At 42.2% G+C, this 144,179-nt stretch overlaps 1 pseudogene; it reads right to left on the reverse strand.

The window, feature by feature from the left end:
• Positions 1–10,649: 10,649 nt before the first annotated feature.
• On the reverse strand, positions 10,650–59,435 carry LOC121152469 (annotated as a pseudogene).
• Between the last annotated feature and the right edge of the window lie 84,744 nt (positions 59,436–144,179).

Raw genomic sequence — 144,179 nt, forward strand, 5'->3', positions numbered from 1 at the left:
TTAATGTTAGTTATGGGCTCTTTAAGCAGTTATTTCTGTTTGAAAGACAGCAGCAGAGAGATAGAAAGGGTGAGAGATCTTCATTCAGTGGTTCACTCCCCAAATGGTCTGCGACATCCAGGGTTTGGGCAAACCAAAGCTTAGAGCAATGATTTCATCCCTGTCTGCCCCATGGCTGCCAGAGACCCATGTACTTGTTCTGTGTGTTAGCAGAAAGCTGGATTGGAAGTGGAGACATGACTTGAACCTAGGCGTTCTGATATATTATGCTGGCATCTCAAGTGACCTTTTAGCTTGCTATGTCACAGTGCCTATCCTAGTTATGTTTCTTGAAGCACAAATCTGATCATGCCATTTGCTTGTCAGACGTTGTCTGGGTTTCTTCCTTCACATAGGATAGAGTCCCATTAGACTTCGTTAGTGTCTGGTGCTTGTGGCTCGCCACCTCCTTGAGAACACGCTCTCCCCATCTGCTTTTCCTCTTCCAGACACTTGCAGGTTCTCACATAGTTCCTTCAGGGCCCACTCTGCACCTGTGCCTGCCATCACCTCTCCCTGAGTTGCCTATTCCTCTGCTGTCTCCACATTTCTCAGTCCCACATTAGAGCAGAATCAGCTCCATGTTGTGCTGTCATAATGTCTTTCCTAACACTCCCAAGAAATAAATCCCACTCCTCTTCCTCAAATTCTCCCAGCTTTTGGCTGCCTTTGCCCTGAGCTCCTGTGAGTTGACTTGCAGGTCAGACCTTCTGATCACCTTGTGTCCTATGAATCTTCACCTCTCATAGCTTTTGTATTTTTTTTTCCTTATGATAACTTGCTTATATTTCTCTTTTGAGTCTTTTGAAATCTTTTTCTTCTTGGAGTGGAAGCTTTTAGTACATTTCCCATGTTAATGGTCTGACTTTGAAAACAAATGAAGTTGCTTGGATGAGCTCTTTACCTCTTTTGCTGTCGTTTCTGGATCATCTGGTTTAGGGGTCCTCACTTAGCCTAAAGTGTGGGAAGGTCCTTGTAGGCATCTGTTCCATAATGCAATTACAAGTGCACCTGCTACGTTAAAGAGTGGGACCCAAAGGAATTTAGTGAGCTACCATCTTTTTTTTTTTTTTTAAGATTTATCTATTTATTGGAAAGGCGGATATCCAGAGAGGAGGAGAGACAGAGAGGAAGATCTTCTGTCCAATGTTTCACTCCCCAAGTGACCGCAACGGCCAATGCTATGCTGATCCGAAGCCAGGATCCAGGAACCTCTTCCAGGTCTCCCACCCGGGTACAGGGTCCCAAAGCTTTGGGCCATCCTCGACTGCTTCCCCAGGCCACAAGCAGGGAGCTGGATGGGAAGTGGAGCTGCTGGGATTAGAACCAGCCCTTATGGGATCCTGGCGTGTTCAAGGCAAGGACTTTAGCTGCTAGGCCATGTAGCCAGGCCCATAAGCCACCATCTTTTCAAGCAAGCTAGGGTGGGGGTGGGGCAAAGCTCATGCTTCCTGCCTTGGGATAACATTTTGGCAACTTGGAAGTATTTCTGACCTTTTGAGATGATTTCTGCAATCTTATTTAAGAAATTGTCAAGCCTGGAAATATTGAATGTTACCTGAGCCTGCAGCTACTGGGAAACAGTAGTGGTTTATAAACCCCCCTTTCTTCAGTGTCCTGGGAAACCGCTTCTTCCAAGTGAGTACTTTTTTTTCCAATGGCTCAGGTGTGTGTGTGGTGGCTGCCCCATTGTTTATGTATAGAAAATCAGTCATGGATCTTGAGAATCTTCTTTGTCTCATAAGTGGTTGATTGTACTCCATGTCCTCATTATTCAACAGAACAAAACACATGTTTATCAAACTTCATTTCAGCTTCTCTCCTATCTTCTGGAGAAGAACCACCTGCAGGTACTCCTGAGAGCAGACTGCCTTGAAGGTGAAACCACCCCTGACCTTCAGTCTGGTTTGCCACTCTTTTGTCCCATTTGCTAACACCTGGCTGTTCCCCACCTGGTTACTCCTCCCTGTAGCAGCCACACTCTGCCCAACCCTTGGGATACTTGCTGACCTATGGTCATTTTCATTCTACCCCACTGTAGTAAGCCCTTTCCTACTTTACAGGAATTGTTTAAATAAATGCTTTCTTAACAAAATCCAGATCTGTTTTTCATTCAACAGTCCAGGCCAGTGTAATGATCAAACCCTCAAACTGCAGTTCTGTGATTGGAGCTTTCGTCTGCAGTAGGTGGTAGGCTCTCTTCTGCTTGCTTTGTCGTCTGATTACCACTCTGCAGCTAAGATGCTGGCCCATTCCCAGCTCACCAGGGGACAGCAGATGTGTGGTTTTGGTGCTGCTTGGGTTTTTTTCTTTTTGATATATTTTTGTGGGTTTCTAGGGAAGTCCCATTTTTGAGATTATTGATGCCGCCCTCCTTCCCCCAGCTGCCCACTTGGGCCCCAGGCCACAAGTCCAACATTCTGGTGGATTGTTTTGCTTACTGACTATTGTCCCCCAGGATCATACATCTGGGTTGAGTCTCTTTCACATGAACCCCAGGCCAGTCTCCTGATGTCCAATGGCTCAAGACAGCTGTTTGGAAGTACTACCTATGCCCAGCTCACTTCCGTCTTGTTCTGCTCAGCTACCCAACATTTTTATATGTCACAGCCATGAGGTTGAGCCTAGCTTGCTGTATCCCCAAAGTGCTCTAAGTGGATCCTCAGTAGGCTTTCCACAGGGCTCTACCATCCCAGTATAAAGCAGTGAGGAAGGGCCTTCAGCTCTACACACTTCCCTTGTCTTTGCCAGTCTCCTTGTCCCTCAAGCTCCTCATAGAGTCTGAAGCAATGACAGAAAGGATGGATTACCAAGCCAGTGTTTGTGAGTGCTCTCAGTGGTGTGGCACCTGAATTGGAGGAGCGCCTCACTTTGGGCTGTTGGACTTCTACCAGAAGTATGCAGAAAAGGAGACGTGTGTGTGTGTGTGTGTGTGTGTGTGTGTGTGTGTGTGTGTGTGTGTGTTTTCTTGGAGCAATGTGGTCAAAGTGGTTACCAATAGATGATTTTCAGATCAGTCTCCAGTCTGAATAGCAGTGAGCTGAAGGGTTGCATCTGATATTTGGCCGTTTCCTTTTGTATCTGTTATGACGGTCACTCAGTCTATGTAACCACTATCCTCAGTTTAACTGTAGACAGAGTGTGATCTCTTGACTTTGGCCTGGGCCAGCAGGAGCTGTTGCATTCATTGCAGGGAGTCAGTCTGTGGTGAGAGCTCTTTATCGCTCTTCCTGTCAAACGAATAAATAAGTACATGTGGTTTTTTTTTTAAAGAGTAATAACCAAATTATCTATCCCAGGGATGTTTATGAAAGAGGGAAAAGGGGAAGAAACTGTTTGATACAAAGTGAAATAAAAGCTATAAAGATAATGTCAAAGAGACTACAGAAGCAGAAAAGGTTCACTTGGCTTATGGCTTTAGAGAAAAATCTTTGCAGAGATGGTGTTCATGGTGCTGAAATGTGCAAACTGTATACACCGTGAATAACGGAAATAGAGACCTATAGGCAGAGAGAAACAGGAAGGCAGGGAGGCAGGTGGGAGGCACCACTGAAGTTGAGTGATCTCTGAATATTAGTGTGTGTGCTTTTCTCAGCACTGAACTGTTTCCCCCATCAAAGTAGTTGCTGCTTCCCAAGTCCTCACATCCAGTCCCAGACAACCCAGGGTACCTCCCCTGAGGCTCACTCTGAGTGGTCGGTGGAGGATGTGGACATGGAGCTGTCACTTGAGCATATGGACAGGGAATGTGGAGAGCATGCAGGTGTTTCCTTTCCTTGGTGTCTACTTTCTCTTAGTGGAAAACACATCCTCTAGATAAACTCTTCTTTAAAATGAAGAAGCACCTATGGCATTGGCATTCCAAGTGGGTGTCAGTTCGAGCCCTGGCTGCTCCACTCCTTGTTCAGCTCCCTGATAATGGTCTGGGGAAAGATGGCATCCCTGGGAGAGACACAGATGCTGCTCTTGGCTCCTGGCTTCATGTTGGCCACTGGGGACATTTAGGACCACCTGCCAGATCCCACTGGCAGTCTCCCCTTACTTTCGCTATAACTCTGCTGTTCAAATAAATGAGTAAATAAATGTTCTTTTAGGAAAAACATGAAAGCAAGCAATTTGTTACAGTTTTCCTTTAAAACTAAAATCTTACCATGTTTTTAAATTGCCATTGGTTCTACATATACAAACACTAAACCCGGCATCTGGGTCAGTATGCTTCTGGGATCTCATTTAAACTCAACGATCAGGGTGCACCCCGCCTGGGAAGGGTCATGTCTTTGTCAGTCACATACTTGACTCATAGTTAAAATAGTTTTCCTCTTGGCTTAGCCCTTTCCTTCCCCCAACCCCAAATCAAATTTATCTACATTCCCCTGTGCTGATTTCTTTGTGTTTTTGTCATCTGTGCCTCTCCCTGGACTCTTTTTCTCTGGCATATTTCCATTTTGAAGTCTGTCTCCATAATTCAAGACAATGGACACTTGCCTGGTTTGTTTTGCTGTCTCTAAATCCGCATGAATTCCTGCCCAACTGATAGGGCATTGCTCGGCCCGGTAGCTAACATCGACAGAAGGCCCCAGAAGGTGGAGGCTGTGTTACACTGCTCATTTCATTAATATCCATCATAACCCTGAAAGAGATCACACTCAGGCACAGTTGAGGACACGGAGGCACAGGAAAATTAGGCAAATCCCCTGGCAAGGCTGAGACAGAAAACTGAAACACACCCAGAAGACATTTCTGCTGGGCTATATGATGTGCAGTTACAGTTGGCTCTGTTAAAATAATTTGCCATGAATAGGAAAGAATTGATAAATACTACAGAGAAATATAGACACAGATAGGCATATTTAGCTGTAAATAGCCTTTTTGTTTGGGCCACAGCCACAAATTTCGTTCTATCTCTTCTCCTTATGTCTCATCTGCTACATAGTGGAAGCAGAGAAACACAGCTGGACATTGCCGCCCCCCCCCCCCCACAGGCTGAGCTTAGAGAATGCCTCAGCCCCCCACCCCACACCCCTGCAGATGAAGAGACTGAGGCTGGAGGAAGCTGGCGCCTTGGCTTGAGTTCATGCAGATGATGGCAGAGCAAGACTGGAAGAGCAACTCTTGACCTCTGCCCTGGACTTTTTGCCACCAGAGACACAGAGATTCTGAGCTCAAACTCAGCTCAATACACAATTAATCACAAAATGCACATATATTTCAACTATGTTTCTCCTCTTTTTTTTAAGTTTCATTTATTTTTGTTGCAAGGCAGAGTTACAGAGAGAGGGGTGGAAGGGAGAGAAAGATGGAGGCAGGCAGAGAGAGAGCTTCCCTTTGTTGGTTCATTTCTCAAACAACCACAACAGGTGAGGGTCTGGCCGCCTGGGCCAGAAGCTTCTTCCAGGTCACCCAGGGCTACAGCAGACAAAGCCCCTGGGCCATCCTCTGTGGCTTTTCCAGGCCTTCAGCAGGGAGCTGTATTGAGAAATGAAGCAGTCCCAGCTCAGGTGTTCCTAGGAGATAGCCATAACCTAGGAAGCAGCCTGAAACCATTATGCCACTAAGGCCTGCCAGTCTCTTATGTTCATCTTGTGTCTAAATACCTTGTTTGCTCTGGTCAGGTCATCTCTTTTATTTATTTGTCAGTACAAAATTATCATTCCATCCCCACGTTTTCTCCTTGATATCCATAATTGTTTCTACGAAAGCAATCTCAATATATTTTTAATTAATTTATTTTGGTTAAATCCAACAAAATGTGTTTAAGTTGCTCTCTACTAATCCTTTGGTGTGGTTTGCCTTGGTGATACCAAATTAGTGTCTGTGCTCATTTTGAAATTATCCTAAAATTGGATCTTTTGGCCGTCCGTTTAGATCCGCCTTTGCTGCTTCCTCAGTGTTTCGTCTGACAGGTCATTTGGTTATTGTTGTAATCGTTCGCTTCTATTCAGTAAACTCCGTTGATGCATTTTCTCCTCCCTAAATTTCAGCAGCATAAATGTTTCGGATGCAAATACGGGCAATGGGTTTGAGCCCTGCCTGCATCCGTGCTTAGTGAGGTAATTGGACAACCAGGAAAGTTATGGAATCCAATTCATCTTCAATGTCCTCAACTGTAAAGTGTATGTAAAAGTGGCTCCATTTGCTGTATTTGTCAGAATTCAATGAGAGGACGCATCTTTAGAGTGGTAATAAGAGTCTTGTGTTCAGAACTCTTCAGAATCTGACCACCACTTTATCAAACCAGCTTTTTTTTTTTCCATTTTTGCATAATAGTTGTTACAGAATCCCTATCTTTTAGAATTCTTGTTAATGGAACAAATATACTAGATGATTTCTCTGATTCTAGATTTCAAAGGAATGATTTTTGTGCTGCTAATCCTGGAGTTGATGATTTACAACGTAGCACAATGTTTCCTATTTTGGACACCTATGTAGTATAGCATGGAATGCATGGATTTTAGAATTAAGAGACATGGGGCACGGTAGCCTAGTAGCTAAAGTCCTTGCCTTGCATGCACCGGGATCCTATATGGATGCCGGTTCTAATTTTGGCAATCCTGTTCTGTTTCCCATCCAGCTCCCTGCTGTGGCCTGGGAAAGCAGTGGAGGACGACCCAAAGCCTTGGGACCCTGCACCTGCATGGGAGACCCAGAAGAGGCACTGTGTTCCTGGCATTGGATCAGTTTAGCTCTGGCCGCTGTGGCCGCTTGAGGAGTGAACCAGTGGATGGAAGATCTTTATCTCTGTCTCTCCTCGCACTGTCTCTGACTTTCCCATAAAAATACAGTAAATCTTAAAAAGAATTATGAGATGATTTAAATAGTGATTGTGTAATTTAAACATATTTATTTGTTTGTTTATTTATTTAGAACTTCAGGGAGAGAGGGAAAGAGAAAGCTTGCTCTTCCATATATCTACTGATTCACTTCCTAGCTAGCTGCACCAGCCAGAGCTGGGCAAGATGAAAGCCAGGACCTTCTTCCCAGGATCCCGTGGGAGTGGCAGAGGCCCAGGAACTTGCGCCACCTTCCGTTGCTTTTCCCAGTCACTAGCAGGGAGCTGGGTGGGAAACAGCAGGTAAGACACGAGCCAGCACCTACATAGGGTGCCAGCATGGCAGGTGGATGTTTTGCCAGCCCCGCAAATAGTTCAATAATATGTCTGGTGCTATTTTAAGAGAAGGGCACATTCTGCTGAGAAGTAAGATGAACAATTCTAAACTGAGCCCACCTTGGAAACTTTCTTTCAGAAGTTGTTTTTTTGTATTCAAAATCAATCTGAGAAATTTGACTCAATCTGTAGTTTTGAAATGAAAGGTAATTATTTTATCTTTAAACTGTCCTGGAAAAAGTAAGCACAAACTGATTTCCTGTCCATGTGATGTTATAAATCTATCCGGTAGATTTGTCCTACCAAATGCTCCAAAGGTGACATTCCAATAGGTTGGGTTGAGATTTTCTTTTAAACCCAAAATGATTGCATCAGAATTTTTACAATAAATTCCCTTTGGGGATAAATGAGGATTATTCAGATCTGTTTTGTTACTTGCCAATGAAGTATTGGGAGACCATTCATTTTCTGTGTCATTTCTCAGAGGCTTTCTCAGTTTCAAAATTATCTAATACAGCAAGGAGAAAGCGATCAAGAGTAAAGTAACTTCCCAGAATTGCAAATGAAATCATGACAAAATCAGAAGTAGTGGATTTTGGGTCCATGCCTAATGTTATTCAACCCGATCTTTTCTTTATTGTGAATGTTTCAAAATATAGCATTACTCAGAATTCTCCAGGATGTTCTTTTTTCCTCTATCATTATCTGGTCTAAAACAAATGAACCTAAACTAGCAGTCAATTAAATGTATCACATGGTACTTTTTACCACTGAAATGACACTAGAGTGAAATGTTTTTATTGACATAAAAAGAACATCTGGTATACCAGGATACCCTTAATGGGCTGCAAGTGAGCCCTTTTGGGCTGTGAAGGCGGGCTCACCTCTAGGGGCACCTAGCCCTGGACATCAAACTGCTGGTGGTATTGACCCAGAAATCGGAAGTGCTCTGTGTGGTTCCAGTGCTGGTGGTCTGCACAGGCTTCAGCAGCTACATCCTGGGGCTGGAGACCCTGTTTCAGAAAATGCACCCTGGTCTTCCCAGGGCCCAGCAGTGTAGCAAAGCTGTGATCACCTTGAGTCTCCACTGGCTGTAAGAGCCTCTCATCCAGGTCTTTACAAAGAACCTGGGAAGTGTTTGCATGTCAGAAAGATAGAAGCACAGCTGTTCTCCTCCTTGACATGGCCACAAAGGACAAGGGCGTGAAGGGACTGAAGGCCAGGAAGGAAGTGATCTGGCCAGGCCAGGTGTGGTGACCTCAGGGTGCCTGGCGGAACCAGGACTCCTCCTGGTGTCAGCCAGAATGCAGAACCTTCTCTAATTTGTACACTTGAACCCAGAAAAACTGTCCGACTTAGAAAGATCCCTGCCCATTTTAGCTGCTCACACCAAGTGTGGATAGACGCGGCACCTGTCTCGGGGTGTGTGTGATGGCCCTTCGTCTGCAGACCCCAGCAGTTGCGTGTGTCTGAGAGCAGGAGGCTGAGTGGCAGTGGAAATATGAGTTAGATGACTCATGTCTCTCAAGATGCTATTTCAGTTGCAAAATATTTTTTAAATTAAAAGTAAATATGCCCTCTCCCACCACCTCCCTGCAAAGAATGGTCATCAAAGACCATCACAGAATGCAAGTATTGGAGACCAACTACAGAGACCATTCTTTGAAAATCTCAAAGTCCAACTTTGTTGGGGATAATATGATGATTTTATGTCTTACTAGATTATGATCATGCTAAAATGTTGTAAAGCTTGCAAACCAGCACCCTTCATCACAGCCATTGTAAGGAGAAGCGGTTACCGGGTCTGAAGTGCCTCCTCGAGACGGCTCCAAGCAGAACTTGTGGTTGCTTTCAGCTTTCTTTCCAAAGATTTTCTTGCAAACTTTCAGCAGACAGTGCTGACTTACTGACGGAAATCTAAGAGTCATGTTTTAAAGATAAATACAGGCATGCACTTTCAAACTCGGATTTCAGACACAAAAAGATCAGGACTTTGTTGTTGCTGGTGGCAGATCTGCTGTTTCCAGTTACAGGTCCCAGACAAAGGCGGCACAAGTAGCCTGATGTGAGAAGGAACTGCGGGCCCTCCTCCCTCGCCCGGTTTACCCGAGTTCCCCCTACTTCTGGTACTTGAAATTCCCTTAATAAAGCACCTAGATTTAAATTCCACACTTGAAGATATGAGAGATGGGGATTAAAACTCACATACTGCCTTTGAAAGAGAGCCTGTGGATTTGAAGTCGCAATAAAATACCTGGTTAGATCAGATCGTCGCCTCAAAGCAGGTTTTGTTGTCTAGGCAAGGAACGAAAGCAAGAACTTCATAGAAGGAAAGGGTGAGAGCAGGGTTTTAAAGTGTAAACTGTTTTCTTTTTTTTTCACTTTTAAGAGAAATCATTTCAGTTACATTTAAGATGAAGTCCCTTTCTTTCACTTGGTGACTGTAACACCTTTCTGTCCCTCATTATCTCAGCTTTGTTCTGAAGTATTGGATGCTGTCAGCCTGACAGTGTTGGAAAACGGTGAGGAATATGGCACGGAGAATGTGTGAGGCATTGTGAGCCTCTGCTTGGGCATCTATGGAGTGTTATAAGGAGATTTATAGATGCCAGATGACAAACATTTTTCTGAAACCATAAATGCTGCAAACCTACCTTGGTCCTGGGAAAGATTAAAGAACAAACTGTTGAAATATTGGTTGGATGAGCTAAACAAATGAAAATCATTGGGTTTATGAAAAAAAAGCAGAACTAATTTTGGTTTCATTTTATTTTGGGGTTGTGGATTGGGCATGATACAGATATAGTGGTCCCAATTTTTAGTAAAGGATGTCAACTTATAAGGACTCCATGGAGAAATTTGAATTGATAAATAGTTCAGTTATGTAGATACACAACTTACCGGAGATCACGGATTGGAATTAACTTACATTATCTTTGGCCCTGTTCCATTCAGTATTTTCAGTTCATCATAACATAATCATAAATGATATGCAAGAGTGGAATTATTTATCAGATGATAACGTTCAAAATTCAATGTTCAAAATTCATGGGCTGGTACTGTGTACTGACAAACTTAGGCTTAACAGGAGTCCTTCTGGAGCTAAACATTTCTCTGCACAAATTTAATGTGAGTTAGGCAGAGTTTAAGAGGAACATGCTTAAGAAAGCCTTACGAGCAAAAGAATCAAAGTGGTGCAGATCTGTTCCCCTCTAAAAGTCAAACCACACACTCAAGACAAAGTGCCATTTTTTTACATTTCCTTGTGATCTCATTATTTAAGGCATATGTGGCAGGTGTTTGACAAGGATTCAGATTTTCTAAGGCCCTTTATAAAAGTTGAGTTTTACTTCAGAAAAATATAATTGGTGTGAATGTGAGAGAACCTACTTTTGGCAAAGTCTCTCATTTATCATAAATGCATTTCTGCCTTGTCACAGGTTGAGCAAACTCAACTGCTGCTTCAAGGGCAGGGCACAGCCGATGGAGGCAGCTGCTCTGAAGCTCATCTGCTGTCCTGTGGCCAGGTCCACTCAGAGCAGGGTACAGTGGCCAAGTTCTCCTTAAGCTGTGTTTCGAATGATGACTGCACACCTTGGCTGCCTTCAATGTAGGTCGAGCCCAGAGAGTATTTTCCACCTCGCTGCCTTAATTTATGAACCACATATGCAGGAATTCTTGCACCAGATCCTCTCCATGGGTGACTCAAAGCAATGGCTCCTCCATTGGATTTGCTTGGATCCAGGTCTAAATTGTTCTGAGCAGCCAGATACCTGGGGGGGGGGGAGCGGGGGGGACAAAGGCTTCATTCACTTCTCCCAAGCTTGTGTCCTTAAGACCCAGTCCTGCTTTCCTCAGGGCTCCATGGATAGCAAGGACAGGACCAATACCACTGATAGAAGGATCACATCCAGACACAAAGTACCTACCACTCTGGCCAGCGGTGTGCAGTTATGTTTTTGGACAGCATCTTCACTAGCCAGGATAACACCTGCAGCCCCATCACACACCCCTGAAGCCCTTCCCACAGCGATAGTGCCATCCTTCTAGAACACTGAAGGAAGTTTCTGTAATGGTTCAATGGTTGTCTCAGGTCCAGCATGCTCATCTTCTTGCATGGTCTGTTTTCCCTTCCTTGTCTTCACCTCGACTGGTGTCGTCTCCTCATGAAAGTGCAGCATCGTGAGCAGCTTTCCACCTCCGCTGTGCCTGCAGGGGGGTGTCACATTCTCCTCTGTTGATGCTGTGCTCCACAGCAAGGTGCTCTGTCACAATTGGCATGGGGATCTGACACGCATATCTGCTCATGCTTCCTACTTATGTATCTTCCAGCTTAATGTCTGCTCCCGACCTAGTTCCAAAATACGTGTTCCTGTTGCATAGAGGCACTGGCTCATGCTTTCAGTGCCTCCACACCAGACAACCTCAGCATCTTTCACACGTGTCCTAACATCCATTCACAACGGACTGGAATCTGGGGCTGCAGAGCCGATTAATAGTGAGAGCTGGGGGTCTCTCACAGTCTGGGGGTTCCCACTCACAAACCCACATGGCTGGCTAGGTATATGGTATCAGGAGAACCCTGTATGTCATGGCCTACAAACTGTCAGTGATTTTGGGTGAGACTTTGCCAGCAAACAGGCGGCTCTGACAACAAATTCAGACAAGCAGGTGGTGCTGAAGTCCTCTGGAAGACCTCCATAGGATCCAAGAAGAGGTCCACTTGGCAGCCACAAAAAATACACCATGGAGAAGGGCCACTGCTGTGGCTCAAGTTGTGGGGAGTGCAGGATTCCGGTCAGGGATTTCAACGGTGTGTCCACCCTCTTGATGACTTATCTTTGAAAGATTTATTTACTTATTATTGCAAAGTCAGATATACAGAGAGGAAGATCTTCCGTCTGATGATTCACTCCCCAAGTAACCGCCACAGCAGGAGCTGCACCGATCTGAAGCCAGGTGCTCTTCCAGGTCTCCCATGCAGGTGCAGGGTCTCAAGGCTTTGGGCCATCCTCAACTGTTTTTCCAGGCCACAAACAGGGAGCTGGATGGGAAGCAGGACTGCCAGGATTAGAAGCAGCATCCATATGGGATCCCGGCACATGCAAGGCGAAAACTTTAGCCACTAGGCTACTGCACTGGGCCCATGATGACATATTTTAATTGGAACACAGACCACTCTAAGGTGTCAAAGAACAATGTAAATGGCGAAAACATCCGTCTTATTTACTTTTATTCCTTAAATATAGGGTCAGAAGTTTTATATCAGTACACAGTACAAATCATCTAGTCAAGTGTAGTGGTACGAAGCAGACACCCAGTTAGTTTGAGCGTGGTGCACACTGAGCTATCCAGTCAGTAAGAGCTGCATCCTGTGTGATATCAAACAACCGAACCAGCAAACGGGTCCTTGTAGGTGCACATGCAGAAACCAACTGGGGCAGTCGGCTTACGGGTCCTTGCAGGTGCACGTGCGGAAACCAGCTGGGGCAGTCGGCTTACGGCAGGAACTGTGAAAGAAAAGCCAGATCTAACCTTGGAATGGGGTAATTTCTTGTGATAAGTACCCTTCACTCACATTCCTGGGACTTTCCAAGAAGCCAAGGTCATGGACACGTCCCAGGGAAGGTTTCAGGAGACCTAGCCTTACTGTTACTATTTTTTATTGTCTGGGGGAATCACATTAAGATACAGCAAAACAAATTGCCTTCATTTTTTTATTCCTATCAGGTAATAATGCTCTACATATTTTCAATGGAAAAATTGTACATTTATATATATAAAATTATGTGTATTTTATGCAGATGCCATAGGGGGAAAAATCTGAATTTTGAAGCGGCCCATTTCTAGAGTTACAAACCCAAATCCTGCCTTATAGTAAGGATGTTCACAATATTTTGACTTGCACTTTTTTAGTTTCTTTCTCATTTGAAAGAGCTTCATTTAAAATGTAATTTGGAAGTAAATGCTAGCCACTTAATAACACAAAAAGGAAGAGAGGGGTTAAAAAATAAAACCAAAACACAGCAATGATAGATTTTGTCATTCCAAAGTCTATAAGGTAAAGAATTAGCAACCAGAAAGGGTATAGAGTTACATGTCCTTTTCTTGCTGGCACCACTGAAAGAAGAAAGAGAAGCTGGAAAATGAAAAGAATAAGGTCGTTGCAGTTTTGTGGCTTGGGTTACTAAGCACTTACAATAAATAAAGCTTAAAACACAGGCACATCATCTGAGATAGCTAAGTATTAAAACCAGAAGGAACCTTTAGGACTAAATTGCTATTTTTCCAGAGACAGATTTAAATTATTTTGTAGGAATGAAGTTATTTTTGTAGGAACAAGGTACTACAGTGATTTGATCATCTGAAGCAGGCATATTTCTATGTTTTAGCTACACCACTTGCAGAATTCGATTGGTTGGCTGATAACACAAAACCACTGAGTCATTGGGAACCCAAAGAAAGGGTTCAGTTCATGCTTTCTGTTAACTCTGCTTTTTTTATCCATAGGGGCCATCTTGGTCAGAGATGATATAAATTGGAAATTCTTCTAATAATTACTGAATCTCCCTTACAGGAAATGATTAGCAGCTTGGCACATAGCATGCAACTTCAGGTTATATAACACAGGGAAAAAGACTAACATGTGTTGTGACAAGAATGGCAGTGGAGTTGGTGATTCAAGTGACATTTTCGCTAGTGTAACTACTTATTGAGGTGACCTTCTGAAAGCATGGTGAAGGGAAGTGCAGAAAGAGCTCGGAAACCTGACTTCCATGAAATTAAATATTTTGACAACGAGCAATTTCAAGGACCAGTTACTCAATGGAAAACACCAATGAAGAATCTGTCAGGACTCCTTGTCAGAGAGAGAACAAAGGTGAGAGGCATCCTGGAGTCAAGATAACCTTGTCACCTCTGCTTCTGACTCCGGGGAAACCATGGCGATAGCATGTGGCCGTCAGCTGTGCTGGCTTATCTCAAGAAACTTTGTTCTCACCAAGTGGAAATATTGTAGGGAATGGATGAAAAAAATTCCCCACAGAGAAACCACCAGACTTATTCTTGGATTTTCAAGAAAGAAAGGATTACAGACAGCACTCTGAAAAATGATGAGAATGTTACCGTTAATTAAAATTTCTTTATTTCCAGATGTTTCGAGGCATTCAGTTTCTTAGAAACTGATAAGTTTAATAAAGCATCTGTAGAAGTCATTAAATTCAGTGGAAGACAGATGAAACTTTTGCTTCAACTAAAAAAAATTAGTGCTTGGCAACTCATAATTCTCAATTCTGCAGTCCTAGGAAGATAAGGAGGCAGCAATATCAATCAGTATATGTTTTGGATCTTGAGGGCCAATTGTCTCACGCATAAAGCAGATAATTTTAATTAAATCTCCGGTTTTAATGTTTGGAAAATCCTGAGATACATATACAGGAAATTGTATAAACTATAAATATACAATAAAAGAAGTATTTGTGAAGTCAATTCTTGGAATTTCTCCCAGATCACAAAATGGAATGTGATTAATACCCGAAAAGTTCTCTGTGTACCCAGCCATGTCACAGATTTTTTCCAACTTTAGTTACAAGCATCATGTCATTTTCCTTGAAAGGTTTGCCCTCTCTGTAGACATGTCTAAATAATATGATTTAGCTTTATATCTATTGTTTCACTGCAGATGGCAGAGACACACCTAGCAGGGACACACAGACAAGCAGAAGTTGGCCAACTTCTGAAGCCAGGAGCTGAGAACTCATTCGGCATCTCCCATGTGGGTGGCAGAGACCCGGCCAGGAGAACTGCCCCCGCTGCTGCCAGGGTGCTGGGCAGGAGGAAGCTGAGCTGGTACTTGGACACAGGTGCTCCCACGCTGTCTGCTGGTGTCCTAAGTGGTGTCTTAACTGCTCTGCCCCTATGCCGGCTCATTTTGACTGTGTGAATTACCGGTATCCTGACTTCATTAGTCACTGAGTCTCTCAAGAGTTGACTCTGTAACTGTGCCCGTTTAAGAAGATTCCTTTGTGATATTCCAGATCCCATTACATCATAGGCAAAATCCCTCTAAAATAAGGCCCTTGGTATTGTCAGAAATTAAACTCTGAAATTAAGCAAAATAATTCCATACATGAGAAAACTTCCTTTTAGAATACAGTTAGGTGGCATGTTATTTTGTATGCTATTATTTGATCAATTTGTTTTTTTTTTACTTTATTTATGTAAGAATAGTACATATGAAATTCATCCCCTTGTCAGAGTTTCAGTTGTACAATGCAGTATATCTGTTGGCATAATATTTTACATCTGAGCTCTAAAACTCATTCTTGCATAATTGAAATCTTATAGACATTGCCCCATTTTCCCCTCCCCAAACTTCTGGCGGCCAATGCTTTGCTTTTTGCTTCTACGTATGACCATTTTAGATACTTCACATATTTGAAGTAATCACTACAAATGGCAGATGTTGAAGTCGTTCAACTTTGAGCCACAGTTTTCTGTCACATGGCTTGGTGACACAAAACGTAGGCTAAATTTTCACACCATTAATTAATCTGCATTTGTCTGTTCATCCTATTCATCCCATTCATTTCAACAATGACCTCACGGGGAGATGTGTTCTCTTGCCAAAAGCCAAAATACACATGCTTTTGGTTATTTCTGGCAGGAATTTCAGTAGGACAAAAGTGTCATTTATGTCAGGAGAGTTTCTCCCTTAGTGTTCGTGCAATATTGGGAGACCTGAAGCTGTTGCTGGTAGCCCCAGACATCCCAAGATTTATTTCAATTCAGATTTCAGGAATCAAAACTTTGCCAAATTGGACCCTCTGGATTGCTTATAGTCTCAGTGCCACCAGCCAATAATGACCCAACTTTGTATTCCTGCGAAGTTGTTATCTCCAAAGCATTGTATGCAAGTGACCATCACAATCCTTATAAAACTCTGAGAAGCAGATGCATCAAGCTTATTGAAGAAAATGAGGGGAAAGGAAATATTAAATAATTTGCTCAAGGGAACAAACACTGCTCATCTCCTTGGTGTCTTCATTGTAACCTACCGTAGTGCTTGATCCCTGCAGAAGTCAAAGGCTGAGGATTATGTGCCTGCGTAGTGAAGGCTGCTTCTTTAAGGAGTATGGAATTATAAACCTCTCCTCTGTGCCACAGATTAACAATAGTCACAGTTCGTTGTTCCTCTTATTTGGAGATGGGGTATATTCTTCTGGGTGGTCCTGAATGACTTAACCAATAGCATGGAGAAGCTCTGTGCCAAAGTAAGTTCATAGGAATGCTGCAGCTTCTGTCTGGATGCCAGAGGAAATGCTCTCAGAGCCTCAGGTCATTTTACGAGGGGTCTGACCACTTTGGAGAGACTGTGTGGAAAGAGCCTAAGACTGAGTGGAGATGGAGGGGTGACTAGCTGAACCCTGCTTTCAGGCAGCCATTTGCACCCACATGTCACCATAGACTCTCTAGCTTGGTCCTCCTGCCAGCTAATCGCCCAAGGAGCAAAACAGTCAGCAGCGGGGACCTGCTTGGAATGTGATGCACAAAACCATGAAATCAAAGTAGTGTTTGTTATAGCCATGTGTCAGTAGATAACCAAGGAACTCGAAAGAAGCAACACTAAAGAAAGCGTTACCAGACTCAGTATGAATCTGTCAATGGAATCCTAAAGAGCAGGGCTCTCCTAATACTCTTCCCATTCCCAATTATTTCCACTTTATAAATGTAGGTGTTGCAACGAATTCTGGGTCAGAGTGCAGATGTGAACTGCGTATCCCTTAATCTCTAGTTAGCCATTGTTCCACAAACATCACTTAAACCTCACACTGCCTACATCAATTCTCTGGCTTCTCTCTTCAGTGATGCTGAAGTCTGCTTTAAAGCAGATCTCCCAAGGCCTCCGCTGTTGTCAGCAGTGATGTCAGTATATGGATTCTGGACCCTTCAGTCACTTTGGCCTCATGGTTATTCAGTATCCTTTGATACACTTACTGTATCTCCATTTCTCTTTAGCCAGGCACTGACTTTTGTCTTTGACCTAATTATTTCTGAGATATTGTCATTTATTTGTTTATTTGGAATACATATTTTTAAAGTTTATTTGAAAGGCATGGTGACAAAGAGGGAGAAATCTTCTATCCACTGATTCATGTTCAGGTAAAAATCCTCTCTTCATTGGTTCAGTTGCTGCAGTGGCCAGGACTGGTCCAAATTCTTTGATTCCCTCCACTCCTTTACTTATCTAGGCACATCAGCAGAATAGGAAGTACAGAAATCAGGACCTGAACCATTACTTCCATAGAGGAGTGAACGTCACATGGGTTGGCTTAATCTGATGCACCACAGTGTGGGCTCCTCTGAAGAATCGTTTATCTCATCTTCATTTTGATGCTCTGATCACAGCATGCTCTCTCGTGCCCTTGAACAACCTGAGTTCTCCAAGATTCATCTTGGCTTTTTAAAAATATTCTAACTATTCTATTTCTTTTCAAGCATCCCTTCACTTACTTGAAATTGATGACTCATCCACATTATGAACCAAAAGATGAAAGATCTTTCTCTGTCTCTCCCTTCTCTTCTCTATACAAATCTTTTAAAATAAATAACTCTTTTGAAGAACATATTTTGGATTCCGAGTTAAAAATTACATGCAGAAAAATAGCCCAATCTCAGTATGTCCAACATAATGTGAATATGACTATACCTTTTCTAACATCTGCTCCTATAGGTCAGTCCGGATTCTCCTGTGTCTTTAGTGTCTTTCATCTTATTTCTCTTTTTCCAGTCTTATCACCGCCCCTGAACAATAACCACAGATATCCCCCCACCCACATCCAACTCTCCTCCTTCCCCAGGATATTCTTCCTTCTTTCTCTCCTGCTGCCTAACTAAGATCACTTCTCGGTCTGTAATACTGGCTTTTCCCTTCTTCCTGTTTGCTGACACAGCCACTCCTCCCCTACAGTTTTATTCAGTTCTGACCACATGTTTACTGCACAAGCTCCTCTGCATGGACAGGAGTGGAATGTTAATCAATGAAAAGGCTGTGATCATCATTTCATTTTTTTTTAAATCTGTGATAGGTCTGAATATTAGCCCTTGAAGAATTTGTTGTAGTCTGGGTGTGTTCACGGGATAGAACTGATTCCAAGTGTTTTCAGAGAGATATATAATACACTTGTTAACCAGACACTGGAATACGGGAAAGGAAAAAAAATGAGATACGAAGGTATCATGCAGGAAAGAACTGTTGGAAGAAGCCAGGGGAGATAAGAGAAGGCTAATCTATGAATACTGAAGCCAGCTCCACAGGCCTGAGCTCCTAACACCTGCAGATTGGTTTTTGGCAGCTGATGGACGGTTGCAGAAAGAGGCTGATTCTATGTGACCCAGCCACAAACTGGAGTTGTTTTACTGCTACTCCAATCGCAAACTTCTGCCAATGAGATAAGCAGCACTGCTAGTGGGATACTCCTGGGAAAAGAGTGAACAGGAAAAGTTCCTCTTCTCCGGCAGTCATCCTCTAGCACTTCCTGCGGCAGAGCCTGATAGAGACCAAACGTATGTCTTTGATACTATTTCTTTGGATTTCCCCGCTTACAGAAAAATTGGTTCTATTCCCTGAGTTTCAGCCCATAGCCTACTTTGTCCATTATACCTTCCTACCTAACGTGACTGTCTCAGATTCCCACATTTCCTTATTTTTGTTCTTGGTCTTCCATTAAAATGAATTATAACAGTAATTCACCTAATGAGTCCCATGTTCAATGCTTGGCAGCTCTGTATCCTTGGGTTAGTTACTTGAACTGTCCGAATCTCAAATTCATCCTGTGTTGATTTAGAGGCACAAGATGTTTTTCACAACCTCTGCTTAACAAAATCCCTTAAGTGAATAGTTAAAAGAGGGCTGATATATTAAAAATATACTCAGAAAATGCTACAAAATATTTAAGGGTTAGCTGGCTTAGTCAGTTTTTGATGAGTTCGAAGTAAAGCTGTGCCATTGAAAGGACTCGCTGTGAAGTTGTTCAAACACAATTGAAATGATAAATGTATTCTTATCTTAGTTAATAATATTGCATTCCTTTCAATTCTTTAAGAAAATGACAGGCTGAAGCTAGCAGCTTTTTTTTTTTTCCCAAGTATGACAAACTATTAAATCTCTGGCCATTGAGTTTTACTCAACAGTGTCAGATGTATGTTTGACAATAAAAGTCAGAGCCCTATCATCTATGGCTTTATATATTATAAGTAAGTCAGGAAAGGATTTAGCAAAGGTTAAAAGATGATGTAATTTATTGTTATGTTTTGCTTATAATACACATACCTAGGAGCCTGTCAGGAGAAAATAGAAAATCCTGATATTGCTGAATTTGGGAGATCCAAAAAAATCCCAGGGATTTGTTAGTTAATCTTTGGTCCTTTCAGAAATTTGCTATTAATCATTAGAAATAGAATTTTTCTTCCTGTCTGCAGCTGTTTCAGATTGGAACTGGTGGTGCCTGGCCAAAACCTGGCTCTGTAAGAGCCTGCTGCATTCAATGACAATGAAAAAGAGGGCAGGAAAATATTGCCCACTTGGCAGTAATTTGCCTGCCTTTTTAATTTTTGTTATGGGCAGAAATGGCTTCAGTGAAGTCATGAAAATTTTGTGTAGTCTAAAGGGAAATAAGTTTTCCTAGAAGCCTAAGCCATTTCTCCAATATGGTGGCATGGGGTGAGAGGCTGGGGTGAAGAAGAATTTGGGGGATAGGCTAGAAAGGGAAGGATGTCAGCTTTGAAACTTAAATGCTAAGTATGTAGTTTAGCAAAGTTTAAGTTTCCTTGCTGTGCTCCTGAGTTTTTCAAGAATGAATTGTGTCTTTCCAAAAGCAGGCTTACTCTCTAGTAATTAGGATATAATCTAATCTTCTACAAGGACTACATCAGGAAAATAAAGGTACTATTATTCTACATGGCTTAAAAGTGAGTGGAAATTCTCCCAGTTCCATCAAGATTGGCTTAACCGCCAGTGTAAATTGCTCTTATTTGGTTATTGATGTCATATGCTAATGCTTTTGGAAGCCAAACAAGACAACAGTTGAGCTCTGAGGGAGGGAAGGCATAGGTCTCTGGTTGTGGCAAGCTGTGGTTCACGAAGTTTACTTTACACTTTCAGCCTCAATTTCCTCAATACTGCATAGACTTCAGAGTGTGAGAGTTCTGTGAAGTACCTAGGGTCAAGAGGCACCTAGTGAGTGATAACTAGCTCTGTTGTTGTGCATGTATGTAATTTCATACTATTTTTTTACTGAAACACCATTTTTTTTTTTGCGAAAATAATGTATGTTTTTGAAAGAGAGCAAGCGAGTGAGAGAGGTCACATTTATCCATTCACTCCCCAGATATCCAGTGGCCAAGATTGGGCTGGTGTGCTGCCTGAAACTGAGTCCAGGTGCCCCTGTGGGCCAGCCCTGCTGTCTCCCCGGCTTCGCATTAGCAACAAGGAGGACTCAGGAAGTGGGCTAGAGGTTGACCCCAGGATGCTCATGTGGCACGTGGGTATCTCCATCAGTGCATTGTTGGTAAACACCTGCCCCTAAATGAGCATTTGGGCTATTATTATTATCAAAAGAACAGATTTCACACAGCCCATAGGTGCAGTTACACACACTTTAAAAAATACTTCATGTTTCCTAAGCATCCGTGTCTGAGTTATAGGTTCTAAACAGATTTTTGATAAAAAGGTAAAAGCATGCTTCCACAAGACTAAATTGGCAGAAGCTTAATGCAGACCTGTGTCCATGGAATAAAGAACAACGTAAAGCACCAAGTACCCACTTCCGGAAAGTCGGCACCCACTTCCACTCCCAACTCACCCAGTGCTCTCAGCCCCACCCAGGTTACTTCTGCCTGCTTGCCACCATCAAGTCAGCAGCAAGCACAGAACATCTGACTTTATCTTGGGTCTCGGATATTTGTAATGTATTTATAGAGAAAATAACCAAAATGACCAAGTGGTGGGATTAGGAAGAAGCAAAAGTATTAAGACAAAGAGGCTTTCTCAATGCGATCTTTATTTTGAAGCGGGGCTGGAAATTACAGAGTTGCCGCTTGTATTTCGTGAACCCCCTGAAGTTAATTGAAGCTAAATTACATAGTGCAAACATAGGAGATTCCTAGGAAATGTTTCCCGCTTGCTCACTATAATGTTTTATTCTGCATGCCAACCTGAAAAATGGCAGAACTGAATGCAGTTCAGCCAGGTCAGAGATAAGGTTATGTGATATAATCCTTTACAATTTAAACACTCCCTCTTCCTTTCCATGTCCTGCAGTTTCAGGCCTGATGAGGAGTAGCTAGGAATAGATGGGGTGTGGAATAAGCAGGGGATGAGAATCTTATTTTTTTGTCAATAGCACCATTCTCTGTATTCTGTTTTGCTTTACGTTTGTGTCATGGAAATAAAGACCAAGGGGCTGCTTCACCGTATGACAGAAGAGTCAAATCTTAATTCTCATTCTGTGGCTTTCCAAAATTGGCTCCTTGTTGATTTTTAAAAAATTATCCAAAGACATTCATTCTCACTGGAAAGAAGTTTTAATCACATTGAAGTTATTTTTCTCGCCACCCTCAGCACCCTCTCCTTACCCCTCTCGTTTTTTTTTTTTTTAAACAATCTCCTTCTTTCTAATCCCATGGTTGACTGGAAAAAATGAATAGATAGATTCCTACAGGACCCAACTAGGGGCTTTTGATGATACAGAGGGAATCCAGATGTTCCCCCTGCCCCCGCCTTCTGTAGAAGGTTGCATGGAATGTGTTGCTCATCATAATGTGCCTCCTAAAGGAGAGCTTCCTCCTACAACTTTACAGGTGACGTGGTGTAAACTTTCCACCTTTAGTTTTCAAACAGCAGCTGAAAAGCACATGTCTCTGTAAGAACATGCTACCCTTACTGAGAAGACTCTGCACATCCTACTAGGCATACTGGCTCCATCTCATGATGAGACCATGTAACAAAGACAGGGCTGGTGCCACCTGCCATACCAACACCCCATCCAGGCACCCATTCCAGGCCTAATTTCTCCAGTTCTGCCTTGACTCTCTGCTCATGGACCTGAGAAGGCAACATGGGGGTGGTCTTTGTGCTTGAGTCTCTGCCCATAAGCACAGGAGGCCTGGGCAGAGTTCTGGGCTCTTGGCTCCTGACTTTATGCTGATCTAACTCAGCCACTCTGGCCATTTGAGGAGTGAATCAGCAAATGGAAGAGCTCCTCCCCTCTAACTCCCTGGGCTTTTTCTGAGTCTCTTCCCTCTTTGTAAGTCTTTCAAACCAATTAACATCGTTTTTGTTATTCTTGCTTAAAAATGACTCATTTCCAAGACGATTCTGTTCTTTTTTTTTTTTTAGATTTATTTATTTTTATTTGAAAGGCAGATTTTACAGAGAGAACAGAGACATCCTTCATCAGAGAGGCATCATTCATCTGCTGATTCACTCCCCAAATGGCCACAATGGCTGGAACCAAGCTCATCTGAAGCCAAGCCAGTAGCCTTTCCTGAGTCCCCCACATGGGTACAGAGGCCTGTTCTTCAGCCAGCCTCAGCTGTCTTCCCAGGGCATAAGCAGGGAGCTGGATTGAAGTGGAGCAGCTGCAGCGAGAATCTGCACCCAGGCCCCGTGTGATAGCCTCATGCCTAAATCCTCACCTTGCACCCCTAGCAAGGAGTCTCTATCTCTCCTTCTCTGTAAAATCGGCCTTTTCAATACAAAAATAAACAAATCTTAACCAAAAAAAAAAAGCATCAGTGCCCATATGGGAAGGCAGTGCTGCAGGTAGGGGATTAACCTGATGAGTACACCAGCCCTGACCGTTTAGTTCCTTTCCTGTCTATGCATCCTTGCCTCTGGCTGGTCACATGGACATACTGAACTTGCTGTTCACTTTTGGTGTCCTCTTAGGGGAAGGCATATAGGTGACAGATAAGGTTACTTTTTGACAAATTCATTTCACCCTGAAACTTTTTTTTTCTTGTCTCCCAAATGATGTTTCAGAGTTGAAATAGGCTGCTTTCTCCTAGCATTTTTTTAATGTTAAAAAATTGACTTTTATAATTAGTTACTGAAATGTGTTTGTGACAATGAGTACACACATTCACAAAACTCGTGTACACTGAATTCATAACTCCCGTTCACACTGAACAATCTGCTGACGCTGACAACTACTGTCTCGTAGCTCCTCCACCCACTGGGAAATGACAAAGTGAGCAAGTGGACCTTACCATGTATCTGCAAAGTAAAAAAAAAAAAAAATGCACAGGCTAAGAGAAAGCAACTGAACTCTAAGCTGTAGAAGTATGAGCCTGGTGAGTTTTTTTAAAAATGAATAAACCTTAAGGAGTTCCAGAAAATAAAAAGAAGGAACAGAGAGAAAATCCCTAAAGTAGAATCCTCCTGTGTGAGAAGAGAAGTTTGAACAGAAACATTCAAAAAGTAATGGAGTTTAGTAATGGAGTTCAGGAGACATGCCTTGCTGAGTCCTCGCTTAATGGATGAATGAAATTCTGACATTCGAGACCTGTCTTTGTGAATTTCAGGGCAGTAACTATCTAACAACAACATAGCTGGTAGCCTATTTTTCAAAAATGTTCTTTGTAAAAGTAGGTTAATAGTACTAGTGATTCTGCAGATAAAAATTTGAGAAATGGAAAATTGGTTTAAATTTTGTATGCTTGCCTCACTTACTATGAAAATTTAATTATACTATCCTTTTTACTGGAAAAAAGAGAAAAATTAAAAGAATGTATAAACTATCTGAGATAAAACCAGATCTCTTTCCAAATTGTTCGGAAAATATAGGTTACGTTTGAAGAATAAAAGGTTTCAATGATTATATTCTGGCTCTGCCAAGAGTGCAAACACAGCGGACAGTTGAATTTATGGGACTGTCAGTGTCATTTTACCTAAAACACAACTTTCCTCCCATATCTGTTCTCACCCTCTGAGATAAAGGATTAAGATACTATTCTCACTTTCTGGGATAAGGGATTAATAGTTCTCCACTGTTATTTCTCATTCTTTATAGCTCTATTACAATACTCCACTGAGACTATAATATTACATGTAAAACTACGAGAGAAATCTCATCAAAGAATTAATGAACAAAATAATGTAAGAAAAGTAAACTTCATGAACCACAGAATATATTTTAAGAGTCTTCATGACATTTACTTAAAAACTTTATATGACTAGAAAAAGAATACAAGAAGACTCCATAGAAAGTGGTTTTTGTAGCAGACGTGTCAATCACACAGAGTAGCTTGCTCCAAACCTTCCTGAGATCCAACCATGACCAGCTGTGTCCGGGACCCAGGGACTCTGCCCAGTCATCACAGCTGAGGGGGTCAGAGTGGACAGCTGCCAATCTACAGATGGGTAGAAGCTCATGGCTTTACTGAGAATAATAATAAGAAGAAAAGCTCTATCCTTGTAATAAGGAAAGTCATTATCTAGACCTGGCTAATGTCCTTTCTCCCAGGAGTTTGACCTTAACTGGGACAAGAATGAAGTGGAAAGCACAAGATTGGAAGTAGCTGGAGATGGAGGGAAGCCAGTGCAGTCAGAGCGGCTGCTGAGTGGTTACTTGACTGGGCTTCAGAGGCAGCTCAGGTACCAGTGAGACCACGCTGAGATTCCTGCCAAAAATCTCTCGCTTATTGCCCCATTCTCCTACAATAAATCCTCAATTGAAAGAGTTAGTCTAGGGAAGTCATGGCTCCTTGCAGTCAGAATACACTAAATCAAGCAGAGATTGAGAGGACCATCAACAATTCAATCTTCCTGAACAGCGTGGTTATGCAGGGCACTATGGTAGGCCCAGGGAATGCCAAGAAGAGCCAAGGATGTGTGTGTGTTCTAACGGGCTATAGAGCAGCACAGCACCAGGCATACTCAGTGTCCTCGCCACCCACACACACCCTGAAAACCACAAACCCAATGGAGAGGGAGTAGGAGGCCAGGGCAATAGTTAAGGATGCAGGCTGTGGATACCCATGTCCTGAACAAACACCAGCCAACTCTGCCACCTGTTGGAGAACAGGTATTTTTTTTTGTAAGCTCTGTTCTCGAAGAGTGGTTCCCTGGCCAGGTGCTTCAGCCGGATTTAGAACTCATGAAATTCTCTGGTTCTGCTGTAGACCTACTGAGTCCTAAATTTGGATAGCAACAATGCATTTTATATTTATATACCCCACAGGGTATTGCTGCCACTGAAGCTTTAGAATCAAAGCCTCAGGATTCTTGTGACATGTCACTTTAGAGACTCTGTATTCATGCTGTGTAATAATGGGGCCCAGAGGTGACAGTTAATTCATTATTGTTGCTGTTGGAGAAAGGAGATGGCTGCTTCTGTGGTGGGTTTGGGGGGGCGTGGATGGGACACATGAAAAAAGAAGGGGTCATTCTAGAAAGTGAAAATACGTACAGTAATTTCAAGGATGAGTAACTAGAGTTTCATCCGACATTGAAGCCTCATTGAGTCTGGACAATGGAAGTAGAGAGATCTGGGTTCAGGTTCCAACGTCAGTGCCTGTAATATTTGATGAGTTACTTCACTGGAATGAATTTGCTTGACATCAGGATAGGAGTTCTGATAGAGAATTGTCAGAAGAATTCAAGGTGATATTATACATCATATTTGTCAACAGAATGTTTGGTATTAGCTAAATATTACTGTTTTCTGTCATTATGAGGACATGTCAGAAAGTTCATGGAAAATGAAATTTTTTTTGAAAGCCATGCATTTTTTTTCAAAATACATTTTTAGGAACCTTATAAAATATCTTTTATACGTATATTTTGAAAATTATTTTAGTCAAAATCAATGATTCTGTTTTACCTGAGATTTTTTAGATAGTCTTTGTTTATCTAATCATCATTTCTTTTTCTGTTTATGTTGATGAATTTGTCTTCAATGGCCAGATCTTCCTCATGCCTAAGATCATTACTTTAGTGTCTTCTCATTGAGGCTTAACTAAATTAATGAGCACCTCCATCCGTATTCTTTGTTCCCCTCTTCCCTGTGAGAGATAGCGAGAGCTCCCGTGTGAGTCACTCCCCAGTGTCCACGGCAAGTGGGAGGGGCCGTAGCCTGATTTCTCACGTGAACCATCACCTCCTGCCTCCCGGAGTCTTTGGCAAGAAGTAGGAATTGGATCAAACCGATGCCTTCCGATGAAGGACTCAGGCCTGTTATTAAGCAGCATCTTCACCACCAGGCAAACACCCACTAGGTCATGTCTTGGAATCACAGTTATCCCTTTCTTTCTTTCTTTTTTTTTTCTTTTCTTTTTTATTGCTTTCTTGCTTTTTTCTCTCCATTTCTATCTCTCTCCAGTATGTTTCTCCAAATGAGAATCTTTGAGTATAGATTTCAGTTACAGCAGTTCCTGTCCAGGTTGTTGTGAAATGATAATTTTTTGTTTAATAGCAATACATTTGCGTGACTAATTGTTGTAAGTACCAGAGGAGTTATAGATACAAATGAGACTGAAAAGTAAGTACTCTGTTTAAATCAAACCACAGCCCTTCTCCAGAAAATCAACACCATAGCAGTCGCATCTGTGGTCAAAGGCCAGCGATGAAGGGGCTGTCCGGAAGGGGAGGAGCACACTCTTCCTTTACTCTGTGATGACTTGGCAACCTGTGTGCTCCATTTTAACACATCTCTGCCTGCAGCTTCTTTCCTGCGTGGTGAATCCCTCAGGTGCATATGCACGAGACTTCATGGGAAGGTGATCTTTTCTTTTAGTAGACTGAGATGTTTTAAGGCCTTTTAAACTCTACTGAAATTCCTAAAAGTGTAGAATTCTCAAATATCCAGCAAGGGCCTTTTTGAAAAGCATATCCTAAAGGGAGATACATCCTACTGTGACTGGGAATATTTCTTCTAGTCTTCTATTTAGAAAATTTGGAAACATTATTCTAATAAATGCAGGCTAGTGCATTAATATTCATGAATCATGCTTTTATGATTAGCATAAAACTGCATGGTTAATTTCCTCAAAGTTTAAAACATGGAATATATAGTTTTTTTTAGCATTTTTCTAAAGAATGGGATTAAGATACCATTGTTTTAGAAGTTTGAATAGTATTATGAGAGAAATATGAGGAAGGCTTTTGGTTGTGAAGTGAATTGTTTGCAGACACCGTCTTGTCCTCCACAGCACGCATTTAAGTGGGCATGTGCAGCTGACATAATCTAGGGCTCACATCAGAGGTGTTACCGTTAGAAGCATGAGGCCACAAAAGCATTGTTATTTTGCCTGGGAAGGGACTTTGGGGAACAGGAGGTTGGCAGAGGGTGTTGCTGAGACATTTTCTGTCCTATTGAAGAAGCCAGTGGCCAGCTTTGCTGTTAGGCAGGTGACCAGCTGGTCTAGTTGTCAAAAGTGGTGTGCAGAACTATCAGACTTGAGACTAGGGGATGCTGGTTCCCTACTGGAGTGTCAGGCCCTTCAGGGACGGTCAACAGAAGCCAGGGCCGTGTGCTCCTAGGCTGCACAGCTCATGTAGTTGCATAAGGTAGAAAGCAAGCCAAGTCCAAGTAAATAAGGAGTTGTAAGGCTGGTAGAAAAGACTCCTTCCAGGGGATACCGTTGCTGTTCAGTTGCAATTTACTAGAGGTATTCAGGGAGGGCAGCCTAGGAGTGCCACATCCTCCAGGTATTTTTCCAGAAATGTTGAAAATTTTTCATGCAAAAAAAATTATTAAAGAAATTTTTGTGTAAGAAAGAAATAAAACCCCCTGATGTTTAGTTGCAAAGGTTATCCAGAGTGCTTTAGCCGTCATGCAGAGTGTTCCTGTTCTATAGCTGCAGTAATGAATGGGCTCCAAACCTGGTAAGAGAGAACACCAGGATTTTTTTCTCTTGCAGTTTTGAAGGCCAAAGTCCCAAAGTAAGGTATCGATGTGGTTCCTTCCTTGTCTTTGGGACTGACCCTTGAAGTTCCCAGAGAGAAACCTCTGAACCCTTGAATACCCTCTGGCATGACTGTCTTGTTTGATGTAGGTGGTGAAGCTTTGTGCTACCCTGTACCTGACTGACCAGAGGTTTATGTGAGCCTTGTGCAATGCGATGTATGTCTGGGGCATTGGCCCATCCTGAACCAGTGTCATTTTGTGCAGTGTTAAAGTCAGTTGTAAAGGCATTGCATGCCGAAGTGACAATCCCCAGCATGGACCCTAGACAGCAAGGCTTGAGTGAGCCTCCCTGGTTGACTGCACTTGGCACATGCTGTTAAACTTTGTTCCTGGGAGAACCAAGCTGTCTTGGGACTCTCTAGGGAGAGTTCACCAGAAGAGTATGGTTGGTTTCTCCTGGACTTTGTCTCAGTTGCTCATTCAGGAGTGCTGATTTTAGCCTATACCCTTCCAATTCGGAGTCGTGATGCAATTGTAATTCTTTTTCTGAGTCTTGTGAGTCTCTCTGGGGAACTACAGAGCCCGCTTACGGACACCTTCTCTAAGCTCCTCCTCCCCTTGTTTTTCTGATCTGGATGCTCATCCACATCCCCATGTTACACATCACTCTTGTGAGGCTTTCTGAGTTTTGTCATGCCTTTGGGAGAGCCCAGCTCTTTGTTTTGAACAATGTTCTGTCATGTGGTTTTTCTGATGTGTTCTCATGATTAGATTGAGGTTGTACTCTTGGGGAAGACCACCACAAAGATGATGAGCTCTCTCTGGTGAATTAAATCAGGAGATATTTATGCTGATGACTCTTTAGTGGAGATTTTAGTCTTAATTACCCAGTTAGGGTGGCATGTTCTAAATCTCTCCAATGCAACGTTATTTTTTCCTTTGTAATTAATAAATATAGTTTCTGTGCAGATCCTTTGGGAGTGTGCAAAATCATCTGATTTCAAATATTAAGAATATTTTTGAGAAGCAGCATGTGAGTTCCTCAAGCTCACCAATTTGGGCAAAGCAAGAATGGAGGGAAGCTTGACTACAGGCAGGGAAAGACAGTGGAAGTTCAGAAAGCAAACTGCTGCTTAGCGTTAGCTCTGGGCCTTCCAAGCACTGCCCAGGAGAGAAGCTGAGATACTAACTGCCAGATTTCTTGGAGCCAAGGTAGGGATGCCATCCGCTGATTTGTGGTTGTATTGACAGTTGGTAAAGATTTGCACTGTGAGCGGCTGAGACACAAGGATATGTTGACGGCTCTCCTGAGAGGAGCTACCAGCATGGCTTCATTTCCAAGCCAGCTGTGCTCTCATGGAGCTTCAAACCACCCATTGGGCTGTCATCCCTTTGCCATGTAATGCCACGTAATGAACCTTTGACCCCCTGAGTCCTAGAGCAAGCTGCTGTCTGCACCAGCAGAGCAGTCCTAGGTGCATCATGACTTCTGGGCCCCTCTAGTGAGAGGGCAGAGGAAGAGAAGAGGGTAATTTCAAACCTCAGCATGATTGTAGAGGGAGGCTGAAGAGTGGAGTGACCACATCAGGGTTTGATTTTCTGTTTCTTTTCTTTGCGATGCAGGTTCTTCCCTATTATTAAGAATAATGATGTATAATCCTCAAATAAATACCTTTTCTGTTAATATAATAAAACAGGTATTTTGTGACTTTGATTTTGTGACTTTGAGCCTTGAAGAAAGCATACATTTTGATAAATCATTCAAGAGACAATTGGTGTACTCCACAATAAATATTTTGGATTTGTTTCTTTGTAATTATCCTTTAAATTTTGGGGAATTTATACATAGAACTGCAGTCCCGAATCAAGCTCTCAATTTTTATTTTGAAGCTTGAATCATGATTTTAAAAACTTAACAGATTTTTAGCTAGCTGAGCTTTACCAACAAAGACATATACTTAAAGGGACAAAGAGGAAAATTAGAATACTCATGGCCCAGGTTTTCCTTCCAAATAGCTTGATAAAAATGGGTTCCAGTGACTAAAAGCTGGAAAGTTACTGTGGGAATAACAACTCCGGTTCACACTAGAGATCACAGATGTGGCTATGAGAGCTTTGGTTATTTCTTTTATTAAGAAAATGATTACAAAATGTAAGTTCTTGATGTCACTTTAATTTCTTGAGTGATAGCTTGGCAAACAAAGCTAATAGTATCATTCTGGATGCAATTCAGCTATCTGATGAATCCAGAATCACGATTTGTTTGCTCTAATTCCTTCTTTTGGCTGAGCTGATGAGTTAATTCCAAGTGATTGCCATAACGGCAAGCATCACGAGCCTTGTCCTGCTGCTGGGAGGCATGTTCTTGGCAAGGAGAGAAGCCCACATCTGTGCCGTCTGTAAGCACGTCCTCTTTTTCTTATGCTTTCTCTCTGAGACTTTTTTTTTCTATTTCATTAAAGCTAACTACATATCCAGTTGGAATTCAATCCCTGTGGACTCAAATACTTGCATTTGGATTGATGGATGATTGAGAATTTGAGTTTATTTTTGGCACATTCTTTTAGGCAGCTTAAAGTTCCTAATGCAATACCTGTTCAAGTTTATGTTTCGGTATTGTAAAAAAAAAAAAAAATCTTTCTTTTTTAAATTTTATTGTTGTTGACATTGTATTATGTGGTGCAGTTTTATAGGCGTGGGGATTCCCCCCACCCCTTCCATACCCCTCCCCCCATGGTGGATTCCTCCACCTTGTTGCATAACCATAGTTCAAGTTCAGTTGAGATTCATTCCTTGCAAACACATGCCTAGCATAAAGTTCAGCATCTTATTGTCCAGATAAGTTCAGTGGCCTCTTGGGGAGACCTTCTCTGGTCTGAAGGTAGGGCTAACAGAGTAAAGATCCGGTCAGATAAAATCCCCAACAAAATTGTCATTGATACTGTCTCAACCCAGATGTTTCGAAGAATGGAACTTGCATTATTTTTAACATATTGTTTACCCAATACTATGTCAATCAATTAATTCCATAATGTTGTATATTGATACTGAGGTCTTGTTGGGGCTTTTAACTGACCGGATCTTTACTCTGTTAGCCCTACCTTCGGCCAGAGAAGGTCTCCCCCCAAAAAAATCTTTGACCAAGATAAAAAAAAATTTTGTTATTTTCTGTAGAGTCATTGAATAAAATTTCTTTCTCTTCTCTCTCCCTCCACTTCTAGCCACTCCTTGGTAGACGAGTTGTTTGCATTATACCTACACTTTTAATTTTTTTTTTTTTGCAGTGAAATTTAACTGCAACCTCTGGAATGTCACTAAATAAGACTGTTTTCATTTGTACAATAGAGAAGAAACAATAGAAATAATTTTGAAAGTCTTCAAGTCCTGATATCTTAATTCAAAAACTTGAAAATAGTTGATTGAAGTATTTAGCCTGTGCTGTCTTTATTTTAGCTTCCATGATCTTTTAGTGTTATATATTCAATGATGCCCAATGTAAATAATTTCTTTTTTTAAGTAATGATGTCATTGTAACTAGGATTACAGAAACGTGGCCCTAAGCAACTTACGTTTTATTTACCTTTGCAGATTTGCTGGTATTTTTTTTTAATGTTATTGGAAACCATGTCATCAGAAAGTATACATTATTTTATACTTACAATGGTTTTAGAATTCAGGGACTTGTTAGTAATAATTTTAAAAGTATGAGTCCCAAATGGATCATAACATGTCTGCCCTCCATTCTAGTGTATGCTCATATAGAATTATAGACTACAAATATATAGTAGAAGTCACAAAGATTTATTTTTAATTTTCTTGAATATTATGCAGACTTTGCTGTTTGTAAGCCACCAAACTAATCTGAAAAGCTTAAGAGTCACTGCAAAGTAAGGCATAAAGGGGAATGAAAGCAGTTTAGGTCATTTTTTTTTTTTTTGCAAGAAACTGTATGTGAAAAAAATCACGTATTTAAATGTTTTTTTAAAATGCTGACAATAGGTAATTTTGGAAAAAGAAATCTAGAAGTAGAGAAATCTGGAATATTTGAGGGGTTTTGGATAAAACTCTATGAACCGGATTCAAATATGGTGGAAAGGCCCGGGAGCCAACCCAGAGATTTCTCTCTTTAGGAAGAGATGCAGTTGCAGCATCTGGCTTGGAGCAGGTGCCAGGTGAATCCTACCTGCAGTGTCACAGCTCTCTCGTCACACAGTCTGTTAGGGACCATGCAGGCGGCAGTGAGGCGGCAGTGACAGCCAGGGATTCTGCAGCATTTCCTCCTTTCTGGCATTCTTTGCAGCCTTGCCTGTCTTCCATTCTGTGTTTTGTCAGGGCGAAATCATCTCACACAGCTCCAATGAAGAGGAGAGTTTGCTTAGCCGATTTTTGTGACCCTGTTATTTTGCCTCAAGACCAGTGTTTTTGCTTTTCGTTTGTTAGTCACCTATTAGTATTTCTTAAAGGCTGTCTGATTGAACATTTGTTAGTCACCTGTCAGTATTTCGTAAAGGCTGTCTCATTGAACACGAGTAGCTCTAAAACTAGGAGGATTCGTCATCTGCTAATAGTCCTAAATATCTCCTTGAATACTTAGATGTAAATATATGTTTAGTGGACAGACCTTTAGATTAGTCGTACCACTGTAATATATTCAATACACCAACCACTCTTTGGCCTAATTACTTTTCTAATGGCCAGCAATACTGTTAGCTAATAAAGTCAGAACACTGCAGAATTTTCTCTTATATCACCCCCACCCCATGTGAGGCAAAATGCCCCCAGAACATATGATGCTTGTATGCAAATCACATCCAGCAAAGAGTACCACTTGTTGTCACTTCTATGTGGAACACAAATAAGAATGTTGGTGGATTGCGAAAGAACATCTTTAAAGTGTAACCAAATTGAAGGAAAGGGGAAGGAATTTATAGTATTTCCCTTCAAATCAGATGCCCATCTCTTAAAGCCAAACGCCTGAGTTACATATGAGCATTATAAAAAGACAATGACTAGAAATTTCTACAGGGACTAGTGCCATGGTACAGTGGGCAAAGCCATATCCTGTGGTGCCAGCATCCCATGTGGACATGCATGTTATACTTAGCTGTTACACTTACAATCTAGTACCCTGCTAATGTGTTTGGGAAAGCAGTGGAAAATGGCCCTGCAGCCACATGGAGGGCCCAGAGCAAGCTCCTGTCTCCAGATTGCACAAGCTCTGGCCATGTGGCTGTTTGGAGAGTGTACCAGTGGATGGAAAATCTCTTTTTGTCTCTCCTGCATTTTTCTCTCTATAACTCTGATTTTGAAATAAATAAATTTATCTTAAAAAAAAGAAATGTCCCCATAAAACCAAGTTCTATGAAGGACAATATCTTCTTCCCTCACAACAAAATAACAAATTTTAAAAGGTCACAAATAACTTGAAGCTCTGAAAGTGGAATGTGAAGATAAATAATTTAGCTGTGCATAGAGCAGAGTAAGTAAAACACCCCCTGTGAGCATTTGTAATCCCAGCTCTGCCCTTGGTGGGTTGGGAATTGGAATTCATATTGCCTGTGTGACTTGAAAAAAAAATACACAGAAACTAAGAAGTTGAAAGCATTATTTCAAGTGCTCCTAGATTGACAGTGCCCCCAGATTCCTGCCAGAAGCAAATGCGGAGCCTCTTGGGAGATAATAAATTTTAAACCCAGGTTTCAAAGAGTTCTTTCAGATTATGGTTCAAAAGGACATGATCTCACCATTAAAAAATCACTAAGTCACAAGGAAACAAATTATTAAGAGTGAGAATCAGGGAACTAATAAAACACAGACTCAGATTTTCTAGGATTGAGATATTAGAGATTAAAACTATAGAATACAAAGAATGCATCGTATGTCCAAAAGAATAAAGGAGAAAAAAGTAAAATAAATATAAAATCTGCGTGGTCACATTTAAAAGTGTAGTGTATTTTTAAAAAGCTAAAATATTAAGTTAGACACTCATTAGAATGACTGAAGAGTTCATTTAACACAGCCAAAACCAGATGGTCGCTTGGGCCACCTGTCTGAAGAAAGCATACATAGTACAGAAAGAGAAAACTTGAAGGAATTATTAAGAAATGTGAAAAACAGACCAAAAAGGAAAATTCAAGGCATACTTTTTTTTTCTTCAGATCTAATTATGTATTTCATAGGCGGAAAATGAGGGTGATGTTGTTTGACATCATGAGGACGTGTGCAAGAGAGAGGCAGCACGTGGCCAGGCAGGGAGCTGGAAGAACTCTCCCACAGGGCTTCACTGGAAACCCAAGAGAATGCCTTTAAATACTGCCTGAGACAGCACCCCCAGTGACCTGTGGTTCCCAATTAAGCCTCTCTTTTTTAATTGTATAAATTTCATTATTCGTAAGTTTTACATATCTGATTAGGGTGCGAAGGATCAAGGGCTACAGGAAAGTGAGTGAGACCATTTTTTTGACATGATCTTTTTTCCTTCCTGTATCTGGGGGGAGGGGAGAGATAAGGGGAGAAGTTGTGGAATGCATGTGTCCGGGCTGGGCCTCCTCAGTGGCTTAGATGGAGCAGAAGACAGCACATCCAGGTGCACATGGAAGATATGGAAGTACACTGGAGCCTGCAGAGGACACCTGGTACTATGACAAAGAACGGAGGAAACAGCAAACTGATCAATTACCCCAGCCAAGTGTTGGCAGTGAATATCTGGGCAAACACAGACTCTGAGGTGGACTATGTCAACCAGCAATAAAGAGCTGTTGAACTATCAAAACCACTTGAGCAGGACCCCCGGAGCGTGTCCCACATCAGGGACCCTGGGGTGTTTGGGAGGCTGGGTGAAGCCTCATCTCTTGATGGTCTCGTATCCTATGACCATCACCACTCTAGAGATGAATAAAGGAAGAAGAAGAAAGAAAAAACACCAAAATGTAGGTTAAAAGCATTATTTAAAATTGTCCTAGATTGACAACTTCTAACACTCAAGTACTCAAACCATAGTTATGCAGAGTAGGACTGTTTCAAGAATCACATAAGACAGTATTCATTAAGTGCTAAGAACAGACACTTGGCAAATGCTAGATAAGTTATTAGGTAATAAATGAATATTAGAATACAGTGGACTCTCTCAGTATACTATAACAAAATGGTAGCCATCTTCCATTTGATATCATGACCATACTCAAACCCCCTGTAAAGCTTAAGATCTTCAGAAAAAGGATGAAGAGTTTTATGTAGCACTAGAAAGCCATGATGACTGAGCATAAAAAGCAAAAACACGGGACCTGGTATAGTATTCTAGCAACAAAAGTCCTAGCCTTGCGTGCACCAGGATCCCATGTGACCGCTGGTTCTAATCCTGGTGACTTCGTGTCCCATTCAGCTCCCTACCTATGGCCTGGGAAAGCAGCTGAGGATGGCCCCAAGCCTTGGGGAACTGTGTGGGAGACCTGGAAGAGACTCCAGGCTCCTGGGTTCGGATCAGCACAGCTTCAGCTGTTGCAGCCACTTGGGGAGTGAATCATCAAATGGAAGATCTTTCTGCCTCTCCTCCTCTCAGTCTGACTTTGCAATAAAAACAAACAAAAACACGAAAGCACAGAGGTATTTAATACAGGGTTCAGAGAAGATTCAAGAACAAGATGTTGGTGCCCAGCATTGGTTCTGGAAAATACCAGAGAGCGAAGTGGCTTTAGGAGGCTTCTAGTCCTTGATGCCAAGAGAGAAGAAGGTCTGCCAATGTGCAACAATGCTTACTACGTTGATGTCGCTCACATGTGGTCCTTCAGGGACTGCAGCGTTAGAAAGGGAAGGCCAGCTGGCCGTCAGAGTCCTCAGATCCAGCGTCAGGCTGTGCAGTGAAGGAAGTGAACAGGCAGCTCACGGCACTTTCATCTGTACTCAGATACAGCCATAAAACCTGCCGTGCAACAAAAGAAGATTCAAAGAACAGCAGACAGAAGAACTTCAAGAGTAGCAACGAAATGTAACAGAGTAATATATTCAAGTTCTAAATGAAAATAATCATCAACCTAGAACTGTGCACCAAGAGAAACATTTTCAGAAACAAGAATCATATATTTTAAACAAAACAAAGAATGAGCAAATAAACAAACCCTAGCAGTTCAGTAGGCCCTCTCTAAAAGCCCTGAACCTGAACTTGAGGAAGAATAAAAGTAATTCCAGCAGAAATGTCTGAGATTCAGCAAGTAACACTGAACAAACAAAATGGGACTTGCATTTAGATATCACTAAACAAATTGACGGTTTTCAAGGGTAGAATAAGTGATTTGCAATAAAATCTTGGCAACAATTTCATACAATTGGGAATGGAGTGATAGAAATTAATGTAGTCCAAGGTTTCTTTTTTTTTCTCCTTGGGGAAGAAGGTCAAATATTGTCTAACTTTAAATTGCATAAGAAAAATATTCAAGTTATTGTACAGGATGCATATAAAATGCTCTAGAGGATCCTGGAAGGCGTGAAGACCAGAAACAGTGTGGAATAGGAAGACACAAGCGAGTGCCTGATTGCTTGGAGTCAACGTGGCCCCCTGAAAGGCCTGATGTGAGACCACCCTTCAGTAGGCTGTCCTCACAGGGGGCAGGACACTGCCCGTGCCTTCAAACAGGACCACAAATGCAGGAGTCTGGCCCCCAGCAGCAGGAGTCACCGGCATTGATGCTTAGCAGAGTTTCTGTATCGGCTGTGGCCCGGTCTGCCTTGGGATTACATGCTATTCAGCCTTTCATCTTTGTTCATGTCAGTCATCACAAGAATTAGAAATGCAAAGGTCATCCCTTATCCACCAGGTTCTGTTTCCCATGTGTCTTTGTGGACTGCCTTTTCTGACTGCTTCCCATTTTATTGAGCACTTGTGTTTCATCTATGAACATTCTTTTCATGCTTGCTTCAATTAAAACCCGACTATTGCTGTTGACTTTGCTTTTCCTTCAGCTCTACCTAAAGCTGATTATTTTCTCTCCATGCTCCTCCTATCACTGTACTTGGAAGTCAGGTACCTGTTTCCCTAAGTCATCGTTTGTATTCGGAAACTGTTCTTTCTTTCTTACCCACAGTCTCCTGTCTTTGAAACCCAGTCCAAAACATTTACTGAACTCACTGTAGATGCTTCCTATCTCTTGCCCAGAGACATAGCTTTTATTTCTTAAAGATTTTAGCTCTTGACTCCCTGTCTACAAGTTCCTGTTTTTGTCAAGCCTGAATCTCCATGGCTTAATATAATAATTGTTGGGGCTAGCTTGATGGCATTGAAGGCTAATCCTCCGCCTGTCGTCCCAGCATCCCATCCAAGTGCCACCAGCTCCCTGCTTACGGTCTGGGAAAGCAGTGGAGAAAGGCCCAAGTACTTGGGATCCACTGCCCGTGTGAGAGACTTTGAAAGAAGCTCCTGGCTCCTGGCTCCTGGCTTTGCATCTACTCAGCTATGGCTGTTGTGGCCATTTGGGAACTGAACCAATGGATGGGATACCAATGTCTTGGTCTCTCCTTCTCTTTCTGTAAAATCTGCCTTTCAAATAAAAATAAATCTTTAATACAGACACACAGGTATGTAAAATCACCATTTATTTTTTATCCAGGGTTTATTTGGACTTGGTGAGGGATGGAGGAAAGCTGTGCTGCATGTCATCATGCAGGAATTCAGGCTAATGGCTTCTCTCCATCTTTACCATATGACTTGAAAAGTTATACTGGGATCCATGCTTTACTGTTTTACAGGAAGATGAGAAAAGAGTGCAGAAGCATGAGAAAGCTTTCTTTGAGATGGACAAGGGGATAGAGGTTTAAAAAGGTAGTGTGGATCCTTAAGAGTACCCGAGAGGAAGGAAATGAGTGACCCAGTGACCTATTGCATTTGCAGTGCTAGCTGTTCACATATTTGTTCCTCCTGGAAAGACCCATTCATTCAGGGCATCCATTCCAACAGGTGTGGTCACCGGGTGCTGCACCACACAGGTCTGTGGTCCATTCTTAATAGCCAAGTACCAATCCCAACACCCTATCCTCCCTTACCTCACACACACACACTTCCAAATCCCACACTTGGCAGTCGTGGGATGAGGGACAAAATCCTTGCAATTCAGATTTCTGCTTTGAGAATGTCAATTGATGTCAGCAGATTGCCTTGAGTCATCATCAAAGCTTTTGTGCTGGCTGCGTGGAGTTCCTGGGTTAGATCTGGTTTTGCTCTGCTCTTCTTACAGTCTCCATGACCTTGAGTTCCTCTTTTAGGGAGGTCAGTCCTCGGTTTCTTCTGTGACGATGAGTGAAGTCAACCTGAACGAGTATGACTTTTTGGATTGGGTGTAGCTTTTGTAGCCTTCTCCACTCTGGCCCACGTTTAAGACATCAACAACTATTTTGTGGGCCAAACATCTGAAGCCTTTTTAGGTTGAGATTTGTCATCTCTCTGGCAATACATTTGCCTTGAAAATTTAGCGGGCTGTGGATTGATTTGTTCTCCTTAGTTTTCTGTATCAATAAACACCACAGCCTCATCCTTTCCTGGACCGAATAATCAACGTTGTTGTCTCTGCATCCTTGCTCCCAGGCCTTTCTCACAAAGGAATAGTGCCGGCATGAGGTCATTCGCTTTAGGAAGAGGGCCTCTAAAGCTAATCTGATCATTGCCAGAGTAGACTCTTGTATTTTTTAAAAAATGTATTTACTTACTTGAAAGGGAGAGTGACAGGAGGGGAAGACAAGGAAGAAGTCTCCCATCTGTTCTTTCACTCCTCAACGCGACACCACTGTCGGGGCTGGACCAGACTGAGGCCAGGGGCCTGGAACTTCAGCCTCTTCCGCCCAGATGTCAGGGACCCAAATGCTTTCCAGGCAGTCACTACAAATAATAAAGGAGCAGGATGGCCTTGTTTCTGGTGCTTCCTGTTGGACTTTCCATTCACTTTTCCCCAGACATCTAAGTTCATGCCACTTGCTCCTGCTGCTCTGCTCCCCTAAGGGTAGTTCTCCACTGACACAGGTTGCCTAATGCTTTTCAAGACTCCAGGCCCCCTCCTGTTGTGGAAGACTTTCTGTTTATGTTTCTCTTTAGAATTAGAATGCTCTTTTCCCAGATGATCACATGGTAGGTATTTTTTGGAGATTTATACTCAAAAGTTGACATTTTGGGTTGGGGGCAGAGTTTGAGATCTTCCACTATCCACTGTTCCATCATCCATTCATCCATGCCTCAGTTCTGACCACTGTGACACCTTTAAGGTGGCCCTCAGGCAGTCTTTTTAGGATCTCATTGATTTTGGAAAGTTCCTTTGTTTCTGATGTAAACGTGAGTCACGGATCTGCTTAGTGTTTCATTATCCTAATTCTGGAATTACTCTTTCTGGAGAGACTGACTCTCTACCAGGTACCACTAGAGTTCAACATTTTGATGATCTTGGTTGTCATAGCTTTTGGGCTGATATTGTATTGCATCAACCAATAAGCGATTTCCCTTATAACAGCATCCTTGATGGGGTTTCTTTGCACCATACATACCAACTTTTTGCCTGTGCTGTAACCATACCCTTGTGGGGGGAAAATCGTTTATTAGTTTGTCTTTGTGTCCTTTCATTTTACAAACACACACATGTGCATGTTCTTGCCCTCTTTCTTATATAAAGTGTGGTACTTCTTTGTACATGAATACATTGTTTTAAGAATAAAGACAGGCAGTCTTTCCATAAAAGTGTATGACGATCTTCCTCTTGAAAACCTGCCAACTGTTGCAGTGACTGTGTCCTGGTGTCTTCAACTAGTTATTTATTGCAGGATACTTGAGCTGTTTCCAGTCTTTTGCTCTTACTAATGGTGTTACAATGAAGAAGACCCTTGTGCCTACATGATTTCATACTGGTGTGGGTGTATCAGGAGGAATGATTCTTGTGTGTCAAAGATACATCTGAAACTTGGTTACATCTTGCCAAATTGTCTTTCATTGGGTAATGCCATTTTTTCTCACCAACAATACAAGCATATGCATTTTTGTTAAGTTGTTAAGATAATCATGCTAATATATGGTTTTAATTTTATATGGACTATATGAATGACATTGGGCACACGTTCATGTTTTTAAGTTTTTTATTTTCTTATCCTGTGACCACTCTGGTCATATTTTTCTCATAGTTCTATCAGATTTTTTTCTTGATTTATAGTAAGCACTACTTTACATTTTAGGAAAATTTACTTTCTCTGTTATAGGTGTTGTTTTCCTCAAGTATATTATTTGTCTGATAATTTTCTTAGAGTTTTTCTTTTCCTCCACAGATATTCATTATTTGGGGTGTGTGTGTGTACTCTCATTTGTACTGTCCTTTATCTTTTGGATTTTACTTTATGATTAGAAGAGCTTCTTTGGTTGAAACAGGAAATTTACCCATGTTCCAAATAGTAGTCATAAAAATTTTTTTCATTCTTTTTGGAAATTTTCCTGGAGTATGCAGCGAGGTACATTTTTCACTCTCCAAGTGGCTATCTGGTTGTCCCAGGGTGTTATTAAAAAGTACACTTGTAGGGCTCACGGTGTGGCCTAGCCGCTAAAGTCCTCGCCTTGAACGCACCTAGCACTTGCCTCGAATGCGCCGGGATCCCATATGGGCGCCAGTTCTAATCCCGGCAGCTCCACTTCCCATCCAGCTCCCTGCTTGTGGCCTGGGAAAGCAGTTGAGGACGGCCCAATGCTTTGGGACCCTGCACCTGTGTGGGAGACCTGGAAGAGGTTTCTGGATCTTGGCTTCAGATCGGCGGAGCACCGGCCGTTGCGGTCACTTGGGGAGTGAATCATCAGATGGAAGATCTTCCTCTCTGCCTCTCCTCCTCTCTGTATATCTGACTTTGTAATAAAAATAAATAAATCTTTAAAAAAAAGTATACTTGTAGTTCATTGATATGAAAAGCTTGCTTCATTGTATTTCTCTCTTGTGTACTTGAGTATATTTCTGGGAATTCTGATGTGCCCCATTGTTTTACCTGGTGGTTCATATTCAGAGCTGCTTGTATGGTTGCTGTGTGTAAGATGTCACAGTGCTGGGCTAGGCTAACTCCTTACATAGTTCCTCTCCATGCTTTCCCTGCTTTTTGTGTGTTTTTCCATTTAAACTTTAGGAAACAGATGTTCAAGTTTGAAAAAGATATTTTTCTAGTATTTTCATGAGGATCCTAAGATAATTTTTATTAGAATTTTAATATTGTATTGGAACTAAGATGGTCAGACTTTGTCGCTATATAAAAGTTGAGATTTTTCTGGTTTAAACCTCAAAATAATAATCGCCTAAAGCTGATTTTTACTTAAGATACTGTATGTCTCTGGCTGTTAGGATTCCAGATTTTTCAATTCATGGGCTTAAATACTTTCTGGAAGCTTTGCCGAGGTGGTCACTTGCAGGTCATTGTGTTCGTCTTTTACTTTTCCATAACACTATGCAATTTCAAGTTTTGTGCTTTTAAAAATGAAAGTATTTTCTCCTAAAATGATTAAAAGCGCTCTAGGGAAGCATCTCTGGTTTGGAGGTCTGTGTACAATTGTGTAATTTCTGGCTCAAGTAATTTCTAGTTTGCCTGGAATTTTAACAATAGTCTTGAGGTTTTGCGTGTTCAATAAACAGAGTTCTTCAGTGACTGATTTGAATATTTCTCAGCACCCCAAACTTATGAAGATTAGTGGAAGAATGTGTATATGGTCTCATTATGAAAGCTCTATCTTGAAATTTAAACTACATTTCCTTAAAGGCATCACTTGAAAATACGTATAATGCTAATGTAAAGAAAGTATACTGTCCCTGGGTATGGGGGATGGGAGGGAAAAGTTTAGCGATACAGGAGGTAAAGCTTCCTAATAACTATAGTTCACCCACATGCACATATATAATTTTTGTGATTACTAGCTCCACTATTAAATAGGGCTCCTTAATAGACATTATATGCAATGTGGGTGAACTTGAGTTTATTATAACAATCCTAACATCCATTTCCTGATTTCTGTGGTATTCCGTGTAGCTATCGTGAATGTATTCTTGTACTGTTTTCTTAAGTGAAGGAAAAACACAGAAATTGTAAAAAAGTGACCAATATCTTGAGAGCCTTTTTGGAGGTTCTAGCAGGAGAGTGCAGCTGCTCGTAAACCCTTGACCAAAGACCGGTCCTCCTCCAGCGGGGATGGTCGTCCTCTTCGACCGAGCGCGCAGCTTCAGGAGGAACACACATGGAGCAGTGAGGGAGGAAGGGGAGCCCGCCTAGCCCCCCAGATCAGCCGAACCAACCCTAGCGATCAATGGGGTGATAGATGTCGCAGCCAGATCACCCTCACAACCAAAAGTCACCAATCTCTAATCACCTTCAAGTGCTTTCATATTGCTGCCAACTCCTTTCCTCGGTGCCTTTGTGGAGGGCCCGCTCTTTGTTAAACTGTGAGACAGGCACCAGGGACGTAAAGACGTATTTTTGCTCCCACTGTTGGCAAATTAGAAAGCAGAGTCTTGAGAGGAATTGGGCATGTAAGAAATAATTGTAAGACAAAGTAGTGAGGACCATTCAGGCGCTCTTGTTTAGTATTTATAACCTCATGGACGGAATTGGGAAAGTTAGATACAACGTGGGGAGATGTTCAGAGCATTCGCGCAGCAAAGAATGTGCTTGGAGAAGAATGAGCACATTGGTTTTTGTGGGAAGAAGATGTACTCAAATGCTGCCGAGAAATCCTATGGACTCTGTGTTACATGCAAGAGAGCAGGGATTAAAGTACACAGGGGTGGTTGTACAGCTTCATTGCTGAGAAGCCACATCCCTACTGGCCCCAGCTTCCAGAATCCTGGCAGTGCAGACCCTGAGACACAGCATTGATGTCCCGGGCAGGTGAGTTCCTGCCCCCTGGGGAGGAGGACCAGTGGATGGTTCTGTCCATTTCTGTTTTTCTACCTCTTGAAAAAATAATTTTAAAAATACAGAGTTTGAGCTGGAAATTTCCAATGAATGAACTAGATGTGGTTGTTGAGACGTTTCTTTGCTTATTTCTTAGATATGTAGTGGGATGAAGGAATTAGGGAGACTGTGACTCCAGAAGGCAGAATGCATAGGTAAGAGAGGATGGTTTGCTTGTAAAAATCACAATCAGCATGACATAATTTGTAATTCTCCTACTTGTATTTTCCATTCTGTTGTGTTTTTCATTTGCGGGACAATAATCAGGCTTTACATTCTTGTTTTAACAGAACTGCAAAACAATGATCTATAAAGAATGTCAGAGGTCTAAGGAAGGAGAAGGCCATTCCCACAGACAGAATGTGAAGAAGGCTTCCATGTGGGCCTCTCTGCTTCTGCTGTAAACACTGGCCATCTTTCCTGACCCAGTGTCTTTGTTTTGTACTTGTCTCATCTTACACCTGACACCTCAGAGTGATAGGAATCCTACCTCCTTACCTTTTGCAGGTACCCATTAGTCCTCTGCTCTTTGGCCAGCAGTTGCGGGGGTGGTCTGCCAGAGTCAGTGTCGGGGTAAGAGTCAGTGATGGCTGGGCCAACACTGGCATATTGTGTTTAAGCCCTTGCCTGAGGTACTAGCATCCCATACAGTTGAATTCTGGCTGCTGCACTTCCAATCCAGCTCCCTACTGCAGCGCCTGGGAAAGCAGTAGAAGATGGTCCAAGTGTCTTGTGCTCCTGCATCCACGTGAGAGACCCAGCCTGACTGTTGTGACATTGTGGGAGTAAGCCAGGGGATAGATCACTCTCTCTTTTTCTCTCTCTTTCTCTCCTCCCTTTTTTTTCTCTGTAAATCTCCCAGTCAGATAAATGAATAAACATGTATAGATATTTTTAAAAGAATCGCTGATGGGAATCTTTTTTATTTCTGGAACATTTCTTGACTTAAAAGACAGAGCTACAAAAAAAGTGTATACAGAAGGAGATCTCCCATCAGCTGGTTCATTCCCCAAAAGGGCACAACTGCTGGGGCTGGGTGAGGCCAAAGTCAGGAACCCGCAAGATCATCTGGATCTACCCTGTGGGTGGCAGGGGCACAAGTCCTTGACAGTCTTGTGCAGCTTTCCCACTGATGGAAATCTTAGTTCTCCGTGCATCCTCTGTACCTTGGTCAAGGAGGTATATACTGCAGAGACTATTTGATGAAACCTTAGTGCATCAGTTTCAAGTCTAACTCTGACTGCCACCACATTGACATCATCATGGCTAAAAGTTTTGAAGAAAATGCCAAAAAAATTTTTTATTGGATTTCAGGTGCTGTGGTTCATCATGGGGAATATAACTGTGAATAAGATCAGTCTCTGCCTTTATGAAAATACTGTATCAATAGAAGGAGATTACACAATTTATCACACAGGAGATAGAAGAGCGAACAGATCAGAACAAAGGGAATGATAGGAAAGTGGGAGGTGCTACAAGGACTTCTGACCTCATCTGCATGACAGCGAGGCACTGTCGTCCTGAGAAGCATGTTAAAACTGAGCTCTGCCCAGTAAGTGTCCAGTCATGAGAAGAGGCAGAGCTGACTGTTCTAGGACTCTCAGTGTGGTCCGAGTGGGGGAGGAAGGAAGTCAGTGGAGGAGGGCGGTGGAGTGGCATGCTCAGGACTTCTCGCAGGCTCGTGTTTGCTGCTGCTAATGCTTTGAAAAGCTCTCATAGAGTGAAGTATGGACAGGAATTGGGCAGATCAGGAGCAGACAAAGGAAAAACCAAGGAAGAAATCAACACAATTCTTTAGGCAGTGAGAAGATGGTGGTCCAGCCCACGAATGCAGTACAGAGAGAAAAGTATATCGATGTTTAGAAACTAAATCAAGAAAACAACCAGTGGTGACATGGAAATAATACTTCAGAAAATTCATTTTTGAAATTCTAATTAACTGCCTAAAATCCATGGAATAATATAAGCAGTTCTTAATAAGTAGTGGAACTGAAAAATATGTTCCATGATGTTGCCACTCTATCCTTCAATTGGTTTATTTGCTCTCAGTTGTTCGTATGTGATGTCTGCAAGTGTACATCCTAGGTATTTTCTAGACTTTAGATTTGGCTGTCTTCAATTAAAAAAAAAATGATTTCACCAAGTAACCTAAAACCACAGTTTTTTAAAATTAATTGAAAACTTTACAGTAGTTTTCTTAGTATAAAACAGATATAGTCTAAAGCTCAGAAAGGAGATTCTGGATTTAGTCAGGAAGGATCTCACACTAATGGATTCCAGATGAAAGCGCAGTGAGGCTGCAAAGTCGCCGTCCCACAGGGCTCTTCCTTCTCAGTTCTCTTGCTGCCCCCAGCCCCCCAACCTCCTCCGTCTCTCAACTGTGCAGCTGCAGAATTCCTCAAAAATTCCTGAATTTCTAAAGCTTTTTCTATATTTCCTCAGACTTCTCAAGCAAGAAAATATTCTGCCTGCCTCACATTCTTTTCGTCCCTTCCCCACACTGCACACACAGCTCTCACACAGCCCTCTTCGCAACTGCGATCCTGGGTTTGTATCCTGTGGCACTTCTTGTTATTGTGCTTATCACTTTTGTGCCTTCTAATTATTAGTATTTAACCAATGTCATTGGCCTTTCCCATTTTGGAAGCCCATTTATGTACTCTACTGTGGGGTTTAAGAATTAAATCATGCAAGGAAGCATTTTCAAAAAAAAATTTTTTTTTGAGGTGGGGGTTGGGCAGAGGGAGGGAAGTTCTTAATAAACAGGAGAGCAGCCATGAGATCCCAGTGAATCAGGCTCAATTACAAACAGTATCAATTAAATAAATGGGAGCCATGGAGCTTCAGCAGGGATTCCCGGAGGTAGAACCAGAACCGAGAGAATTAGTGTTCAAGTCAGTGCATGACCTGTGCTGTTATCCTTCCTGAATGTTATTGGCTTGTGTGGCTTCATCAGATCAAAACTGACTGCATGGAGAGCAGAAGAGGGACTTACCAGCTCCATTTTAAGAACAATGAAAAAATAACCAAAATTTTTCTATTTTCTCAACAGGAGAAAATGGAATATCCATAGACAAGGCTGGCTATATAGGTGATTTCTACAGCACACAATCACTTAGAGTCACTCACAATCAGTGTACAGATTAGCAGCCTATGCACCATCACAGGGTCAACTTCTCCTAGGGGAGAAGAACATGGAAGGGAAGGTGTGAGATGGGAAGAACCAGCCCCTCTTGGTTGGCAGGGAGCTGATGCTGAGCTGGGCCTCATCCACAAGAGGGGCTCCTGGCTACAGCTGTGGCCCTGAAGAGGGGATGACCCTAAGATACCCTGCAGCTGTCATCTGACCAAACTAAAATCAGATCTGACATGAGTATTTACTTGGATGATTAAAAATGTCCTGGTGGGTATTTTGAGTTATTGTCCAAAAATTCCATGATGAATTAGTTATCTAGAAAGCAATTTAACTCAAATTATATTATAATCTAATGTCCATAATTATAGCACCCTGTTTTTCCTTTTGAAGGGTTTTAGCTTCCTCCAGTGATCTGATGTAGCATTCTTTTCATGGTCAGGCAATTCCTCAGAAGAGGAATGAATATCTACCCTGTTAGTGACTGCCTGGCCCCACCCAAACTCAGGAAATGTTATTCTCATTGCAAGATATTTCACAGGGCAGTGTGGAGGAGGCAGCAGGTAGAGCCTTTGCAAGGTATTAGGATTGGATGGAGTCCTCAGGGCTAGGTGGTCCTCCCACTGGGAGTGGCTTCACAAGAGTCGTCCAGAAGCTAGCAGGCGTGCTCTGTCTCACTGTGAGGTGCCCTGTGTCACTGTGAGGTGCCCTGTGTCACTGTGAGGTGCCCTGTGTCACTGTGAGGTGCCCTGTGTTACTGTGAGGTGCCCTGTCTCACTGTGAGGTGCCCTGTCTCCTTGGGATTGCACAGGGCTCTCCCTGCCAGAGAGTACACCATCACCACGTGCAGTCCTGTAGTCAGCCTCCAGAACTGTAAGAAATAAATGTGTTTCTCCATTTTATAAAAAGGCCAATTCCCCAGTGTGAGGCATTCAACAAAAAAACAGGGCCCCTGACTGTGGCTGACACCCCCAGCCTCAGTGACTGTTAATTTCAGTTAGGAAAAATAATTTTTTTTTTTAAATGAAAGAAGGTTGAATTTTTCCACATTTATGTGAAAGTGAGTGAACTGGTGCTTAAGTAATTTTCAACTCAGCAGCATAAAATGAAGACTATTTCAGAAGTCAATCTGCAGGACACAATGCCTTCCTTCCTACTATTTGTGGAAGTAGAGATCACGGGGATATGGAGCTGTCATTCTCTCTGAGTCCGGGCCGTAGAAGTATAAATAATAAACACACTGAAACTAGAAAATTTCTACAGAAAATTTCATCAAATTTCTTCTTAAAATGTAGCCCTCAGGTGACCCTTGTCATTCAATTTTCTGTTTTCTCTCCAATCAGGGATTTATATTAACTCCAAATTCTTTTCCATTTGACAAATAGGTTTAATTCAACAAATAATGGTAAGCTTTTATACCGCAGCCTTTAACTCTATATAAAACAAAACATATTAAAATCCACCCACATTTATGTTGGCAATGTATCATCTTGATTTCTGTCTTAATGAAAACATGGCCAGTCAAACATGTGATTTACTTTCATAATTTTACCCCAAGGCCAGGTGTTATTCATTAGTACTTGCCTTTGCCAGCTCAGGGTAAATTTCCAGATAGTAATAATTAAGAAAATTCATTAGCCATGTCTTCTTCTGACTAAAACATGTCCTTAGATACTATTGCAAAGCTTCTGGTCTTTCTGAATTTTCCTCAGTTACCATCTCCAGTCTTAAACTTTCGAGAGATTTTGGATGTTTTGATTGTTGTCTTATCAATGCCGGTGATAAGGGTGTTCTCCGTGCTTCAGTCCCATTGTGTTAAAATGAGTGGAACTGGCCTTGTAGCACAGTGTTAGAGTTCGGTCCGTGAACACAGCACTGGATGGGTTAGGCTTTAGAGCTTTGTTGAATCCTCTATGGGGCACACAGTTTTCCTATTATGGAACTTAGGTTCCTATCAAAGAGCAAGTATCCCCAGAAAGGTGGAGCCTGATATGATGAGCCTATTTTATTTGGGGATAAGAAAAGAAAACAAGTCTTGACATACATGTCAAAAGAAGAGACCACAATGTTGGAAGAACTTTAAAAAGTAAGGCATAGCACGGAAAGTAAGGAAGAACAAGGTAAGAAAATCCTGTGGACTGCTCAAAGCTTGCCTCTTGGCATCATTTGTACCCAGGACCATCTCTCCACCATGCCGATGGTTGAGACCACATTCTAGAATAAATTCATAAAGTAGTAACCTTTGTAGAAGAAATGTGGAAGCTGCTGTTCACTTAAAAACCTGAAATTAAGTGTGCAAAACTCAAAGAAATGAGAGCCTTGGTTGAGTGACTGTGCAGAAGTTGCTGTGTTAATTGTGTGGAATGCAAAATAGTTCTGAGGAACACATGCAGAATAATGGGAGGCTCCAACGGATATAATCCTCCTTTTGGGATAAAGCTCAGGTATTGCAGTAACAAACGCCAATATTTTCTCCATGCAGGGATTAATTACAAGGTCAACAGCTGGAATTTACAAGGAGGCATATTAAATAAAATAGCAGGCAAGCTTAAACTGGATTCCCACAAAAGCAATAAAGTGGCAAGAGCAAGAGAACTGGCAAATGTAATCTTTCACCTATTTTCTTAGGCACAGCTGTCTGTATGTATAGGTTAAGGAGATGGAAACTTGTGAATAGCAAACTATATGTCACATAGGAAAGATTCAATAGGAACACTTTCTTGTAATACTTTAAAAACCTGTATGTCCAAGTGGAAACATCTCAAATTCACTTGAATTTGAGTGGCAACAGTTGTTATTTCTGCCATCTTTCCATTGCCATTCGCCCAGGGGATTCTTCCATTTATGCATCCACTTTTGGACTCTAGGAGCTCATCTGGTACGAGAGTCAGTATTCAGCTCCTTTGGGACTTGGCAGATGTCTTTCTCTAGTGTGAAATCCTCAACAATGGAGGTCAAAGCACGGGAACATTTGCCTTCACTTCAGCACAATTTGAAAATCTTGCATGAGTTGCCCCACTATGCTTAGAATTAAATCCAAACTCTCTCTGATTGCCAGAAAATCCTTGGCTGCTACCCTACCGCCTCTACTTCCAGCCTCATCTTTAGGACACAGATTCTCCCTCTGCCGTGGCACCTTGCCAGTCCTTCAGAAGTTTCTTCCAGTTTCCTGGAATGTGCTCCGCTCTCTGCAATGCTGTCCTCCTACCCTTTGTGTGTCTGTCTCTTTTCCATCCTTTGAGTCTGTTTATTTCCCTTCTCAAAGAGATCTGAGTTGTATTTGACTTTTGGCCATAGAATGTATCATAAACTACAATTCTTTGCTTTGGGAATAATGTTTGTTCTGAATGGCAAATGTGGTACTGTGAGACAGGAGGGAAGTACAGCAGACTCAGGCAGTACCAGAATACACGGCACAGGGAAGAAAGGAGCCCTCGAATGAAGATACTGAGGAAGTTTAAGGATGCCTGTGCGTGCTGCCTCATGATATGAAATCTGGGCCTCAGGCAAAAAAGTTCAAGCCAGAGTAAACAATAGTCAATGCATATTTGTTGAATTAATACCTCCCTTTTGTCAAATGGAAATGTGCTTCATGCTTTTTCACACTTAGGACTATTTATAGGAGGAAGATGAAGTGTTCATTTTCTTCATCTTTCTTCAGGGAAAGAAGGTTTGCATTTGGCTACCATCTAATATTGCTTAAATCATCATTACTTTTCCTCTCTGTGTTTCCATTTTCAGCATGGAAGATACTATGAGAGGTAACCCATGCAGACTTATTATGTACGAGGCGTTATGGAAATACGAAGCACAGATTTCAAAACGATTTTTGCACCATCACAGTCTTACTCTAGTTGTTTCCCCGTGCACTCTTTGACGTGCCCTCATGTGCCTTGGCGTTCTTAAGATTTGACGTGCCCTCATGTGCCTTGGCGTTCTTAAGATCTTTCCTGCAAAGGAACTAGGGACCGAGAGGAGAACATGAGGCCTTTGGAGCCAACGCTGGCGTCTGGGTGCGGGCGTGTGGCCGATGCTGAAGGATGTTGCAAAGCCACATTGAGAAAAAGCCACCTCCAGTACTGGCCTTCTGTATACTGCGCTGAGGTGAGGTCCCGCTGCCTCATGTTGTTAGTCTCCAGAGAGTAATACTGGGAAGGAAACTAGTTTGTTTTTTGTTAGGTGACCCACTTTGCTGGACCTCACAGAGCTCTATCTGGTAGGTCACTCCCCTCCACTTCTCATGTAGAAAATGAGCAGGTACCCCACTTAGTATAGTGAAATCAGGACATGTGAAAATATCAGTGGAGTATCCACTTCGGAAACAGGAAATGAGGAAAAGTTCGGTTCTACTTGGCAGTGTAACTTAATTCAAGATGGTTAAGTTTAAAATTTTGTCCCCCAAATTCCGTGCAGAATCTGGGTAAACAAAATAATAAATAATTAAAAGCATTGTCCCCAAGGGGGAGTGCCCTATAATATGTTTTTCCTTTGAAGTTCTGCTTACTGGCAGAAAGTCTTTTTATTCACATTCCACCCAATCGGCCATCATCCACACCCACTTTCTTTTTAAAGGAAAACATTTACTTTTGTGACTTGGTCATAATGAAATACAAAGGACCTCTTTGTGAGTGAAAATAAAACGGGGTGTGAGCGCCTTTTAAGGAAAAATTAAAGAAGGATGTGTACGTAGGGGGTGAAATTCCCAAGTCTTGCTCTGTTGATCCTGCCTACCTCCTACTTAGAAATGGGGCTGTTCTGCCAGGCAAGGCCCAGATGTTGTACACCAGGAGGAAAGAGCGCCTCCATTAGCTCAGACCTGCGAACAGCCTCGTCGCATGAGGGAGGCCGCGCCTGGCCAAGGAGAGTGTCAGCCGCGTGGCCTCTGATGAATGGCTTTGACAAGACAGACCTGTCTTTCTGGAATATGGGGGTCATATTTAGATGTTCAGGAATAGGCAGTTAGGGATTAGGTAAATGGGGAAAAGCCATTTGAAGTGAGCTGTTAAATGACCAGAGGAAATCTGAGCAAAGCTGGTGTTTTTGGGAGTGTACTATTTTGGAGGGCAAAACAAACATGCAGAAATAGTTAAAGCTGCATGTGAGGGCAATTTCTGAAAATGATTAGAACCTTCTGGGGAGGTTGGTCTCAAGCAATTCCTGACTCTTCATCCACTATAACACACTCCCTGACTGCTGCTTTCTCTGCGTCGTCGGTCATTCCCTTTGGTAACTCGATTTGTCTTCAGTTCATGAACACTTGTGATCAACCATCATTCCCTCCCCCATCTCACTGGCTTCTTCCTTGTAATATTACCAGTACTTTTGGTGAGCAAGTGTATTAAGCATGTGGTGTATATATACCCCACGTGTTCAGGATCTATCGTATGTACTCCCAGCATATGTGCTGTAGAAACTCATCCAATTGTCCACTATCGTAAAGATCAGTGGCCTTTTCCCAGCCCTGACTGTCCTCGGAAAAAAAGACAAGAGAACTGCTCTTTGATCATCGATTCTCTTGTAGCTGTTTAAACTGCTGTGCTCATATTTTCTCTTTTGCTGTTCTCCGTGACTTTTGCTTTCCTTCTGCCTCACTTTCACTCTATAATTTCACTATAGGATCTCTTGTAAATGACAGATTTGTTTCTGATTCCACAGTTCCTGTGCCTGGTTGCCCCTTCCCTCTATCTTGGATCTCCACTGTCATTGAAAACATGTAGTCCCAGGAAGCTACCCCTCCACTTCAAACCTTCCATTCAATAACGAGGGGAAGTCTAAGCTAGATTTCTTCAAGTCCCTGCAAGATCCTGTGTGATCTTTGCCCCAGGCTGACACCCTCTGGACTCTGCCTCACTGAATCTGTATATGTTGCTTCCTTTCTCTGCAAAGCTTTTTCCCAGTTATGCTCTTGGCTCGCTACCTTTGTCACAAAATTTAAAATAGCTTCTTGGCTTGGCTGTCCATCTTTCCTGCTTTATTTGCTCCAAAGGAGTTAGAATTCCTTAACATACTGTTTTTTTTTTTCCTGTTTATTCTTCACTAATCAGAATAAAGGACAGAAAGTTTTTTTTTTTTAAAGATTTATTTTTATTATTTTTTCATTGGAAAGGCGGATATACAGAGAGGAGAGACAGAGAGGAAGATCTTCCGTCCGATGATTCACTCCCCAAGTGAGCGCAACGGGTCGATACTATGCCGATCCGAAGCCAGGAGCCTCTTCCGGGTCTCCCACGCGGGTGCAGGGTCCCAAACCTTTGGGCCGTCCTCGACTGCTTTCCCAGGCAACAGGCAGGGAGCTGGAAGGGAAGCGGGGCTGCCGGGACTAGAACCGGCGCCCATATGGGATCCCGGGCGTGCAAGGCGAGGACCTTTAACCACATGCGCCACCGCGCCGGGCCCGGGACAGAAAGTTTTAAATGCTTTGTTATTAGATACAACCTCAGTATTTATTAAATACAGTGACAAATATAGCATAGAGATCCAATCAATATTTATTAAATATTCAAATACTGAAAATAGACAGTGACTGCACAATAGTGTTTAATTGTAGAGGATGGAAACACTCCCGCGGGAATGAAAAGGAAAGAGTTACGGTTTTTAGCTCTCACAGCAGGAAAGTTGTAGAGATGAAAAAATTATTTTAAGTGCTGATAATTTAAGGATCCCTGCTTTAATATGTAATATAGTTAGCATGTGACTATATAGAGCAGGAAAAAAGATATGTAATCCAAGGAATGTCAGATAGGAGATAAAATGTAACAGATAGGTCCAATAGGGAACTCATGAGTAGGATAATAGATACACTTTACCTATGGAAGTAATTCTATTAAAAGAAAAAGGTTACAGCCTCTCCAAATAAGGCATCTTTAACAGCATACTATTTCTATTAGTAGGTGACACAGCATAATTGTTTTTTAAAGATACAATTCTATAGGGTCTGGAATTTCCTTTACCCCCTTTCTAAATCCCCCGCCACTGATTTCCCCTACATTACTAAAATAGTATACAATAGTACAGTCCATCATAAGCAGTTGTAAGTCCATCATTCAAGCATAATATTTTGTATTCTGCTCTATAACCATAGCCACAACTTCTGTTAAAGGTATGCAATACCTAACTACCAGTCCATTCAGAACATTACTTGCCCAAGCCTAAATAATTTTTCTCTGTTTTTTACCTCTTATTTTTATGTGTTATTTTATCAACATTATAGGTGCATGCAAGTTATAAAAAGGCAAATACTCCACACACACACATTTAATGTGGAAAATGAATTGTAGACAGTATATGAGTTTTTAAAATGAATTGTAGACAGTGATGAGTTTTTAAAAATCATGAGGCAGAAAGCGGTCCATACACTAGACAGATGGATATAACAACTTTATCTGGTTCTTCAAAAAAGAGAATATCGAAATTTCTGATGAACTTGAAAAGAAACTCAATTTTCTCAGATGGTAGGGAAACTCAAATTAGCTTATAATCATCAACCTAATAAAGACAGAAAAGTCAGGAAGTTAACAACTGAAATTCTTGTCTATTAAAGAAGCGACAAAAGATCGGCATAACAACATTGAAAGCAATTTGTTCATCTCTGACAGAGCTGCCCTTGAATTTACCCTACGAAATATTGCAAAGGATGGTGATCAGATATGTTGTTTGCAGGACCGAGTGCAAAATGAAAATGAAGGGATGAATGGAATGTGAAATCTGGAGGCTTTGAAGCCAATTCCTCAGTATACGAGGAAGACAATGCTAACATAGACTATCTCAGTAACTAAGTTAATATAGTAGGTCTTTTTCATAACATGTGTATCTTCTGTGTCAAACACAGTATATTGTCATCAGGGTATCACAGGTTGGACTTCACAATACTTCACAGAAGGTAGAATGCATTATCTTCTCTCACTGGCACAATCAAAAATAATAGTAAAATACCACAAATTCTACTGCTTGTAAGTGTAAACCTGCTGCCCTCTGCCACTGGGAGCTTTATTGTCAAGAACATGCTTCCCATTGTCTTTAAAATCACCACAGTGAAGGTGAACATATTGTGGTACCCACAGGACAATCCATAAAGAATTAGCAAATATATTAATTAGGCATTAAATTTCTGAAACTTACAAAAATACAAAGTAGAAATTAACAGGAATAAAAACAGAAATAAAGATGCAGTGAATGGTATTGAATCTGACCAAGAAAAAGAAACCACATGTATAATTATGCAGATTTGAGAAACAATGATGCATGATATTTTCTAAAATGTTTATTTGGAAGGTAGAATAGCAGATGGGGAGAGGAAAGGGGACACAGAACTTCTATTGGCTGGTTGCTTCCCAAAGGGCCATAGCAGTCAGATCTGGGCTAAACTTAAACCCAGGAGCCAGGAACTTCATCCTGGTCTCCCACATGAATGGCAGGAGCCTAAGCACTCGGACTGTCTTCTGCTTCCTGGGTACCTTAGAAAGAAACTGGATTGGAAGGTGAACGGCTGAGATGCCAACTGGATGGGAAGCGGGGCCGCTGGGATATGAACTAGCACCCATATGGTATCCCTGTGTGTGCAAGGCGAGGATTTGAGCTGCTAAGTTTTACACTGTGCCCACAAATGATTCATTTTTTAAAGAAACTAGAATTATCAAAATAAACCCCTCCAAAAGACAAAAGTGTTTCATGATGAGAATTACCTAAGAGGAAATACAAAGTGTGGGTTTATTTTTTTTTGTTTGTTTAACATGAAAATACTTGAAAAACTTTTTGGACACTAGAATTATTATTTTGGTGCAAAATTTCCAACTCTATAAATTTTTCTTATTTTAAAAAGGATTGATATATTTTTATTTGAAAAGCAGATCTTCAGAGAGCAGGAAATACAGAGTTCTCTTCCATCCACTGGCTTACCCTCCAAATGAGCATAACAGATGGAGCTGAACCTCCAATGACAAAACTTGGGCCATTCTCCAGCAATTTCCCTGGCCTCAAACAGGGAGCCCCATCTGAAGTGGAGTAGCTGGACGTGAACTGGTGGCTGTATGAGATGCCTGGACCGCAGGAGGCCCATCCTGCTGTCCCCTATGCTGGTCCCACCTTTTTCAACCATAGCACCCATTTTAAATGAATTTCATGAAATTCCCTGTCATATATGAGTTCACAGTTGTTTTTACATACCAAAATAAGCTTTTAATTCCATTTTCCCACAAACTTTTGAAATGCCTTCATCAGATTCCTTGCTCAAAGCATCTAAGAAAACATGTTTTATGGGCAAATCTACCAGTAAATGTGCAACTCCAATATCATTGAAGCTACTTTAGAAGATGGTGTTTTTTTCTTTCTCTCAAAGCTGACCAATGAGATACAAAAAAAGGAAGACGTGACTGTTGAGTGAATATTTGTAGAAACACCCTATGTAGAACATTAGCAAATCATATCCAGGACTCTCTAACCAACACAAAGAACATTGTTGATACAATTTATAATAATTATGGTAAAGGAAATCACTTACCCAGGTGGTAGGTATAAAAAAAGTGAATAAAGCTGCATATCCCTTTCAGACAAAGCTGCTATTGAACAGGAAGAGAGACCCGTGTGCCTTACAATACCTTACAGTGTTTTTCCAGTTGTGAACTTTTAATAGTTTTGCAATCAGGTCCATCTTAGAAAGGCATTTCTCGCTTCAATATTGAAAATGCACATACTCTTTAAACCAGAAACACTACGCCCCAGATCTGTCCTACAAAGAAAGGTTCATATTTGAAAAACAACATATGGTAAGTGTGGTAATTCAAGCCTTATTCACAGCTCTCAAATGGAAAAAAAAAAATTAGATCTTTATTCATGGAGAAGTAAATTAGAATTGTTCTGGGTTTTGGGAATAAAAATAGTCGTTTAAGCGTATTAGACCTAGAGCAGGTGCCCAGTGAGTTGGTGAAGATGCTGGTGTCCCACATCAGAATGCTGAGAGTTGATTTCTGCCCTTAGCTCTTGATTCTGCCTTCCCACTTGGGATGCAGTGCTCACACCCAAGCAGCTGAGTCCTCGCCATTCACACAGGGGATCTGGGTTTTGTTCAGATGTCTAACTTCTGCCCAGGAGTGAGTCCCATTGTGAGCATTTGGGGAGCAAATCAGCAGATGGGAACTTCTCACTAGCTCTCCCTCGCTCTCTCTTCCCCTTCCCCCACTCTCACTCTCTCCCCCATCCCTCCCACTCTCTCTCTTCTACCTGCCTCCCACTTTCTCTCTCTCTCCCCCATCTCTCCCTCTTCTCTCTCCTGCCCTCTCTCTCTCTGCACTCCCTCTTGCAAAAGTTTTAAAAACTGTACAAGACAGATATTTCCTAAAGATGCTATCATACCATATTCATTAAATGTTAAAGAAGATTAATGATTCTTCCAGAACTCTTATTGCTACTGAATGTGAGGAACAAAGTCAAGTATTAGCATTCTGTAAATAACAATTCATTTTAGTTTAAAACTTTTTAATTAAAACATTTTTAAAGGCATAGCACGTTCCTTTAATAGACTTCAAACATGTGCAGAAAACATTCAACTTTTCTACACTGTGACAATTTTTAGAGGACAAAATAAAACTGGGCTGCTATAGCTTTAGAAAGGGAAAGTAATGGCTGAGCAGATCATGATGATAAAGGGAAAGTAATGGCTGAGCAGATCATGAAGATAAAGAGAAAGTAATGGCTGAGCAGATTATGATGATAAAGACCCTGGCTGAAAAAAGCAGGCTGGTGCGAAAGGAGAGAATGGGAGAAACTTACTACTGAGCACTGTGTATGTGAGGAGATGACCAGGTACCACGGCATTTGTTCAAGGGAGCGATTCAGAAAACCAAGACATAGTCCAATATTCCCTGAGTGTTTTGGAAATCTATTTAGAAATGCTTAAAAGCTGAAAGCTGTGTTTCACGTGTAAAACCCTGAACGTATGGGAGTGAACAGCAACTTTTAACAGGGAAAGTCATTCCGTGATGTGCCTTTGAGACAATGGCTGCTAATCATGACTGATCAATGACACAGACTGCCTCAGGATCACAGAACATTCTAGAAAATCTCAAGCAACTTGAGAAGACTGGAAAACTGTTAGAGCATTGTTCATGAACTAAGTAGAAGATACGTACTTGTCCTTCACCTGGACAAATATTTAATTCATAATTAAAATGAATGTAGGGTTAATTACTTTAGTACTACTATGTTCGCTGGATAGATGCCTTTGGGTGTCTTTGAGCTGAGTGCTTTGAAATGTCGGTCCTGGAGGAAGTGTTGGTGTTACGTGGTGACCTCACCAACAGATACAGTCTGTCTTCGGTTATTGTTTCAGAATAACCAGTGATGGTGATTCTTTTTGGTGGTGTCGGTTTCTAATCACCATGAAACACAGAGGCCATGGCTCTGCCTGCAAGTGTTGGCCTATAGAGTGATCATAAAATAACATGGATAGAAGATGATGAAAAAATACATATTGTCTGGTGAACAGTTACTGCAGACCCTGGAGCTTTTAGGGATTCTTCTGAGAATAGTTACAACTCAAATGCGGAAACTGTGCTAACAGGGATGTTTGAGGTGTGCTTAATGCTGTGGATTCCAGGTCCCTTCTACAAGTCATGTTGAAATGTTGTCGCCAGTGTGGTGGTATTAAGAAGTGGTGCCAGGCCCGTCGCGGTGGCCTAGCAACTAAAGTCCTTGCCTTGCACACACTGGGATCCCATATGGGTGCCAGTTCTAATCCTGGCAGCCCTGCTTCCCATCCACCTCCCTGCTAGTGGCCTGGGAAAGCAGTCAAGGACGGCCCAAAGCCTTGGGACCCTGCACCTGCATGGGAGACCCAAAAGAGATCCTGGCTCCTGGCTTTGGATCGGTGCAGTACCGCCCGTTGCACTCACCATCATTGAATAGAAGATCTTCCTCTCTGTATATCTGACTTTGCAATAAAAATAAATAAATCTTAAAAAATAAAGCTTAAAAAAAAAAAAAGACATGGGGCTTTGAAGAGGGGATGAGGTGGGGAGGCCTCTGTTCTCAGGAGGGAATTGGCACTGACCTGGGAGGAGGGTCCTTATGATAGGATGAGTTTGGCCAGTGTTTCCTTCCATCTTGCTCGTCCTGTTGCCATATGTTGGTACAGCACATAGAACCTTGCCAGACGCTGGTACTATGTTCCAGGAATTGCTAGACTCTATATGCTTGAGACCCATAAGCTTCTGTTGTGTGTGAATTCCCCGGTTTATGTCTTAGTCCCAGATACCTGGGGGTATAGAACTTGAGAAAGGCTGCCCAGGTATCTGAACTCAGGCCACTTCTAGAGTCTGCATGTCTAATGGCAAGGCTGTTGTGTCTCTCAAATGGAAACCACCTTTATAGCAAGATCAAATTGGAAAAGAATAATTCAGAAAAAAAAAAAAAAAAAGGAAACGGCTGTGGAGAAGGCAGCTATCCAGGGAGTTGTTCATGCTTCATATGCAGTCATCCTTGAAAGAAAGTTAGGCAGATGTTCTGGCTAATCAAGCAGATTTTGCTTCTAAATAACATAAGCAAATAATTTTTGTTCTTATTGCTCTTTTCTAGGCTATTGCATTGGGAACTCTCATTCAGTGTTGTTACTTTCTTTCACATTTGTAACTAGAGAGCTTCCACAGCACAGACAGAAAAGATGCTCAGACAAAAAAAAAGAGCAGAAATGCTCCAATACCATAAGCAAATGAAACTTTTCATCTCATCTAAATATATAAAAGACCTAAAGCAGGAACTATAAATCTCATGACCTTTAAAAAATATAAAAATCTGTTGAATTGTTTATGCACAAATACTTATTGTAAGAATGTGAGATGTTTACTAAATCCCAAATTTCCTAAAATTTTTAAATATTGGTGATAAGTCTGAATGATAATGTAAAGTAAAAATCATTTTGGGAATTTGAGCTAAAGACTAAAGTTTACAAGAAAAAGTTGCTGAAAAATGATCAAACACAGTAATGGTATTCACAGAAACTTGCAACAATCGCTGTTGAAACTAAATCCAAGTGTAGAATTATATTGTATGTAGAAAGCCGGTTGGTTGGATTGAATGGCATTGATTGAAACAAGGAAGCCACGAGGCACACGATTTCCTATAAAGAAGGGAAGACATTGTCATTGCAACTTTTGGGGCAGGTTCTTCAAAGAAAGTTACTTCACAGAGAAGGAAATTGTAGGGGGAAGACAAAATACCAAGATCCAATGTGATCTTGCTGGCTTTGCATGTCAGATTTACCCGTGTCCACGTTTTTGCTAGTCTTCTGTCTCGGGCTGTGAAGCTCCCACTTCTCCATTACCATGTTCACTTTTGATGTAGATGATTCCATTGCCAACAGACTTTTCCCAATTCAGGTCTAGGCCAGAATAGATGAATTTGTTTGCTTTTGCATTTCTTTTCAAGCTTGAGAAAAATTAGCAGTCTCAGAAACACCCAGAACTATGAATCGATTATGGGGAATAGGGGAACATAGTCGCTTGTTGGAAAAGAGTGATGGAAACAACACTAGATGAATATATATATTTCATTTATGTATATATATATAAAACACAAGAATTATTTTGTGCAGGAACACAGCATTCTCTGTAGTGAGTTTTGTTCCTGGCAAGGGACTATGTCATGTAGCTGGCTGGCTCCTGCAGCCCATCTGGAGTGAGTGGTAACTGAAACGCATGTGCTGGAGTCTGCAGCTCCCATGTTGCATGTTTTCTTTTCAAACATCCTATTTCTTTAAGGGGAACAAATGTTTTCTCCACAAAGGCCTCCTCTGCCTCCCTGCCGGCTGCTCGGGTTTCTTGCCTGCCTTTTGGTTACCGCGTGGCTGGTGATTTCCCAGGGTCCCAAAGGGGGACTCACACTAGCTGTTAGGACTGAACAAACAATCCTGGCTGAAACCAGAACAGAGTCGCAGCGCGCTGCTTTCAGCATCAGGCTCTCCAGCTCCATTTCAGCGTCCCCTGCCAAACCCTGCCAAAGCAGATACAATAGCAAACATTGAGATGCTGCCCAGCTCAGCAGCACACAACAGACCCCGGTAATTGCTGCCGTTTATGGAGTGTCTCTGGGTGCCAAGCCTCGTACCAGGCAGTTGACGCAAACCATACCGCAGGTAATCCTTGCAGCAAATTCGCTGAGGTCAGTGTCACCATTTTACTTTTAACACAAACTAAAATGGTGGTTTCCAGACCCAGGGAAGTTAAGGAAATGGTCACAGGTCCTGGGGGAAAGGGGATGCTGTCTTGTCATCTCAGTGACCTGTTGCTCTTCACTTGTCCTTTGTGTGTGGCTGTGCACCCTGACTATCTTTGGTCCAGACTGAAACAACATTTTTGGAGCCTCTGCTCCCTGGCAGGCTTTGTGTATTGGACCGTGAGGCAGGATGTGGCTGAATAAACACATCTCCCACTAAACGGAGTTAGGCCTCCCACCTCATCTGTGGTACCCTCTCGGTAGACAACACAAGTTAGAGTCACTGTGTATCCTGACCCTCCCATGTTGATTTCTGCACTGACTCCCCTTTGGGCATGTTCACCCCATGATCCTCTGCTTTGCTGTGCCTATATGCCCTTGTAGGTTTGATACGTGTATCCCTGTCCAGGCATCCTTCTTAAAGGATGTGCCTTTGTGTCTATTGGAACTCTTAGACTATGCCTAAAGGTCACATGTCACCAGACGTATCTGTCCCTGAGGTATATCCAACTTCTTCTACACTACAGTGGTAGACTGAGTTCAAGAGGGCCTGGAACACTTTCCAGAAAGAACTAGAAAAGAAGAGAAAGTAGATGATGAATTAGACATTGGGCTGATCACAGGTAGATTTTATCAGGGAAGCAGTCAAGTTGCACTGAGAGAACTGTTGTGCTTTTAACCTGTGATTCTTTCAATCTCTCTGTGTTATAGTTTAATGAAAGTTGAAACTCACAGTTATGAACACTTCATAGCCCTTTGTTGTATCTGTTTAGCCACCTAAATTTTTTAATGAGCACTTGCTATTTCTTTGCTGTAGGTGGGAAATTACAGTGCAGCAGTGAGACCGGGCCTTGTCCTCAGGGGACTGCCTAGTCTGAATTCCGTATGCTCTGTAAAACTGTAGCAAAAGAAGATGCTTACAAGTAGCTCCATGTGTGTCTCACGCATGTCCAAATACCTCTCTTTGAGTAATGTTTACGGCAAATAATCCCGTGTCATGATTTCCAAAGGCCATTTCATATCTCTCAGCTTCTGCTTTTGGGGGTTCAGTCTTAATGGAGTAGCTTCCCAGAACTTTTTTTTTAAGTTAATCAATAGGAAATGCAGACAGAAAGTGACAGTTCTCTCATTTCTTGGTTCACTCCCAAATTCTGGCAGCAGAGACTTGTCGATGGCAAAACCAGGAGACTTAATCTGGCTCTTCCATGTGGATGGCAGAGATTCAGCTGCTTGAGCCTCAGCTGCCACCTGCCAGCACGGGCATTAACAGGCAGCTGGAATCCAGAGCAGAGCCACGAGGCAACCTCAGACACTGACATGAGAGTGGGCCAGACACCCCTCTGCTCCACTCTGCTAGTTCTGATTATTCAAAGTAGCTAACTTCTCAGTTTACATGTCAAGCCTATGTTCTGGTGGGACTGACGTAGTAGTTTGCAGCTTCCTCCCCGGGTTGCATTGAGTAGAGAGTACCTGTGAGTCTTGCTTGACTCTGGGCTCACAAATATTCATAAAATGTCTATTTAAGCTCGTTGCTTTGGCTATTGATGTTTATAAAATTCAAGTGGAGTTCATATTTGCAGAGAATATGCTAGGCAGTTACTCAATTTGGTATTCTATGAAAATAATGTAATGGATTTTAATATTTGTCCTTGAAGATAGCTGTTACCCAGTGAGGCATCTCCATTTCAGCACTTTTCCTTTCTGTCACAAATTAAAATCGTCTTCATAAAAGGGCATAATTTCTGTAGGAGGTTCTTAATAGAGTGTTAGATCTCTAATCTCACTGAAAACTGAGGAAAATTAGTTCTTTCAGTTCTGCATGGAGTTGTATAATGAAAAAAAAAACTTTAGCCTTCTTCTTATCCTCTAACTTACTTCACTGCATTAAAAATGCAGTTATATTCTTTTCCTTTATATAGTCTCCTTGTACCCCTCCCCTGATAATGCTCAGCTTTGTGAATGCGTTTAAATCCAATTATCACAGTGTAAAACACTGTCAAGGGCATTTGTTTCTAAGCCCTTTCCAACTCACATGGGAACATTCTTAAAATAAATACATTTTTAAAATTCTTAAAATGTTAACTTCTTTCATTACAACTCGTGTTCTAGAAAATTCTTCAGATAAATAATGAAGAGGCTATAGTTTTTTTTTTTCAACCACCTCCTTACTGGAAGATTGAAAACTAGCATCTGTAGGTTGGTGTTTTCTACTCCAGGAAGTTTCCCGTGACCCTGCCTGCCTTTTCATTTCTTGCTTCAACATTTCTTATAACTGTAGCATTTGAATCTGATGTGAAAAGTCATTTAATTATTTTAGCTGTATTTATCACATTCATTATTTTTTTTCAAAAGGTGTTTTTTAGTATCTATTGTGTGCCAGATGCTTAACCCATGTTAGGCTGCCCAAAGTTCTGGGTGCTGAAAATCTTTGTCTTCCTCGGGCTTCTGTCTCAGCCCGTTACCTTATGTCCCACTAGTATTGTCTGTGCAGCAGTAGGAAATCCAGCTGCTCCATATTTAATTTTGTATGTTTGGCCTTATGTCACATAGTGAATTACTGTCCAGTAACTACTAATGGTAGTTTGGATCCCAGTATTGTTCTTGCCATTCTCAGCCATTCCTTAGTGTACTGATAAAATACCCCATATTGGAAAATTGGGAGATTCAGAAAGGTCTCATGGCACAATGGCTGTCAGTCTCTGGAATCACCCTGCCTGAGTGAGATGCTGACATGGCTATTTATGAGCTCTATGACCTTGGTCAAAGTAGTCAACTTCTGATTAGATCTTAGTCTCCTGCTAGGTCAAAGTGGTTCCAATAACACAACTAGCCATGCAAGGTGGCTCTGAGCGCTGAATGAACTAATGTCTGTAACGTGTGTGAGATGATGCCTGCCTGGGCAGAAAAGCTGCAGAACCACTGGCTGTTAAGATGATTAACTCGAGGACTGTCAATCATTCTGCCTTTCCCAGCTTTCTGAGGGCAGGACACATGACTCTGCCCCAGGACTCACAGCTTTTCCACCCCCTGGGCAGTGCCCTCATGATTCTGTGTGTTAGCTTGTGCTACTAGGGGCTCCAGAGGTTCCCTGGGGCTGACCTGCCCAAGCTTCCATCCTCAGCCCCCTGTGGACTTCAAGCGTCCCTTCATAGCCTTGCCATAAAATCTCTGTTTTCTTAAGCGAGCCAGCTCCTGTATCAATTGCTTGTGACCGAAGAACCCTGAAGCGGATATAATACAATGGCTCATTGTGGTTCTTATCTGGGTGATTCTCCTTAAAGCTGAGTGATGATTTTGCTTTATCCTGTTAAAATGAGGGAGCATTTTACACAGACTTAGCTTTACTCTTGGGTTGTAATCTGCAGAACTCTAAGACATTGTTTGTGAAGGAAAAGTTTTACATTTGTGATTGTAGTCCAGACAGTTGGACAAGAGTCCCTAGAAGGAGTGAGGTGGTTTTAGTCAATCTCTTAGAACTGTGTTGGGGGATGCAGTGGGCAAAAACTAGGGATGGGCCTCATATTGAGGGTATTTCAGAAACTGTGGAATACAGAATTAAGGCCTTATTTGGATGGCATCTATGGATGAAGTCTGTTTGTTCTATGCATTTTCCCACAAACTTTTCTTTAATTTCTTTATTTTTCTCCCACAAACTTTTGAATATGACTCATGTTAGTTTCCTCTTGCTGCTAACACTTCCCAGAAGCTTAACCTTGTTACCTTACTTCTATCTGCAAAATTCCTTTTACCGTCTAAGGGAATATATTGGCAGTTCAGAGGCTATGATGTGGATATATTTGTGACATCATTACTCTGTGAGTGTCCCTCTTTAAAATATTGGGGTGAATGCTTGATCTGGGGGGTTGACACCCATTAACATGTCCATGTCCCATATCCCTGTCTTCACCACCTAATTATAACTACCTAGTGGTGCAGACTCTGGGAGACAGCTGCGATGGCTGAAGTATTTGGGATCCTGCCATCCATGTGGGAGACATGAATTGTATTTCTGGCTATTTACTTTGGTACAAATCCAGTCCTGATTGTGGCAGGCATTTGGGGAATGGACCAGCCAATGGGAGCTATCTCTCAGCCCTTGTCTTGCCTCATATTCTGTCTGGCTCACTAAGAAATAATAATAATAATAATAAATATAGAGGAATTATCAAAGAAAAAGGAATCTAAAATGTTTCAAGTCAGCAGCCAACCCTCCATCATCTCCTGCACTAAGTGCATTGATATGTCTGGAACATTCCAAATGCCCCTCTGTTACTCAAATACACATTCACATATGCACACAGGGCACAAACCATAAAGGCACACACACACAACAGAAGTCTGTGCAGCCATTTTTCAAAATTTGGCTTAAAATCATGATTTATCAGCAGAGAGACAGTGAGGAATGTGACCATTCTGCTCTTTATGCTCCTATGGCAGTAGAATTGTGACCATAAATCATTTGAGCAGTTATACAGAGAGGATGTAAGGGCAGGGGTCTGAACAGACATTGATATGGTAAGTCTTGCTTTTCCTGAGTAATTTGACTTTGAGTTCTATTTGTCTTTTGCATCTTATTCAAATGTGTTCATTGTATTTTTATTCCATAAGCAATATTAGTTTTTTTAATAGGGAGAAAAATTACGAGGTTAGGTTAGAAAAAAATGTTTCTAATTTCTAAAAAAAAGTGTTGGTTTTGGCGTTGGAGAAAGTGGGTGCAAAAGAGGGAGAGGGCAGGGGCATGGTGAGAGCTAAGCAACTCAGGCCAGCACCATGAAAGCAGAGTCAGCCTTCAGCAAGTTGTCCTGTGGCTGGATTTGTCAGTAATCCACAGAAACCATGCCTGAGAGCAGTGGACTCAAGCTGGAGTGGTTGGGGTTGGGACTGCATAGAAGTCAACCCAGATGTGAAATGGAGAAAGGGATAAAGAGAATGGAGTTAGAGGTAGTGCGGCGCAGGTCCTGGTGGCAGATAGAGCTTTCTGTTCCTGAGCTGATGCAATGACCCTGCTCCTAATGCTGAGAAGTGAGGACAGAAAGTGCAGTTAGTGTTCTTTGTGCAAGATGATGGACAAGTCATTGCTTATTTGGGAGGCAGGTAGGAGAGAAGAAAATGGGGAAGCAGCTGTTCAGAGTCCAGACAAAATAGCACGTGTGTGTTTATGAACCAAGTAACACTTTGATAAAGTGTGCTAAAACTGGCTTTCAATACTGTGTATGAGCTGAGTCATTGTTTCTGTCCACAAATATCTGTGCTGTGAGGAGGCAGCAGGAAATAGATGAAGGGTTTGGTAGAGTGATTTTGCAATTTCAGTTCCAGGAATATTTGTTGAATGTATCATAAGCCATTTATAAAGTAGACTGTCATATTATCATATAAAACCATAGATTTTAACATCATTGGATAGCACAGAAATAAAAGAAAAAGCCAACAAAGAAATTCTGGATGAAGATTATGCTAAGAGTGGTAATGCCACGTTTGATATGTTATGCTCATCTCAAATCACTCACATGTTAGAATGAGGAACAGCAGGTGGAACACTTGCATCACCCTTGGCACTTAGGTCTCAGGGCTCTTCTCTGTAGTGAGGTGGAGAGACAGCTTTCTGTGGGTCTGTGATGTCCTCTGGTGATGGTGACGCAGTGGCTTCTTGGCTGAGGGCGCTGATAACTAGACTACACCTAACACCTCTGCATGCACATGGGCCTAGTAGTCCACGTGATGCTTTTCTTAGGTTTATTTTGTGCCTCTCCACGTCCTGCAGCATGGTTGCCATGGGCCTCTTTGAGACCTGATCTACTCTTTCTCACATTCTCTTCTTTCTTCTCCCAATTCCTTCCACCTCATCCAGTTCTGTTAACACATTTAGCTTGAGTATATCCCATGGGAAGGGTACCTAAATCCTGCTTGGCTTCCTACTTTTCTTGATAACAGGAATTATTACGATTGCAATAATGCAGTTATTTTAGTGTTACTTTATTAATATATGTCTTCCATACTAGATTGTAAGTTCCATAAGGAAACCAACTGTCTCTTCTCCATGACCTTTTTGTACCTGGTACTGAATAGTAAGTCATACACATGGCAGAAACTCAGTAATACTTGTCAAATAAACAAAAAGTATGGCGAGGCATAGTGCTAATGATGCCTTCACTCTACTTTAGCAAGGAAAAGACAGCTTAACCCAGAAGTTTCCTGTCGGGTAGAGAAGGATTCATCCGTAGGGAGATTACAGTGTCATAAGAACATAGGATTCTCTTCATCTTTCAGATAAGGAATTTCAGGTCAGGGCAGTTTAATTACTTATTTGATGATCTAAGGAGCTCACTGCTGAGCCCGTTTCGTCAAGGGCAATGATTGAGTCACTTGGAGATGAATTTGGCAAAAGAATCAGGTCAGCTTGGCTTTTAGGGCAGGACTCCATTCTTTAGATCCTGATGTCTCTGGCACAACATTAACCAAGAATCCCATCGCAAAACCCTTCTTCTGATTGCTTAGGCTATAGGATTAATCTTTACAGTTTGAACAGATAATGATTAGATGGACTTCACTTGGAGAGGTTTATTAGGAAGGAGTTGGCAGTGGAACAAACTGCCTCCTTAATCCCTGAAACCAGGCGACCATCAAACTATCTTTGTTTGGTGATTAAGCTCGTCAGGCTGCAGCCTAGAAGGCTTTTCCTCTGCCTGGAGCTCCCATTTTCAGGATTGACTCGTGTCTGTGAAGATATCGCTGCTGTGGGGAAAGTGTGTGCCTTTCCGGATGACAGTTGTTGCCATGAGACAAAGGCATTGCTGGAATGACTGCTAACTGCCTCCTTCCATCTTGCTCCCATAATCCTAATAGATTTCACACACTTTGCAAGTGCAGCCTTGAGGCTGTGGCTGAGATGAAGTACTTTCAGGAATGCTTCTTTTCTGCAGCTAGAATCATGATTCATGTTTCAAAAAACTTGTAAGACAGATGCTGTCCCCAAATGGTAGAAAATCCTAGAGCAGCCCAGGGTAGCCAGGGGATTTAAAACTCATCCAATTCTTTCCTCTTCTATGTACATTGCATTCAAAGAAGTGGTTTTTCTGGCACCAAATGCAATACATAGAAAATTAATTGAGCTACAGATGCTCTGGGAAAAACAACTTTGTAGCTTTCCTACTGAATCACTTGACTTGATTCAGGGTCTGCTGGTGCATGCGGGCCTCAGCGGTGTGCTGCAGTAATTCTACCCCAGCTCTTCCCCGGAGGAAGTCTCTGCTAAGGCGAGTAACGAAATCGAAGCTAAAAGGTGTTGCAGTCAGCTTGCACTACTCTTGCTTTAGCATCTGTGAACAGCATTTTCTCTAGTTGGTGTTTTGTTTTGTTGTTGTTGTTGAAGTGTGGAAGTCACTTTTCTGAACATTTCTTAGATACGAATACGCAGAATTAAGTAATAGGAACAAAGGTGCACGCATTTTACAAAAAAATAAGACTGGTTCTTTGACTTCTAACAGGAGAGATGAATGAAAGAGAACATAGAAAATCTCTTTAACTTTATTAATTTAAACTTCCTTAGCATCCTGATGAAGGAAGAAAGGATAGAAGGAAAAAGGCCCGATGCAATAGCCTAAATCCTTGCCTGGCATCCACCCAGATCCCATGTGGGTGCCAGTTCATGTCCTGGCTGCTCCGCTTCCAATCCAGCTCCTTGTTTGTGGCCTGGGAAAGCAGTTGAGGATGACCCAAAGCTTTGGGACCCTGCACCTGTATGTGAGACCTTGAAGAAACGCCTGGCTCCTGGCATAGCTCCAGCTGTTGTAGGCACTTGAGGTGCGAACCAGCATGCAGAAGATCTTTGTCTCTGTCTCTCCTTCTCTCTGTAATCTGCCTTTCCAATAAAAATAATAATTAAATCTTTAAAAAAGAAAGAAGGAAAGAAAGATGCTGTTACTGTGTGAACATATACAAGGGATAAAAGTGAAGGTAGAAATACCTAAGAGCCTTCAGTGTGATAGTGTTAACACAAAGCAGCTAGGAGGAATACAGGTGTAGTTGTACCATGTCTGTCTAGCTAGTGTAGATAATTACAGTAGATGGAGCTGGCCACTAGACGCACATGTCCACAAATGAAATGAACAAGAAAGTCCTGCAGAACGTACTGCGGATATGGTGGCAGCAGAGATGGTACTGGTGCCAACAGTGATGGACATGGCAACAGTAGTGGTGTGATGGTGTGATGTGGTGATGGTGGTGATCTGGTGGCAGTAAATTTGCTAGATTTGATGATGATGGACACAGCTGTTGTGAGGGTGCTGTTGGCAGTGATAATGGTGCTAATCTTTACATGGGAGGGTGGTAAGAATGACTTGGGGTAGGGTGTCATTTTTATCAACGGTTCCGATTGTCTGTAGAGATTTGTCATCAAATGTCAAAAAGATCTGACATGATGGTGACCAAGGAAGATGCACAGAAACCCTGCCATTGTAAGGAAACCACTGCTGTTTGCATTGCCCCAGTCCCAAACGGCATAGCAAGATTCGAGACAAATCTCCTTGTGTTAGGAGTCAGACACATCATCTTTCTTCAGTAAATGTTCTAAAGTGCTAGCTGCTATTTCCAAGTACCAATTAATAGTTTCAACAGATGTACATACTTTAACAATGGGTAAAGTAAAGCTTAGCTTATAAATGTTCTCTCCAGGTTTATTTGTTGACAGTTTTGTAATTACTAGAAAATAGAAGCTTTCGAAGTGTGAGTAGCTTCGTTGCCAGTATATATTTTTGAAGTTCCTGCCCCCAGAAAAGGATATTACCTAAGTTTCTTGTTCGTTCAGAAAGAACAGCTTTGGATCCAAATGTGGAGCCTGATGCCAAGGAAAATGTTCCTAGTGGATCCTGGAGCTCGTCTGGCAGTGCACCATTGTGGAATTGAAGTACGGAACATGGTGTGTTTCATTCTAAGAGGAACAAAATCACGCTTGTTGCTTGGTGAAAGTTGGTTTTTCTCTGTCCTTTTCTGATCAAGAATTTTGCATCACTGTATTTTTTTTTTAAACTCCATTGGCAAACATATGTTCTCCAAAGAGAAAAAAAATGACCAATGCACCAGTATTTTCCAGCAATTGTTATTTGAACGACTATAATAAAAGCTTTGGTTTATTTCTGTCTGGTCTGTCCTCAGTAGGTCCATGGCTGTGTGCATGAGGTGTTGCTGATGTATTTCCAGTCCATCTGCCTCCCTGGCAGCTTCTATTGCTAACTGTGCTGACCCATCAATGGCTCCAGGTCTGTTCAGAAAATGCTGTGTGGTTGAACTGGAATAAGTGGAGACCACTGGGGCTTTCCTTGGCCCATCCTCTTGGGCACTACATTTCATTGTGAGGAATTGATGGTACTCGTGTGTCTGTTTGACATGCACGAGGAAACTCCTAATTAAAGGTTGGGATTTTTATGTTCTGAATGGGGGTATTCCCAGTTCTTTGTTTAGCATGGTTACCACTGGATGAATTGACCTTAAGCTACAGGTTTCCTTAAGATGATCTCACAGTATTACACATCCATGGTAGCCCAGATGAAGACGTTCATTTTCAGGGACTTGTGGGGTAGAGGAAAGTGTGGAATGATCACTAATAGAAATGAAAGTTTTAGGGATTTATGTCAAAGCTCCTGGGGGAGAAAGTTCTTGGTGGAGAAACAGAGTACAACGGAAAAATAGTGGAAGGAAGCCAAATAATATGAAGGGAGAAGGAAGGAAGTTGTGTTATAAGGCCAGATGTGGGAGTTGAGGTTTATGAAAGTGGAAACATTATTGAATTTAAGGCTGTTTTAAACCAAGAAAGAATGAGATGCTGATGATAACATTAATGTTGTTTTGAAGAAAAGAGCAAAGAAAATTTAATTTTTGGTTTGTAACAAACAATTGAAAAATAATGAAGGGATTCTAGGAAATTGAAAAAGTTATTATGGAAAAGATAAATGTGAAACTCAGGAAAGTTAGATTTATCCAGCTCAGAATGAGGCAAATTCAATCAAAGGCTAACTTATTTAAATTAGGTATTAAAATATGGCTCATCACAGTTTTCTTGAGAGTTAAATTTATATCATAATCTTGAAAAATAGTTTCCACAGATAGTATGAGAGTCTGTTCAGTTGACTGAGTAATCTTTCTGTTTGGTTCAGCTATAAATGAGAGCATCCACACTGATACGCGGTGGTTCTCCCATTTGCTGTGGCTTTGCTTCTTATGGTATCAATTCCACCATGGCTCAAAAACAGTAAATGAAAAATTCCAGAAGTAAAACCTTATAACTTTTAAGCTGTGTACATTTGTGAATGGCATGATGAAATCGCTTACTACCCTGCTAGATCCTGCTGGGATGGAAACCATCCCTGTTGTGCCATGTGTCCATGCTGTATACGCTACCCGCTCATTAATGTCTATGTTAGGGATCAGATGGGCTGTCGGGACAGGTCAGCTTTGTGCTTCGTCATCTGCTTTTTAAAGCAATGATCCCAAAGCACAGTAGCAGGATGCTGGCAATCTAGATGTGCCAAAGAAAAGCCATTGAGCACTTCTTTTAAGTAGAAAGATGAAAATTCAGAATTTAATCAGGAAAGAAAAAAAAAACATATACTGAGCTTGCTAAGATTTTGATGTTTTCTGTCTGTATAATTGTAAATAATGGTAAAAAATGCACTCTAATTTGGCTGTCATACCCCAGACTGCCAAGTTATAGCATGGTGGAAGACAAATGGTTAAGATAGAAGAAATATTAAATTTGTGCATGAAACATATGAAAGCAACATGTGTTCTAACTGATGGCACTGTCTTATGGTTATGGCAGAAGGTGTTCAGCTGCATTCAGTCTCTTCACATAGGCATTGTTTTACCTTGTATCACAAGAAAGAGAAGCGTGAGCACGGTAGTTTGAAGTATGTGGAAGGAGAATACATTCAGATAACTCATTAGACTAGCTTGTATGTTCTGTTTTGCAGTTTATTTCTCACTGTACCTAAAATATAAATTAAAATGCTGTAGGAGAAATTTCTGGGAAAAAAAACATAATGTATTTTCATTACTGCCCATGGTTTTAGGCACATATTGATGAGTTTAGAAGATATCCCCTGCAGATTAGGGAAAACTACTATAAACAATTTCACTGGACTCACATAGAAAGGAACAAACAATAATGAAACTACCATATGGTTGACTTCATATGTAGGTTTATGTCATTAATATTCACTTCCCTATAGTAATATCCAGTGGTTATTGAACTTGTTACAAAGATAGATTGTGAAGTTCACAGAAAATGGAATTAACAGATAAGCTTGCTCTGTTGATCAAATTCCCGTGAAATGTGTGTAATGTATTTTCATGACATGTATTTCCTGTGAACTTTTAAAATATTTATTTGGGTGTCATAGCTACAAAAAAAGAAGAGACAGGGCAGGGTGGTATGGGGAGATCTTCAATCCACTGGTTCATTCCCCACATGGCCTCAACAGTCAAAGCTGAGCCAGGTCAAAGCCAGGAGCTTCACACCTGCCACGTGGGGGGCAGGGGTCCATGCATCTGGCTTATCCTCCACTGCCTGTCCAGGTCATTAACAGGCAGATGGAACAGAAGCAGAGCAGCCAGGACATGAGTTAATGTTCATCATGTCAGGGAGAGGATTTATGCATTACGCCATGGTGTTGGCCTCTTTCTGCAGACTCTCTGAAGTACCTGCTGTGTGCTTGGCACTAGCCTTCGTAATTGCACAAATTAACTCATTCTGTTGCCACCAACCAAACAATGAGATAGGAACTCTTTTATAACTGCCCAGTCGATGGATGACGAAACAGAGAAAGATTGAATAACTTGACAAAGGCATAGCTGGTAACTGGGAGAGCCGAGTTTTAGCACTGGCATTTCCCTTGAAACCTTTTTCCTAAGAAACTGAGGGTTATATAGCGAAAAGCAAGTTTTCATGTAGAAATCCTTGTGAACCCTATGAGCAAAACATGGGGTGACACAGTCATCCTCATACTGGAGGGGAATGGCCTAGACTATGGGCATTGAGCCACAGCGATTGGGATCTTCTCTGGTCCCAGGTAATATTATTCATCATTGAAAGAGGCTATTGCTTAGATGGTAGGATTAGAGTTACAGATTGCGACATGGTAGACAAAAGATATATTACACATGGGTCTGAATTCAAGCTTGCCTGAGGTTTAGAAACAACTGGCTCTGACCCCTGACCCCCAACCTCTTCTAGAAGGCTTGGTCATACTTCATTATTACCTGCTTAAGTCATTACTAAACCGTTCAGACAGTTGATTACTAAAGGGAGAGAGAGAGCACTGCATCGATGGGATTATAAGGTCCTTTAAAACCTCCAGATAACAAGTGTGGTAGAAGTGCAAAGTATTAGTCTCATTTACAGTCCAGCCAGATTTCACAGAAAGGCACAAGCATCATAAACCTGCAGACAGAAGGAGTTCCAGCGGGAAAACAGAGCTTGCTTCAAAGCCAGCTGTGCGCAGGACTGGCCTCCACCTTCCCATCACGGGTGTGCGGCCTGAAGAATGTTGGCTGCTTCGGGGGCCAGCTGGCATGCACAGGAACTGTGCTCCTGGAAATCCTGATGTCTGTCCTGGACTCCGGTGAATAGAAGCTTGGTTAATAGAAGAGCAGTCCCATTGGCCAAATTGCAGTCAAGCTGTTTTCTTTTTCTTCTCTTCTCTTCACTTTTCTTTCTTTCTTTCTCTTTCTTTCTTTCTTTCTTTCTGTCTTTCTTTCTTTCTGTCTTTCTTTCTTTCTTTCTTTCTTTCTTTCTTTCTTTCTTTCTTTCTTTCCTTCCTTCCTTCCTTCCTTCCTTCCTTCTTTCTTCCTTCCTTCCTTCCTTCCTTTCTTTCTCTCTCTCTCTCTTTCTCTCTCTCTCGCTGTTTTTCTTTCTCTTTCTCTCCCTCCCTCCTTTCCTTTCTTCCTTCCTTCCTTGTTTCCTTGTTTCCTTCCTTCCTCTCTTTATTTTTAAGAAAAGTTTTCTACTTTCAACACGTAACTGATGAGGCTGCCAAGTGAGGCTAATACTTTCTACCTTCTAGGGTTACTGCGAGGCTGCAATTAAACAACTCGTATAAAGCAGTTAGCATAAAGCTTGGCTCAGTCACTGCACTGCCGTGGTTTTGAGCTCACCTCCTCCAGGACCCCAGGCCCTGTGTGCCCCCAGCACTTTCTGATCCATGTGCCCTCCATGGCTCATGATTGTGACACACAGAGACCAACCAGATTCTCTTCTGTGAATTGATGGTGTGTTTTCTGTAAGGGCAATGCAGTTCTGCTGGCCAGCTGTGATGGCATCCTCTTCCCTGTCTCCCTGACACTGCAGTCTGCATGGCCTCCAGCCCTGGAAGGGCAGGGAAGCAAACGGTTTCCCCCAGAATGCCCTCTGCCTCCCACAACAGCCTGCTTGGATAGCCAGGGGAAAGTTCTTTCCCTTCCAAGAACTTATGAGCTATGTGGAGTCCTATGACCAGACTCTTCCCTGGGGCCAGTGCAGGCCAGCGTGGCCAGTGCTGGCACTCTTCCTGCTTGCAGATGGCTTGAGGCACCACCGGACATTCCTCAGATTGTGCCGGGCGCTCACTCCAGCAGCCTTGAGCAGAACAGAGGAGTTCAGGAGACTCACAACTCAGCAGAACGGCTCTGTCCCCTAGTGTCCAGTCCCACAGTGCCTCTTGATCCACAGTCTCCTTGTCCTGATGACCTAGAGACACAGAATTGCCCTTTTTTTCTCTCCCTGACATTTGACCAATATTCAGCACGTTCTTTAGAGACTGACAGAGTCTCCCTGGATACCTAACGGAGGTGTAATAACAATTCCCCCACATTGAGCATGAAGTAAGATTTGGAGACAAAACATGACTCTGGCAAGAGCTACTGGTCCAGAACCGGTGAGCAGTCCAAATGCTGCCTTATAAAAACAACGATTGATACTCGAGTTGATACTGCTGCAATGGCTAAGCCTGTCCTGGCCATTCTCTTCATGGCTTCAGTGTGGTGATCACCGTTCATTCTCTTTAGATTACTGGTTTCAGAGCTTCGGATAAAGTATGGATTATATTTTATTGGTAGCCTGATAGTGTTCTGGAGTTACTGGCTTGAAGCCCTTGTGTTGATAAGAAGGAGGTGGGACACTTGCTGCTGGGGGTGAAGGTTAGATCACAGCTGAAGGTGTGGTGTGAAGGTTAGAAGGCAGCTCTGCATTCTCAGCATTGATCGCCACAGGACCTGAAGCGATGTCTGGGAGCCAACCTGGAAGTCGCCCACAGGTCCTGGGAAGAATATTAGCCAGAGTTTGTTGCCTTCTTATTCCCCAAACTGCCTTATAAACACTTCCCCATATGTGTTGCCAGAGCTTTACATTTAATGAATCATCCCGATCTTTTTGCCATGTATCCTGTGTAACTACTGATGATAGAACGCATGTTACTGGTATCTGTAGAGACAAAACAAAGATGCTTTTACATTTCCAGGCCCAAATGTCTCCACTTTGATCTTTGAAAAACACTGAGTATGGCATGTCATGGATGGTTTTAGATCTCTTGGGGAGCATTTTATCTACTTGATGCCTTATCTTTACTCTGACTGGATGTAGAAAACTCAAAAATCGTTGCTTCACAATCACCCCAATTCTTGTTTGGTGGTTCTGTACATTTAGGGCCACTTTGTGCTTGTTTTATGAAGAAGTCAGCAGGAAGAAACAGAGAGGACAAGCATTGTAACATTTTGCATTGAAGCTCTGCCTGGGAATAGTTGCATGGACAGGGCTAATGTCTTATTGAACCTCTGCTTCCCCTTCTGTGCTGTGGGGAGTGACAGTACTTTCTACCTCCTCTGGCTTTAATAAAAAAATAAACAAAGGTACTGGATATTAAGCGTTTATGTAAGTTCTTATTAATATGTTGCTTAGTTAGTTGCAATGGGAGCACCATTTCTCTCTGAGAAATGTAAGAACTAAAAATGGCTGTGGGGAGGAAAACTCCCTCTCACTGAAAGGTTTAACAACCATGTGTGGAGTGCCAGCCAGCACCACTGTGTTGTAATGGGGAAAGTCACTGACATTGCTGCCAACCCCCAGAATTTGCACTGAACAACAGTGTTCAGGTTCTCTCCAGCGTCTTCAGTATGCTGTCCCGGTCTACTTACGTGGTCAATTTCCTTGTGTGTTTTAGATTATTCGTGTTTCAAAATGATGTCAGAGTCTTTACTAGCAGAAATTACTATATGCTTTGGCAAATCAAGGCATGGTTTCTCTCTGGCTAGTGTTTGATTGGTGATTACAAAGGTTCTCATAAAAGAACTTAAGAGTTGGATCTGATCTGCAGTGATTCTACTGGGTTCTGGGCTAAAGAGAGGGGATCCTTGGCCTCCTTTCTACACTCCACCTTGCGGAGTACACTTGGTGGTAACAATGTGTACTTCAGATCTCCCCACGGTTTCTCTAAGGCATTTACAAAGCTCTGCAGGTACTCTGAGCATCTGGTAGCATCTGGGGGGTCCCCTAGTAATCAATGGGATGACATTAAAGGTAAGATGATGGGATCGAGAGAATAGATCCCTCCTAAATAAGATTAGAGTCCTTATAAAATAGTGTCTAGAATATCAGCTCAATACAGAAACAAAATGCTATTCTTCTCAGCCTCTAGAACTGTGGGAAATAAATCTTTTTTCTTGCAATAGCCAGAGCTGAGCCGATCCAAAGCCAGGAGCTTCTTCCTTGTTTCCCACGTGGGTGCAGGGTCCCAAGATCTTGGGCCATTCTCGACTGCTTTCCCAGGACACAAGCCAGGAGCTCAGTGGGAAGTGGAGCATCTGGGACATGAACTGGTGCCTGTATGGGATCCTGGCACATGCAAGGCAGAGATTTAGCCACTGAGCCATTGTGTTGGTCCTGGGAAATAAATTTCTGCTGTTTATAAGCTCTTTACTGGATGGTATTTTGCTGTATTAAAAAATGTCTTGAAAATATTAGTATTTTGAAACATACTACTGATCTCACTTTTTTCTTTAAGTAACAGGCAGAATGAGAGAAAGAGATACAGGTCTTCCAGTAGCCACAGCAGGCCCGTTTCAGCTATGTGAAAGCAGGAGCCAGGAACTCTATCCAGGTTTCCCAGATAGGCATACTTTGTTTGCCTTGTCCTGCTTTCCCAGGTACATTAGCAAGGAGCTGGATCAGAGAGGAGCAGTTAATGGGATGCCAGAATCCCAGGTGCCAGTGAACTCTTTATGTGACAATACTGGCCCGCACTCCCACTTCTAAATCTAAATCATGCTCTTAAAGTTTCTGCAGGAAACTCTCCCCTCCACAGCCAAGCAGCACTCTGCTACTCAACAGCCACCCATTATATTCCTGAAATGTGTGCTTATTGACCACAAAGCTAGGGATTCTTCAGCCACAATAGAAATTCTAATGCACCAACCCCAGGAGTCCTCTGTTTAATCCCCTTGAGTCTACATTCTCAACCTTACTCAGTGATGTTGCTCCTTGTGTCCCTCTTAGCTGCCTGGAAATCCTCCGGGACCCTCGTTAGGGAACAGAGGAAAAGGAAAGCCGGCAACCTTCCACACACTGTAATGGGGGCCGTATGATGATCCCTGCAGTCCCAAGAAATAGCCGCCTCTGCCTTTCTGTCCTTCTCTCACTGCTCTTTGAGAATCAGCCCTGGAGCCTCTGGGATGTTCTGTGGACATTGTGTATCTTTGTTTCAGGCCTTTCCTGCTGTTTCTTTTACCTGAATGTTCTTATCATGTGTCTTCTCTCCTTCCACTCTGATTTATACAAATGCATCTAAAAATCGGAGAGGTTTTCCTTGGTATTTCCATCTCAGTTACTGCTCATGGCCACTTAATATTTGTTTTTCCTGATACACACACATATGTATTTATGTGTATATATGTGTGTGTATATAAAATATGTAGTTATGTATGTTTTACCCTGATATATGTATATATTAAATACTATATATTTTTTTAAAAATATTCACTACCTAGTGTTATTTTCTTGCTTATTATTTTTTTTAAAGATTTATTTTTATTATTTTTTCATTGGAAAGGCGAATATACAGAGAGGAGAGACAGAGAGGAAGATCTTCCGTCCGATGATTCACTCCCCAAGTGAGCGCAACGGGCCGATACTATGCCGATCCGAAGCCAGGAGCCTCTTCCGGGTCTCCCACAGGGTGCAGGTTCCCAAAGCTTTGGGCCGTCCTCGACTGCTTTCCCAGGCCACAGGCAGGGAGCTGGAAGGGAAGCGGGGCTGCCGGGATTAGAACCGGCGCCCATATGGGATCCCGGGCGTGCAAGGCGAGGACCTTTAACCACTTGCGCCACCGCGCCGGGCCCATTTCTTGCTTATTTTTAGGAGTTAGTTTTATCTCTTATTAGAAATTGGTTTGTGAAAACTGTGTTGAATTTTTGCCTATTGCTTTTTGCCCAGTATTTGATATATATGGGCTGTTCCAAGATTTGTTGAAAATGTAGATGATTGCCTCAGATTCCTGGTTGAAGTAGTTGTGACATTTATAGTTTTAAATTTGAACTTTTGATAGACAGACCTACACTGGCAATTATTGAGAATGGAATTTGCCCAACTTGTTGGTGCAGTTCCTTCTTATATAAAATACAAAACTAAAGCACTGACTTGTCCTTATTGCACAGACATTTTTCTAAAATCTTGACTTCTATGTGTGAATGTATGCATAAGAGGAGATGTAAGGTAGTGCTCAACAAGTATGTACTTTTAGGGGCCCGGCAGCGTGGTCTAGTGGCTTAAGTCCTCGCCTTGGACGCGCTGGGATCCCATATGGGCGCCGGTTCTAATCCCGGCAGCACCACTTCCCATCCAGCTCCCTGCTTGTGGCCTGGGAAAGCAGTTGAGGATAGCCCAAAGCTTTGGGAACCTGCACCCCTGTGGGAGACCCGGAAGAAGAAGTTCCTGGTTCCCGGCTTCAGATCAGCACAGTTCCAGGCATTGCACTCACTTGCGGAGTGAATCATCAGACAGAAGATCTTCCTCTCTGTCTCTCCTCCTCTCTGTATATCTGAGTTTGTAATAAAAAAAAAAAAATCTTAAAAAAAAAAGAAAGAAATAAATGATAAGTTCTATGGTGAAATTCTACCAAACAAGCTACTCCTAGTGGAGGAAGTGTGTTTTTTTGTTTGTTTGTTTGTTTGAGCTTTCATAGATTTAGGGAATTTTTAAAGAGGTGACATTTGGTCTGTGCCATGTGGATGAGCGTGGAGGAGGATGAGAAGGAAGAGACATTCGTATGTGTGGTGGGATTAGAGGAGGTGAGAACGAATTCTCTGCTACTCGGACTCGGGTCTGTGCTTTAGCACACTGTGGAGCTGCTTTCTGCAGCTGCAGGAAAGGACAGAGGACCAGAGGGTGAGTGGGACTGAGCTGGAGTGACATGTGAGGAAGGTGGCTTTTGGCCAAGAGTCCCAGGCTGGGACAGGAGCTTGGTACTTGTCACCTTTATCGAGGACACAGGCAGAGATGTAGAGAGAAACAGGACCAGAGAAAGAGGGAAACGAAGATTTTTTAAAAAAGATTTCTTTATTTTGAAAGAAGTACAGAGGGAGAGATATCTAAGGTGACACCTTTTCCATCTGCCTGTTCATTCCCTAGATGGTCAGGACTGGGCTACACCCAAGCTGGGAGCTTCATCTAGGTCTCACTCATGGGTGGCAGGGGCCCAAGTACATGGGGCATCTTCAACAACTTTCTCAAACACTAGCAGGGAGTTGGATCTGAAATGGAGCAGTCAGGATTTGGACTGGTGTCCCATATGGGATGTTGGTATTGATGATGGCAACTTTACCCACTGTAACATTACACTGGTCCCAGACAGACCTTTGATCCACTGATTCATGCATCTTCCTGTACTTACCACAGATACTTTTCATTAGCAGGAAGTGTCATATGTGGTAAGATTATGGACATTAGACTCAATCGCACTGGACTTCAAAGAGTCCAAAACCAGATTCTGCTTTTACCAGGGAGAACTGAGCAGGCTGCTGTTTCTCCTAATTTGTTGGTAGAAAACTAGAAATATTCCTATATGTTAGCAAATGTCACATATCCATTAAGAAAGAAGATTGTATGTGCATGAAGTTACCATCTGGGATTTTGACACAGGAAGAAGAGTTTTGCAGGGAAGGACTGAGTCTTTTCTTGCTCTGGGAGTGAGCTCTCTTCACAATCCATCAGGAGGGCACTGCTGGAGTTATTCCTTAGGCCACATCAGGGCACTGGAACGTAAGGGACTCAAGGACCACTGGCTCCTGGTAGAGAAAGAAGACACAGAAAGTAGGCAAACTTTGATTTTGATGAGCACAGAAAATGAAAATTTTGGGTACTGTATGCTCGTCTTTCCATGGAATTGTCTTTTGAAGATGTCAAAATTTCCCAACCCATGCCTTCATTACACATAAAATAGTGAGGTGTGTCAGAAGCAAAAGAAAGCAAGAAATAGTCCTTTACCCCAAAGTTCTGCCTTAGACAAATGTTTTCCACAACACTTCCTCTTCTCACTCCCACCATCCATTCCAGGGCAGCCAATATTGTTTGTTCTCTCACTCCTACGACCACCCATAGAAGAAAGATAATCAGGAAATGGTTTTTCCCTGCAGATGGTTGTGGAGAAGAAAGTAATAGCAATCCCATCAGCATCTTATTTCTGCTTCCATCTAGAAACGATTGCCTTAGCAACCACCCTGGTAACAATGAAACAAAAGGACAGATGGAAAAGGGGTGTCGAGTGAGTATAGACTATCTTTTCCCTTAAAGAATTCTGTGTTTTTTTTAAACATTTCTGTCTTCATAGAGACATAAGTTATGAATACTTGAGTTTCTGCTTTTTGCCAAAGAGTGGTATTCATTACCAGTGACATTTACAACTGCTTTTTTTTTTTTTTGCTGAACAGTTAAGAGGTATGAAGATTATTTAAAAGGATCGTGGACAAAAGGGAATAAGATGATAAGTTTATTTTGGAGCAAAAACTTTTCAAACTCCCTGCATAACTTTTATATAATGCTCATTTTCTAAGATCTTTTTGAACTTTCCTAACACAAATCATGGAGATGGTACTTCAAATGGAAAAAGGCCAAGAAGGTGCATAACTTCCATAAAAATAGGAGTAACACTGACTTGGATGGCCAATTCATGGTAGTTTGCCAAGGGGTTCCTTGGTTTTATCATTGTAAACCCCTGCCGAGGGTGCCTTTCATCTGTGACCAGTTAGCACACTCTGGGTGATCTCTACATTTGCCTGGGGACAGGCTTTTTAGTGAAGACTTCAACAGAAGAAAATGTCAATCTGTCTATTTACTGAAAACCAACAACTTCGGTGCCTTAGATGGGTATCTTTGCAAGAGCACTTTGAGGTAAGGAGTAATATTTTACTCCCATTTGTATACAGAAAAAGACATTGAAGCGTGGACTTCATCTGGGGACTTATTTTGCCCCAAATCACAAGGTGGAAATAGCTAAATGTAGGATCTGAACCAAGCTGGACTGATTGCATTTGTTCAGCTCCCACATCCCACTGCTTCTTGGTTACAGTGCTGTCTTTTGACAAAATCACTCACAAGCAGCCCATACCCATCGTTACCACAGTCTAGTACGTGTAACCCTTCTTCCTGGTAGAAGCCAATTCTACAAGGGATAAAGGCTCGTCCCTCCAGTAAGTGGTTGGTGTAAGGGTTCTTTATGAATGTGGGCTGTTTGCTTGCCTTCCCAGGTATTCTCTGCTCCCATGGTGAATGAAGTGCCTACCTCTTACTTCTGCTATAAATGAGCTTGTGTGTGTGATCAGAACAGAAACAGAGTAATCCACTCAAGCCAGCACTGCCTCCTTAGCAAGCCCAAGTGAGCATTCCACCCTGACTGTGGTTTTGATTATTCCATTTGTGCTTAGTCCCACTGACCCACATAGTACTCTCACAGCATCTGTATCACATGGTTCATTATGTAATTGAATTTAGTGTTCATGATATTTTGAGCCAGGAAAACAACATTCCATGTGGCTAGCCAAATGAAGCTTGTTATTCTTCTAGTATAAAATGGGGAAGTTGATGAGTCTGAAGACAGGACTTTTTAAAAATTTTGATTAAGAGATGATTTGCGTCTTGGGGACATGGCTGTGGTCCAGGAATCATCATTGTGAAACATTTGAACAGATGAAGACACTTGGAAAAAGGATTCCACAGTGTGCCCCTGAGTACAGCTGTTCAGACAATGTGATTGGCTCCAAGAGAGAAAAAATATGTAATTAAAAAATCAGTATGCTCCAGGGAGGTGTGCAGGCCATGTGCCATGTCAGATGGCTGGCACTTCTTGTTCTGGTTCTGGCTTTTACAGCATGGAAGACTGGGATCGTTGGAGACGAGTCGGTAGCAGTAACATCAGGGAGAGTGATAGGGCATATTTTTAGTCTGGATTGATAGTTCTCTAAGGAAACTAGGCAGGCAGTTTACATAAATGCTAAATAATAAGACCTTTTCTGTAAATAGAGTATCAGTGTTAACGATATGTAGTTTGCTCAGGCAGCCATGCTGGGAACTATGTTAAAATTACATTAAAGTGAGATGTGTTCCCTCCACTTTGCTAAGAGTCATAAATCTGCTGTTAGAGTTCCCGTAGTGGAGACAAATTTATACAATGCAATAGAACTGAATACAAGCAGATTATTTTGAGGAACATGATAGGCAGAATGTAAAACCAAATCTCCAGAAAGGGAATAGGATCATTTTTCAACTCTAAATCAAGTTGACAATGAAATTGCCACTGGGTAATGTTCACAGGAGGAGAATCAGCAAGGATGTCGGTCAGTAAGGGGACAGCTCGAGCATCACCTATAATGTTACTTAACCAAGGAGTCATAATGTGCGTACAGTGAGTACGCTGGGAAAACCAAGTTTTTACAAGAGTAGTAAATTGCGCTTTAGTGGACAGTGAAAAAACATAAAATAAATCCCCTTGTTAAACTCCTCTAAATGAATAAACAGGATGTGTGGTGCATGGTGCTGTGAAAGCAGGCAAGTGTCCAGTGAAAACATAAGAGAGGAAACACTGCCCACGTGAAATGAAATACAAGGACCCAGTTTGTTGGAAGTAATGTGTTATTCATATTCAAACCTAACTTATAATTGACAGTATTGTCCATTTCCTGTCATTAAACCAGTGACATTAGAAATTTGGTAAGTGATGTGTTTAAAAAAAACCCTGGCATTGGATGAATATATGTGAGAGATAAGTGCCATGGAATGAATATTTGTGCTTATCTGGAAGCAGCAGGTTTTGTGATACACCACAGACAAAATTTTTGTGAAAAGTTGGTGCTAGACAAGTCTGGAGTCAGGGGCCCGGAACTCAGTCCAGGCCTTGGAAGGGTGTGCTTTGGCAGGAAGCTGCACTGAAAGTGGAGGTACGATTGGAATGCAGGCACTCCAGCTGGCATGTGGGAGGCACATGCCAAGTGCCTGCCCCGGAAGTGAATCATACACGGAGACTCTTAAGTCACCATTGGGATGAAGATATAAGCCTCTGGGAGAGGATTACAGTACAGCACAGTAAGGCATTGCTTGCAATTCCTACATCAGTTGGGTTGCCTGTGGGAAGACCAAGGGCTTCACTTCTGATCCAGCCTCCTGCTAATTAGTCTCCTAGAGGCAGCAGGGCATGGCTCACATTCTTGTTTGGAAAATAAAGAATGAAACTCAGTATATGCAAGAGGAGTGGAGGGGAAAAAAGGCAATTTGGAAGTACCTCAAAAATTACTGCAAAACAATGGTAAAAATTCACTTAACATTAAAAAGCCGTGCATATAAGGAACTGCCAAAAAATTTATGAGAAATGTGTATCAAAAAAATACACATGCACTTCGAACATATTTTTGCACGCAAGCAAACATCTTTAAATTCCATTTTTCCATAAATTCTTTAAAGTAGCTTGGGGTGGGGGGAGGCAGAAATAAAGCAGTTTTGAGTCAAGCTGGAGTGACAGGGATGATATCTGAAAGCTTTTCCAATGTTAAAGGATTTGGCCCGTGTCCTAAGAGAGATTAGATGACATTGAGAATTTGCAATGGCAAGATTGACTCAAATGAAGAATTTCGGTGAGAAAGATTAGGGTGATCAGTTAGAAGTTGGTTTGCACAGATTCAAGTCAGAGTCCTAGCATCTTGAACTGAGGCGATACAAAGAAATTAGAGGATGTGGGGTGTCCTGGAAGGCTTGGGCATGGAACTTTAATGTAGAATCGTTGGGCACTGGTGCCTGTGAGGGGACTGAGGGTAGCCAGGGTGATTCCCAGATTGCTAGCAAGAGCAACTGGGAGACTCACCAAATGGGAAAGCAGAACTTGAGACTAAGATACCAAACTCACGGTTAGAACTTCTGTTGTGTCCGACTTGTGTGGACAAAGTTCTTCATCAGCTCTTTGACCTTACATAGGTTTATAAACACCCGCAGGTTCCATTGGCAGTGTCTTTACTGACCCCTGGTGTTGGGCAGATTGCTTAGGTTGCAAAGAACAGAAACCGCTGAGCAGACATCAAGTCCTGTTGGGAAGATTTACTTGGAAATAAGAAAAACGATTTCTCGGTCACAGTAGCTGAGTGTTGCAGGGGCTCTGGAAAAACTGCCTAGATTTTCCTTTCTTTTCCTGGCTGACTTGAGGGTTCTCATTTTGTCTCCTATTAACTTGTGGGATCCCCAACTCACTCATTTGTTCCACTTGACAGAAATCCACTGTTGTCTCTGCTGAGTGACACTTTCACACCCACTTGTCTCCAGCTGCCTGTCTACCTCAGGGTCAGGTGTGTTACCGTGCTGTACCCTCTCTCGCCCAGTGGTTCTTCTCTGAAAGCTTGCACACGTGGCTGGACCATCACCCATTGTCAGTGATGCGGTTTTTGACAGGCTTCCTCTGGCAAGGACTATGGCAGTGGATCTTAAAAGAAATCTGTGGAGTTGAGATTGTGGAGACAAGATCTTCTGAAGTTTTGTGGATTTTTCTTCTGAAGAATAAACAGCTCCAGACAGAGGCTGAAAAACTCTACCACTTCAAAATAGCACAATAGGAAAGAACGGTGGATTGAGGGAGCCAACAGCTAAGCAGAGATGCTAACAAATGGCTTCAGGAACACCTCTACGCAAGGTAGCATGGAAGTGCCAGGAAGGCTTCTGAGAGACCAGTCTGTCTGGGCCCCCCTTTTTGCACCTACCAACACCATAATTTATCATCACTTATTAAGAAACTTACAAAAAGAAAGGAAATAGCAGCGATTTCCTGCCTCTCTTTTTTGCTTTGAAAATCATGAGGTGTCCTGGTGAGCTCAGCATAGTCCAATGATGACGACAAAACTTCTAACAGCTAATAATTTCAATAGACTGACCAGAGGAAGGGGGCTGTAGTTATTACAGATGGATGGAAAGGGACAAGTTTCCAGAAAGGTTTTCCTCACTCTTTCCCCCTCTTTTTCTCTTCCTTGCTGTTTTGAATTGCACATTTTTGGACATCCTGAGCTCTTTGCATGTAAATCCGTGTGGGTGGATGTGATGAGAGGCAGTTGAATAAACTTCCCTTTGAGCTGTAAGAGTTCTTGTGGAGGCTATCAGGAGGCAGGAGCTGAACAAATGGCTCAGAGTAGATCTCTGAGAGCTGGAATTCTCTCCTTCGAAATACGAACAGAAATCTTGTTTGAAAAATGGAAAACCTATGAGCCTGATTAGAATTCTTGGGGGAATTATAACCTTCTGTTATAATTATATACAGTATATTTGTAGTATTGCTTATTTATACTAAATATAATTGAAAGCATTTAAGGTACTTTGGGAAAACTAAAGTTATAGTCCTCAGAATCTCGGTGTTTAGCTATATTGGCCTTGTATCTGTTTGTTTTTTAAAAAGACTTTTATTGGGGCTGGCATGTGGCATATAAGGCTAAGCAACTGCCTTTGACACCAGCTTCGCTTTGATCCAGCTCCCTGCTAAAGGCCTGAGAAAGGCATGGGCCAACAATTTGGGAGACTTGGCTGAAGCTCCGTGGTTTCTGCCTGGCCCAAAACAGACTGTTGCAAACACTTGGTGAGTGAACCAACAGATTGTCCCTCTGTCTGTCTCTTCCTCAATCTGTATAACTCTAACTTTCTAAATAAATAGATCTTTAGGGAAAAAAGCATTTATTCATCTGAGAGGCAAAGATAGAGGTATCCCAATGAGTTGGTTGACTTCCCAAATGTCTGCATGAGGCAGGCCTAGAACAAATTGAAATCGAGAGCCCAGAATTCTGTGTAGGTCTCCCACATGGATGGCAGGGATCCAAGTACCCTGGCTAGTACGCCCTCCTCCATGAGCATGTGTTAGTGGGAAGCTGGGATGGCACTACAACTGGGGCTCAAAGCCAGGTATTCCAATATGGTGATGGGCCGGCCAAACACCTCTCCTGTATATGTTTTATTATTATTATTATTATTATTATTATTATTTTTGTTTTATGACACAGTTTAATAGGCACTGGGATTTCCTGCTCCCCTCCCCAAGTTCCCTCTGCTTTCTGTTGATTTCTTCTCTAGTTTTACAATGGGTGTCTTTCATGAACATTCATAAGTTTATCATGCTGCCATTGAAGCGTCTCCCAACAATGTAGGCATGGGCCATGTCGGAGGGTCCAACAGCCTGTTGTCAGGACATCTTCAGCCATTCCAGTGGGAGTTCATCCTTGTTCCATATGCATAGGGACATACTGCTCTGTCTCCACTGCTGAACATATCAGCTTTTGCTACACTTCCATTATGAATCCCCTTAAATACACAGCCAGTGTGCCCAGTCCACAAAGGGGAGAAAAATAGTAAACTTTCATCATCTATATCTGGTTTTGAGACAATATATTTTATTTGTGTGTGTCTTTAAGAATTAATTTCACATCCTAGGAAGTAGAGAATTTAACTCAGGAAATTCATTCTAGTTCATGACCTATAGGATTATAAGAAATTAAACATGATCTGAAAGATACTGTAGATTCTATAAAGATTGAAAAAAAACTTTTCTTCATGTATTTTTTACTATACAAATGCATTTCTTTAGTTACTTGTAGATCAAAGGCATTCAAAAAATGTTAATTTTGTGGCCATGCTGCAGCATAGTTGCGTAAGCTGCCTATGATACCAGCAGCCAGTATGAAAACCAGCTCAAGTCCCAGCTGTTTTACTTACAGTTTAGCTCTCTGCTATTACACTTGGAGGAACAGAAGACAGGCCAAGTGCTTGGGTCCCTGCCACCATGGACAACACCTGGACAGAAGTCCAGGGTCTTGGCTTTGGCCTGGCCTAGTCGCTGCAGACATTGGAGGTACAGCCATTGGAAAGAGAAGCAGAAGGAAGTTCTCCCTCTCTCTGCCTTTGAAACACATAAATACATCTTTTGCAAATATGTTAATTCTCTCCTTTTGGTGCTTTCTGTCCATTAGTTGTATCTCATGCCGGAACACGGTTTCAAACATTTGTTTTTTTTCTGTTTAATGTCATAAGAGTTATAGTAAATTAAGATATATGGATGTTCCATCTACTTAAAATAGAGATGCAAGTTATTCTATGAAATTCTTATAGGTACATAATATGTGTTTACGTAGTGCCCTTCTTGGCCAAATATACTTGAGCCTTTTAAAATGAATGCTTGAATTTTGGAAGATAGTATTAATCTTAAAAAGAAATACACAACATGCTAGTTTTATTCTGTAGTATGAAGAAAGCACAAATCTGAGAAGATGTATTTCTAGAGTCGGGAAATAGAAGCACAAATGTGTGTATATATGTGGTGTGTGTGTGTAGTTTTGTGATTGCATTAAGTAATTGATACATCCATTTTCTTGACGTTTAGGGACTCTTCAAGGGAAAAGTGATGCAGAAAGCTGGGATGCATGGGGAATAGGGCTAAATGGAGAGGCAGTTTTTAACCAGCTGCATTCTGTGGCAATTGGTCCTCATTTTTAAGATCACTAAACTCAGACTGTTAAAAGAAAAAGCGGTAAAATTATCAGCCAAACATTCTAATGTCCATTTTATTTTAAAAGATGGTACAGCTTTCTTTGTGGACAATTGAAAGTGAATTTTCTTCTGTATATTGAGAGAACATAAAATATGCCTAAATTATGTAAAGATTGAACTCATGCCTTTTAATTTTTATTGTAAAATTTTAAAATATCGATTCTCAATATTTAAATTGCTCTCAATAGAAAAACCTAAGGGAATTCTGGTGTCTCGAATAACAGTTAAGCCTCTAGACAGAATGGCCTCCCGTGTTAAACATCTGCTTCATATTGTGAAAGTATGTGATTCAAATTCTATGTTGCTAGAATTGGATTTTTTTGGTATATTCTGAAAAATTGCATAGCAGATTAATTCTTATTAATTTTGTTATAACAAGAGCTAAACAATCCTATATCAAACTGAAAAAACTGGGAAACCATTGAGTAAAAATTTATTAGCATATAGATTTAGGTTCTCCCAAACCCCCCAAGAGTCTTCATATTTTCCTGTAAAATCCTCTTATGAGATATAATTAAGGGTATTATCTTTATTCTGCTTTTGATGTTTTTTTATTTTTAAAGGTTTTTTTTTCTTATTGGAAAGGCAAATCAGATTTATGGAGAGAAGGAGAGACAGAACAATGTTCTATCTATCCTCTCATTCACTCCCCAAATGGCTGCAACAGTCAAAGCTGAGACCATCCAAAACCAGGAACCTGGAGCTTCCTCCAGGTCTGCCCTGCGGGTGCAAGGGCCCAAAGTTTGGGACCATCCTCTAACTGCTTTCCAAGGCCACAAGCAGGGAGCTGGTTGGGAAGTGGAGCAGCTGGGACACAACCTGGCCTCCATATGGGTTCCTGGCTCTTGAAAGGTAAGAATTTAACGTTTGAGTCATGGTGCCAGGCCCAATATGGTATCTTTATATAGAATGACATTATGAAAAATGAAGTAAGTATTTTTGCCACAGTATCTTTAAGTAGAGCTTATATTGCTAACACATCACCTTATGCTATAAATAGAAATCCATAACAGAACTGAGCAGCCTGGGGATGTGGCTGAGCTGGCATTGTGCTTCAAGACGATCACACTGCGGTATAGGTAAAAGGCTGCTATTACTGGTCAGTATTTAAGGATAATACCAACGTTAATTTGTTTTTATTTGAAAGAGAGGATAACAGAGGAGGGATGGGGAGGGGAAAGAGAGACAGAGAATCTTATGTCTGCTGTTTCACGCTCCAGATGGCCACATCAACCAGGGATGGGCCAGGCTGAAGCCAAGAACCAGGATCTTGGCCTCCCACAAGTGTGATGTGGACCCAAGCACTAGATCCATCCTCTGCTGCTTTTCTAAGTACAATACCAAAGAGCTAGGATAGAAGTGGAGTAGCCAGGCCTTGAAGGGATGACCATTTTGGATGCTGGTGCTGCACATTGCAGCTTAACTCACCGAGCCACAGCACCAGCCCACCAAAATAATTCTTCCTGATAGTATGTCTTGACTTAGCAAGTCCGGCATACTCCTGCCTTACATCTGGCAGGATGTATCCACCAGGCCATCCCCCCACCTTGACCAGCTGATAAAGAACTAGACTGGACTGAGAATACAATCCCCTTATCCAAGATGACTCAATGTAAAAAAGAGCATGTGTTACAAAACAGGTATTAAGGATCTTCTTCAAAATGTGTTGTGTAGGTTTTAGGGACTGATGGGTGCTTCTTCTGAGTCATTACAAATTATATGTGACACAAAATATTAATAAGAAATGTGTGTGGCCGTTTTTTTTATTTAACAAAAAGCACTTTTTCAACAGAGGAGATAATTAGCACTCAGAATGTATTGTTTATGTTTCTGGACTTGCTGTGCTTGAAGTTGATAAGCTCTTGATTTTTTAGTTACATGAGTGAAAAAGTCTTGTTTCAGGGAAATAATAGTTTGAAATGTCTGTCATTTGTAGCTGAAAAATTTGTATTTACCACAGGCTATAACAAAATTGCATCAAACCATGTTCACAAATTGATACTTTGAGCTGATTTTACTGAATAAGCAGTGACGTGATGGGATGTTTGGTATACATTCCGTTGATTGGTTTAATTCTTTTTGGCATTGTGAGTATCAATACTCAATTGACACAATTGCTAGGCAAGTCAAAGCCATTGTTAGGAGATCAAACCAAAGGGAGTTTAAAATAAAACATGGTCAGCTGTTTTTTATTATGGTGTCTGGAGCAGAGATGCTATTGGTCTCTGTGGTTTACTGCTTACAGAAAGTGATTGTCCTGAAAAATGTATTCCTGAGGTTCTCCAGGCAACAACACAGCAGTACCCAGGGTGGCGTGCTCAGGTGGTTCTTGGATAAGAAACTAGTTGAAAAGGCTCCTGAACTTACATAGAACAACAACAACAAAGATCAGAGGGAGTGAGTCCTAACCCTGTCTGCTGTTTTCATTAACTTCCTTGTGAAGTTTCATCTTTTTCCTACTTATTAACTACTGTGTCTTTTCATGTGAAAACTAGCTGTGCAGATTTTTCAGTAAGGATTTTAGGTATAACTTTCTCAGAAGGGGGAGCGTGCAAATATTGCCATCTCAGAGAACGCTGCTATATCTCTTTCCTCGGAATGTGTTCAGAAAACACTTGATTATAATGCACAATTGGGGCACAATGCATTGTGACTAATGGTTTGGCAGAGACCCAAGTGACGTATGAAGAGTCCGCTGTGGCCACAGCCTGGAGCAGACACCAAAGTTTATTGTCTTTGCAGTTTGCTGGTCTGCATCAGTATGAGAGGCCATGGCTTGTCCAGGGTTTTTAGCTCAACTTCTCATGAATTACATATTTATTGGCATTTCCTAACAAGAGGCATTGCTCTGTGTAAGTCAATGGCCAGAGAAGACTCACTTGTAATGCAATTAGGAATGATTCACATTATCTTATGGTTATGTTATGCTGAGAAAGAGAGTCCATGTGTCCCTCTGTTTGTCATTATGTCCTTACATGTAAACAGACACGGGAACAGAGAAAGGTATTTATAAACTTGGCTGTGTCCTCATGTTACCATCCTATAGGGAGAGAATGCTGGCTCCCAAGACCAGACTCGCACCCCAGCCTGCCTCACTTGGCCTTTGGCGATTCTTAGCTGAGATGAGACACAAGTAGAAGAAATGGACCTTGCTCTGGCCTACTTGAACCTCGCTGTGGAGAAGTCTACTGTCTAGCTCAGTTCCTAAGCTAGAAACCCAGGAGAAAAACTGCTCTTGAGCGTCAGGGTTCTGCCGGCTCCTTCCTCTGCCCTTTCATGTTCCAATCCTCCCCAGCTTTCCTAGCAACAGAGCTAAGTAAGTGGAGGCTGCTCCAAGTTATTTCACACTGCAATAGGAAGTGGAGACTAAGACATGTGTTTAGGAGTCATTTTTTTAAAGGAAGTTCCATCATAAAATTAAGATCATAAAATTAGAAGTAGGTAATCCAGCGTTGAACTCTGGTGATGTGTGTCGTGTCATTCCTTAGATGCTATTAGTGAGGATTTTGGACGACACGTTTGCAAAATGCACTACTATCACCTGAAATTGATCCAGATACTTGCTACTTGTTTATTGAAATCATCAGTCAAACCCACGTAAGAGCAGTGCATACTGAGAACAGGGAAATACCTCGTGTTCATAGTTTCAGTGTGAAATTTTATATCTTCATTCCCCAAAAGGCTGCAGAATCTTAGCCCAAGCTTCCTGCTGGCCTCCTGTGAAAGCCTGGAAGATTAGGTCCCATGATCCTTTATTCATCTTCAAGAATGATGACTTTACCAGAGCAGCCTTATGACAAAGATTCCATGGTTGATTGATTATGAAGAATTTGGGACAATATGTAATAAAATAGAAGATCCAGATAGACCACATTTATTAAATAAATGAGTCTTGTTTAAAGGAGCATTCTTACAGAGAAAACTCTAGGCCTATAATAATTTACTGAAGAAGTCTACAAAATACTTCAGACACAAAAATAGCAAACTTTTCTAGAAACATGGAACTATCACCTTAAAAGCCACTTTGATAGGCATTGTCAGCTTCTGGTGAGAATGTAGAAAATCACAAGCAAATGAGTAATTTTCTCTTCCAAATTTGTTTATATTACAAAAAGGAAGAATGACAAGACCCAAATATCTCAATGGATAAAATACTTCTTAATAAAATCATAACAACCAAAACCAATAAAGGCAGCAAGTCATATTGACCAAGACATAGGTTTTATCTACATGTGTGTATATGTGTGTGTGTGTGTATTTCTTAGTGACAACATTAGTATCTGAAAAATTAAATGATAGTGAGTGGTATATGAAAAATTATAAAAGAAAAATTATTCATTTTGTAAGAGAATTTTTAAAAATGAAGGATTTCAACAAATAAACCAGGCTGTGTCCAGGTTTCGCAGGTGTTGGTCCCAGAGCTTCTCAGAGTGTCCAGCTGACTCTGAGTGTGGTAGTAAGAGCTGGACAGGAAACATGGGAACCAGGGCTACAGTAGATACCAGTTTGTGCTTAAAACACTGTCTCTGAGAAGTCAGCACTGCTCCTATTCAGCCCCAGGTGGACATAATAAAGTAGGGGATATGACTTTTGATAAAATGCAGTTGTGGCCTGGTCCCACTTTCCCAAGCCTCCTAATAGACTGGTTCTTTGCTGAAATGTTCTGATTTCAACTATTACCAAGGCAAGTGCTGGTGTCATACAGTTATGTGGTCAGCCTTTTTCAAATTATCAAGTTATCTATATCTGTGACATCTTTCTTTTCTTGGGAATGGTGAGGATAATTACTGTGGTTTTCCTTTGGAATCGTGTATGCCTGTTAGCTCCATCTGTTTCTCTGCTCTAAATGGGTGGATTTATTGGGAACCGTGTAGATGGCTAGTAGGGCTTGGCTCCCCAGAGTGTAAATCTGGAGCAGATTAAACATGTTAAGAACTCATCCAGTCACCAAAGTAGCAAGTATCCTTCTTTCTTCATGATTAGCTAGTATCGCCCTCCCCTATTATTTGAGTTTTGTGTTCTTACAAGAGGGGCTATTATTCAGGTTCATTTCTAGTCAGTCTTGCCGGCCTTAATGCCAAATTCAGACACAACCATACTGTGTTCTAAGAGGCATTCACAGGACCAAAACTGCCCTTGTGCCAGCCATTTGATATAGAAGCACATAGAAAACCCTCAACATTAAGTATTCCCAGGCATTGCCAGAGACTCCTACTGCATTCAAGCTTTCTTCTTCGTGCGGCAAAGATGCTGTCCCTCCTCTCTGGAACATTCGCTCCACCCTTGTCTCTTGGTGCCTCGTTCCTTCCCGTCTTCTCAGAAACTTACACTTCTGCTTACTGGTCCTGTCCTGTGTTTCAGATCCCTTGACTTAATGGAATCGTCTCATCATGGTCAAAAATGCTTTTAATTGCACCTCCTTCAACACTGTGAAACCATCAGTGTTGGCTTTGTTCTCTCCTCTAAGAACCTCTTAGACTCTCCTGACCAGAATTGGTCTGTCAAAAATAACTTGTTGATATTCCATGTGTGTAAATGTATATATAAATATGTATATATGGCTCATGTTCATTCCTCAACTCATTTGCACTTGGTTTAAGCACCCTCCAGGACACATTCACCAAAACACAAGAAAAAAAAAAATACTTCCAAGGTCATCATTAGCTTCCAAAATGCTAGTTCTCATTGGACCCACCTGAAAACATGCCACACAGTTACTAACATCGTCCTGGAATCTGTACTTTGAATCCTCATCCCTACTTTCTTTCTCCCTCATTGATTGTTCTCATTTCTCCTGAGGTTTGCCCAACTATGAATACTTCTGCCATTATTCCAATGTTCTCTCCATGAGTGACTTCTTCCACTCCCCAGTGCTATTTAATTGCCAGTAATTCTATGAGCACTCTTCATCCTATGGAAGAATATAAAGGATAGCATCATCAGCAATGAAGGTGGGATGTCTTCTCCATCATTAATTATTTTCTCCAGTTGCTCATGTCCTTTCTTTAAGAAAGTAAAGTAAATGAATGGACCTAGATAACTCTTCAGTTCTTTATGTTCTCAAGGTAGCTCAGCCTGGGTTACATCCTGTCTGTACCACATGTGGTATGAAAAGTATGTGAAATGGACATCCATTGAACTAAGTCACCTCCCTTGGTTACCGCTGAGCTGCCAAAGCTGGAAGGCTTGGAGTCACTTTGAGTTTTTTGTTCTAACTTGAGTGACTGAAGAATCATGTAAACATGCTAAGCTCACATCTTATAAATGAGGTACTAAGGATAAATTGTCACTCTATTGGAAGTACTTTAACAAAGAAGTTGAAATGTATATGTGGTCATGGAATACATGCACTATAAATGTTTTATGAAAAAGCATTTTATAACCGTAAGAATGCCTTTCTCATGTATGTCGACTTAAGCCCTAAATTCTAATGTTCAGAACTCAGGAAATTGCCAATTAAATTTCTTATAGCAGTAGTGTCCCTTGAACATTTCTGAAGAACATTTTCAGAGTTAGTAAAGAAACCTCTTACATTTCCTCATGGGGATGGGTGTGGACAGGACAGGGGATGGTGTGAGTGTTAGGGTTGGGACAGAAGTAACAAATACTTTCAGAAACGAGAAATCTTTCTTTTGGTGGAAATTTGTAGACCAGATTTCCATCTACATATTCTGAAAGAGAAAAGGAAAGGTTTCTTCCCCTCAGTGGTGTAGATAGTTCTTAGTTATGTGTTACCCAACAATAAGAATAAGTAAAATGCAAGAATCTGACTGTGGCCACCAACAAGCCTCGATTTACGTTAACCTTTTATGGAGCCAAATATTTCTAACATTCATTTATTTTTACGGTAAATGCAGTTACAAAGAAAGAAGGAAAGACAAAGAAAGATTGTCTGCTGGTTCACTCCTGAAAACAGCCCCAATGTCTGGAGCTGGTCGCAAGTCGGGAGCCAGGAACTTCCTCCGGGCCTCCCACATGGGTACAGGGGTTCAAGGACCCAGACCAGCCTCCACTGCTTTCCCAGGTCACAAGCAGGGAGCTGAAATGGAAGTGAAACAACACCCAAATGAGACACTGGCATTGCAGACAGAGGCCTAGCCTGAAATACCACCATGCAGTCCTGGAGCCAAATATTTCAACTAGTCTGATAACTATGGTGAAAGATTTGAGATTTGTCAAGAAATGAAATTTGAAAGGATTTCTTCAGTTAATTGAAAAGCAGAGTTACCAAGAAAGAAAGGGAAAGACAGAGAAAGAGATCTTCCATCCACTAGTTCACTTCCTGGATGGCTGCAGTGACCAGCACTGCAGCACTCCTGGCTGAAGCCAGGAGCCAGGAACTTGTTCCAGGTCTTCTGTGGGGGTAGCAGGAGTCCACTCTCTTGGACCATCTTCTGCTGCTCTTCCAAGGCCATCAGCAGGGAGCTGGACTGGAAGGGGAGCCATCAGAACATGAATTCATGCCCACATGTGATGCTGGGATCACAAGTGGTAGTTTTATTTGCTATACCACAATGCCAGCACCTGGCAACAAAATTTTTAACTATCTAAACGTAAGAAACACACGAAGTCATTTTTCCTATTTTCTATCTCCATATTTTTCTTTTTCAGAATCTTTATGTTTAGAATTTTTTTTTTTACGAATTTCATAAAAGTTGCCAGAGTTCAGCAAACCAGAATAAAAGCTAAAGTTGGAAAATGTGAATCTTAAGCAGGTTAAAGATTTGACTTCAGTACAACATTGTCTAACTCATAGCCTAGATTCAAAGTGTAATCAGGTGTGGGAATAAAGCCCTTTAAATCATTGTGTTCTGGACCTGGAATGGTTTCTCATCTTGTTCTCTTGTATTTGTTTGGCCTCTTATTATTTTTTTGAAGCACATGGCCCATTTTATTTATAAAATATTTGAAAATCTGGGTAGGTCTGATGGCTCCTTATAACTGTACCCATGAGTATGCACTTGTGGAAAGGACAGAAGTGATGCGTGTCGTTCTAGACATTAGTCCCAGATGACACAAGCAGCTTTCCCCACTAATGCATGACGTAAACTTTGATGAGTGGCTAAGTCGGTGCCCTCCACCTTTTCCAGCATAAGTCAGTAAATAGAGTCAGTCAATCCTTCGGAGGAATGTGATTTGAGAGCAGAAGATTGATTGGTCATCAGATGATGTGAATCAGTTATAATTAAAAGTTACAGATTTTCTGATTCTAGCATACTCTCCCTATTATTAACTGCCATTATGCTTTATTTTTAAACATTTTTGATGGATCTGAAAGGCAGAGTTGAGAGAGAGAGAGATCACTCTTCATCCATTGGTCCAGTCCCCAAGTGGCCACAATGGCCAGGGCTGGGCCTGGCTGAAGCCAGAAGACAGAAATCTCGTCTAGGTCTCCCAATTAGGTGCAGTAGCCCATTATCCTCAGTTACTCTCCCAGGTGCATTAGCCTTGAGCTAGATCAGAAGTGGAGTACCTTGAGCTTGAACTAGTGCCCTTATGGGGTGCAGGTGCCACAAAACTGGCCCTAACTGACATTCTATTTAAAGAAGAGCCTTTTTTCCTATTCCCCATCACTTATGTCTATGTGTCTATTATATCCATGTAGAGTGATGTGTTTTTATTATATTCTGTATGCTTTAAGTCATTGCTATAGTTTGTTTTGATGCTACAGTTGGCCCAGATTTGGTAAGCTGTAGTCCAGATGCGCTGTTCAGTGAATGGCATGGCCTCTTCAGTACCAAGTTTTCCTTACTCTCTGTACAGGCCAGGTGTTCAGGTGGTTCATGTAAGCGCATACTGTGAAAAACTACGAAACAAGCCTATCTTTTAATTGCATTCTTCGTGAATCTTTTGAAATTCCCTTGTATGACAAGCCATGAACTTCACAAAGGCAGTTACCGTGCTCCCTTAATTAGTAAGATCTTGAGCATAGTGGATCACCACATACCTTTTTGTTAATTTTTCTATCAAAACCCTCTTTCAACTTAAAGACATAGTTGCCGGTGACCGGAAGGTGGCACTGCGGATTACCTGGTGGTATGGTTATCAGGAGATTCTTGAGCCATATGTCCCATTGTCGTATTTACACAGGACACCTATACAGACTTAAACTGAGGAACATATATTCCATATGGCAGTTTTGAAATAGGTATTATGTCATTGAAGTATTCACAGGATTGAAATGTGTGATTGAATGGGTTTTTATTTGGCCTTCTGTAATTTATTAACACTTCATGCAAAGAAACAGTGAACAAATTCCTTGTGCTAATTCTTGATTTGCTGTTTATTTTTAAATAATCAGCAAACTGCCAGGATGAAAGGGCTATAAGGAACCCTTACTAAGAACAACTCAGTCAAAATCTGGCAGAAGAGCGTCAGCAGCGTCTGTTTGCTCAAAGTCTCTTACGTTTTTGTGAGAGTCTTGCTCTTTCTATTAAGGAAAAAAGGCTGCATGCCCTGGTCCAGCCATGTGAGGAGAGCTTCTGAAGACCCTTCCTTCCTTTCATGTGTAACTGTAAAAGCCTCCAGCGCATCTCGATGTGGGAGGATGGATGGAAATGACTTGCTGTAGTGGCTCATGTGCTCCCTCCAGACTTCGGAAAGGAGAGATACCTTGGTGTTCTCGTTTGCCGAATGAGTTTCAAACTGAGTTTTGGATTCCAGCAAAGCAGCTCTCCTGTGGTGAGAGTGGAGGTGGAGCAGAAATCCTGGTGAAGTTTCTTGTGTGAGTTATGGGGGCAGCAGCAATCCCAGTAGCCCTGATTCCTTCATCACTCAAGCCATAGCATCTGACACCTGAGCGTGCCTCAGAATCATCTAGAATGCTTAACAAAATATGCAGCACAGGATGCTTGCCTAGAGTTTCTGATTCATGGACTGCTGTGTGTGACTAGAGGAGAGAAGCAGGAGAGTGAGAAAGTCTGGCTTGCTTAGAGACTGAGCCTCCGCCTGGATTCTCTGAGTCCCGGAGCAGTTAGCGGAGGAAGGCTACCCCGAGGCTGTCTTTTCCCCAGGATTTGGTTACAAAAGGCATTGCCTGCGGGAAAGCACACAACAGTACCTGAAAGTTTTCACCCTTGAGCTTTTACTTTCTTTCACGTGTAAGACTGAACCAAGTCCAATGGCTCTTATCATCATCTTCATGCAGTTTCATCTTAGGGGAAAAAAAAATCGAGAACATTATCTAATTGCATTGAAAATTCCATTAAAAATAGCAGAGTACTCACATATGTTTTAGCAGGAGCAAGCAAGTAGCTCTTTCCAGTTTTACTTTTTCTGGCTCTTCTGGTTGGTGGGGCAAAGTTTACCTCCTAGTTCTCGTAAGTTCTCCTCTAGTTAAGAGCTTTGAGGAGCTCCATCAGCTCCTGACTGGTGCTGTGAGCCACACAGCCGCCCTTTGGAGCCGCCTTGGGGTTGAGTTTCAGTGAACTCTGGTAAAGCGCTGCCTGGGGATGTGGCTTTGCCTTAGTGGCCTCGGCTGTGCGAGCTCAGCTGGAAGGCCGATGGCCCCCTGCCCGTGTCTCTCCCTCCCACCCTGAGACAGAAGGTGTGGAGGCAAGGGGACCCTAGTGGGCGTGCAGAGTGCGTGCCTCCTGAGCAGGAAGAAATGGCAGCACTGCCCCTGGGGCAGGGAGCCTCCACCTCATATTTCACTGAATCACAGTTTTCTGAGACTGTCCTGTTTCAAAATGACATTTTTGTATGGTTTTATGCTCCTGATTTGCAACAACTTATATTCCATCTCTACTTGCCTACACCAGGGGCCAGATGGAATACATTGGGATCAGCAAGCAGACAGATGCTATTTAGGGGACAGCATAGCCTTTAACATTTTCTTACAAGAGAGTAAGAGTCTGATGTTAGTGTTGTCTGCTCATAGGATAAAATGTATGCCAAAATAAATGTTAGCCTCTAATAGTCCCTTTCAGTCGGAAACATTTTATCTTGGTTTTAGAGTTCATGTTGTTTTCTTATATTTTCTGGTAGTAGTTAGCTAACATATAAAATAGGATCTAAATATTTGGCAAAGCATACCAATACTTTTCTTAATGTACTGTAAAACTGTTGCACTTTTGTTTCAGCACAGAAATATAGCTAACAGAATAATACTTATGAAATGTAATGTTGGAACTTAAAGAATTGTACAATCAGCTACCCTAACCTATTTCTGCTAATCTAATTTTGTAATTGCTGAAGTATATAACTTTTGGAAAACAATTCTAATGAATTTCTCGTAGATCAGTTACTCCTTTTGTTCTGTCTCTTACACTCAAATCACAGTAAAAACACATCTCCAAATTATTCTCTCTATAATAACTCCAAATGTCTAGCTGACTGCTTTTATTTCTACTTTTGCAACTCGTCTAACCAGCAAGCACAGCAATTGAAGTTAAATCTATTCATTTTCCCTAAAAACTGGGTTCTCTCCTATTTTTCTTCAATTTGCATTTACAGATAATAAAAAAAAAACAACCTGAGGGCAATTTTCAAATCCATCTTAACTATCTACATCTAATCTATCACCATGTTCTACTGAATCTGACCTCTCCAAATTGTTCTAGAAGATTTTGTAGAATTATACTTCACAAACCCCACCAACAAGAAGGCAGCACTCATTGGTAATAAAAAAAAATTTAATCTGAACAAGGGATGTTAGTAACAGCTCCACAGAAATATAAAAATTGTGAAGGAATGCAATATACAACTCTAAGCAGGAAATGAGAGAACCAGCTAGATGGAATTGACAGATTTCTAGAAAGATATACTCTACCAAAATTAATTCATGAAGAGATAGTGAATCAGAATAATAAACCAGCAACCAAAAAAATGATTAGAGCAAGTTTTAAAATTATTAAATCAAAGAAAAATCCAGATGGCTTTACTGAATTTTAGCAAATCTCCGTGGAACGATTAACAATTCTTCATTAGGTTTTCCTGCAGTAAAGAGACTAAACCTCCCAAATCGAAGTATGAGATCAGTATTACCTTTGATACCAGAAGCAGATAGCCTCCAAAGGAAAGACCAATAGTTCCTCTGTTTATGACTGAATAAACCCTCCATCAAAAACCTAGTAAACCAATCCTGGCACCGTTTTAAAGGACTATATACGGTAAGGAAGAATACTTGGGCTTGGCACCATGGCTTAGTGACTAAACCTTCTCTTTGCATGTTCCAGGATCCCATATGGGTGCCAGCGTGTCCGGCTGTCCCATCCACTCCCTGCTTGTGGCCTGGGAAAGCATTTGAACATGGCCCAAAGTCTTGAGACCTTGCACCCATGTGGGAGACCAAGAAGAAGCTCCCGGCTCTCGGCTTCCTATCAGCTCTGCGCCAGCCATTGTGGCCACTTGGGGAGTGAACCAGTGGATAGATCTTTGTCTCTCTGTAAATCTGCCTTTCAATAAAAATAAATAAATCTTTAAAAAAGAAGCACTTTATCTCAGAAATGCAAGGTTTAACGTATGAAAACAAATGTACTACAGCCTTGTCTATAGAATTAAGCACAACAAGAAGAATCTCAACAGTTACAGACAAGCAGTGGATCCAGCTAATGCCTTCTCATAACAAACAACAGAGGAGAAAGAAAAGAAATGTTCCTCAACTTTATAAAGAGTATCCGCAAAGGCAAGAAACTATTACTGGCCTCACAATGGCTCAAGAACAGAAGTACCTCTCACCCCACCCCTAGATTAGTCAGATAAGAACCTTTATCCTTCCACTTGTATGTGGCATGGTGCTGTAGATTCTAGCCAAGGAAGAAGGTAAGCTGAAGGGATAAAGAGCATCCAGATCTGAAAGGAAGAACTAGAACCCTGCGTACTTGAGCTTTGCATGATCTTACGTAGAAGACATAAAATAACTGTTTAATGTAAAAAAAAAAATACAACAAAGTTTCATGATGCAAGATCAATATTCAAGTCGGTTTCCTTTGTGTATAATAGTAGTAAAGATCCAAATATGAAGTGAAGATCATTGCAACATTATCAAAAAGAGTGATGTGCTCAGCAATATATTTAACCAACAAAGCATATGATTTGTAAAGCAAAGAACAAATGAACAGAGATAATAAATATTAATTGGTCAGAGGATTCGATATTGTTAGATGACAAGGTTCCCCAAATTGTGTATCGACTCAACCATAATACCTCTCCAAATCCTGTCAATTCAAGCAGAAACTAATAATGTAGTCATAAAGTTCATAAAGAAATTCAAGGACCGAAAATATTTCCTTCCTCCTCCCTAAAAAAAGTTCCTTAAAAAAAGAACAAATTTGGAGGTCTCATATTCCCTGATTTCAAAAGTGAAGACAAAGTACAATAATGAAGCTAATGTGACATTGGCCTTACTTTAGGATATAGAAATAGGCCCTTACTTTTGGAATTAATTGATTTATACAAGAGAGGCAAGATAATTTAGCTGACAAGTAATTCTCTGTCCAACAAATGACATTGGAACAGATGGCACTGGCATCCCTATGGAAAAGAAAGAAACTAGACTCTTTCCTTGTAATACATGAATGAAATCAAAATAGGCCATAGAATATATTATAAAAATCATAGGATAAAACATAGGAGCAACGGTATAATTTTGGATTGGAAAAAAGCTTACAAAAATATTGTAATAAGGGAAAAAAGATTAATCACCATCAGAAAATTCCTGGAAAAAAGAGATCAAAATTTAAATTTTTTTTTTACAAAAAGTATGCATTCCATGCATAGTTTTTTGATCACTTAATTCCTTCACGAAGTTTTTTAGAGAGCCATCATAAATGAGTGGACTTTATTCAAAATGAAAAAGTCATGTGCTTTAACAGACACCATCAAGAAAATGGAAAAACAGCTCAGGAATAGCATAGAAGGTTTTGCAAACCCTTTATCTAATAAAGGACTTGTATCAAAATGTATCAGGTTTGGAATTAACAATAAAAGGTAACCCAACTGAAAAATGGCAATAAATTTGAGCAGACATTTTACAGAGCAGCAGTAATAAAAATGATAGGCAACAAAGAACGGTTGGGAGAAATTGAAACCAGTGGTTTGCTGGTGGAAACGGCAGATTGTATAGTTACTTTTGAAAATAGTTTGCTAATTCCTCGAATATTCAACATATTAATGATTTCACTTCTACATACATAAGCCCAAAGTATACAAGAATACTTCAAAATATTAGCGAAGGTGCAGGTGTTTCGCCTAGAGGCTAAGACACATGTTAAGACACCCACACCCTGGACTCGGTGTGATAGCCAAGTGGCTAACTCCTTGTCTTGCATGGTCTGGGATCCCATATGGGTGCCGGTTTGTGTCCCAGCTGCTCTACTTCCCTTCCAGCTCCCTTTTTGTGGCCTCAGAAGGCACTTGGGGAGTGAACCAACAGATAGAAGATCTTTATCTCTGTATCACCTTCTCTCCACAAATCTGTCTTTCCAAGAAAAATAAATAAATCTAAAATAAAAAGATGCCTCCATCCCATTTCAGAGAACCTAGCTTTGACACCAGGCTCCGACTCGTGACTTCAGCGTGCTGCTGTAACAGACTCTGAATGGCAGCAGAGGTGGATCAAGCCTTTGAGTTCTTGACACTTAACACTCTCTCCAAGAAATGAATTGTTAAAACAAATTAGTGGAAAGATCACATTACTTTTCCATTCTCTAAAGACTAAAGTACCCTCAGATATAGCCTTCAAAAAATATGGCAGGGGCTTAGTGGTTAAAGTCCTCGCCTTGTACACTCCGTGATCCTATATGGGTGCCGGTTCTAATCCTGGCAGCCCCATTTCCCATCCAGCTCCCTGCTTGTGGCCTGGGAAAGCAGCGTAGGACAGGCCCAAAGCCTGGAGACCCTGCACCCACATGGGAGACCTGGAAGAGGCTCCTGGTTCCTAGCTTAGGATCAGCTCAACACTGGCCGTTGCTGCCGCAACGGAGTGAACCAGTGGATGAAAGATCTTCCTCTTCGTCTCTCCTCTTCTCTATGTATCTTTTAAATACATCTTAAAAAAATAATACAGCAAATGTTCAAAACACTGCTGTTCATTATAGCCAGAAAGTTACAAGCAAATTAAATATGTCTGAAATGATGAATGAGAAATAAAAACGAAATGTTATTTGGCAATAAAAAAGAAAATATTGATATTTGCTCAAAATTGATGAACCTTGGAAACACGATTATCAAATTTTTTTGAGACATCATTTGGTGGAATCCAGGTGTAGTCCTGTGGTGACGGGAAATATCTTCCCATTTTGAGATTCTTTCTGCTGCCTCCTTCATTCTATTTTGGAGACTCCACTGGACTTTTAATTTACTCCACTGTATTCTTCATTTCTGATATATCAGCTTTTGATTTGATTAATTGCTGCTATTTCCTGTGTGACATTTTCCTTAAATTCCTTGAACTCCTGTATTACGTGCTTCATTGTTAATAAGAAGCTTTGTAACAAGTGTTTTGAATTCTGTATCCTACATTTTCTTGATGTCTTCCTCAGTTAATTCTGAGGTTGGTAAAGGCTTTTGCTCCTTTGCAGGGGAGTCTTCAGTAATATGCAATAATTTACAATATTCAGTTATATTGTGCCTCTGTGTCTTCTTTTGCTATTGTTCATTGTACTTCTGGTTATCAGATTCTTCTCCTTGGGGCAAGTTTCCAAACTGTGTTACCCAGAGCTCTGCAATTCGATTTTATTTATTGTGGTTGGTACATGGTTCTTTGTTTGCAGTCACTTGTGCCACTCCCTCCAGCAAGTTCCAGGTTTGGGATCCTATGTTAGACTTCCACCATGATCTGCTTAGCCCAGCTCCTGGCTCAGCACCCTACTTCCTGTGATACTGTGCTGAGGCTGTGCTGTTGTCTGTACAATGTTTCTTCCAATTCTGGTCCATGCAGTTCCCAGGAAAATAGCACATGACAGCTCATTGTTGTCCCTGCAGTGTCAAAGCCTCTGCCGCATTGTACAAAATGATGCCTGATGTGAAACGCGTTAACTTCTTGATCTGCTGGCCATTAAATCTAGGGGCTACCTGGAACTATTTTTGGTGGAACCTGAAAGATGCCATGTTTTTGCAATTCACTAAGCCTGAAATTAGTTTGCTCCCAGCTTAGTGCATGCACAGAACTGTCCCATAGCCATTGCCTTTCTACACAAGATGGCACTGAATTTGGTTCTATTGAGGATCTGGGCTGTAAAATCCACCCTGTTCCCATGCCACCTGTTTGGGAGCTTCTGCTCTGTCTTTGCTCCTGGTCAAATCAAACAAACCAATAGTATGGGCAGTTCTTTGGGTTCACCTCCTGAGTTCCTGGTGAACTCCCCTTCCCACCTAGTGCTGGTTGATTTCCAGCCACTGGTGGAGTTCAGATCACCACTTATTGAATGCTGCTGGTGTATTAGGTCACTGCAACACCACACCATTGTCTCCACTGCTTTCCTGTGTCCATCAGACTCTAGGTGCCCCTCTGCTGTCGGTCTGTCCTCTCCTATTTCCTGGAATGTACTCTCTCTACTTAACCCTGGCTAATGTTTCTCCGTCTGTTTAAACGTGTGTTCACGCCATTATGCTATCTTGATTCTCATATGCTCTTTTCTGTTCTGTTTACCATTTTCTACTGTTTTATTCATTCATTTGTGTATTTTCTCTCCATATATTTGTTTCTTTTGTTTTGTATTATACTGTTTGTTTCTTGAGGCCTATAATCAAATATTTAGGTTGTCCTCTGAATGTTGGCACACCTGAACAAGTCATGTATCCTGAACTCTTTACTAGCTCTTCAGATGTGTCTGTTGAAATCTCTTCCATCAGTATGGCTCAGGGAAATTTAAGAGTTGATCTTCTAGGTCGTTTTGTGATGAATTCCTAGTGCTGTTTCTGATTTCCCTTGTTACTCCTTTCTGTTCAGAAAAAAGTAATTTCATTATGTTTATATCTTGAACTATATTATACTTCTTATGATACATTTCCTGTTAGGGAAAGGATTGTCTTATTTTGGTAAATAATCTTAAATTAGCTATGCATAGAAAATGGGACCGATTTTTTTGTTCTGTTCAAGAATAAAATGTCAGAGAACAGAGCTTGAGATGCTCAATGTTGGCATTATCAAAAGCAGCTGGAGAGCCCTTGAGGACAGTGGTGTTGAGTATTGAATTTTGAATATATTGTATAGGCCTGAAATAAAAGGCTCTTTGCATAACAGGGTGTGGGAGAAAGGAATGTGGGAGGGAATTCAAGAATGGCCTTGTCCCTTGTGGAGTGTTTGCTGGTGTACAGATGAAAGAAAAATTTAGGTTAACATTGACTGAACACTTACCACGTGGCAGGGTCTCTTCAGTTGTGAATCTACACAGAGCTTGTCCCACCCTAGATTGGCATGGCTTGGCATTCCATTTGCCAGGTAAGAAAATCGGGGGCGGGGGGGTGACAATGAAAGACTCCAGATTCACTGAGCTTGCCTGATTATGAAGAGGTTGAACTGACTTTCGGATTGAGACAATAGCTGCTGGTCTTTAGATCCATCTTCACAGGCTTGTGTGTTCAGCAAATGAAGCATGATGCTGAGTGGAGGAACTTGCACAGTGCTGGAACATGAAGTGAGTGGTAACCAGGAGCAAGATGGATTCTTAGAAACTTGCAGAGTTCTTGGAAAACAGGGGCCAAAACGTTCAAGCTGAACGTTGCTAGGCTTTCACAGACGCAATACACCTTCTGGCATCAGTGTAAAGAACTGAATATCCAAAGGAAACAGAACTCTGGCCCACACCCTGCAGCCACCAGCCCAGGCTACCAGCACCCTGTTCAGCTATAAACATCCAACTACTATCTGCTAAGACTCCGAGGAAGTCAGACTGCTGTCTCCAGGGACTTGTACAGACCACCAAACAACAACCCTTGAAATAATCACCCCAAAACATCTAGCCTTGACTAATGACTGAGGAAAGACAAACATGAGCTCCTCACTGGTCTCACTGGATGCTCTGCTTCTAAGTCACCACCTGCAGCTTTCTCATCGCAACAGCCTCCAGGGGAGGCTTCCCTGAGCATATACATATTTATATCCAATTTATTTGCCTAGGAATATAAAGCTGGAAAGTAGTGAAACTAGGCTTTAAGCGTCAAGTCTGTGCTTTTGTACAGTCCTCTCTCAATATATAGATTTTTTTTTTTTAATTTGGAAGAGAGATTTACAGAAAGATCTTCTATCTGCTACTTCACTTCCCAAACAGCCGAACTCACCAGAACTGTGCCGATCTGAAGCTAGGAGCCAGGAGAAATAGAAAATAGGGTTACTGCTTAAGAAATGGAGGCATTTTTGTAGCTAGCACCGTGGCATACTGGATTAAACCTCCACCTGTTATGTCAGTAATGCAATCGTATATGGGCGGTGATTCGAATCCCAGCCCTGGAAAGGCCGCTGGCCAAGCAGAAGAAGATGGTCTAAGTGCTTGGGTCCCTTACCCACATGCAGATTAAGATGAAGCTGCAGGCTTCCGGCTTCATCATTACCAAGCTCTGGCTATTGTAACCATTTGGGAAGTAAACCAGGGAATGGAAGCTCTTGCTTGCTTTCTTTCTTTCTCTTTTTCTTCTCTCTCTATAACCATTTTTTAAAAAGATTTATTTATTTTTATTGCAAAGTCAGATATATAGAGACAAGAGAGGAGGAAGATCTTCCATCTGACAATTTACTGCCCAAGTGACCGCAACAGTTAGAGCTGCATCTATCTGAAGCCAGGAGCTCTTCCAGGTTTCCCACACGGGTGCAGAGTCCCAAGACTTTGGGCCATTCACAACTGCTTTCCCAGGCCACAAACAGGAAGCTGGATGGGAAGCGGGGCTGCCAGGAATTAGAACAAGTGCCCATATGGGATCCCAGCACGTTCAAGGCAAGGACTTTAACCACTAGGCCACAGTGTCAGGACCAACTCTGCTTTTTAAATAAATAAATGAATCTTTTAAAAAAAGAGAAAGAAATGCAGATTTTTAAAAACCTGTATTTTTTGAAGAAAAAAAAGTGAGGGCAGCCTGGGTGGTATTCCTAGAAGAAGGGAATGGGGCAGTGTTGGAATGCTGGATTTTTGTGGTGAGAAGTTATTTCTCCCAGAGCCCCAGCAATGAGGAGGCTGCCAAGGAGGCTTCCAGAGGTTGTAGAATAGTGGACAAGTCCTTGGAGACACAGACACAGGTTGGATACAAGAGCTTGATTTAGTCCGAATTTCATGAGAACAAGACATTGAACACGTTTTTAAGAAAGAGTGGTTGATTGATTTGAAAGCACAGTGAGGACACCTCATCTGTCCACTGGTTGACTCCCCAAATGACTCCAACAGCCAGGACCCAGCCAGGCTGAGGCTCAACATGAGCAACTCCCCCCGTGCCTCCCCAACAGTGGCAGGAGACCACACCCTTGTCTGTCATCTCCTGCCTCCAGGTGAAGCAGACAAACCGGAACTTGATGCAGGCAGTCTTATGTGGCACGCAGGGTCTCTCAGGCAGGCTTCACCTTAGCTCCTGTCACAGCATCCATCCTGGGATGCTGAAGAATTTTAACCGTGATGAGGGAGTGTAAGTTGTTATTATCGGGAGTATGAAGAGATCTATTCTGTTGTTTTGAATTCAAACCTCTTTACGGAGTAAAGAGTGCAGGAAAGCTCTGCACTTGCAGACAGTGGAGATGGAAAACTTTGTGGAAGGGATGCATTTACTCTCACAGCAAGCCCTGCAGGAAGTGGGAAGAGATAAGAAGCCAAACCAAATGGTTCCGAAGTGGTGAAGAGGCACTGGCCCAGCATTCCTGGTTTTGATCTTGCATGAATCACTTTAACTACTGGGGGGTCCCTGTTATTCCAAGTGTAAAGGAAGCTAGTTAGCATAACTCCTCCCTCCTTCACATCTGAAATGATAATCATGGACATGGGTTGACGTTGGTGGAATTCCTCCCTGTCTCAAACGAAGACGGCATTGACAGTCTCTGTGTGCAGTGGGCTCAAGGCCGGTGATCTCCAGAAGTGACCCCGGGGAATGGGGCACTGCTTCCCAAGCACAATAAAGAGACAGGGAAACAAAATTGTTTGAAACGGTACCAACGTAAACAGAGTGTTCCTGCTCTATTAAAGCATTACAATAATTCTATACAGACTAGAAAATTCCTGTAGCCCAAGCTACCAAAACTTGACCTTCAGTTCCAAGGAATCTGTAGCTCACTAAGTCGAAGTCTAGACTCCATAGATGCTCTGGAATAAAGAGAAAAAAATGCCCTCATTATGGCCAGCATGCCACAATGTCACACTGCTGGTGAGCATACTTCTGCCTTCATAGCCGTTTCTAAACCATGGCCTCTCAAACTGACTGCCCTGGGTGGTGTAGACTTAGCAGAAAAGATGGTCAGAGCGAACATTCCCAAATGTGTTTCTGTGTCATGCGGGCCATCTTAAAGGGGAGCTCTACTAGATGAATCCTGAATTTCAGATTTTATTTTTGAAAGGCATGCGTCTCTGTCTGAAGCTAACATCTTACAGATTAGCTGTGTGTTTTTTTTTTAAGCAAATAGGGAATTTATTTTTTAAAAAAACTAAGAATGAAGATCCCAGCACTCCACTGCTCCCATTTAATATCTATACATCTCTCCCAGTCTCAAGAATAGTGAAAGCCTCTCTTGTTTCCTGTGCAGCAACAGGTTACATCCCACTGAAACTTTTGGTGTAAAGAATGAAATCTTTATGAAGAGCCCAGTCTGTCAATCTTCTAATTAAATCCGTGGCACTATCCATAGAATACATAGATAAAATATTATTTCATTGATACTTCAAAATTGCGTGTTGCACATGATGCATGCAATTTAATGCATCGATTTAAACAAACAAGTGAAAGTCTAGAATATTCTGAACAGGAAGTATGCATTCTCCTAAACTGAAATATCAGCAATTATGCTATGCTTCTGTCTGCCAAATAATTACAGACATGTGATATTAGTATAGAAATGGCTCACCACTTCGGTTGTAATTAGCTGACTAGGATACGCTATACAGGAAGTGCTAATAATGTGATTGCCACAAAAGCAGACTATGGGCTGAAGCTTTTACCAGTGAGTCAGAAGAAGTCTGAATACCTGCCTTCCAAAGACCTGTTTTGGGAAAGAAATGCAGTGAATTAAGAGGGTGAGGGAAGAGTTAAATGGGTAGGGGAAGAGATTGAGTCCTAAGGATGGTAGGCCTCTGCAGTAACAGTGGATTCATGCATAATAGACAGTGAAAGAAAAGATTTTGTTCATAATACAAATGTTTTTAAAGACATACAGGGGAAAAAAAAAGAACTAGAGGTTTAATCACATTTTGTTATTTGGTCATACTCATTCCTTCCAAAAAAGAGTGTAAAGTAAATACTCTAACAGCCTCAAAAATCCCTTCTAACTTCCTCTTTGTTCCAGTTGTTTTCCTAAGCTTTGGTCCTCTCGATAAGAACTCATATTGGGCCTGCTTCATATTTCTGTAATCTTCGCAGGAGGGCAGGACCTCAGTCCCCTGCTACGGCTTTCATTATTCATAAGATAAGATGGAGATTATCTTCTCACCTGGAGGGCAACGACAAACCTCCCTGTGACTTGGGACCTCTCAAGTCTCTCCATCTGCCTGGACTAAAGACAGTTCCTGTTAGCACTTGATTTCTTTGATCTTCTGCTCAAAGGTCTCCGTTTGATAAGTTGGTCTTTAGTATCCCACCACACTTGTTCTGCTTTGGTCTTTTACGCGCCCAAATCCCCCAAATGTTAGAGTTGGGAAGGGAGAATGTAATTTGTGAACTGTAGCACTTCTGCAATATAATTTAATGCACTCTTTGATTCTAAAGGACAAAATCATACATCCATCTCTGTTGTGAATTGTGTGTAGAACACACTTGTGTCATCTTCCTTTTCTTGCTGGGTGTGTGCTGGAATCAATCTGCGTGTGATTTATGAAGCTCCCAGCTTCTCTCAGTCCCTTGCAGCCTATTTGCGTTTACTATTTGCTTCAGACTTCTCCTGGCAGATATGACGGAACTGGTATTGATGGTCCTTCCCAGCAGGGTCTGTCTTTGATGTTTTATTAAGTGTATGATTTATTATCTTTCCCTTTGATTTACTAATGAGAACAAGAAATAGGAACTTTTGGTTGATAACAACATCCAAATGGTCACTAAGGAAGGAGTCTTTTTCAGTGGGTTAGTGGAGTGCTTACTCTCCTGAACACTTGGAGTAGTTTCTCATCATGAAACATGTGCCTAGGTTACAAGATGGTTCTGTGATCTAAGAAATTAAGCACATAGCTGGAAGTGAAAGCAGTTACAGTGTGTGTGTGAGTGTGTGTGTGTGTGTGTGTGTGTGTGTGTGTGTGTGTGAGTGTGTGTGAGTGTGTGTGTGTGAGTGTGTGTGTGAGTGTGTGTGTGAGTGTGTGTGTGTGTGTGTGTGTGTAAACCTGTTAATTCTCTAAGCTTCAAAACAAATAACACTGATAACTTCATTTAGGTCTTTGCAACCTGGGGGGTGGGGAGGGGGAAGAGAAAGAGAAATTGGCCTGTGTTGCTTTTCTTCTTTTTCTGCCATCCTGGTAATCACCAGTCCTGAACTCCAGAAAATAGAGGGCCAGATGTTTATCACTTCGCAGCGCTTTGAAGGGCGCTACAAGGAATTCTGACATTTTGGAGCTCGGGACCTTTTCATGCTTGAAGCTTAACTGGGGGAACATCAACATTCTTTGCTTTCTCTTTGTAAAATATTTGCTGTAAAGTGTAAATAAAGAAACGGGAGTATTTCTTCACATGGCTGTGCTGAAACATCTGGCACAGGGGCCGTGTTTATGCCCTGGTGCACTGCAGGCTTGTCCTTCAAAGCATTCTGGATTTTTCTTTCACCTCCTTGAATGTCCAAAAAGTAACTTTCATGTTTTTCTTAGGAAGATGATTTTTGTCCAAGCATGTGGTGCATCTTAAATACTTGGGCCAAGAAACAAGTCACTAAGAAGGGAAGTTCTCCTCTTTTCCTTTACAGCACACCTGCCTCAGTCCCTGGGGCTTCTGTCACTCCAGGCCCCACCTACGTTCTCAGAGATAAGTTCCAAAAACAACAGAGCACTCTCTGGAAGCATCTTCTCGCTTAGGAACACAATTCTACCTTGCCCGGTCCAAGCAATATGGTTACAAGGGATCGAACATGTGGTGAATTAAAGAACTGAGGAAGGAAATTAGGTGGGAAACTGAATGAAAGCTGAATAGGAAACAAAAAATAAATTTCATCTACAAACTATGTCTTATATATTCGCTATAGTGCATCACAAATTCAGTACTAAATTTTCTAGCAAAAAAAAAAAAAGCCACAAAGAGAAACAAATAGCCATCTGGGTCTCAAAGTTGAGAAAGAAAAATAAGGCAGTTACTTTTCCTGCTGCTGAGAATCATGAGAATATTTTTCTGTGTCTCTTCATAAAAAGAACATGTTAATTTTGAGAGACTGTCAAGATCTTCGTAAAAAACCTGCTGCGATGGCCTTCCGGGGTTGTTGAAATCAAGTTCCTTGAAGTGAGTACCCAGAGCTCATGCAATGCCCAGTTCCTTAAAAGGTATCCTCAGACGTCATCTCAGATCCCTGGTGGTCTCTGGGAATCCAGAGTTACATTTTAGTTACTGACTGTTTAGCCTGAAGAGAAATTCTCCATAAATATCCATTCATCCATTTACTTAACAGAAAATATTTGTGAAGCACTGGCCAGGTGCCAAGCATTGTTCCTGGGGCTGGGTTGGTAGACAAAATCGACAGAATCTCTGTTTTCTTAGAGCTTAAATCCTAGTGAAGATGGAAGAAGCAGATAACTAAATGTAAACAAATGAAATCATTTTAGAGTGTATCAGTGATAAAGCTGAGGGGGGAAAGTGGAGAGCAATGGGCAGGAGTATTTCCAGTGGGCTGATCTTGAAATATTTCTGCGAGGCAGTGACAGCTGAATTAAGATGAATGATGAGAGCAAGCCAGGCAAAAGTCTGAGCAAGCTCGGCTGAAGGAACAATGACTGCAACATGAGGGAGTAGACTTGGGCTTCATGAGCTGGGGTGGCGGAGGGGAGGAGGGGCTGCATGGTGTAGGGGGGCGGCGGTTGGCCCAAAGTGAACACGGGAGATGAACAGAATACCAAGAACGCATGTGACTCCTTAGACAGAGCTCCCCTACGTTAGACTCAAGGTCTCGTTTGGGCGCTGTTGAGCTTCCGTGAAGCTTCGGTAAGCATGTGACGTTGTGATCTGTCAGGAGATGCCCTTTGACGTACACTGGATCATTTCCATCGTAAATACAGACATCTGTGAAGACATATGCCTCATATTGACTGCCACTGTAAAAAGCTACAGTGTGACTTTGGAAAAGATGGTTGTCGTGTGCCCACACCTAATCTGGCTGCTGAAGTCAAACAGTGACCTTTCTAACGTGGAATTAGAGCAGTGATTCCAGCGCCACCATGCCCTCTGCCATGAACCTGGGCAGATCCAGTCGCTGTCCCGGATGCAGGCTTGCCAACGCAGACATGTGGAAATGCTTTCAGGTGCACGGGAGCCCCTCAAGGCACTGTCTTCGATCCTGATAGGTCACTCAATCATCAGGGAAGCTGGAAACCAGCTTCACAAGTCTTCAAATGAGAGCCACTTACTCCCAGGTCTACAGTAGGAATGAAAAATTATCACCAGAAAGGGGGACATAGCTCCTAACTAGAAAAAAAACATCATCTCTAGTCTGGTTAAGAAATAGCTTGCTGAGATGCCAATTGTGGAGCCTAGGGCTACCGCTGGATTGAAATGGAAAAGAACAATAACAAGAAAAAAAAATCCTATAATCTAAAGCTCAGATATTCTGAGTCCTATGGTTTACAGATATTCTATTAGTAATCTGTATAGGCTGTTTAGAAATGGCTAAAGTTACCAGGAAAAAAAATTAAAATATGTTTTTTAATTAAAACAACACTGTCGGGCCCAGCGTGGTGGCGCAGTGGTTAAGGTCCTCGCCTTGCACGCCCGGGATCCCATATGGGCGCCGATTCTAATGCCGGCAGCCCCTCTTCCCTTCCAGCTCCCTGCCTGTGGCCTGGGAAAGCAGTCGAGGACGGCCCAAACCTTTGGGACCCTGCACCCACGTGGGAGACCCAGAAGAGGCTCCTGACTCCGGATCGGCATAGCATCGACCGTTGCGCTCACTTGGGGAGTGAATCATCGGACGGAAGATCTTCCTCTCTGTCTCTCCTCTCTGTATATCTGCCTTTCCAATAAAAAAAAAAATAAAATAAATCTTTAAAAAAAAAAACAACACTGTCCTATAAGATTTGACAATGTGTTGGAGTGCCACCGAAGCTTTCATAATCCATTTCTTTTAAATTTATGATCATGTGAACATACATCTATCGCTTGAAAAGTACCTGCATAATACCGAAAGATTCTAGAAGAGGAGCTAACATTTAAATCTGGAAACCAAACAAACCAACACATCTTTAATAATTGGTGCAGTATTTCTTTATCCTAAATGTTGTAGGAGACATCAATTAATTGGTAATAGGGGGGTTAAGAAGCTCTTTAGAATTGCAAAATTACTCCCCAAGACTAAAATTTAGAATTTGCTGTTCAGCTTGACCCGATGTGTTATGCATTTCCTTGATATAACATTTTAGATTGAAAGGAGGACCAGAACCACACAGTTCTCCAGGGAGTTCCTGTTCTTTAATAGAGGCATGGTATTTTCTTTGGCTTCCCCTTCCTCCTCTTAAGAACAGAGGAATCTACACAAATCCATTCTGTGCCTTCATCCCCTCGCTGACCCTGTGGAGGTTACTGCACCATTGAAGACTGGTGATGCTAAGTGCGAAGAGGTCAAATATTGAGCCATTTGGAGAAGGGCCTCAAACAGTGAAATTAGGTCATGAGTAGGAAAAAGAAAGGTTATTTGCCCTACAGGCCAAAATGCTACAAGTCCATTCATATCAGTCAGAACTTCCCACACTGAAAGAATCATGTCCCGTGTGGTTTGGAAGATGCACCCCACCCTGCCATCGGCTCTCTGCTTCACGCTTCGCTGGCCTTAGGCACAGCAATTTCCAATGATGTCCAGACCTCTCCCGTCTCTACCGCGGAAAGATAAGCAGAGACTTGGCAGTCGTTCAGCTCCTTGTGCTGGTGGAAACAACCAGCTCTTCTGAATCACTCCACCAGGCTTCCTGGACACAGGCTCCCTGCACTTTAAAAGCTGTGTGCATGTCTCTTGGTAATGAAGCTGAACATAAAACAAAAGAGCCTCCGTAGACCCATCCTCCATAGGATCCTGGGAAAATGCCAAGCCTGTTTTTAGGATATGTGTGATGCAAGGGTGTCGTGAGCCCCCGAAGGCCAAGGGGGACTTGTTGAGAAGAATGCTTTTGAGATCAAAGTACCTTGCGGCGACAGCTAATATGTCAGTGGCCGCCTCCTCTGTCCCCAGCGTTCCGCCAGGACTCCTCTTGGATTTTTCTCATTCGTCTCAAATCTCTATGGACTGTTTATTAACATTGCCATTGCACAGCCCCAACGTTTAGCAATGTGCAGTAACTTGCCCAAGTTTAGGCAAGCCAGACAGTAAAAGATTTTATTTCAATTGTCGTTGCCTGCCTCCTGACATATTATGAGTAGTATGGACATCTTAACTGGGATCACAAAGAAATAATCTTTGATATGCTGAGAGATAAAATCTCATTGAATACAAAATGAACTAATAACTATTTTCCAAAGCCAACATGACTGGTCTTGGAGATAATGACTCAGTACATCCTATTGGTTATTTAGAAAGGAAAATCAAAACAAAAAATGGTTTTCTGAACTTTAACAGGGTAGTTTACCTCCAATTCACTTCTCCAACATCACCTGTTTCCTCTTTGAAATCTGAAAATTGTTGTTGGGATGGAAGGTCCAGAGAATGTGATATGGAACTTGATGTTGAATATAGTAAAATGTTAAGATCATTTTCAGTGTATTTAATCATGCCTTAGTGCTGAATTCTGAAATGAACCGAAGAAAAAGTTGACAATGAACATGCATTTCATTTTTCATTTTCATTCATGAAAATGAGAAAAAAATACAAAATGCCTGATTTCACTATATTTACCTCATGCTTTAGAATCCAGGTCTGGATATGGACAGTAGAAATAGTATGAATAACACACACACACACACACACACACACACACACCCATACTGTGTACCCTTCCTGTGAGTGTGAGTGTGAGTGTGGCACGGGACAGAGTGGCAGCAAACTGCAGTCAGCATTGCAGTATGCCTCTCTCCAGAATGAGCTGAGTGATTCATGCAAGAGTATTACAGTGAATGAGTTACAGCAGAGTCATTTCCTGAAAAACAATGAAATATTTTCAAGATGGAACCAAGACATTGGTTGCATTATTGTTTGTTGTACATAAGTAACAAAAATACCTGCACAGAGGAAGCAAGTTTGTAGGCCTCATTTCTATATCCTGAAAAATGGCTTGGTGGATTGCTCACTGTCCCCATGTCCTAGGCAAGCTGACAGATTGTGTGGGTCTTGGTTAGCACTTACTCATTCCAAGGCCAAGCAAGCTCAAGGTGCGTGGGGGCAAGTTAAAAAATATGCAGGTCTTTGTTGGGCACCCTTCAGCAGTGAGGATGACAGCGAAATTCAAAGTGCCTCCTCTAGCTTGTCTCATTTCCCTGCCTCTGTTGGCCCTCCCATGTGGTGGGAAGCTGGAGGGAGACACTGCTGTGAATTCCCGCTGGCTGCCTTCCCTCCCCTCATCTAAATTCACTCTGAGCTGCCTTGGTGCATGCTCTGCCGCAACCTCCACTGGGTTTGGTTCTGTATCTTAACCCCAATCCTCAGTATTTCTAGCTCTTTAGGGGTCTGCATACAACACGGGCCAGGCTGGTGAGCCCTGGCATAGAGTTTAGTTGAAATTGAGGCATCTCGGAGGTAGATACTGTCACTTTGAGCTGGAAATGAACAAGAAGGGATCCATCTCCGGAGCTTCCAGGTAGTCCCTCCCCACAAAGAGAGAACCAGCTTGGACAGGGAATCATTCCCAAATCTATAGATGGGGTTGAAAAGCAGACATCTGGTGATGTCATTGAGTTGACACAGCAAACCAAGGGTCCACACACTTCTCAGTATCCCAGCCAGAGATTTTATTTTCAAGAGAATGGAACTTGAGTGGTAATTGCTACAGAAAGGATGGCAACAAATATGGGCCATTTGAGGATGCTTTGCACACAACAGGTTAGAGAAGCACTTTCAGCCGAGATTCACTTTGTAACTTTTATTAACAAACATTCCCCATCTTCTGGTTAATTCTCTAATGGCTACAGCAGCAATGAGTAGGCCAAGACGAAGCTGCAGGCTCGGGCGAGGTCTCTCTCATGGGTGGCAGGAACCCTGATTCCAACAGCCACCAAATGCTGCCTCCTGGGGCACACATGAGCAGGAAGCTGGAATCCTGCGCTGTGGAGCCAGTGCTCCACTCCAGGAACTGCCATGTGGGACATCCCCTGAAACACCTGCTCTCAGAATTCCTTAAAACCAAAGGCCAAGGCCCGTTGGTAGATAATAAGACTCTCTGTGTTTTATCATGATCGTTTGAAGGTGTGTTGGCTGTTACTGTTTCTAAACTTAATGAGAGAGCTGGAAACTGTGATAGTTCATGTCTGGTGGATGGAAATACAATCCTGGGAAAACTGTGAAGTAGATTCTTTGGACGTTTCAGTTCGCAATCTGTCAAGCTTTCCTTTGCATTTGGTTAACCAATGAAAACAAGTTGCTTTCCAAATTGCTAATTTTGTTTCAAACTATCACTCATTTGGAGGAGATAGGATGCTCATGAAAGTGTATTTTTGCTTATTAATCTCCATGCCAATTCTAAGCTGTACTCAGGCTAGTTGGCACATGGGATAGAAATGGGGAAAGGCTGCCCAAGCAGTGGCATGGGTTTAGATGTCACTCAAACCAAAGTGTGTCCTCAGCTTCTCAACTATGAGTTGATTGCCTATTAATGAATCAATTTGATCACAACTTAAAAGATAAAGTGAAACCACCCCAAATTAATGTTTTAGCTTTATCCCCCCCCCCAGATAAAACTTTGACCCCAGTATTGTTTTTTCCTTCGATTCACCAAAAATAAATAAATAAATAATAAAATTACAGTATCCTAATACTTTTTAAATGCTGATTCAGTACCGGGTGGTAATATAAACACGACTGGATTTTAGTCTTAATGAACAACCCTATTAATACACATATTTATATATCATCTTCCTCCCACTGATGAGGAACTAGATTGAGTGTGAGTAGCAGGCACCGCTAATAAAGCTAAGCATACTGGAGTGACAATCATGCAGGGACTGGACTCCTCGGCCGCTTACTTAGCTCAACTTACCTGCCTGTCCAGACATATATCGTTTCTCCTAATTTCAACAAGCTGGCTCTAAATACTTTTTTTCATCTATAACTTACATTTTTAGCCATTGTGGAAGGTAAAAGCAGGTGGTGTATCAGAGTATTTCCTTGTGCTGCCAAGGATTTGCTGTATAGCAGTATCTTAAAAAAGGAGACTGATTTTTGGTATGACTCTTGCACTGTTTGATACATCCCTGTCGTTTGTCAAATGACGCAGTGGCATCCAGACCCACAGCCACAGCCTCACTAGCCAGAACCACTGGGACTGGGACCAGATTCCCCTTACTCAATATTTCATACCACTCTCCAACTCTAAAAATAAGCTCATAATAAAATGAATTAAGACGGATTAAAAGAGAGAAGAAGGAACTTATTGGGGGAGAGCCATGATATTCGAATCCAAGCAAAAATTAAGTTACTCAAGTGACAATTTAATATGTTCATAGCTTAAGAAGAAATCACAATTTATTAATCATAAGAAAAAAGTATGTTTCACTCAGCCTTTGGCATGTTGACATTTGCTTCAGAGCTACAATGTGGTATAGCTGTATTTTCCCACCCCTTTTGATATTTGGTATGAAAAGAAAAAGATTAAAAAATGGTAACGTGAGACTCTAGAAACAAAGAAATGGTTAACAGTGGAAAGTAAAAGACAGAAAACTGATTTTCTGAAATAATAAAGTAAGGCTGAAAACAAACCCAGAAGCAAATTTTAAATACTTCTACATAGTATTTCATTTCCTTAAGCATTTTGTTGGATGATAACAGTATGTCATCTTTCATGGGCCCAGCAAAAGGGCACGGCTGGAATACACACGGTACAGAAACACACCCTGTAGCTTCCTCGCTGGAACTCTGGGGTGTGGCCTCGGCTGTTGAGGGGCACTCCTGGTACAGACGACAATGGGGAGTGAGCCACACCATGCTGGCCACTGCGTGTCCTACTCAACTGTGTATGACATCCATGTCTGATGGAAACTCTTGGAAGGTGGTTATATCACAAACTTTGTAGCTTATAACCTATTTTCCAAGGTATGGTTGGGGGGATATAACAGACTCATTACAAAATGGAAAACAAAATGGCTGTGGGAAAAGAGTTTTTCCGAAGGACCAGGAAACGTGTCCATTTGTTGGAAGGAGTTAGACGCCTACTCTGGTGACACGCTCGCACACTTCCAGATGCAGACAGATGTGTGTGACTGTAAACAAAGGGCGCAAATGCTTTCCTAAAAGGTCATCTTTTAGAGATCTTATTGTCACACTGTGAAATCGCACTCACTGCTCACCAGCACAGTTAATGCACCTAAATAAATAGAGAGGAAGGGTAGCCCCGTGAACATTTACCAAAGAAATGGAGAAACTTGCCTTTTCTAACCTCAGCTCTGACCCTAACTTGGTGTGTGGTCCTGAGAAAGCCATTTAACCTCTTGCTGTCTCGATTCCCTTAGGAGTCTCACATTTCAGGGGGTGAAGTGAGGATAGGGTATTGGAATTATCTCTCCTAAGACTGGGGAATGCCATAAGGATGAATGAATGTTTTCTAAATAGAGAATAAAATTCAGTTTTCAGTAGGAAAATATTTTGGCTAAGAACTGAGTGTGGAGGGAATAGAGAAGTTTGATTTTAGCTTTTGATGAAATTACTTTGATTTGTTTTTTCTCACTCGGGAGAATTTCATGTCTATGGATTAAGGGAAAAAAAAAAAAAGTAGACAGGGGCTGTCCAAGGGGGAATCTTGGATGTCATGCTGCAGATTTTACAGATAGGAGTCATTACTAGTTTAGCTTTAAGACATTCTAGATGAATTTGATAAATGAACAGAGTTAATCTAGTGATGCAAGCAGCGTGTTTTGGAGACCTAAAAAAGAGAAAGTGGAAGAAACAACAACAGAGAAATTTACTAGCGGTAGAAATTGTAGGATAGGTGAGGGAAGAAGGTCTGAAAGCAAAGGCAGTGAAAGCTGACTTGTTCTTGCTTGAGCTGGTGGGTTGGTGCTGATGCTGAGACAATGAGTGTAGAAAAGGAGAGGTTCAGGTGGAGTGGGGGACACATACATGACATAGTGGATGTAGTGATTGTGGGGAACCTGTGAAATAGTTGGAGCATCAATAGGCAGTTAGCGAATCAAGAAAGAGCTTTGAAGCAGGAGAGATTGGAAGTGCAATATAGAGTTAGACTTGGCCATTCAGGCTCAAGTAAAAAATGTGTGGGGATAGGTGAATTCTCCTTTTCATTTATTGTTCCTTTTTAACTGCTACTATTATTTCACATCTTACAGTTTTGTAGATACAGGGACTTGCTTCTCCCTTCCTCTGTCTCCCTCCCTGTTGTCCCCCATATTATCACAGTAGTGGAGTGTTTTAGTAGCAGTTGCTCTTTGAGTGTGCCCTGACATGGTAGGTATAGGCAAGGAGAAATCAGATGAGGACCTGGAGCACTGGATCTGTAGCAGTGGTTCTCCAGGTATGGGTGGGCCTTGAGCAGCCGTAGCTGAGCCAACAAGACCTAAGCATGCAGAGTCCAAGGCCCTAGCTCAGACTCCACAAGTGTTTGTCGTGCACCCAGAAGTTTGAGAATAAATGATTTACTACACTGGATTTAAAAAAAAATGAGCCCCTCAATCTGATAGTGTTATGAGTGAGTCCAAGACAGGATGATGGGCTTACAGAAGTTTTCATGGTAAAAGTTACATATATGGTCAGGGTCAGATACTGTAGATACGTTAGGGGTGAAAAGAATTGCCTAGAGGGCACTAAATCCAGGCGCTAGAAGCTTTGGGAGAGTAATTTTACACTAAAAAAAAAAAAAATTCAGAAGCAACTTATAACCAGCCACAGTATGGATTCCAGTCAAGAAAACCGAGCAGGAATACAGGTCGCTGAACAAGTACCATCAGGTGCGGTGACCACGGTATGGTGAGGTGTTCCAAAGTGATGCATCACCAGAGAGATTTATTTTTTAGTGAAAAATTTGAGGATGCTTTTATGTTAAGGGGAAGGAAGGTACTAGCAGAAAAATCAAGGTTCCCAAGCATTAGGTGGATGGAACGGATGGGATGCAAGTCATTTGTTGTGGGACTGGGAGAGTCTGGGGGGAAATCCTTTTGAAAAAAAAAAAAAAGCTAAGGCTGTAAAGGCAAGGTGGAGTTTAGAAGGGCAGAGGGGGTTTGCTGAGTGCACGCCTGCAACAATGTTGCCGGTGGTGGAAGAGGGGAAGCCATTTGCTTTGAATGAGAGCTGGCAAGAGCAGAAGTTGAAAGCTCAGTGGGAAGAGGAAGGCTGGAGGAAGCCCCTGGCTTGTCAAGCTGAAACAGCCTCAGATTCCTCTTCTTTCTCAGTTGTTAGTTTCTGTTCACTTCCCAAGATGCATCAGGTCAATGTATTCTTAATGTGTGCCTCCCTCTCTCCCCCCTTGCAACTTTTTGTGGCCTGGCAGAAAGTGAAGCTCTGTCTTTCCCTTGCGTGAGTCAGCCAACCTTGGCACGGTTTTGACATCAAGCTCAGGTCAACTGGATGGATCACAGAGGCACTCTTTTCTGCCTTGGCTCGAGTCACCCCAGACAAACCAGTTAAGGGGAAACTGAAGAGCATTGTTTGTGGGTTTCAAAAGTCAAGCCAAAGGAGTAAATGAGTGGATTTCGGAAATGCCAGGGTCCAGTGCTGAGGGCCGCGGTGCTCGGGCATCAACATCTGCCTTGATCCTTCAGATCCGTTTTCTCGTACTTGCAGGCACCTGAAATGAATTAGGTAAATGCATTTTCCAGATCTTCCTATTATTCTAAAGCACATAATAGCATTTCAATTTATATAGTCTAGACTTGCTATCTCATACTGCTATTAAGCCATCAAACTCATCGTTTCTCAAGCCACACAATTCCCTCGTGGCCATTTTCACTCACCAGTTCTGTCCCAACAAACGAAACACACATTGCTCACAGAAGTGAGACATGAGAAATGGAGAGAAAAGCTAATATTGTTGGATGACTATGCAAATTTGAGAAGGAATCCTTTTCTATTTATTTATTTCTTGTAAGTAATCCAGGCTACCTTTCATGGAAGTTCCAAATGGTTGAGGTCTTTGACCAAAGAAAGTTTCCTTCTTGGAAACTTGTTCTTTCAGCCCCGCTATACATAAATGCTTGAAGATCAGATAATTCAGTCACATCAGGAAACTTCCCAGAAAGAATAAGCCACAAAATACTTTGCTTCCAGCCACTAACAAAAACTCTCCATCTCTGAAGTTGGTGACTAGAAGCTGAGGACTCTTTTATAATGAGATGATTGGATAAGTAAATCAGTTCACCTCCTGAAGTCTCTTCACACACTAAGATGAGGGGCCTGGCGCAGTGGCCTAGCAGCTAAAGTCTTCGCCTTGCACGTTCCAGCATCCCATATGGGGGCTGATTTGTGTCCTAGCAGCCCCACCTCCCATCCAGCTGCCTGTTTGTGGCCTGGGAAAGCAGTCAAGCATGACCTAAAGCCTTGGGACCCTGCACCTGCATGGGAGACCCTGAAGAAGCTCCTGGTTCCTGGCTTTAGATCTGCTCAGCTCTGGTTCTTCTGGCCGCTTGCGGAGTGATGGAGGATCTTCCTCTCCGTCTCTTCTGCTCTCTGTATATCTGACTGGCCAATAAAAATAAATAAATCTTTTTTTTAAAAAAACCCAGAGAACTAAGGTGATCACTGATGTGGACAAACGTGTGGGGCAATTTGGGAAGCAGCGACGTAAGAGCAGAGAGGGCGGGGTATGTGAGCTCAGGTCACATCGTGCCATTCCAGAGTTCAGAGTGAATCCCTCCTGCTGGGAGTATTTTTTTTATAGCAAGAAACCGAGATTAAGTAGCTAGTAAATTTCACGTGGGCTTCTACTAAGAGTATAAATAAGTGAAAATTTGTTCATTGAAGTCAACAAATAGAAGACAGAAACACATATTATACATGGTATCATTCTTTAATAAAATGTAAGCTGTAAAAAAACAGTCAGCGGGTTTCCTGCCCATGCATAGTCACTGCGTCAACCAGAGAAAAAGCCCTGTGTTTCTTTCTAGAACTTACTTCATGCATTGCCTTTGTTTGCTTTGGTAAGGCTACGAAGCCGGGTAGGCTACTCTATATAGCCAGAATGCAAAGTGGGAGGAGATGCAGTATTTAGATGGGCTGTGAAAACATTGAAGACAAAGCAGATATTCTCAAATCCAAGCCTGAACATTTTGTAACCTAGCCCTGTTGGTGTAAATTTGATGCTGCGAATGTTCTGTGCATTTGTAATCGTGTGAGTTTAGGGGCCACAAACACGAATAAGCACATATGATGTACTGTTGGAATTTAAACATGTATTGTGTATATTGTCTCCCAAATATCAAATTAGTGGCTACCAAAATGGAATTTTCTAAGGCTTTCCCCCCCCCGCCCCCCCGCTAGTTTGTCAGCAAACTAACCATTCAAATTTTCTAAGTAACACAATTAAAATTTGTGCAACACTGCCCTCTACTGGATAAATAACTATTTTATAGCTCTGTGAAACAGTTACTTGAAAGACAAATCTAGCCATCCATGTTATTGTTTTCTTGCAAAATGGCAGAGTGATTTTTTTTAATATATGTGTGACATATCTAATATTTCAGATTCAAGATCCTTCAGAGTGCATGTGCGCACAGCAAAGACATCTCTTGACCTTGAATCTCACATGGGTAGAAATATCACCCAGCCTGAATTATTGTTATGCTTCTATTGATGGTATTATTTCAAACACTGCTGATTATTTCCAGTCCCTGAGTGTATAAATGGCAACTAGATTGATTGCCGACTGTTGTAAAACAGATATTTCTTCCAAAGAAAGGATTTGTTTCGTTAGGTCCTCTGCACTTGAAACACATGGACAGTTACCCTAACTGAGATGGCTTTGCCTTTAATTCAGTTTTGCGTTTCTCGCCTTTTTCATTCAGAGCGGTTTGAGAGAGGTTCAGTTTGTGGAACATGGGCATTAAAGGCAAGTTTATTTTGCTTTTTCTGCAGTGAAAAAAAGAATCTTTTTGAAATCCCTCCAGCGCTTTTGTAACACACTTTCCACGAACTTTAGGAAGCCGTCCCAAGTTACGGCGGATGCTCATCCTACCACACCTGTTATTCGCACACGTACTTCCCACTGAGCGGCGGAAACAAAATGAGGGCAAGCAAAATGAGTCTGGGAATAGTCTCTGCCCTGTCAGACTCGGTTGCGTGCAGCTCCTAGCTGAGGGGCAAGCTCTGCTCGCTCCGCATTTTCCTGTGAAGAACCATTTGTTAGTTGGCAGATTAAGTGAGAAGAGTTCAAAGGCCACTTCAGGGGCGTTCTGCTCAAGAGGCCAGTTAACTTCCCTGCTTCTGTTCTTTCTCTTTGAAGCGGCATACTCTGTTGCCTCCCCTTTCCTTCCAGTAGAATTGGGAAGAGAAATATTCAGCTTGTTTCCAGCGACTAAATTGATCGTAGGAGCCAGGGACATCTCCTGCCCGTCTTAAGGACTGGGAGGGAAGGGTCCGCTCTGGGTGGTTCTCTCTCTGATACACCAGTGGCCATCTTCTTGTGCTTTGTCCAACGTCTTTCCTCCGGAAGTCCTGGCTTCTTTGTCTGCCCTGCCCCTTTCTGTGAGGCTCTCTGTTGGATTAGAAGTCCACCTTACCCTACTGTGACCTCCCCTTACCTTTAGCAGTTACTTCTGTGATGACATTATTTGCGTTAAAGTCTAATCTGAGGTACAAGGCGTTAGGATTTCAATGTATGAATGTTTAGGGGATGCTATTCAAGTCCCAACAGTACCCATTGTAAGAATGAACTGATCGTTAGCAAGACAGCTACGATTACAATTTAACTGATTTACTTCAGGATGTTATCTGAAATGGAATGCATCTGTTTCTGGAAACACACATACATTTATGTGCACATGTTCACTCCATTTTTCTCTCTCTCCTGTCACTGTCCTTCCTCTTCCTTGTTCACGCACTGCCCTCTGCAACGGCAAGCGATGTGTGCATGCAGACGAGAGCAAGACTAGTTTTTCCAGCATTGTTTTTTTAAATTTTTATGTGACAGAGATGACCAGGAGAAAGGAGAGAAGGAAGCAGATAGCGAGAGAGGCAGAAAGAGATCTTCTATCTGCTGGTTCACTCCCCCCAGAACGCCCGCAAGAGCCAGGTTTGAGCCTCAGGTTGAACCTGGCGACTGAACCTCAGCCTACACCTCCCCCATGGCTGGCAGGTATCCACCTGCTTGAACCACACTGCTTCCGCAAGGGCGTGCGTTAGCAGGAAGCTGGAATCAGCAGAGCTGGGACTTGAACCCAAGAATTTGGACTTGGAATGAGGGCTTAACCCCCTGTATCATGACACTCACCTCTTCCTGGCATTGTTTTTCTGGCCCAGTAAAGTTTATCTCTCCGGCTTACTTGATAATAACAAACAGTGGCTCCCTAGCGTTACCTACATCCAGCTATATAAACTATATAAACTATGACGAATTGAATAATCATATGGTTCCCTTTGGCTTCTCCCCACCGCCATCAATCAAACTCTTAATTGGTAGACTCTGGATGCCGAAGTAAAATCATTTAAAAAGCCAAGCTCCGTTTACGTTGGCCCCGTCTCCTCTTGGACCAGGGTGTGCCCCTCAGTCCTGCGGCGCTGCTTTCACTGTGAACCTCAGCATTGTTGGGCATCCCAGGCATGAGGTGGCTCTCGATGCTTCAGGAGCAATGTCTGCTACTTTGTGGGGGAAATTACTTTGTGTCTGTGCATGAAGAGCTGATTAGGGAAGCGGTATCGTTTCTGGATCTACCAGAAAGGAGGGATGGATTGGTGCCTTCTAAATCTTCTGAGGATATTCTGAAAAGAAGCCTGGGCTGAACTGTTTCATCCAGGACACCATGGCCATTTGACGCATTGCAGCCAGCTTTCTGTGACTTTTAAGTCAAGGTTGACTTTTAAGTCAAGGTAGAATTCAGTGGATCAGAAATCAACTTTTTATGTTTATGGAAAGTTAATATTATGAAAAACTGTATGTGGATATCAAAGCTTTCTTGCACTAAAATCAAATCTCTCTTACACCAAGATAAACTACATGTCATCCCATACTCCTTGCGCTATTGGAAGTGCGTGCCCATGGATCCCAATAACGCGGTGCTGGAGTTCCTACTGATCACAGCGTCACGTGTGTAGATTCTCCAGTCAAGTGCGTGAGGTATTTGCAGCCCGCTCCAACCAGTCAAGCTGGTTTTGTGGTTTTGTGTGTTTCTTTGTATCCAGATAGGAGCTTTCCCCCCCTTTACCTTCAGCACACTTCTGATCTTACTCATCAACTATAACCCGTATGCGAAGCCCATTTTTATGCATTCAGGTATGTTTGGTAATAGTTTCTAGCATTCCATCTTCCGAGGAGAATTGTGGTGATGACCATTATTTAATGAATCCGCCACATTCAGTAGCTAAGATTCTCCTGAAGGCCAGGCAGCTGTAACAGATTTTAGTAATTCAAAAAGAGGATAGCAGAGATCATTATTTTTTTTTTGTCTACAACATTAAAACCGTCTGTTTATGTAAAAACCACCTTTAGCACAAGAAGTTGCCTTTTGAACTGAAAGTTGTGGACTTCTAGGCTAACATGGAATTGATTTAGCGAATCCTGCAGTGGGTGCTGACAAGAGCTATGCCTGCTTTGCTAGTACTCCATCTACAGACTTATCTGTGTTTAAGTCTGGCAGGTTAATTCTACTGTCTGTATTTTCTATATTAATCGTATAATCAGCATTCAACAAATCTTTACAGAATGCTACCTCTCACCCATCAGGACCCAGGCCAGGGAGACTTCCCAAAGGCACTGGCTTCAGATGTTAGTCTTAGGGACAGATAAAGATAACCAACTCTACTGCTCCTGGAAATAAAATGCGTTCATTGCATTACCACGAGATGAGGAGTTGAACACAGAGGTGGCCGGAAAGGTGCTGGAAGAGTTGGTAAAGCAAATAGCAGTTGGTGAAGGAATTCAGAGATTAACAGCTTCAGGAGATGATTCAAGAGTCTGAAAGTTTGGGAAATCCAATGATGGGTGTACCTTGAAGGAGCAGGCGGCAGCGGGGAGGGCTGCTAAATAGGAACAAAGGCATGACGGAGTACATGGTGGGTGCATGGTCCAGAGAGAACCCACAGGACTGCCTGGACCAGAGATGGGTGTGGGGCATGCAATGGACTATCTACCTTCCTCCTGTACCAAGCTTCCCATTTATAGCTCCTACCACCCAGGCAGGGGCGCCTGGGAATGTACGTTGCAGGAGCCAGCTCCTTCTCCTACTTGACTGAACAGGGAAAAGTCAAGAACTAGATAGGAGAAGAAATGGAGAAAAAGCAAGCAGAAGATGACACAGGGCCGGCCGAAGGGCCAGAGGAAGCCGGACAGGTCTGAAGACTGGCTCCCGGGGAGCGGTTGGGAGCCAGTTCAAGAGGATGCAGATAACCAATGTCTCAGTTATGAATGGCCAGTGACGTTAGAGATGGTGTGAGCACAGAACCATTTCTGTTCTAATCAAAGGGCAATAAGTGCTACTTAAAAAAAAAAAAGGCCAAAAGTAAAGGGCTGGATGTGTCTGGAGAGCACCGTGCCATCTGCCACCCCTTTTCGTCTCACGGCTGCTTCCTAACTGACTGTCTGTCTTTTCCTTCCCTGGCAGTTCATTGGCCACTTACATGAGATGCTTGTCATCACCGCCCGCTGTCCCCTTTTCTTGATTTTATACACTTCTGATGGTTGCTCCACTGTGGAGGGGAAAAAATTCCTTCACTTAGGTAGAGGCATGGTTCTCCTTTTGGTCCTTTTTTTTTTTTTAAGATCTATTTATTTTTATTGAAAGATTTACAGAGAGGAGGAAAGACAGAGCAAGATCTTCCATCGGTTGCTTCACTCCCAAAGTGGCCACAACAGTCGTTGCTGAACCATCTGAAGTCAGGAGCCAGGAACTTCATCTGGGTCTCCCATGTGGGTGCAGGGTTCCAAGACGTTGAGCTATCCTTGACTGCTTTCCCAGGCCACAAGCAGGGAGCTGGATGGGAAGTGGGGCTGCCAGGATTAGAACCAGCGCCCATATGGGATCCTGGCGCATGCAAGGCGAGGACTTGCTACTAGGCCACAGCACCGGGCCTTCTCCTTTTGTTCTCTCAATGTTTATTAAGTGCACCACTCTTCCATTTCACCCTTTGGAGCCCCGATGGATCATTGTTGGGTTCCAGCAGTGTTTCACAGTGTCCCCCACCCCAGCCACCAGTCCCACTCACACGGCTCGGGTGCCCTCTCCTGACTCGTCACATTTCAAGTCATTCACTTGTCCTGCAAGTACTTAACATCCGCCGCTCCCAGGCTGACTGCCAGAAGACGGAGCCTGCACGGATGGTGTATGCCAGCGGTGGATTCCTCCAGTCTTTCTGGCCAGAATCTGCTCTCTTCGCCACAGTTGATCATTCCGCGATGGAGTGTGAATCCTTCCTTCAGGTGCCTGGCTTGTGATGCCAGACCCACATCCTGCTGCGATAGTGCCTCTCTTACCCCTTTCTACAATTAGATGACACTTTAGGCAAAGCGATTTTAACTAACACTGAAATAGCATAGGAAAATTAGCCGAAATCTAAGTGATAAAATGATAAAAGTGATGTGCCTCTGGGAAGACAAGCAGAAGCTTCTCAGAAGGGAAGGTGCGGCAGGCGGCATGGCTGCACCGTGCCCCATGCAAGCGCTGAGCCTCTAGCTGCCTGCTCACCAGATGCTTATAAACAGAAGGGTATTGCAAGACCTTACTTCTCCAAATAATTCCATGATGAATCTTTTATATGGCCCAGAATCCTTGCATGGTACAAATAATCAGAGTCAGTTTATTTTTCAGTCAATCCAAATTTTCACATACCGAGTTTGCTTAACTCACGCCGCAGCTGTGTTTATGGAGAAAGCCGAACCCTCGCAGAGCAGTAAGGGGATCATCCGTCATCTTCCGCGGACCCTGAGGGGTGGGCGCGGATGACAGCTAGCCCCGCGAGGCTTGCCAAGCGCTTCCCGGAGCCATCTATAAACAGGCGGTGGATCTGCTCCCCCAGACACACACACTTTGCAGTTCCTTAAAAAAACTTTCCGTGAAGCCAGAGCCAGGACAGAAAGACAGATAAGGGTGTGCCGGCCGCCTCCCTGTCCTGTCCTCCATCTCGTGCTTCACACATCCTCACCTCTCAGCTGAAGACAGGAGCCCTGCCAGGCCCCTGAAGTAGAAGCAACTACTTTTTGCAGCCTGTTCGATATTCGCAGGTTGGCTCGTCTTAAAATAATCTTAAGATAGTTTTAACTCCTGATGGTAGAGATTGGATGCAGCTCACTCAATAAACACAGCACTGTTATTTGACCAGCTGAAAGCGGACTGTACCATTTGGCAGTTTGGCATTTTGAGTGATGGCGCACACACCACTCCCACGAGTGGAGGGAGCTCCAGGAATGCCACTTTCGTGAACTCAGTCTGAAGTTCATCTGAAGAAGAGGCATAAGCTTGAAAAGTTAATACATCAATGTAGCCAGCAACAGGGAAAGAAAAAATTGTGTATTTTAGGAGGTAATAGAAGCTATTATGGAAATGCAAGGAAAATATCTTTCTTTACTTAAAAAAAAATGTAATCTAAAGGTAGAGAAACAGAAAGGGACCGAGCTTATCTGTCTGCTGGTTCACTCCCCAAACAGCCACAATGGCCAGGGCTGGTGTAGGACCACATCACCAGCCACAAGATTCATCCAGGCCTCACACATGCGTAGCAGGATCTGCAGTACTTGCGCCATCTTTTGCTGCTCTTCCAGGACCTTCTGTAGAGAGCTGGGTTAAAAGTAGAACAGCTAAATTTCAAACCAGCACTCAAATATAGGCTGCCAGCATCACAGGGATGCTTAACCAACCGCACTGCCGTGTTCCAGTGAGCTCATGTGTGTTGATGGGAGTAATGGCACAGCCTGAAGACAGCTTCTAGAGAACACATATGATTCATGTCAAGGAACATTCTATACATGTATAGAATGTATAATGTATAGAATGTATAATGTATAATTCTATACATCCTACACAACACGAGTGACTTCAGGCTCTAGACAGCCAACCCTTGTGTAGGATGGCAGCCACCTTTGGACAGGTGAAGAATGTTCTCCTTGATGCATCCCTGCCTGCACAACCTTACAGAAAACTGAGCAGCAACAATGCAAGGGAGCTGTTAGGAAGCCGATCAGATGGAAGGGTGAGCCTGGAGGGACAAGAGAGAATGGGTCAGAAAGAGATACAAAGACTGAAATACTTTCTTCTTGCAGGTCCCTCTGAATGCTTAGGAGGCGTTTGGTATCAGCTTTAAAGGAGCTGCTCAGGGCAAGCGCTCTCTCTCTCTTTCTCTCTCTCTCTCTCCCCTGTGGATTACTTCTGTTGTTATTACCGCCCTGTAAGATAGGTGTTTATAACTCAGTAAGCCTCTTCCACAAGTCCAGGCTGTGAGTGCATTCTCAGATGCTTTCTTAAGGAGACAGGTGTTCCCTGGAGCTCTTCTGTTCCCATCTAGCATCCTTCACTGTGGGTGCTCGGAGGACGGACAGATGTGGGTGTTCGGAGGACGGACAGATGTGCTCTCCCAGGATGACATGACTTCTGCAGGCTGCCTGTTTTTCATTTTCTTTTGGAATCAGATAGAAGTATGGGTGCACAACACTCTTAAAAAAAAAAAGTATATTCTAATGCGACCTAGTTTATGTCATTTCAGAGAAGGGTCCCTTCACCCCCAAGCGGGGGAGTTGTGGCCTGGGGGTTGTGACAGCAGGTGTGTCTGGCACCCAGAGGCCGAGGTGGCAGTGACTGCTGTTACAGTGTGAGACTTGCTTTCTCTGTTCGCTTTCCCCTGCCAAGGACGTATACCGAAATCATCAGAAAATGCAGAAAGCCTACTGAGGCGTGAGAACTTCTACATGAAGAGAGAGGCATCCATTCCCAGGGAGGCAGGGGAGGCAGTGAGTCACAGGTCAAGAACAATCTGCATGGCTTTGTTTGGGGTTGTGTATCCCAACATCCCAATTGAAATTTATTTAGGATTTGATTAAAGCTTTAAAAAAAAAAAAAAAACTAAGTCTATTCAGGAAATGAGATATGCGTGGGGGTATTACCCCATTGTGTATGCATGTGTATTTATATAAACCCAATGTATACATAATTGGTTTTAACATCTGTTATGGTACATAGATACAATTCTAACACTGCAGTGGTGTTCCCTCCCACCCCTCTCTCCCTCATCCTCTCACTCATCCTCCCCGCTCTCCTTCCCATCTTCCTTCTTCCTTCTGTTTCTCTCTCTGGTTTTAGAAGTAACATTTTAAGTTTGCATTTAGTAAAAAGCTTACTTGATAAGTAAGAAACAAAGGCAAAAAGACCCTGGTTTGGTGGGAATCTAGGCAATGGTTATAAACAATAATTATTATGCAAAATGACCATTTTGCTCATGTATAATAACCCATAAACAGTAGATTTTAAAGTTGTCTCAGGTCATTGAAACTATGCTAGTCTAACATTCTTAACCAGTGGATTGACAAAAGATATGAAACAGAGTCCTACAAAACTGTATTTACAGAAACATTGATACCTAAATTTCTATGTTTTTTTATTTTTAAAAATAATTTGACTTCCACTTTTACAGGATAACAAAGGGTATTTGTTTTTTCCCATCCAGATGACTTCACTCAGTATTCCGTTCTCCATTTTGATGCAAATGGTAGAATTTTATTATTTTTTTGTAGCTGAATGCTACTCAGTTGTGTATGTATATTTTTTCTCCATTCCTCTAATGATGGACACTTTGAATGATTCTAGATTTTGGCTGCTGTTAAGGGTGCAGCTATAAGCACACGGGGATCTCTCTTGGTACAATGTATTCATGCCTTTTGGATATATGCACAATCACATTAAATATATTTTAGAAAATAATGGGAGACAAAGTAAATTCCTATTTCTATTTTTGTATACTTATGTAATTCATATATGCTAAAAGATAAATGAATGACTACATGTAGTATATACATATAATTTACATTTGCATATATTCCAGTATATACACAAGTGTAAATGTATGTATATCATATACTTAATTGAATTTACTGGATCGAATTTAAGGATTATACTAACTCCTTAGCACAGTTCATTTATTTACAATAATCTGATCAAATCAGCCACATAATGTCACTGACTTACAACCCAGCAAAGAGGAGTGAACACATGTGCTTGAGGCCAGGTGGCTCATAACTCAGATTTTAAACCTAAGCTGTCTCAGTTCAAAGATAAGCGATCCACCTGTAGAGTGTCGGTTACCTGAATTCATCTTCATCATTCTTGAGAAGTCTCCCTCCGCTTTGGAAGCTTGGCCAGCAGTCTGCACTGCGAAGGCACACTCCGTGTGGAGCACAGTGGAGCGGGCAGAGTGAGGAGGTGCAGCATTTTTATTGGAGACTGCTAGCCCGTCTGGGCTCTGGGGCCCCATTCCGCCTCCCTAGAAGAGCCCATTAGGCCAAAGCAGGAGGAAAGTCCTCTGCCTCCTCTCTCTTGATAGGGAACACAAGATTCTGGAAAGCATATGTATGAGGTTTCTGAATTGTTGCAGAAGCTTAAATAAACATGTTACACCTAAATTTTGATAGCCAGTTTGGAATACATATACTAAAATGTGTATAATGGAATGTGTGTACAGTATATATGTACACATATATTCTACCAAATCAAAATATTTTAATAATGGAAATTATGCTCTTTAAGAGCCACACAGTAGACATATTCTGCAAAGTTTAGCCCATCCTGAGACACTTGTTAGTCAAGTTCGAAGTGAGTGCACATAACTTGGGAATTCATATGCTTGCTTACACAACGGAAACCAAGCACATCCTTTTAGAGCATCAGCGAAACGGTTCCTACTGTTCTCGGGCTTTACATTCAGGTGCTGAATGGCAGGCCAAGCCTTGGTCAAGGTGCTGCTATGTGTTTTCTTGTTCTTGTTTCTTTGTTGACTGTGAGTTCCACGAGACCAGGACCAAGTCAGCCCTCTTCCCTTCAGCCCCATTTCAGGCTCAGATAGGCCTCAGGGATGCCTTCCATGAGCTTTTTTTTTTTTTTTTTTTTTTTTTTAAAAAAGGAACTGCAACAAAGGTTAATGTGCTGTGTTGACTGATTTTGTGTATTATCTTGGCTATGTTAGGGTGGTCAGATGTTTGACCAAACAGTGGTCCAAATGTTGCTGGGAAGGATGTTTTTTTAGATATGACTAATATAAATCAGCAGGCAGAATAAAGCTGATGTCCCCTCTAATGTGGGTAGACCTCATCCAGCTGGGGAAGGAACACTCCACGCAAGAAAGGATGCTGCCCACAGATGCCTTTGGACTCTAGATCTCAGCGATAACTCTTTCCTGGACCCCTGGCCTGTCAGTGTGCTATGTGAATTTTGGACCTTTGCAGCCCTTTAAATCAAAGGCACTAATTCCTTAAAATCAACCTCTCTCCCTCTCCACATACACCCATTCCCTGTTGTTTCGGTTTCTCTGGAGAATCCTGATGGGTAATGCCTTCAGTTCTTTCTCCTTTCAGGCCATGACACAACGTGTATGCTTTGTGACCAAAGGATGGTGGCTGGCTTCATATATATATATATATATATATATATTTTAAAGATTTATTGATTTTTATTGAAAAGGCAGATTTACAGAGAAAAGGAGAGACAGAAAGATCTTCCATCCAGTAGGTCACTCCACAAGTGCTTGTCATGGCTGGAACTAAGCCAATCTTAAGCCAGGAGCTTCTTCTGGGTCTCCCATGCAGGTGCAGGCTCCCAAGGCTAAGGGCCATCCTTTACAGCTGTCCCGGGCCATAAGCATCGAGCTGGTGATAAATGGAGCAGCTGGGACACAAACCAGTGCCCATTTGGGATCCTGGCACTTGCAAGGTGAGGATTTAGCTATTGAGCCATTGAGCCAGGCCCAGTGCCTGGTTTTCTGATAGATGAGACAGGTGTTCCTAGTTCAGCTGGGAGTGTACAGATGGGATCAGAATCCAGGCCCTCTTCATCGCTTCCTTGTTTTCCTAGCCAAGACTTTGCAAAGACTAGCTTCCTGGGTTGTGAGAGGAAGGGTTAAATGAGCATCTCCCTTGATGGTGAGTTGCTTCCATCAGCCAAACCACCATCCACTTAGCGTTCCAGAGTAGAAAGCCAACCTTTTCCCATGTGAATGATACCTTGGCTGCATTTCTGTGTTCTCAAGCCAATCTTTCAATCATTCTACTCTCTAATCCAGTTTCTGTGCCTGTACCTGGCTAATTCACCTTTTAATTTCCATAGCAGCAGCCAGTTATGTGGATTGCTCCCCTACAGCCAAAAGGTTGAAGTCGATTTATAGCATTAAAGGATACTGGAGCCAAATCTAACCACAGTCAGAGTTTGTTGCTTAAATGTCATCATTTGAAGACAGAGAGCCTCTTTGACAAATAGAAACAAGGCAGTGACTAACAACAGAGCAGAATGCACTGATGGTGTTCTATATAAGTATATGTCTCCAAATTGGCTAAGGTACATCTCTAAACCAAGTGCTTAAAATAGAAAATAATCCATCAACTCAATCAAGGGGTCCAGGACATTGCCAACTCCTTGTCATTTCCTCAATTTAAAATCAGCAGATTAGATTAAGAAGACCATATACTGTGGCTTTGTTGTTATTAAAAATAGCCTTGAGAGAAATGACCATAAAATATGATTTAGACTCAAACTGGATCGCACTCTGGAATACTAACAGAGATGCTGTGGGGCACAGCCCATAATTTAGGTCTGGGCGTGGTGAGGTGGGATGCTCATGTGTGTGCTGCAGGGTCAAGAAGATGGGAGGGAGAACTTGCAGAGAGCAGAGGCTAAGCTTCAACAAGAGGCTGGAGAATGATACTTTGCGTTTCTCTGTGCTGGGAATCTGGTCGTACATGTATCTTAACACATTCATCAAACTTTGCTTTTTTCTGCATGTTCGCTGCGTTTATTTATCAGCCCAAACAGCTAACTTAGGGCTTTGCCTCCACATTCACTCCCAGTGCCTTAACAGGGTCAAGGAGTTGGCTGGTTACACGCTTTTCCTTTTGATGACTAATTTTGTCATACATCTTGCTATTTCTCTACTGCACATAGCATACTCTTCTCTCATTAACAGATCACAGTTGGCAAAATCTGCTGCCCGACTTTGAAGGGGAGCATCCCAGGACACAGTGCTTCCATCTCATGCCTGCTTTGTTGTCACCTTGATTATTTTGTTTCCCCTCAGGAATTTAAAATGTATCCAGTTGGCATTTTTACTCAGGACTTTCTCTTCAATTTCAAAGAGCCATAGGAATATTGGCAAGTCCCAAATGTATCTACCACCCCATCCCCATTGTGCCACCTCAGAAATGGTGATACCTGTTGCACAGGTAAATACCTTTTGTGTTTTCTGTAACTACTCTGTATTTCCGTATCCTTAGAAACAGTCTACTGGCGCGTCTTCTTAAGTGTCATACAAAACAGGTCCTGTAAATTTTCTTTTTTAACACTTGAATTATTTACAATAATCCTTAACAGTCTCCCTGTTTCTCCACTTACACTCTTGCAAAATTTTGCAATGGAATCATTATTTATTCATTGGAAAAACAAAGAGGAGAGAGAAGCACAGAAAATACCTGGAATGACCAAAGCTGGGAGCTGGACACTCAGCCCAGCTCGGCCACGCCTGTGGCAGGGAGGGACCGACAAATCTGAGCCACCATCACATCCGGCCTGGGTCATCGGAGCTATGGCCTGGAGCTGGATCCAACCCAGATAGTCTCACACAGGACACAAGTGTGTTGACAGCTAGAGTCTTAAGTGCTAGGCAAAGTACCTACCCAGTTGAGTCACCTTTTAAATGCAGGTCAGATCTTAAAAACCATGCTTAGCAAGCCATCGTGGTTCCCAGGGCAAATGCTCACCCTTACAGAGGCCCCTTGCTTTCACTGCTTTGACCCCATTGCCTGCTTTTCTCCATCTATGCAAAACTAGTTTTTTGCTTGAATATTTTTTGCTGATATGATCATACATTCAAGCATTTGCCTTGGTCACTTTTTTTTTCAATACCATTTGCTAAGACCAACTCTAATCCCTCCCATTTTTTTTTCATGTATCAGCCATTTCATGTTATTTTCCATTATAATCAATATGTAGTCACTTTTCACCAGAAATTTATCTTCTTCCTTCCTTTCTTTCTTTCTGTTTGTTTTTCATAGCATTTGTGACTATAGAGTATAGCACATATTTTATTTTTCTGTCTCTCCCTTTTTGCCCCACTGCAAATTTTAACCATACAATCAGGCAGACTGGTCTACCCATTTTGGTCACTGTGATAGCTGTTGCCTCTGGACCATGGACTGGTACATAGTAAAAAGCCAGAAAATCCCTGATGGCTGAGCGAAGCAAGTGAGCAGATAATTTGTTTTGATATTTTGCATCCCAAATGGATAAGGAGGCCTCACCCCTCTGTCACAAAAGAGTTCAATGTTTGTCAAGGATGAATTCATGGGAAGCACTGGTCCTTGGGAAGGATCCTGCCTTCCGCTGCCTTGGCCCCAGCCTGTGGCGAACGGAGGAGGTCTGTCACAGCCACAGGACGGGATCCAGGAAAAGTCAGAAAGTGGTAGGAAGAGGAAGCAGGCAGAAAACCGTTTCCCACTCTGGGTAGATGGCATGTTCCCGAGGCTACGAACTTTCCAGCCATTCTTTATTTCAGCTTGGTAGCCATGCCGAATAAAAGGAATAAGGCAGGTTATTCAGTTTCTAATTGCTGCTTGCACAACTTTTTCCTAATTGCATTTTCCATAGACAATTTGTGCCAAAATGAACATTCCACTAATGAGGCTGGCAAGACAGTTTGTCAAACACTGACACCTAGTGAATGTTACTGTACAGACCCTATCCTGGCGCCGTTTCAGGGCCAAGAGTTTCCACAGACATTCACTTCAGGAGGCAGTCAAATCTCATTCACCTACTTTTCATATTAGACTTGGCAGTGTTGGACTCCAGTGCGGCGCTGCCCCTCATTACCGGGCCCCCGTGCGTGAGTGAGCGAGTGCCCTTGGAATGCTGGGGACCATTTCAATCTAAGAAAAACAACCCTGAGAGAATTCCGGCAGAATTACCCAGAGAGTCTCCCCTCGAATCTAACTTTTTAATATTCATTAACCGTGGAGCTGCATGATCAGCACCGAGCTCTGTTCCTTCAACGACGCAGGGTGTTCACCCCCAGGGGTCCTTGGCAGGCTTGCTGGGCTGCTCTGTGATAAGAGTGTTTCAGAGTCAGAGAGCTGGCACCCAGCAGGTCCCCTGTGCCAACCGACACGACTGCGTGGGGGAATTTCAGACCCACAGGGAGACAGAGACTTGGGGGTGGGGAGGTTAAAGTGATGTCTAAACTGAACTTGACATTTGCACAAGACTGGGAATGAACAAGGGCTCCACTGTAGAAAGCGTTTCGTGTATTGACTGGCGTTCTTTGTGGCTTAATATGCGTTGCTCTAAAGCAAGAGATTGCGTTGGCCCGTGGGCTTGAGGAGCAAAGATTAAGGTGCGCCTGGACAGGACCTTGTGGGCATTTCGCTTTCTCTTCCTTGGCAATCACGTAATTGGTCTTTAGTTTGGATGACTTATTCCTCGTCCTCACTCGGCCTTGGCTGCACGGGAGAAACTGGAATACAAGGGCCGTGTGAGCCAACCTCAGCATCCCTTCTGCAGCTTGGCAGGCATAGCTCATAATGTCCAGGCTGACACTCCCAGGAGCGTGGTGGAGGGTCCCAGTGCCCCACTGCTTACATCTGCTGGATATGCCTCACGCCTGTTTTCCTGGGCTTGAGGTGATTATCACCCAGTTTGTCTCAGTTAAGAACGTTGCTCTGCTTCTCACTGCCTGGATGGCCTTGGGTAAACTATTTAAGCTCTCTCTGCCTTTGTTTGTCCATCTGCAAAACTGAGTTAGAAAACTGTACTCACTTCACAGTGATCAATATTCATGACAATATGCAGAATGAAACAACAGATCACATGAGCAGTTCTGGGCGTGCGGGAGGGGCGTTGGTGTGATAGCCTAGTGGCTACAGTCCTTGCCTTGCACACCTGTCCAGGATCCCATATGGGCACTGGTTATACCCTGGCTGCTCCACTTCCCATCTGGCTCCCTGCTTGTGGCCTGGAAAAGCAGCAGAGGATGGCCCAAGGTCTCCACTGCATCTGCGTAGGAGATCCAGAAGAAACTCCTGGCTTTGGACTGGCTCAGGTCTGGCCATTGTGGCCACTTGGGGAGTCAACCGGCAAATGGAAGATCTTTCTATCTCGCCTTCTGTAAATCTGAATTTCCAGTAAAAATAAATAAATCTTAAAACAAAAACAGAGCAAAACAACTGTGGTCCCTTAAGGTTATAATATAGGCTAGTTGTACATATGCTATCTAGGCTTGTATGAGCATACACTCAGGTGTTTGCACAATGACAATCTTCTCTGACAATGCCTTTCTCACAGCCCATTCTTGTCATTGTGCTCTGTACAGCTGCATCACTTGCCTGGTAAGCATTACTGCTATATCATAGAGAAAATCAAAGAGTGGGTCAATGCATGGATCGGTCCCTGAAAGGTTGCATGTGCTGGGATCCTCTCTAGCCCTCTTTATTCCCTTCTTCCCCTTTCTCTTCTTGCACCTGCTCCCTGCCCAGCTCCAAACTGGCCTCCTTTTTGCTCTCTTTCCCTGTGTGGTAGAGCACGAATGTTTACCCTTCTCTGTATTGTATTTCTGCTCTGTATCATAGCTGACCCGACTCCACCGTCTTGGCATTTATAGGAATTAGCACCAGGCTGTGTGTATTCCCTGGTGACAAAGCATGGCTTTCCTTCTTCATTCAAGACTTGTTAATTTCAGGTTTTAAGGATGTCTGTGGTGGCTAACTGGGCTTCCTCACCAGCCACATATTAGGAATATCATTTTTATTCAGTGATGCCTAGAGAGACAAAAGCACGGAGTCCCTTGGGTTCTTGCCAAAATGATGCTCTGGCACTTTCACTTTGCTGGTCCTGATTCACGATGGGTAGCTTTCTTAGCACGTCACACATGTTGGTGTGTGGGGACAAGAAGACCTTTTCAGTTCTAAAGGAGGTCCACGTTTTTATGATGTGGATTGGTCCTTGGGGCTCTTCTGTATGGCCTGGCCTGGCCTGCTTCCTGACTGTGACCCCGAGGCAGCTTCCCTTGTTGTCTTTGGTGGTCTCTATGGAATATCTCAGGCACATCATAGAGCTGGATGATGACACCACTCCCTGGCACGAACAGGACAAATGCGCTTCCTCTCGCCTCCATATCAGCTGATCTCCCTGACGTGTGTTTTGAGCTTCTAGCTGTTAGTGATGTTATGTTCAGGTATAGTTCAAGTTTAGCTTAATAATGTTTGCTGTTTTTCTAATAATCTCGTTTTCCATGTGGCTTGTTGTTTTTCTTGTACTTTTCCCTTGATTCCCTGGGTCAATCAAGATTTTCTTATTCACTATGCTTTGTTGTGTAGAAACTATATATATTCTATCTCTTTAGATCTTCCTTCTGGGATAATTTACATTGTGTTGGGTGAAGTTTCTCAGTGAGAAGCTTTCTCAATTTTATCCTTTTGGATATGTGTCTTTGCTCTTGGCTCTTGAAAAATATTAATTTTTTCATGACCATAAATCTAAGTTGATCATAATTTTTCTTTAGCACTTTGAGGATGATGTTTCTCTAGGTTTTTTTTTTTTCCTTTTTCTTTTCTTTTTAGGTCCTGAGCAACCTTGCTGTTCTCTTTGTGGTTATGACTATTTCACATATAAAGTATGTTGATTTATTTTTATTGCTATTAGATGTGAGTTTGAGGTTATTTATATTGCTTTCCATTTATTGTACTTTTTGAATATGGTAACATGCCAGGTTCTATTATTCTGGAACTTTCTCTGTTATTATCTTTCATTATTGTCTTTCAGCTTTCACCTCTGCTTTTTCTTAAAACTCCAGTAACAGGCGTAATGGCCCTGCTTCCCGGGTCTCTTATTGTATTTGTGCATTTTGCTTTCTGTTTTGTATATGCTGCATGAATGACAGTTTCTTTAGAACTGTGCTTGTGTCCATTGATTCTCTGCTCATTTCTGTCTGATGGTCTTTAATAATAATTGCTTTGATTGTTTCATTTCAGTGATGTTACTTTTTCATTCTATAAAAGTTTTTAAAAGCAGCCTGGTATCTTTGAAAAAGTATCATATTCATGTAATTCTATTTGTACTTATTTTAAGAAGAAAATATTTGAGGGTTGATGATTCCACAGTGTGTCCTGGAGTGTAACTGTCCCATTGGCTATATTGAACCATTGGGTCATGCTAGGTCCTACAGTTTGGACTGTATGCTCATGTTGGAAAAGAGGGGGAGCTTTATTTAAGGAAAGAGATGAAGCCGAGCTATGACTCTCTGGGGTTATTTTGTGTTTCTGCCATCTGGGCTGATGAGTCAGCTGCTTTCATGATAACACGCCAGCTACTATATTCCCTAACCAGACAGAGTGGACATTTGATTCAACCTCTGCTTAATTGCACTCCTCTAGGTACAAATTCTTCAAGGAAACTGTTCCATTTTGAACCCAGTCCAACAGGACAAGCTTTCTCAATTCATCGCCTAATATTCCCTCCTGGACCTTTCTTTTGCCAAGGGTGTAGTCCTTGATGGCTCTGGGCTTGTTCAGGAATCTCAGTCTGTTCCTCATCTTGCAGCTCAACGTTAGTCTTTGAGGCCCTTACTACCGTTAAAATCCGCAGCTCCTTTTGACTTCTACCTTCTTATTTTCCTAAGTGTTCAGCTATGGATTTAAAACTATACTTGTTACATATTCCCAGCAGATGGCCATGTTTAAAACATAACAGTTGACAAAGATGTAGAGAAATTAGAACCTTTGTGTGTTGCTGGTTAGGAATGTAAAATGGTATAGCCATTATGCAAGAGTGTTGCACTTTCTCAAATAATTGAACTTAAAATTACCATTTGATCTGGATATATAACCAAAAGAGTTGAAATCAGAGATTTGATTATTTGTCTGCACACTCAGGTTAGGTAACAGCATTACTCACAATAGCCAGAAGGTGAAAGCAAGCTAGTGTCCATCAGTAGATAAATGAACTAACCACACAGGGCTGGTCCATTGAACGGACTGTTAGCCAGCATTCAGTAGAAAGGGCATCCTGACCATGCTACACCTGGGATGAAGCTCAGCAGAATGACTTTTTCATGGTGTCTTCTTACTGCTAAAGTGGCTTTCTTATAAGCCTCACAGGTTAACAGGGATCCCAAGGTCAGGAAGATGGGAAGCAAAGCCGAGCCTGGCCTCTCCCTATGCAGCTGCATGACCTCTTACTTAGAGTGTGTCTTCACCTTTTTTGAATTTCTTTCAGTTCCATTTCTTGTAACTGGCCAGGCCCTATTTGCCTCGGGAAGAGTCTCCCTATCCTGGTGTGGCAGTTGTCCTTGCTAAAGCCCGCTGTAGGGCCTTGCTTTTCCAAATTTCAGAGAGAAATTCTCATTTATTGGTGGTTTGGGGTCCCTTCTGTTCATTCAGTAAAGCTCACTGCATGAGGAACTTTCAGTTCCCTCATGACACTGAGGGGAGCATCGCTGCTTCACTGGTGTGGGGAAAAAAGTTCTTTAAAGAAATACCTCAATGCTGTAACGTTCCTGGCAATCGTACCAAAGACATGCAGCAAATGAAGCTTGCATTAAAGCAGTCCCATTGGCCATTGACAAGAAGAGTGAGCAGGTGCTACACCTGCCTCCTCCATCCCCATCCCCTCTTGGCTTCATAGGACTGAGCTTACATGGACACTGCATAGGACACAGGGCTTCTCTTCCTCTGGTCGCCAGTCGGAGACCTGCTGCATCAGCCAATGCTGGCCAGCATGGATAGGGTAGAGGTTCCGAGCCAGGAGTGCCAAGCTGAGCCATGAGCCTGCTGCCTGCAACTCCTGGTTTTGCAGCTAATGCTCAGATCCTGAAAGCACGCATGTCAGAGGAGAGGGCATCACTTCCCTGCCCCGAGCCTTGGTGGGGAGCCCTGGTGTTTAGCCTAACAGGAACGCAGGCCATATTGCAGAGCAGGGAGTGTTTTTCCCCAAGGGGCTCCATTTCTCTTGGAGCACACTGTTGGAAGGTTCCAGCTCAAGGACACTCTCAGTGGACACAATTAAGAGGAGGAGGTGCAGGTTTCCTAGAGATGGGAGCTAAGCTCCAGGCCAGCTGGTTTACCAGGAAAAGCAAGTAAAAAAGAGCCCTCTGGAGAGCAGAGCAAATGTGCAACACCCCAGTACAATCCTGGCACAGCATCCTGACCTTAATTGTATCAGTCAGTGGAGCAATTTATGTCCTCGGGGCATTGTTGAAAACAATAGAGTAATCAGCTGGCAGTTAATGTGGTTAAACAGCTGCTTGTGGTCAGGGAAGGGGACAGTGCTGCCAAAACTGGTCATCCCAGAGTGATTGTGGATGTTCAAGGCAGCTTCTTTTAAGAGCAGCACAGAAGTTTCATGCTGTGTGTATGTGTGCATATCCGTGTGTGCCAGGAGAGCAAATAGACCTCATTAGCCAAGCAAGCAGTAACTAAACAACAATAGTAAGGTCGGGAGATCAAGTACCCAGCCCTGTTGTGTTATTGAAGCATCCAGTTTCCAACAACAAAAACAACAGAAATTCAGGACAAGGACATGCAAGCAAAAAGAAATTTGACCTATATTTGGGAAATGAGCAATCAACAGATGCTGCCTATGTGAGCAGCCAGTCACTGGATTCAACAAAGACCTTGCATTAACCATTACAGAATTATTCAAAGAAAAACAAACAAGCAAAAAAAAAAATCCTGATCAAGGAAGAAAAACAGGATTTATTGACAATGTTGCATCAAGCAGAGAATATCAGAAGATAGAAATTATAAAAGAAGTGAGATAACAACAGAAACTTTTTATTTAAAAAAGTTATGTCCTCCAGTGAGCCATTTGCATTGAATCTCTGTCATAATTATTGAACAAATATCAGTTTTGGGACTTTTTGGTTAAGAGGAAAACTGCTGTAGAGATGGGTATTTCTAGAGAGAGATGATGAAGTGCCTAAATTCTGAGTTCAATCACCCATTTTCTCCTGTGACTTGTAAACACTGAAAAGGAAAGGATGCCATATTATGAAAACATGTACACCTGATTAAGAAGTTTGTCCCTAAGTTGTCACAAGAAAGATAAGGTGTGAGGCAGCCTATGGGATTCCACAGCGCCTTGATAACTTATTGTGGCAACAGTAGCTTTGTATCTCTGGATTAATTTTAGCATCTCTGGTATCTAGGGGACAAAAGTATAATCCAAGAATGGACTTATAGGGTTTGTTTAATTAATTCATGATTTTTTAAGGGAAAATATAAAATGTTAAAAGTTTCATGAGAGAGAAAGGGGTGCGAGTGACAGTTTATCTCCGTTGGTGCACTGCTGAAATGCCCACAACGGCTGAGGTTGGACTAGGGCCAGCGTCTGGGACCGGGAGCACAGTTCAGCTCCCCTGAATTGCCACAAGGGAGGCCGGAACTCAACTACCTGAGCCATCACTGCTGGCTCCATGGTCTGCATTGACAAGAAGCTGTTGTTAGGAGCTTGAACTAGGAATCAAGCCCGCTCACTCTGATGTGGATATGACATGTTAACTGGAATCTTAACTGCTAGGATAACTGTGTTTTCTAGTCCTATAACAACATATGTAAGGAAAGCTAATTTTATAAAGAAAAGGAGTTTACTTAGATTGCGGCTTTTGAGACTTGAGGACATGGCCTGTCACTGACTCCTAGGTATCAGAGTCCTGAAGTCATCCATTATGTAGCCTGGCAAGAGACAGGGAGTATGCCATTGCGACTTTCCTTCTACGAAATCGCCAGAGTTCAGCCATAGGGTCTAGACCCTAGTGAGCTTGTCTCACTCTGCTTAACTCCTAAAGGCCCCCGTGTCTATCACAATTAGATTAAGTTTTCATTTTCTCAACACCTCACACTAGAAACTAAATTGCAGCTTATAAAAACTCAGGAACCATTCAAATCATATCTAAACTATACAGGTTACAGCAATTTTAATATTGTGTTTAAATGTTATTTTGACTGCAAGGACATGGAGAAGGAGTGCCCATCAGACTTCTGGTGCTAGGAGTAAGCAAAATGGTGAACAGACAGGGTGGGGACAGAAGCTCAGGGTTAAAGATGAATAAGAGATCCATTTCCGTGGAGGAGGGGCTGTGGCTACAGTATGCCAGCTTTGTTGCAAGCTAGGTTATGAGAGGCATTGAGGTGGAGGGAACTGCTGAGATGTGGCTGGAGAAGTAGATGAATCCTCCTATAACAAGCAAGGGTTCACAGTAGTCTCAACTAGAGAGGAAGTGGTGTGATGATAAATAGAAGAACATTAGCAACATCAGCAAGAGGCAAAGGTAGAACAGTGGGTCCTTTGTGGCTCTAGAACAGGGGTCTGGAGTGAAGCATTCGTCTGGTGTGCTTAGAGCAGGGCACGACTGGTATCATCATTCCCTGAGCTGATGCTGCTAAAGCCGTAGGGCGTTTGGCAGATGTCACCAAAGGCTGTACGGGTGGAGGCCAGGGACATGGCTGACAGTAATGTAACTAAGGGCCTACATCTTTACAAGGCCTGAGTTCTGTGAGCCCCTTCCCTTCTGGTCTCTCTGGTACAGAGATTTTCCCTGGATTTTTGTGGAAGACATCATGAGAGAACATGAGAAACACATAGCATTGCTTGTGGAAGGCACCCAGCCCATTTGATGAGGGAGTATCCGGCTGAGACTCGGCCCATGCACATGAACAAAGACGAAAGAGTGGGCAAATGTTTTGTGTGTTTTTTTTGTTTTGCTTGTCTGTTTTGCAGTGCAGGTAATGAGCCCAAGTCTTTCTTTTCTTTTCTTTCTTTTTTTTTTTTTGAAGCATGTGATCAATCAAGGATAAATTATTTTGTGGAGGTAAAGCGAGTGTGTAAAATTAATCTTCTTTAACTTTAGATCAGTAGAATTTGTTTTCCTTAGTGACTGTAGTCAGGTCATATTTTACATCTTTGTCATGTCCAGGAACATCCAAGCATACTGACTGGGATCCAGATTTTTCCTATACATCCTTGAGGGGAAGTTAATTTGCTCTTCATAAGAACTGCATTGGCTATTGTCAAGGTATGAGTTACAATGTCTGA

The sequence above is a fragment of the Ochotona curzoniae genome, unplaced genomic scaffold (genome assembly GCF_017591425.1).
Source record: "Ochotona curzoniae isolate NIBS_2020 unplaced genomic scaffold, NIBS_Ocur_1.0 contig_1, whole genome shotgun sequence".
Taxonomy (NCBI): domain Eukaryota; kingdom Metazoa; phylum Chordata; class Mammalia; order Lagomorpha; family Ochotonidae; genus Ochotona; species Ochotona curzoniae.